The 135,020-nt window shown below is 44.2% G+C and overlaps 5 protein-coding genes across 6 annotated transcripts in view; 3 read left to right on the top strand and 2 right to left on the bottom strand.

The window, feature by feature from the left end:
* Nucleotides 1–23,769: 23,769 nt before the first annotated feature.
* Nucleotides 23,770–48,022, bottom strand: LOC146207995 (uncharacterized). Its single transcript, XM_084587205.1, has 5 exons — nt 47,791–48,022; nt 33,862–34,013; nt 31,618–31,685; nt 28,750–28,830; nt 23,770–24,000 (listed from the first exon to the last, which is right to left on the bottom strand). Exons 1-5 carry the CDS (start codon nt 47,908–47,910, stop codon nt 23,867–23,869), a joined length of 555 nt encoding a protein of 184 aa, XP_084443331.1. The 5' UTR covers nt 47,911–48,022; the 3' UTR covers nt 23,770–23,866.
* Nucleotides 48,023–52,988: 4,966 nt separating this feature from the next.
* LOC146207994 (uncharacterized) lies at nt 52,989–80,773 on the bottom strand. Its single transcript, XM_084587203.1, has 5 exons — nt 80,581–80,773; nt 63,958–64,109; nt 59,713–59,780; nt 54,427–54,507; nt 52,989–53,320 (listed from the first exon to the last, which is right to left on the bottom strand). The coding sequence occupies exons 1-5, from the start codon at nt 80,698–80,700 to the stop codon at nt 53,187–53,189; spliced, it is 555 nt and encodes a 184-aa protein (XP_084443329.1). The 5' UTR covers nt 80,701–80,773; the 3' UTR covers nt 52,989–53,186.
* Nucleotides 80,774–89,690: 8,917 nt separating this feature from the next.
* Nucleotides 89,691–100,132, top strand: LOC146207993 (uncharacterized). 2 transcript variants are annotated; one of them, XM_084587201.1, is made up of 5 exons: nt 89,691–89,807; nt 91,455–91,606; nt 93,743–93,810; nt 97,311–97,394; nt 99,939–100,132. In XM_084587201.1, exons 1-5 carry the CDS (start codon nt 89,715–89,717, stop codon nt 100,070–100,072), a joined length of 531 nt encoding a protein of 176 aa, XP_084443327.1. In that variant the 5' UTR covers nt 89,691–89,714; the 3' UTR covers nt 100,073–100,132. The 2 variants fall into 2 exon arrangements, with proteins under 2 accessions (XP_084443327.1, XP_084443328.1); XM_084587202.1 differs by lacking the exon at nt 97,311–97,394.
* A 5,223-nt stretch (nt 100,133–105,355) lies between these two features.
* On the top strand, nt 105,356–116,660 carry LOC146207992 (uncharacterized). The gene is made up of 5 exons (XM_084587200.1): nt 105,356–105,496; nt 108,473–108,540; nt 111,823–111,906; nt 115,502–115,642; nt 116,277–116,660. Exons 1-5 carry the CDS (start codon nt 105,475–105,477, stop codon nt 116,355–116,357), a joined length of 396 nt encoding a protein of 131 aa, XP_084443326.1. The 5' UTR covers nt 105,356–105,474; the 3' UTR covers nt 116,358–116,660.
* Nucleotides 116,661–132,423: 15,763 nt separating this feature from the next.
* LOC146207991 (uncharacterized) overlaps nt 132,424–135,020 on the top strand; it is a 12,589-nt gene continuing 9,992 nt past the window's right edge. Inside the window, exon 1 of the mRNA XM_084577910.1 lies at nt 132,424–132,519. Coding sequence (XP_084434036.1) covers nt 132,424–132,519 — 96 coding nt within the window. The remainder of the gene's footprint in view (nt 132,520–135,020) is intronic.

The raw sequence follows: 135,020 nt of genomic DNA, 5'->3' as shown, positions 1-135,020 counted from the left end.
AGCATTCGGTGACAGAAAGAAAAGCCTGCATAAAGTTACAAAAGACGGCCCCTTAAAGCATTGGCCAAGGAGGAATTACTGGCGCTGAGAGTGCTTGAAATATTGTTTAAGTTGACGATGGTTAGGTATACAGGCCCCTTGTTAACGCAAGCTATCTCGAGCAGAGGTTTGAATGACATATACATTGAAAACTTCTCTCCATTTGGAAAATGTTGATGAAAGCGTCCTTAAAGAAAAATACTCAAGGCGCTATCGCCGCCAGATGTTGTTTTCGTAAAGTGAAAGTAAAGGAGCACAAGCCAATATACCTTGTAGGGCACGCGAATGTTAAACTTGCGCTAGGCAAAAAACAAGATCGAAATGATGGAGTCATTATGAAACCGACATTTCGGCATTTGCTGCAGTGATGCAATAAGCTGATTGCATGAGGAGCGCTCGTCTATGCATTAATTGTCATGTAAGAAGGGTGATGTTTAGCTCGTTCGTTGCCAATCTTCGGAGGGGCTGAAGCCTCTCCAAACGTGGTCATTCGGCAGTGAAGAAGCAGAAGACGATGATCTGATGATGGTCAGGAGGAGATATATATTTACAGAAGCAAAATAGTATACATAGGCAAAGTTACAGCAACAAGTCACACAGACAACTGTAACTTAAAAGAAAATGAAGACTCTCACACAGAGAAGTCATTTTACAGGCCCTTACTTTCCTACCGAGCGTTTCGGTTAAAGCCTAGGGGGTGTAAATACGTGCTAAGTACGGAGCCTCAATCTTGACTGTCGAACATGGTCCGAGGACCGCTTTTTAATACCAGACATCAACAAAGACCCAAGGGCGGTCACCTTAGGTGATCCGCCCCGAAAATGAAGCAGCCAATCAAATTATTTAAAAACATGCTACAACCCCAGTGGGTTGGGAATAATCTCGGATCCAGGTCCTTAATTACTTCAAATAAAAATACAACATTCAAAACACATGCTCTTTCCACTCGCCGGTCCCCAAACCCGCTCACACGGCGTTGTCTTTCCTTCCCCTCCCCGGCGTGTTTGCGACGCGACCTTGGAGCTGACGCCTTCCTTGAAGAAACGCCGCGGGGGATCTGGGGACTAGGCCACCCAGCCATCCCGTTCGAGAAAAGGGGGAAAGGGGGGGGGGGTGCAGCACCGTCCCAGAGAACTGTAGCGTCGCTGTTGCTCGCACCCGATGAGCCGCTGCGCGGGGGCTAAGTGCCGCGCCTATTGTCGCCTTCTACAGGGCGTTTAGTGAGCGCTTGGGGCAAGGCGAACGGCTTCGCTAGCGGGCTCTCTCTGCATCGATGTCTGGTGACACAGCGGGAAGCCGCCGGGCTGAGTCGCTGCTTGGGAGGCCAAGGTTCGCTCCTATTGTCGCCTTCTGCGGGACGTTTAGTGAGCGCTTGTGGCAGTGCAAAACGACTACATTATCGGGGTCTCTCTGCCCCGATGTTTCGCTACACAGCGGGAGATCGCTGGGCGAGCCGGCCGTACAGTGTTTCGTAGAAGCGTGCTGCTGTTCCCTTCCGATAAGGGCGCGTCTGCCGTCGTTTCCTCGCGACGCCTTTGGGGCGAAAGGACGAAACAAACCAGGCCTCCCGTGCGCCCCGTGAGCCGCGGCTAGCACCCCGAGTAGAGGGGGGAAAAGGAGAAAAAAAAACGCTGGCTCCTTGGCCTCGACGCGCGGGGGTTCGACCGCCAGCTTGACTCCACACGCGAGTCGCTTTTGAATGCGGCCTTACAAGCAGGTAATCAGACTACGGTCGAATATGTCCAACACCTGAGCATAGACTACGGTCGGATATGTCCAACACGTGTGTATGCCGTCATTGCACCACTCGCCTCCATTTCGGTGGCGGAAGACTGGTGTTGCGACGCGCGTCTCTTTCTCGTCATTTATTTTTCTTTCCTCTTTCCATTCACCTCCCTGCGCGCGTGGAAACAGTGGCGGCTTAACTAGAGCCAATTGGCGAGCCTATAAATTTTCTTTTCCTCCTTCTTAAAGTCGCAAGAACAGCAACTGTGCTTCGCTGAGCAATGGAAGAATCGGTTCCTGGTACAATTCGATGGGCCGTGAATCGAAGACGCCAGGTTGACTTAACTACGTGCCCATGTCCTGGGCCATTTAATTAACACGTGGAAATTACAAAAAGTCGCGGAATAAAAAGGCGGTCTGACCTTGAGCTAATTAGGTATAGGTCTCTACCCCAAAGTCAGACAGATGCTGTGCCTTATCTCTGAAAATCAAATTTAAAGAACAAATATAAAAATACCTTGCTTTCAAAAGACACTGTTACAGACGCTATTGCGTCTATTCTTAACTCGGAGCCTGAGCGTCCTCCTAATTCAAACCATCAAACTATGCATAGCCATTCCTAACACATCTTTCGCTCGTATGAGTATGTTCAAGCCATGCTTTAACACCGAAAATTTTAAAGCCGTTTTATTTTTTTTATGATGCATGTAAAGTTCACTTGCAAGTAGAAAACACAATCAGACAGCATTAACAGATGCTGTTTCTTTTTCGCTTCGTGGTTGACGATTAGCTCTGGATTTTCTCAATGATGTCCGGAATTAGGAAATTACAGGAACGCAACATATATTTTAAGCCAATTTTCCTTGATGAAGAATAACTAGTATGATGAAGGATGAAATTTAATTCGCTTCACGAGAACTCTTCATACAGGCACAACACTATTATCCGCCTCAGAACCTCTTTGAGGCTCTGTGAACTGCAAACAACTGAGGAGGCGTTATCGACGCTCCCTAATTGCTTCCCAACCCTACGCGAATGGTTCATTTCTCGAGGCCGTTGCAGAGTTCTTGCCGCGTCTATTCTTGTGCGAGTAATTTTCTCTGTGAGAAGGAAGCTAGCAGATTCCTACTATTTTCAGTCCAAGAGAAAAACAGAAGTATTAACTTGTTTGTGCCAAAATTTCTTTTTCATCTCTTCTGTATAGCGGCGGACAATGCCCTTTGCTGAACACAGCCCACAGAACAATATGTGGGAATATGACACACAACTGGCGTGGTCTATCTATCTAAACTGACATAAGAATTTCGATATTGAGCCGTCAGGTTTCCATTTTGTCGACGATAGTACATGAATTACAGGCGCTGTGAAATAAAATATTTACGTTGTCATGATCGTTTTCTGAATTTTCTTCCATTCAGGTCTCTGCCGTGATGGCGTGGTTTTATGATAAAGCAAAATTTCCGTGCACCGATACATCGCTGGACAAACTTTCCAGGTCATTTTGCACTTGCCTGAGACATCGCCTTCACTTCAGCGCTGCTTTATTTTTCATAGCTGGGATGCTTTCTGCAGCCGAGTGGCTCAGGAAATTCAATGGATCAAGCGCAATGGATGTAGCGAAAGCTAGACTAGGCTAGAAGAAGGGCTTTTTCGGGGTGCCCAGCCGAAGCCACAACTGCGCATGCGTCGTGGCCATGACAACCTGTTAAGTCGAGCCGCGCCTGTCTCCTCGCGGCGACCTCGCTTGACGTCACTCTCCGCTATGCTCATCATAGACTTCATTGGGATCATCCCGCAGGATCATCGTAATCGTTATGATCATCTGCCTACGGCGACACTGAGAATATAAGCCGCGGTGGGTGCGCTAGCTGGACACAAAGGCATTGGATGAAGAGGAGGACGGCGAGCGTACGCACTCTAAATTGCATCAGCGGAGGCGACGCCAAGAAGCTTCGACAGATACAGAAGTCATCATATGACACAAGGCCACCCGACAAATTGCGAATGAAGCAAAAGAGGCTAAACGAGCATCGGAGGCGCCTTAAGACCGGGAAGAACATGTCGCTAAGCGGCGGCGCCAAGTCTCGAATCAGTAAAGAGGCCGAGTCGCTGCCGAACTAGAAGAAGAAAGCAGTCAAGCGGCACAGGAAGAAGTCGAAGCTTAGCGAGGGCATGTAGGTTAAGCTCGACTTTAACTTGAAATCGGATCCTAACGTTTAGGCTACCCAATGGGACAACGGCTTTGATCGTGTGTACGAAACAGACCATCACATCTAGATACCGTGCGTGGGCAGAATTGAGACGACGTCAAACTACTTTACAGAGCACCGATCGATATTCGTGTCTATAAAGTATAACATGCAATAAGCACGTGCTTTACACACATCGAAAGCCGCGACAGCGTCTCAGTTGTAACCGGTGCAGCCTACCATATCGAACAACCAAGCTCAACCAAGCCAAACCCTTAGCTTTCACTAAGTATATCCTGGCCTAGCTTAGCTAGGCCACTGCAAATTTTTAAGCCTTGGAATGATGTGGAAGAAATCGCATTCGTAATTGTTTCAATTCCTAATTGCGTATGGTTTGTTAGGGCAGGTTATGGCTTGCTAGAAGGCACTTGGTTGATATGTCTAAGTAGCAGTTGCTGCAACATAGACAGTATGCGGTATGCGGCAAAGCGATTAGGTTGCTTCCAAGAAGTATTTACATGAAAGGGGTTGGTGATTCGTACGCTTGCCGTCAATTTCAATTTCCATGAGCAAATTGGAACCTATTTTTTATATAGGTCTTTCGCATTATATAGTCGACAGTAATTGCTTGTAAACGAGCTCTAAGTGCTTTCATATTATTTTCGAGAAAACAATAAATCTCATGGATATTTGGCCTCTGCCATAAATGATACGATATGATACTTCTCATCTCTCCAATATCAAGCATACATATACACATCCTCGTTCGCCTAAACGCACCCAGGTGCTGCCTTGATTAATAATGCCTTAATTTGAGCTAAGTTATCTCACATACTAGGTGTCCCCGCTAATTTGGACCAAGGTTTTAAATATACGGTTAGTCCTAGCACAGTGAAACAAACTCAGAGATGTTAAGAGTCGCATATGCTAATCTGCAGTATTTATTTTCGTTCATTAAAGTAATTAGTAAAGACTAATTAGTTGTTTTTAAATTTTTGACTGCTGAGAAAAAATGTGAAATCAGAACTTGTAGGTCTTCTCGGTGAACGGCTAGCTACGTTGTTTCTATAAAACTAGCTTTTGCGCAAAGTAATATCTTTAGCAGCCTGGCGCAAAAACGAAAACTCGCTCGTGTCTGCAGCGTCACTTCAATGACTCTAAACGCGTTGATGGAAGCAACGTAGCTAGCCGTTTTAGAGGAGATCTACAACGTTTGTATTGACACTTTCTCTCTCAAGGCAATATTTAGAAAAGCTAATTAGTCATCCTAACTAATTATTTAGTTTGGTGAAGGAGAAAAACTGCAGATTACCATATGTGACACCTAACAGCTCTGAATTGGTTTCACAGGGCTGGGGCTCAGCGTAACTTTTAAAACCCTGGTCCAAGTTAGCTAGGGCACCCCGTATAAATACTAATTACCATACAGTCGTAGGCTATTTTGTGTATACGCACAACAGCAACTCGGCTTCTCATCCTGTCGAGCCATCGCTAGGTGGCCGCCTCACTCATAACAAGCCTCCACAGCCAGCACCACCTACGTAAAAGCCAACCAAGCTTAATCCTCAATAAACCTCAGTTCATGAAGTGAGACTAACCGGCCAAGAAGACACACACAGGAAAAATCGACACAGAAAGAAAGAGGCTGGACTACCAAAATAGCGCGTGAAGTTCTTGAAGCATTTATGATAACACAGAAAGGAGATGCATGCTGTAGTGATTGTTCTGTTGCCTTACGAAGTAAGGAAATCAGGTTCATTCAATCTGTTTTGTAATCACCAGGCCTTGTTAGATATGTGTGTGCCCGTTATCATGGCGTTGATTCATGGTTTAATACTCGCGCGCAAAAATGTTTGTAATGTTTGTATGTGAATGTTTGTATTGTGTATGACTTTAGTTCCTTCTGACGCAGCTTTGCATAGATAGTGTTGTTTTATAGCTTTATATGTATGTAGTGATTACTGGGTAAGCGTAGGTACGATAAAGGAGTTACGATGAAAGTGAATTGTGGTACCACGACGGAAGGATGTGATGGCGATTGTGGAAAGGTCATGTGACTGAGCGCTTCTATATATTTGAGCCCCGTTCTTGCTAATAAGTTCAGTTGGTAGTCCAGCCTCTTTCTTTCTGTGTCGATTTTTCCTGTGTGCGTCTTCTTGGCCGGTTAGTCTTACTTCATGCAATGCACCAACTAGCCCAACAACGTGTTTTACCGAAACCTCAGTTCCTTTTCTGTTCTCAACTGGGTTTGTGAGTGTCGTCAGTCTCTTCGACAATAAACGAACATAACAGGCTAGATACTGCGCCACAAACCTCCCGCCATAAAAATATAAACCCCCTCCGTAATCAAGTCTTGCTAACCTACCTGGCTGGCCTGAGTTAAGTGTCTCCTTGAAGCATCGTTCACTCCTCGATTTCATTGCATCAGCCTACCTTCTTTCATTTATTTGACTAGACCCTTCATCCATCATAACATTCCTTTTGTGCCCTGAGGCAATAAACTTCGCCAAAAAAAAAGTGTCTCCTTTCGGATCTAAGAATCCGGGAGGTTCTAAACTCATCTGAAGCTGCCATCTCAAAAACGAAGCCCGAGGTTGCAGCGCCGGCTAACTTGACCTTGCCATGCTGTCTCCTGGTGTCACTGAACACGCCTGCTAGTCAGTGCTGGGCTATGTCACACATCAATCAAATATACAATTTTCTGATGCATGCTAGAGATTTTTAGCCCAGAACGCTGACATCGACAACTCAAACGCAGATGGCTTATTTTTTGGAGATCGAGGTGCATATTGCTCCCGCTCTAAAACAAAAAATCAAAATTCTGTTTTTTTTTTTGTTAAATTTACAAGACATGCCAGAATTGATCTTGTGGGATGAGATCGAATTTAGAAGACACCACTCAGTAATCATCTGTCACCAATGCCACAAATCGAGCGGTGGTGTGACTGCTTGTTTATTCCGTCTTTGTAGATTCATTCTAATTGTTAATTTTTGTTTTCTTGCTTCTGAGCTCTTCCTAGCTCTACGAAGCGAACATTTTAGAGTATAACTCTCGTTCTCAGAGGTAGCAGTTGGCTTGTCTTTTCCGTCAGCGGTGTACAAGAGCTATAATGTGTGCTCGTTTTACCAAAGAGCCAATAATATGAGCAGGAAAGTATGCATCGAAAAACAGTCTCCGTTGCCGCCCTCAAGAATTCCTTTCCTTTTTCTTGTTTTTTCCATATGCTGCATACAGGGGCACCAAAAAGGCTACTGACCGCCATTTCATAGCGGGTTCTACTGTGCAGAACATGCGAGCTTATAACTGCGCAGCCCCACTTTTGCCCCGATCGGACTCCGCTGCATTACATTTAGCACTGCCAATCATAATTTTAGTGCAGCTACCATGATGAAAAATTCAGGCGTCAGCTTTTGCAATTTTATGCTGATATTTTATTGGAAGCATTCATTACAAGTTGATACAGAAGATGTTTGAAGCCTGTCGGAAAGTGTTATGTATACCTCCGCGTGAGGTGTTCCGTCTGATTCTGGCGAAGCACGGTACAACGGTGTGCTATCACTTGTCGACTTAAGAGGACGGCCGCTCACGCACGTGGCGCTAACGGTTTCCGAAAAGGGGCAGCCTGTCTTTCAAAATTTGAAATGAAGAACGAAGGAGCATTCGTTCTCGTTTGCTTTTAAATGTTAGGAGCCATGAACTGAGTATTCGAGCAGTGTGCACTGCAATAAAACTGCACTGTAAAATAATTGCTATAGTAACCTGTGTTTGTGCGCGCTTGTGTGTGTGTGTGTGTGTGTGTGTGTTTGTGTGTTCGTGTGTGTGTGTGTGTGCGTGCGTGCGTGCGTGCGCGTGCGCGTGTGTGTGTGTGTGTGTGTGTGTGTGTGTGTGTGTGTGTGTGTGTGTGTGTGTGTGTGTGTGTGTGTGTGTGTGTGTGTGTGTGTGTGTGTGTGTGTGTGTGTGTGTGTGTGTGTGTGTGTGTGTGTGTGTGTGTGTGTGTGTGTGTGTGTGTGTGTGTGCGCGCACGCGTGTGTGGGCCAAACGCAGCCGCTTAAGTCTGAACTGCTCGCACTATAGTCGCACAGCATATATTGTCCACTCGGGCTCAACTCTTCGTGTTTAAAATCAGCCATTGGCGAAACTGCCTGGCTCCAATAGTCGAAATGGGAACAATTCGGTCTAGAGCCGTCTGTTTTTTTCTTCACGGAATGGTAAATGTATTGACTGCACGGAGTATACAGCTTAGAGATAAATATTCAGATCGAATTACGAATGTCACGCCCATTACCTTTTCACTCTGTCACTCAACCTACCGTGCGTACATGAAACATCAGGATCAAAAAGGGTCGCTGTTATGGGAATGAAGTGACCGCGTTAATGACTGCCGTCAGGTGCGCATCTTGCGACCACTCAGTTGCTCTATAGCTTCCATGAACATTTCAACTCACTTAATCATTGACCCTTGATTGATGCTTCTATTATGTTTCCCACACTCATTAGGTTGCACGTTACGTGGAAGGACAGACAGTCAACCCCATTTCTATCAATCCTTACTAACGCGCCTTCACGGCGTAGGAAAACAGCACCCACTCGGAATCTAGAAGATACTGGAAGGTTGATTCCTATTAAATCCCCCGACTTCAAACGAGCTCCCCCAGTTAGCATCGGGTCTAGTTGCGTCGCATAACCCACCAGAGAACAGTGTTCTGCTATGTACCCGGTCAACTACCGTTTGCCAGAGACAGGTCCGTAATTTTTTGCTCGCAGTACCGACATTGCCGTCGCCGATACCGAAGCGGACGCCGGAAGTTCCTAAGAATGCAGTTTTTTACGCTATCCCATTAGTATACATGCTCCATATACAGATGTTGGTGTCATGCTGTAGGACGCTACCCACATGAAACATTGCATACCTGGCGCTACCCTAATATCTTAAGCCGTAGTGTCTTAACACTTTGCTATGAATTCTGGCGGCGGAATATATATAGGGATGTTTGTGCAATGGTCTGATGATTTATGCTTCCGCAAATACAGAACACAGATGCATGATCATGAAACTGACAAGGTCGAAAGAATGCCACATTGGCTTTAAAGCAACCTGTCAAGAGTTATTCAGAAACTTATGCTGAAAGATAAGAAATTTAGCGAATAGTTTATATTCTGTAGTGATCGGAAGCTAATCTTTGCTTTACGTTTGACATTAGGGGACTATAAAGACTGATATAAATTTGTCTGTGTAGATAGACTTCCACATCCTTAACACATACAGGCCGTTGCCTGCTAAAACTAAGTCTTTAAGCTAGATGACACCACCAAAATAAAAATATAGAAATACAAGTGGCCCAGAGTCCACGCTACACTGACACAAAAGGATGGCATCCCACCGCTTTCGCCTTGGACGTCGCTGCTTTGAATTGACTACAGGAAATACTCGTGAATCTGATTACCTCAGCATAAATGTAACTTTTGGATGATAGACAGATATACAAAACATTTGGGGAGAGTTAGGCTGCTCCTATAAGCGTATGACAGGATAGTGTAGGAGACCATCCGACATGTAAGCCCCGTTTTAGCCAAGCTTTACGAACATAACATGCCTCTGTGACCTATGAGTCGCATGCCTGACTAGACATCCAACCGAACTGAAAGCTTGATTCTTACTCAATCCTTCCACATTAAATGATCAACCCGAATTGACAGCTCCTATCAATTTTGCGGCTGCATGTTGATCGTTAAGTAGAACAAGCCATCGAAGGATCAGTGCCCGGCCAGGCCAGCTACCCGCTACCATGTGCAAGCACAGGCCTCGCGATTTCTCCTCACGGCGCGATTTTCTACCTAATCTGCCACTTAGCGCTATCGCGTAATAATAATTGCGAGGGACTTCAGCGACTAAAGTAGTCAAAGGAGAAAGCCTGAGTGCCGCATTCTACTACGCAACTGACACAGATTAACAAGTGTTAAGTAAATAAATATTTAATTAAACTAGACAGTAAATAAGTAGGTGATTAGATATCACTAATTACAAGATTGAGAAATTTATTTGATTGCGTAGTTGCTCACTAATTAGCAATTATTATTCAATTATCAGTCATTCTTAGTAATTGATCAGTGATTGGCATATGGCCATATAAGGCACGCATTCGAGCATACTGTGATGACGTGCTCCGCGATTGGTCGAGACCTCTATGACGTCATCCCGCATCGGCCTATCCGAGCGGCCGCAAAAGCGGGACACATTTTATCCACGACAGCATGAGCCATTAAGGGCTTTCGCCTTAATAGATAATTACAGGCTGACTCAATTTTCACGGAGGAGGAGGAGGAAGATGAGGAGGAAAGGCAGAATTTTCGCGGAGAAGTGTTATTATATGTACTTCGGCTACCTCTATCGTATGGGGACGGGGCGTGAACACCTCTTTGCAAGCAGCCCGACGCCGTGTAGCTTTCCCCCGCGATCAAGCGGCCCGCCTCTGCAAGCAGCAGCCCCTGTCTTGGTCGGCGCGAAACCTGGACAGTCTTGTTATGGAACACGCGGCACCGTCAAATGTTTGTAAAGCCTTTTAGACGCTCTTCGAAACTGCGTGGAGGTCATACGCGAAAGTTAAGAAAAGACGTGACATGCATTGTAGAGTGCCCTGTGTAGTATGGTGCCGCGAATTGAGGAATTAATAAACAAAATCGAAGAGAATGAAAGATGAGGAAAAAGAAACCAGGCAATGGTTGCGCTTGATGCCGCTGTTGGACGCGTCGTACAGAGCGCCTAGGAAGCGTAGTGATATGTTTTTGTTTATTGGTAAGTTGAGTTTGGTCCTCCACTTACTGTCCTTCTCAGAGCCTTACTAGCGTTGGCGTGTTATGTGTATCTTGTCGCAGTGTTTCTCATCGCGGACTAATACAGGTGGACTGAATCATGCTCAGGCTCCCACTTACACATTTTTTGTGTGCTTTTGCGTAGTTGACATCAGTAATATAAGTGATGTTTCAAAAGGAACTAAACATAAATCGCCTATAGGACAGCTAGCGATGGGGAGGCATCTCAAATTGGCTTTGTGCGGAAGTAATCAACTCTCTTCTCTTGTTTACGCAGTGCTCGCTCAAGCTTGAAACAGTGATTGGTATAGACTTTCTCGTGCTTTGCCACACAGGTGCGGCTCGTCTTTTTAAAGCAAATGAAAAACGTGGATTCAGCGAAGTGGGCAATCACCTTTCGTCCAAAGACACCGACAGAAAGTTATAGGGAACCCTGCCTGCCTGCTGCTGCTGCTCTTACAATATTTTACAATGTCATATTTTGCACCAAGTGTTTATGGATTTCATAACTGTCTATATGTTTGGAAAGATTACGTATCTAACTCAGTTTCAGCAGTTGCCGAGCGTACTCGACCACGTCTCTCGACCCACTACCAAGCGAAGACAAACAATTATAGAACCTGCTTGGGAAGGCTTTGCGAATAAAAGTTCTGTAAGGGAGATACTGTTGTACTCGTGGAGGAAGTCGAAAGATGTTGCTTCCCAGCAAAAGGTTATACAAAAAACAAACACAGCAGAATTAAAGCGCAGACGAATTAGAGGAGTCTATAATGCCGAATAGGAGAGTCCATCGCTCATTTACAGCATTTTCCCACAAGAACGAAGTATGCGATGCATGCGGCGAGTTCCTAAGGTGTTTAAATAAGGGCGTTACGAACCTTTTGAATGTTTGAAATATACGGAGACTTATAAAAAAAGTAAGATACTTTGTGTTTCTTGTATTTTAGAGAATATGAATTTTAATATTGATAAGTTCTTTGAGTGGGCATTTCGTGCGCTCTTTCTGCCACACAAGGGATGGACACGCAATGCAAGCACCATTTGTGCCGTGCTCTGTTCGCACGTGCTGTGCTGCTGCAGGCTTGATTGAGGTTTCCGTACTAAGCGAGTTGTGTGTTGTCAACAAACAACTTTAGGTGGATGTAATAATTGAGAACTGGTCATAAAAGTATTTGCGTATAAATTGGCAGTATTGACCTAGTATACATTTCACCTATTTTTCTCAGCGCTATATGCTGCACATTTAAGGCATCAGTGCCGGATTTCTTATCTTTATAATCATTATTAACTGGGGCAGCCTGGCTGCCTCCAATTCTCGTCAAAGGCCTCTCTTATCTCTGTACGCCAACTTTTCCATGTTCCAACTGCGGCCACTTGATTCTTGCAAAATTCCGAATTTCACCATCGCATTTTCTGTTTGTCCAGTTACGCTTACCTTCCCTAGGAACCAGTCCGCTAACTCTCCTTGGCTATTGGTTTACTCGTCTTCGCATTACGTGTCGTATTCGTGCTAATTACTACTGACCGAATACCGCAGGCTACCAGTATCTCACTCATGTATGTACCAGAACTAATCAGCTCGCTCCCTGTCTCAAGGTAATAAGCTTATAACTTTTGTTTTTCATGGTACGCTGAAACAAAGGAAACGTTTATGTAAAATAATAATTTGCAGGAGCTGGACGTCTGCTGCCGCAAGTAAAGGGTTCTACTGGCGGACGATGACTTGTAGACTGCCAGGATGATCTCGGCTTGCTGGTCCAGGTTTTCGCAGGTTAAGATCACCTACCATTGTTGGTGTGTCGGGTATGGCACTATTAACTTTCTACGCGTTTTTGTTTCCGTTATTCCCCTAGAGGTGTTGCCGTGAAGTTAGTTTCAACTCATTTGCTATATTCGCCATCTTTCCGCGCCATAGGTGAATTTGTCGGGTGCACCTGTTCTATGCTTTTCCTTTGAGGGATACCAATATACAGACTTCCCTTATCTGAGATAGCCTGCAAATTGCACTGCAACTATTCTCGGTAATAGGTCTTCTTTCCGTGATGTTGCGCATGTAAAACGTTTCATTTTAGAGTGTTATCTCTAGTGCTGCGATTCCTGAAGGCGAGGTGAACTCGGAATTGGAACTCTGACGAATGAATGGAGTCTTTAGTAACATACGCTGTCGCCATGACAGGGGTGGCTCCCCGGACATGCCTCTATTGGCTTAAAATATAAATTACCGGCCTAACTCGGTTATGGCGCGCACGATGGTGAACTACAAGTGTGGTCTGAGCCATCCAGAAATTATATCCGGGTCACCGCCAAAATGTGACTTTGTCCGTTTTAGAGTACAATCGACGTCTAGCCTATTTCGGCTATAGATAACACAACTGTGATGTCCAAAGTTTTTCTGGGTCATTCTCAAATATTACCCAGGTCCCATACAAAATTTGACCTCGACCGATTCGATCGAAATCGATGTAAATCGATGAGGAAGTAACGATGACCTTCAAATTTGGCCTGAGTGATCCCTGAAATTATCAATGGTCAGTTCGTAGCCTAATCGATGTCCAGCTTAACTCGAATATAATGTATAAAATGGTGACCACCAAATGTGACTTGGGTTACTCTCAAATTGGACCACGGCAGAATTAGGTTAAATTGTAATACATATAAGATGTGAAAATAGTCATTAATAAAGGATTTACGCAGCCCTGCAATCTACGCGTATTCCCGCATGGCTAAGCAACTCAGAGCTAACACTTGATATTCAGGTTCGGCAGCGTGGAACCAAAAAAAACACAAACCGTGGCTCCACTAAGATACTCCTGCGCAAAAGAAAAAAAAAATGGCTAGTTCATCCTTCAGACATGCTTTATTTTCTAATATCCAGAAAAAATAGGTATTTTATGTGTGTATGTAAAGTGGCTGTCTCTTGCTACTTTTACTCTTCAAAAAACATGCCACGTTCAAGGAATTCCATGTTTATTCTTCGGGGAAATACTTGGACCCAGTTGATAACTTTTGGTGCATATTAATAGTTCTTTTGCTGCAAGAGTTCATCTGCAGTGTCAGAAAATTATTTCAGCGTGTCTGAAAAAAAAAAAACAACAACTGCTCCAGATATTGATCATAGGCGCGACACTATCTGCGCAACGGTTTTCCGAATGCCCTTGACTATCTGAAAAGGTGTTGGCGTAAATGGCGGTGTCTCTATTTTGAGCCCATCGTGTACGCCTGTACGTCCACGATAAAAATCGAGACCTCCATTAGTGATAAACGCATCCTGTCTTCCCCGAAGTGTTCCACGTTCACCGGAAGGAACATTCAAGACGCCTAACTCGGCCACACCCCACTCAACAATCAGGCGCACCTCTCCAAACGTTTTATGCTCACCAGAGTGCACGGAATGCTGGAATAATACCACCGGTGTTATTAAGATGAGGGTATTGCCAACGCATGCCATTCGGCAACTGGCCTACCGCTCTAGGTACTACTTCCTGCGAACGAAGGAAGCAGAGCCATACAATGAAATGGCGGCTATCGTCCCTTGCTTGTTGGCTCGTATAGCTTTCTAGATACAGTGCAACGGACGCGACGACAAGGGGACACGAAGAAAATACAGACGGGCGCTGCGTGGTGTTTGGGTCCCCTTGTCCGCGGCCGTTATGCTGTATCAAGAACTATACGGAACACCAACTCGCCCAAGCATCCACATTATCGTCTAGCGTCCCATGAGAAATTTTCCACAACGGTTCAGTTAATACGCTAGAAGAATGTCGAGCATCTCGGATCCGGAGGTTTTTTGACATTCGAATATTCTAGTAAAAATTTTACCATAGGTTCTCCTCTTCGTCCTGACGCATTCTGCAAAATATGGGAGCCGTACGATAATCCGTTCACGCGCAACACGGCTTTAAAATATGCCGTTTTCATTGCTTAAGTTTACATTATTATTGCGAGCAACACTGAGTTTATGACCTCACAATCAGTATACCGGTGTTACTGTCCACTTTCCGCGTGATTATGAAATTGTGAGGCTTATATTGAACTACCTCAGACATTGTATGCAGTGCGTCATGATTTCCATACTTTATTTTCACCATCCAACGCACGTACGAGTGTTTTTCTAACACTGAGTGGGACGTCACCATTTCGTTATTTGGGATGTCGTTTCTGGCCGTGAAAGCAGCTTCTGTTGCAATTTGTTGTTCTTCTCTTTTTTAAATACTTCTAATTAGAATATCGGAAAACGGTTTTTTTGTGTTGCTGTCAGGACATGACGAGGAATGTAATTCAACTAAAAACACAAAATGATAAAAAATACCACCGGAGTTGCCCTTTAAAACAACAGCAGGTATCGCACAACCTTTGCGGGTACCTTGTCTTTATCGGGTATCTGCTTTGAAATTGGCTTCTGATTGCAAGTTTCATAATTGAAATGCACGAATAGAGCACTAAATTGTCTATTACATTGCGAGAATCGATCTATATCTTAAGGGTGTTCATTAAGTCGCTATGAAATTTTTCCCAGCCAACAGGAACGCACAAGATGCTGAATACTTTCAATGAACTTCATGCTGCTACAGGAGGCAGCTCATTTTGCAAGCAATATTATGGTTTTTAGTGCGTGCAAATCTTTCGTTTGAAAATTCTCGAAAACGCGTTTTGAGCCACAGAGGTTGGTAGAAAAACTTCCAGCTTGGTGTAAATTCAAGGATTGCATGTAGGCTATTTCCATTGTTTTCGCACGATCTTCTGTTGCTTTTTCAATTACTCAAAAAAAATTTGTGCCATTGAATATTTGTGATTCTGCGTACTGTAACATAAGAGACCTATTTTTGTTCTGAGGTTTGATGTGTGCAATAACGTATAGGTTTCTGACTCTCAGGAGTACAATCAAAATGTTCGTAAGCACTTATAGAAGCCTTAATTGTCATCAAAATTGATCCAGCACTTCGCTGCTGTCTCGTGTAACGTTCTACATGTAAATATCAGTGCTCAGATGAAAAGCGGGAGACAAGTCAAATCATTTTATGTCAATGTCAGGCTTATTGAAAATTACTTTTATGGTTTTTTGCGAGCCCAACACAAAATTCTGCTTTGATAGGCGCATCGCTTACTGTGTGGCCTTAATTCGTTTCTGGACATTGTAGTGCCAATCATTTCTAGACATATAGTGCCATAACAACGAAGATATATTTATGACTAGCAATTCCACCGAAACTTCGCTGACAAAAAACAGTTCAGCCATTTGACTGCGCACTATACAAGGCTTTATATGACATATTAGGCACCTCAATACTCTAGCTCCTAATTTTTCCCCTCTTCTTCTGAGTTGTAATTGAAAACACGCCGCGACTATATGGATTTACAGCATGTGCCTGTCGTGCAATAAAAAGGCGGCTAGAATTCCCACGCTGCCGTAAATCTTTGCAGCTCAACCAAGTGCGAGTGTTGATACCACTTAAAAAACTCGCATGCGGTGCTGCCTGACTCAGGCGACCAAAGGCAGAAACCAATGAAGCAATGCTAGCCGAATGATCAATCACAAAATAATGTCTCGTTGAAGGGGTAACAACAACACACTGCCTTCCGACATTATGCTTTGGCGACAGTCATGCTCTGCTTTGTCAAGACCTCAGATTGGAATTGACCAAATAATTTTCAATTTTTTTCACTACACAGTGGATGACAGTGCAAGCAACGAAGCGGTCACACAATCTACCCCGGTTAGGCTGCTAAGAGGGTCTGGATTCCCACCGGGTGTAATAATAAGCCGAATGCTGCGTAGGTTCAACTAGGGGACACTTGGACATCGCGTTAATTGGTTGGATTGAGAACAAAAAAAAAACATTGATTCGCTATACTTTTCTGGCTGCATTAGCCTTTAACAGGCATCAAATTGCGCCTTGATCGACTACAAGACAAAATTTCAAATTTTCTCACCAGATTAGGCACACTCTAGAAATTCCCACTAAACAGTATTCATTGTTCGTTCTTTCAAGCGAGTGTCAATGTGGCGTAGCGTCTGCGGTCTTCAAAACAAAATGGCTGACAACGCACGAAGTGCCCTAGAGAAACTTCGTGGGGAGGGCACCAGCTCTACTATGAGTTTGTACATCTGTCAGCAGCGTCGCTTTAATATATCGACCATAGTCCAGAAAGCCGTAGCGGATGAAGGACAGCTTACAAAATCAGTGCATGTGACTGCTTTTCCATAAGAAGCTTAGTTGGCTCGATGACGAATATGCATTCATAGCGTGGATGCACAGTCTTTCTCCCCAGTTACATTTGCGGAACCATACACTCTGCGAAACCGTTCGTCATGTCATCGATACAATAAGTACGCATACTCATTATATGAAATAAAGATACTTTTGTTCATTTATTTCAAAAGCAAGCTGAGCGGAATAGCGTAAATGGTATAACGGCAGCATAAAACTTTCGGCAAGGAAAAATATGGAATACGTGGAATACCCTCCAACATGCCCGACGCAAACAGAAGACACCTTTGGTCTTCGTGCAGCTCTATGAGCCCTCCATATTCCTATGTCTGCCCAATAAAGAGGCGGAAGACTGGATGAACCTTTTCGACCACAAGGCAGCCTTCAATGACTGAAACGACGCTTCGAAACTCCGGCAAGCCTACTTTTATCTTCAAGGACCTGCACGATTTGATTCGAAAATAATGAGACTTCGTTGAAGGACTGGGAGGCATTTAAAGCGAAGTTTTTGGCCGCCTTCGCAAGTTTCGTCAGAGAAGAAAGAGCCCAGACCCTCCTTTAATCAAGAATGCCGCTCCAAAATGAGTCTGTCCTCGTTCACTCTGAGGAAATGAAAGGCCTCTTACAACGCGCTTACCCAAACATGACGCAAGAGGAAAAAGTGGAACTATTAATGAGAAGTGCGAAGAAATTGCTTTTTACAGGCCTTGCTAGGAATCCGCAGACAATAGTGGCCGAATTCAAAAAAGTGCCCTTTGTCGAGAGGCTTATTTAGTCCCACATGCTCCAATACAGTCGACCACTTGAAGCGATCTATGTAAGCTCCTACGACGGATCACCTACAACCTTAGAACAACTGTGAGAGCCCATCAGCGATGTCGTTTGGGAAGAGCTGCGCAAGTGGCTTCCATCATGCCAGCAACTTTAAATAGCGACCCTAGCGGACGTCGTCTCTGAGGAGGTTCAGCAGGAACTGGGCGTTCCTCAAGCGACAGCTTCAGTGCACGAAGCAGCAGCGATGAACTATGCTGCTGCATTACGTCGTCCTGCACCCCGATATGACCTTCCAAGCCCTTGTCCCTACCACCCGGTTGCCGAAAGGCGCTTCTTGGCCCCACACGCCAAGCATATAAACGACCTCCAAGCCTCAGCAAATGCTACGCCTGGAGGACGTCTAACAACCGACTACTCTGCTTCCATTGTGGTGAGACTGAGGACATCCTCCGTCACTGTGCGTACCGGCGTATCGGCCTGCGAGGTTTTGCCATCGAGGCCCCATGACCCTGTCTTGGCGAGTGACCACAGGGAATAGACGCCTCTCTGCACAGGGAGGAGGATGCGTCATCGAATCATCGCTGCTCAAGGCTCCACTTTTCGTCGCCGAGCCGAAGGAGATGACTTGCTCGTTCTCCTTGCCCCCGCAGGGGAAAACGAAGACAGCAACCTTTGGAGGTGAGGTTGCTCAACGGCGAAAGGACGTCCGCCGCCGACGATGACTAACGACGACGCAATGATTTCACCGCGTCTCCACAGCCCTACATGGACGACCAACCGACCGGAGTCGAATCCAACGCCGCCACCCAACGAAGTAACAACGGTGTGCCCCGGCCGCTCACACAGTACACGACGGAGCAAATTTATTTATTTATTTATTTTCGATACCCTCAAGCGCCGAGGCATTACAGAGGGGAGTGGGCAAGCAAACAACGCAAGAAAAAATTTGTCAAGAAAAGTGATCGTAGTGCCCTTGTTGAGATGCCGTTATTCTTCTGTAAAGTTCTTTACCAGCACTCGAGCTCGCCCTCTCCGGATATTGGCGATACCTCTTGTGATGCCGAGACCTTACTGTAAGATAATCCACTGGGTGTTGCCATCGACAACGCCTTCGGCGAAATCGATATCTGTGCTACCCACGCAAACTACAGCCCTTGGTCGGGGCAGGACGGTCAATTCGACATCGAGGACGACTAGAGCGGCATGTTGCGTCGACGTCGTCGTAGTAGACATATTGTTGTCCGTCGAAAGCTCGATGAGGTTTAATGAAAGAGCAATGATCCCTTTATGCTCGTATGAGGAAACCTATGCCTGAAATCACGTCTTGCGAGCAGTTCTTTCAAGACCATGAAACAGGCAGGACAAGTGCGGCCATTTACTGACACTCTTGCGAGGCAAACACTTAATGCACGGACACGAACAAGTACCCTTGAGGTGGCTATCGACGGTCATGTGGTTAATGCCTACTGTCATCAGCGAACCGTTCGCCGCCCAGCTCAAGAAAGTGACACCCATTTGAGATGGCCCGCTCATCCACTCCGCTGGTGCTAACCTGATTACTTGTCTCGGGCGATGCATCGCAAGAGTGTCAGTAAATGGCCGCACTTCTCCTGCCTGTTCCATGGTCTTGAAAGAACTGCTCGCTTAAGAAGAGTGGTTATTCCTGGGACACATCGTAAGCAAGGACGCTGTTCCCCAGACCCAAGCAAAAAAAGTGCTATCGCGCAGTTTCCACAGCCAGGTGACAAGAAACCTGTGCGCAGAATCTTCGGACTGCGCGTATTACCGACAATTCGTCAAGAATCTTTCGCCCCTTGCCGAATCTTTGACGCTGCTTATAAAGGCAGACGTACCATTTGAGTGCAAAACCGCCCCAAATGGAAGCCATTGAGAAACTTAAGCGCCGTTTGCAGTTCCCACCTGCCCACGGGCATTTTGATAAAAACACCGAGACAGATTATACCGATGCAAGCAGCGTAGGTCTAGGCGACATTCTCCTTCAGAGAAATGCCAGAGTAGAAATGTTATCGCTTAAGCTATCAGGTCCCTCTCAAAAGCCATTACCTATTACTCGACGATTGAGATGAAATGACTCGTGATCGTCTGGGCTGCGTCGAAGTTGCTTCCGTACTTATACGGTCGGCCATTCAAAGTTGTAAGTGATCATCATGCACTCTGCTGGTTCGCAATTTGAAAGACCTCTCAGGCCGCCTTGCTTGATGGAACTTACGTCAAGAATTTGACCTCACAGTGGTCTACAAGTCCGGCCGCAAGAATTCCGACGCAAACTGCTTGTTCCGGGCCCCTGTGCAAGCGTCCCGAAAAGACGACGATGACGCCTTCTTGGGACTGGCAATCTACAGCAGGTTCGCTCAACAGCAGCGCTAGGACCCGGGAGCTGAAAGTCCTAGCGGACTACTTAGATGGAAAGGTCGCATCCCTTCCTGCTGTGTTCAGATGCCAGTTGTGGTCCTTCGGGCTGCGCAGTGACGTCCTCATGAAGGGTTTTGCATCCAGAAGGACCAAATACCTCTTTGTCGTGCCTAAGGAACTCCGAAAACAAATTTTGCAGGCTTCCCACGATGAGCCGACAGCAGAGCACCTTGGAATAGCCCGCGCATTGCATCGGATCCAAGGGAGGTGCTACTGCTGACGTTTCCCATTAGGTGAAAACGTGCCGTGAGTGTCAGCAACGCAAGACGCCCCCGATCAGACCAGCTGGGTTACTGAACCACATACCGTCCCCGACCAAGCCCTTTCAACAAATTGGGGAGTATCTGCTCGGCCCCTTTCCGACGTCATCTATGGGTAATAAAGGGATCATCGTGGCCGCTGACTATCTTACCCGCTACGTCGAAGCAAAAACCTTGCCTAATAGCTCTGCGGCAGAAGTCGCCAAGTTTTTGTCGGAAAAACTTTCTTGTGACACGGCGCCCCAGAAGTGCTCATCACGGACAGAGGAATGCTATTCACGGTGGAGGTTATGCAGGTCATCTTGATCTTCAGTCATACGAGCCACCGCCGTACTACAGCGTACCATCCCAACACCAATGGACTTACGAATCATCTTAACAAAACGATTGGGGATATGGTTGCTATCTACGTCGACACCGAACACAAGACCTGTGATGCCATCCTGTCGTATGTGAATTTCGCGTATAACAGCCGTCCAGGAGGCTGCCAGAGCAATCCAGTTCAAGCTCGTCTATAGGGAGCCCGCGACGACGCTCGACGCTATGCTGCCGCAAGTAACTGTCGAGAAGAACATGGTCGTCGCCGCCTACTTTCAGCGTGAATGAGAAGAACGACGGCTTCCCCGGTTGAGCATAAAATACCAGCAATGCACAGACGCCCGACGATACAACTTGCGATGACGCAACGCAGAGTACAGGCCGGGAGACCAAGTGTGGGTTTGGACGTCGATACACAACTGCTGACGGAGTGAGCAGCTCTTGCGTCGGTACTTCGTACCATGCAGAGTCCTTCGACGCATCGGACAGCTTGACTACGAGGTCATTTCCGATGGAACGATCTCATACCAACATGCCGGGCGCGCCCAGAAATCGTCTATGTCGTGCACCTCAAAGCTTATTACGCGCGCTAGTTATTTTAATTTCTAATATTCTGTTTACCTTTCTGTGTTTATTTTGTAGGCATCGAGTCGATGCGTTTTTAAGGGGGAGTAAGGCCGAAAAACGATTCAAATCTTCATTTGTTCGTTTTTCCTGAAGCCACCGGCATGCGGTCTTATCACTCTGATTCTGGCGCCGGATAATTCGGTATTCTTTATTTGTGCATGATCGTTGTCCAGCTTTACCAGTTTGTTTGCCGCGCAAGATGCGCCGAGATGTGTTTCGGAGATTCTGGTCACTCGCGTGTGTTTCTGCAATGTTCCAGGTTGTGCTAGCCACCGTTTGCGGCTTTATCTAGATGGTTCTTCGCCGCCTTTAAATTGAATGCTGACGGGTAGGATTGGCATTTTAAGATTTACAACCGACGAGCATCCTTGCTGTTATCGCCAGCACCAAAAGCTTAGCTTTTTTCCTTTTTTTTTGCACCAAAAGCTTAGTTTTTTTACTTGCTAGCATGTCAACCAAATGAATATTTAATTCAGGTGAATTTCAAGGCTCCTCATTTGTTGCCATCGGCTTTGTCACCACGGCGTGACAATAGTGTAATAAGAAATAAACTGAGAAGCAAATATAACACTAGAAGGAAAGTTTAGATGCTGCTTAATTTAGTCATAAGATAGCAGCTTCAGTATGGAGAAATGTCAATGCTGTCAATGTTTTGGGAAGGGCTAACATGTTGCTTTCCTCTCTTGGAACATGGTAATGGCTAGCATATGGAAAATAAATTTTCTAGATATCGAAAGATCAAATTTGTGAACTAATCAGGTTTTCATGAAAGTTCCACAATGCCATACTGAATGGAGTGCATGAAAGTTCCACAATGCCATACTGAATGGAGTGGAGAAGACTATACACTGAAAATAAGAGATTTGTTTTCGGGAACTGAGGCCAAACAAGATATATTCTTTGGCACTTGCATGTGAGAAATCTAAAAAAAATAAAGTTGTCAGATGCAGTCTCTCCTTATGCATCTGTGCCTTTACAGATCAAGGGGTTATAAGTTTTTGTTCGTATCAATTTGTTGCAGAACTACTAAATAGATACAGAGCATTTCAACCAGCAATTGTAGCTTATGTTTATCCAACTATTCCTAATATAGGACTACTAGACCAAAATAGCCTCATCTAGAGAGCCTTAAAGATAGACTTTCAAAAATGGCAAATAATCATATATCACAGAAAACAGACTCTTTACAGTGCTCTCAGACTCACATTTGAGTATCAAGGAAAAAAGACGACTGCGTCTATTGATCGCATTCAACACAAAATTGTAAAATTGTGGTCAATCCCTGTGTTGAAAGCAAAAGGAAAAGAACAATATTTAGGTATACGCCCAACCATTTTGCTTCTAAGCGTAGTCACTCTGCAAGTACAGACCGATGATGGCCAGTCAGCTGTATGGCGGGAACGGCAAAAAAGATTTGATTATTTCTCCCCTTGGGCCAGTGATGACAAGCATTAAATTTGAGGTAATAATGCTTCCGCTGCCAGCAGTCGTCTGCTATCAAATGTGAGGGCTTACGATACCTGCCGTCAAGTGGAAAGCAACATGTCGGGCTCCAAAAATTGTCGTTCCATTTTTTACCTATTGCTCAACAAGAGACCGATATGTACATTTGTTGCAGCAGGAAGCTTTCGGTCACGGCACTCAAGATGCGGTTGATGAACATCAGCTGGACTTTAAAACAAATTTAATTATTTGTTTGAATATACTGCAGCCCTATTGGGTTGTTGCAAGAGTGGGTTTGAAGGATGTAATGTAGAGAACAAAGAACAGAGCATTGAAAAATAAGAGTGTAGCATGAACAATGCAAACCATAAACAAATTTCTGGTTCCCAACAGGACGTTCTTGCCAACTCCCGCGGCAGACGCTGTAGTATAGCTTTGTCCGAAGAATGCGGCGCGAACGGGAGGTTCTGGCCGCCATTACCGGCGCATTGAAATGTTCTCCGCTGAAGCTGCACACCCTATTACCCAGCCGTTGAGTTAGAAGCCCTTGTTCTTACGTATCCTTGTCCTCCCAAGGAAAACCTTGTTGATGTTGTATAGCTATTTGCAAGTGCAATAAATATTCTAGTGCTAACCCTGTGTCGTCCCAGTCGTTGTCCTTTTGTTCCCTCCGCGGTTCGCTAGTGAAGACGCTGCATCCGAATTCGGCTTTATATAGGGGGGGTAGAAGACTGCCCCTCATAGCCCCACACAGCATAGAGCCATAACACAGACATAGCATTCATTTCATATCATGACTACAGCAATCTTAGCGTCAGGCGCCAGCACCGTGGGCGCCTGCCATGTGGGATGAAGTGTTGTACCACTTGATCCCGGAGAGTCGTTCTAAAACAGGTGTTTCAGTTTTCATGCAACAGTTATTCAAACGTGAAAATATGGGATTTTATTGAAAGCTCACAGAATTTATGCTCTGTGGCCTAGGAACAGTGTTTGTAGATAGTATTGTAGCAAATACAAATAATTCTTTTGAAACGTTTGCTACTTCGAATTGAAGTCGCCGCAGACTTGTCTCGGGTGAGGAGGAACCGGGATGCCACATGCGTCTTCGTAATGGTCAATGCACTCTCGTGGCACCGGGCCCGTTAAGTTTCTTTGGACCCATAGCGTGCACTCTGCATAAAAAAACACAAACAGTTCTATGCACATATGCGGAAAAGTTTTGTACTTGGTAGATTATTTCTAAAACATCGTCACAATTTTGTTAACTAAACGGAGTCTCTTTGTGATGAATTACCTGTACAGAAATTCATGGTTGAAAGAAGACAGGAAGGTGAGATTTGTGCCAATAAAAAACAGAGGGAAGTAGGTCTGAGGGAAATCTTACTCCGCTAGCGAAATTTTCGGCAAGGACCGGGTAAGGGTTAAGTTTTGGCGGGAGTTTTAAATCGGACCTTCGCGCTGAAGATTTAACCCAGATGAAGGAGAGTATGGTGCGACATGGGAAATGTAGTAGGGTGGGAAACCGGAACTTGAAACTTCGCCGGATAGGATTCATGAGAGCAGTTGCATGCTACAGGTCATTATCATGGTCGATCTAGATCATTTCACTGAAGGAGTAGGTAAGCTCGGGGCAACGAAAACTTGAAGTTAGGAGGGCATGCAGAGACAATAACCAATATCAACTATGCAGTCTGATTGTACATTCTGTAAACTGCCAGACGGAGTTAACGTGCTGCCAAGAGGCAGCATGCCAGATACTGGTGCGGAAGAGTATAAGCTGACCACACCATTACCTCGTAACATTTTTTTTTTGCGCTGCCTTATTGAAACTGGGTTCCTTTGGTGCATGAAGCCTGCTAGAAGATGCTAGTTTTAGGCTAAAAATGTTATTTACGTCGACAGAGAAAGCCTAAAATTATTTAGAAATGGCTACTTGTTCAGTTTCCTTTGGTCCGTACATCAACCAGCCGGTCTGACAAAGGAGAAAAAGCTTTAACGCAGCTGAGCAACACGGAGCAACCAAATGTGGGAAAACAAATAAACAGCCAATTGACCGAACAACAGCTAAGGAGAGGGAAAGGGGGAGGGCATTGAACGGCTCTTTAATGCGCTTGCACCATCGCCTGCTCTCTACGATTTCGAGACATCACGCTAAAATCCGGCAAAGGCAACAGCGTCGTTGTCGGCATTGGGATCGAAATATTATGTACGTAGCGCTAGCAGTTCGTAACCGGTAGTCAACAAGGCTGAGCACAGATTCTTCAATGGTAGTGTCAATTAAAGATTGTCAATTAAAAATACTAAAACATCATAAACCGTAAACATGTGAGCGCCTCAACCTTCGTGAGGAATCAACCTTCCACTGTTTTTTGGATGTCTTATCAGGCACACTTCCATATAGGCCACACAAGCACTTTCATACTTCTTGGTGAAAGTGGCGCTTTATATGTAAAATAGTATCCTATGCTATCGCATCATATCCTTAAAAATGAAGGTTAACAGTCCCTCATAATATATGAGAGATTGTAAATATACAAGGGTCCTTGTGGGTTCTTGCCGGCATGTAGAACGCGCAGTTGCCTTTTTATTTTTTTTCATGTTTGTTTTGGAGTGGTAGCTTGAAAATAAAGAAAGCCCGATTTCTCCGATTTCAGTTTTTTCGCCCTTTGGAAGTGGCAGTTGGCAGGTAGACAAAGAGTACATTGGCAGATTTTGGTTTCAGTGATTTCAGTGGCACCTGGGCGGCAGAGAGGACCCGCTTGCTGATTTCCACGATGTTTGTCCTATCATTGACCTCTTGTAGGTGGTAGTTAGCAGGCAGTACCGGATACCGAAATCACCCTAAATAAAGCACTTTATGGCAGTTAAACATTTTTGAACTCGCGCTGGAAAGCACAGGTCACTTTCGCTGGCCGCTGTTTTAAACCTCCACACTGCCGCAGCTGCTGAATATCCGGCGTGTTTAACTGCCAGCCTCCCGCGCTGCCCTTACGATTCATTCGACGTTCGTCGCATTGTCATCTAAGTAGGCCTAAACGGCACAAAACATTTATATTGCGCTGGCACAAAGGTCCGCACTCGCCCATTTCTCTGTCCACTTGATCTTGAAAATGTGCTTCGAAATCGAAGTTAAAACAAAAATGCTTGCACATTGAACTCGCGTTTGGCCAAATCATGCGAAATTTTCCGTCGTTTTATTTGTTGTTGTCATACTCTTCAAGCTAACGTGACATCATTAAAAAAAGTATATGGCTGAACGAATTTAACATCGGTCAGGGTATTTGAAAAATACTGGAATAAATTACCTCTACAGGCGAGCAAGCGCAGTTCCATTAGTTCTTAGAGTCAGTATTCATGTTTCCTGTTCAAAAGTTTCAAATTGCTGCGCACCTCCACTGTTATGGCTTTATATTGACATGTAAATTTGAAAACGCGTACGCGTTTCAAATTTGCGTACAACGCGTATGCTACACCTGGATCATAATTGGCTTCACGGCAGGGAAATGGGGCAGGCCTTTGCATTGCTCTTGAATGCATATTGCTACCACATGAAGAAGACAGTAATTAAATAGGAATTCAAGTGCAAAATATCAACTAGCTCTTCCTTCCCTGTTATCGGTACCCTGCAGTGAGCGCAGCCGAGCTGATGATGATTTCTCGGTACTGGAAACGCATCAAAACTTATTCAACTCCGGCTAGATTTGATGTCATCGGTATTAGGCTCCTCTAGGAAGTTAGTGCGGTACTTAGCAGCTGTCTTGTATTTTGTCAGGGCTTTGTCAGGGCTTTGTGCAGCATGCTGCAAAAAACCCTTGCATCCGTGTTGTTGACGTTTGGCTATGAAATAATTGACAGTATAGTGTTTAATTACTGAAGGTTAGTATGCTACGCTTATCGGCTAATTCTCGCATCCATATTACTTGTGCACCAGCAAACCACACCGAATGAAGTAAAACGAAGTTGCATTTTCCAAAACGTAACTATGCACGCATACACACTGTCATTTAAACTGTAAAAACTGTATCAATCCTTTCTGCATTACCTTAAAAATTGCTCTCTGATTTTTAACTTCCCGAAGCAATGCGTGGGCTCTGGCAGAGGCCATTGCTGAGGGCTGCGGGTAAATGTTGACCAAACGGGTTTCTGTAAAAGGCTGTGGCACCGCACGCGGTTCGCAGGTTGAGCGACGGTATTTGTCTCGTAGGAGCACACGGAGGAAAGACAGCTGTCGTGGAGCATAGAAGAGGGTAGCACTCCCTAATGCCTGGGCCACATTTGCCGTTTCAATTATGGGAATTGTATTCGCCAGGTACTACCTCATCAGCGGCTATCTGAATTTGCAAGACAGAGTACCATGGGCCCTTTTTTACATTTAGCTTCTAGAGAAACGTGACTGTTGTGGCTGGGGTTGTACTCGCTATTCTGTTAATACAATTAATAATAATAAATGGTTCAAGGAAAGGGAAGGTGCAATATCTGTCACACATTTTCTGTGGATGCCCGAGCCGCACCGCAAGGAAAAGGAGGAAGGTGGGTGCGCGTTCGAGCCTGGGTGCTCTGATTCACTAGCATAGCGTAAGCGTAGCGTTAGCATGGCTAATGGCGAATTATAGACAATTTATGTGGCAAATTATAGCGCGATTCTCACAGATTCTGGTTGAACTGCAACAGCTAGGAGTAAACCAAAAAAATTATAAAAGAAATGGGAGCGCAATTCAACACGAGACTTCACTATTGTAATATTGTGGAAAGATTAAGCGCTGCGTTTTTGAACCATGAAAGCGGTAGATCAAATTACTTGCACTTCTCTCTTTTTTTTTCTTTCTTGCATTATTCAACTGAATATATTTCTATACGTGATACAAAGTTTCGGGAACATGTAAGCTTAGCTTTTAAAGGGCCAATGCAATTGTTTTTCGAGCTTCGCGTGTTCTAGTAAAAAAAAAATTTCCTGCAGGTTTTCCTCTCCCCCCTGAAGCATTCCATAAAATTTGAGCGCCATGCGATAATTCATTCAACTCAATATTAAAACGTGCCGTTTTCGTGGCCCCAATTGAGACAGCTTCTGCGGACAACACTGTTTGTGACGTCACAAACACTATACCCCCGCTACTGTCCGCACCCCGCATTATCAAAGAATTTTGAGCTCTGTGTTAGGCTTTCTCATGCATTTTATGTACAGCGTTATGATTTCCGGCCTTTATTTCCAAAATCCAACGTGCATGTGACTGTTTTTCCAATACTGTATGTGACGCCACAGATTTGTACACTCGAACATCGTTTCTGACCGTGAAGCCAGTTTCTGCTTGAATTTAATTTCTTTTTTTTCCAATAACAGCTCTACTTTGAATTTAGAAAAACGGTTTGTCGGGTCGGCGTCAGGACATAGCGAAGTATGTAGTACAGTCAGTGACTCAAAACGATGAAAAAAAGCACAGGAGTTGCCCTTTCACTCGTCATGGCGGGAATGGGTCCCTCAGGATGTCAACGCTCCGTTTCCCAGAATGTCAAGAGACGCCTGTGTTCCGCTTTCTATGGCGAATTGGGGAAGGCCGAGAAGAATGTTCAACCCTAGGTAGCCGAATGCTAGCTGCGTTATGGTAGCTCCTGAAGTCAGCCTATATCTACCCATCGGTTATGCCGGCGCGGCAGTGGCGCTAACGGCGCAATCCAAAAGCGGGCGCCTAGGAACTTTCTAAGATAAATTTAAAACCCTTCAGCTGAGGTTCTATTTCATCTTCTCACTGGGTTTATGTGCACTGTGATGCTGAATTCGCGTTACTTTCCGGGGTTTGGCAATGTTTCGTTTCTACTTCTTGAACAAGCAAAGAGCCCAAACAAGTGTATGTGGTTCGGAAAGACTGGTTCACAAATATCTTGGACTCTTCAATGCTAAAATGAAGCTCTAGGCGGAAACTTACGATGCCCGTTGTACTCCATATCCAGAACAGCACAGCTGTAATAATCCGTGTAGTAGAACTTTCCTTCTTTAGGTGTAGAATCTGAAATAGTTTGCACAGTTTTTAAACGATTTATGACTTTGTGGTGCTTGCAACGGCTCTCATATTTCCTGTTCTGTGTCGTTTCATGACAGTTTGAAATACGGTTTTACTCTGGTATAAACAGAATGAAATAGGAGTACGTGACGGCCGTTGCTATTTTGGCGCAAACAACAAATACAGGCTTTGTTTTTTTGTTATGGTGGGAAGAGGCTGCGAGAAATACTTCTGCATTTCCCGCTCAAACCTTTACCTTGTGCATTCTTGTTTTGATGGGCTATTTCCTTACCTGGACGAAGCAAAATGAACGCAGACAAGATTAACTTGGAGCTGTTTAATGAAGAAAGTTTTAATTTTTGTACAAACAAGAAAACATATTACATAAGGATACCGGACTTCAAGGTTTTTCGCAATTGACTTTTTAATGTTGCTGCATGTTCCTTGCTTTGTATAAAAATAAAAGCATTTAGATAGTAAACAGTGGTCAATTCACGCTTCGTCTTCTCTGCTGTCAGGTTTGTTCCGTCCCTTAAGGAATCAGCGCGTCGAAAGCGGCGTGCGAAAGACGTCCCCCGCTCCACTCTCCTAATCGAATCCACCAATCGCAGTGCAACAATCAGCAGCTCTCCTCCCAATCTCTCACTTCCCACTATCTTTTTTTCTTTCCTCTGTCAGCTTCTCTCTCCTTCCTGGAAAGGAAGAGAGATATTTCCCTCTCCCTGCTATTCACCTGCTAGCAAGCGACGGTTTAAACTGGAAGGGCAGACTGATTGTTCGAACATGAGTTTTTTTTTTCATGATAAACGTATCGGTAAAAGGTTGAGCGCAGAGTGGTTAAAAAAAAAATCTAAAGACACTGCAACAATGTATGGTCAGTGAGAACCTCCGCGTCGTTGGGGCAACCAACTTTGAACCCTGCCCTCTGAAACAGCTCCAAGGTATTTATTGACGCCGATGCTGGTATTCCGCTTTAATTCAGTTGTCTCTTAAAAGCCCACAAAATGCTCCGTTCTCAAAATAATCTGGTCTTTTTTTTTTTTTTTTTGCCTGGAAAGGCTTTAGGGGCATGTTGTTTTGCCAGCGCCTTAGGTTATGACTTAATTGGTTCAGATCGTAGACGGCGGTTATTCAATGTGGCGGCTCTAACTTCGTAATGTCGAATACCGAAAGAGCAACACTGCTATATGCTTCTTTAAAATCAGTTAGAGAGCTGAAGCCCTTTATACTAATATTTGATCACTGGGAGCTTTCATCAATTCATGCAAATGCATCTGGATATCAAGCCTAAAGCAAAGTCAAAGTTACGCAAGCCTACGAAGTGCCTTACTCTTTCGAAGTGCCTTATATTTTTGATAATCGTACATGTTATAAAGGTAGGGGGGATAAAATGTGGTAGTTTATCTTGCATCGGCAGTAGATCCACCTGTAATGCACGCAGTACTTCGCTTCATGGCTAACCATCCGTGGCATCCGCGGCATCCGCCTTGCGCATTGACCCTATTCACCCCCTTTAGGCTGATCAAGGTGTGCTAGACTTTACCGATACATTCTTAAATCTAAATTGCGTATAGTCTCATGTGCTCCTACTGCAGATTGAGGATCCTTTGCCAGAAGTAGCTTTTTGAATCTGGCTACTGGACCTGGCTTCCTTCCGTTTTTTTTGAGGCTTTCGTGCTTTTATATTCTTCGGCTGATAATACCCTCTGTCATGCGAAACGATTTGTTCTGTTTCCCTGTTGTCGATAACACATATGAAAAACAAGCACACCGATAGAGCACTGCGCCTCTCTTTTCTAACCAGCTGCCGAAACGGAATAAATATCCTCCTGACAAGCTTTAGTGTCGCCACTTGCTCGTCGTTCATTGAATCACCCAAAAACATAACAGTGCCACCGCGTTGAATAAAACTTTATTTATAATATCGCCGTGACGTGCGTAGAGTATGCCACCAATAATTTGGCACTCCTGAGGAAAGGTTTCTGTGCCAATTAAGTAGTCATACGCTGAAGCTCATAACGAAAATCGAACTGTATCCCCTTGAAATAATTCATGAAATTTCCGCTAGCTCAGTTAGGTACAGGGCAACGATTCAGTCTTTTAAGATTTATGCATGCTTAATACTAGATTACGCAAGACCAAACGTATGCTGAACGCCGACAAAACTTTATCTCTTTGAGTCACTTTCCATATGAAGTAGCTTCTCCACGGAGCATGTTACACAGGCGTATCAAACAGGCGTTTGTAAGCATGACGAAAGTACAGGCGAAAATCGACGATGTTTGGATTACTGAAACGGTAAACGCGTTACGTGGTCGATTAATGTGCCACATGACATACGAAGTGCAGCCTTATCATTTAATGTGACTTAGTAGTTTTGATGACGGGAGCGGAACTGATCAATAATGGTTCAATGGGCATTCATGCCTCACTAAATACATATTATCGATCTGAACGCTCAGGAAAAAATCGTCATAACGCGTTAAATGCCAAGTAATTTTTCGCGCCACTCTTTGAATAAAGGATGCAGGACCCTTAGAAATTAAATTTTGGCTGCGATTGTATCTGCGTTATGGTTGCTTCGCATACGGGGCGCATGGTGCTCTGGATTCCTTCTCCAGGAAAGCTGCAATGACGTCTATAATTTCAAGCTCTTGGAAATGTAAGCGAGCAAGGGGTAACCTCCTCTTGCATTGAAAAGAGAAACCAGAAATTTGTGTTTGGGGCTACTGGGAAAGGCAATCGACACACATTCACTTTTATTGATGAATGAAGTAAAAGGAGTGTTCATACCATCATCAGTCCAAAAAATGAGCGTTTCTGGCTCGTCCCCTACACGCTGATGCAGCTCGGACGGTTCTCTGTTAAAGTGCAGACACGAAATATTGGTGTTTACTTTGCATTTGTGGCAATTTAGACGTCAATTCATGCCAAAAAGAAACATTGGTCAGACAGGTTCTCTCTTTGTTGTACTGCTGCAGCGCCGTAATAACATATGTGAAACATTCAGCCAATTCGATAATATATGAAGAGAAACATTTCTGCTCCTCGCCGCTCTTCGGCGTCGAGACATTTAATTAGGCTTAACGAGCACAGCCGGTGTTTGTTGCCAAGTACTTTGTGAGAAAACACCGCCGATCCGAAACTGGACGAACTGCATTTATTTCCCTCTGAGATTGAACTGGGAGAGGCATTTGTGTTTCTGTCACCAAAAAAAGCCTTCAAACGTAATCAAATCGCTATTTTGGTATGGAATTCTATTGACTAAGAGAATACCAGCTATGATATATTGCTCTTATTTCTAATCATCAGTACTCTGCCGTAAATGTTTCAGTGGTGTTGATTTAACTGTGATCAATTTCTATTATCGTTGCCACCAAGTAGTCATTTGACCTTACTTTTTTTTCTACTGGTATGATGTTTTTTTAATTGTTAACATCAAGCAGAAAATTACGCATAGTTTTTAAATTTCTTGACATCGCTACCGTTGCATTCTAACGGTATCGTATAGCAATTTCTTGCGTGCATGTTTTGTTTTTTCGGCTACGTTTAAAACACACCGAAATGCTGCATTGCTATTCCGCAAGTGATGAAAGCAAAATGGTATGCTACTTTTGAAAATTCATATATTCTATTAGTGCCTGGGCTTTTGCAACTAGAATTTAATCTGTTTCGGATCTGCATTTTTTTGTCATCGCATTTTCTATAACGCATTCTCGGCACGAGGTTACAAGCAATGAATAAACACAATACGACGCCAATGATGATTTTGATAATTTCTAGTCCTATAGAAAAGTTGGTGGGTTTAGAGTAACCCCCCTGCCCCCTTTTAACAGTTATTGGTTTTATACATTTGTGCTTTCAAATCACGCCCCGGTGCCTGAACCCTGAGCATCAGAATGAAAGGGCGGGTGAATGAATGCGTAAATAAACATTACTGAAATTGCCTATTCAATGGCCCCTTGTGAGGCTCATCCAAGGTATTTTCTACTATTTGCGGGAACTCTGGTTTCTGCAAGCAATTCTTCTTTTGAAAAAGTGCGTTTGCAGTTCTTTCTTTTACAGAAACAGTCTTAGTAATATAATAAGTCATGACGGAGTAATTATTCACTGCCATCTAAAAGAGGGAACCCATTTGGTAACAAATAAAATATCTACAGACTTCTCTCAAACGTCATATTTAAAGGAAACCTTCCAGTATGAGGTTCGAATACAACGGTTCGGGGAAGTGTTCTAAGAACTCAGAACATCAGGATGATCGACAAATCAGATGGATCCACAAACTGAAGTGGGAATGGTACACATTTTAGGGGGGTCCTCGGTGATGGGGTTCCTGTAAGCTGACATAGACAAGTACGCAATTCCTCACATTGTGTATTTTACATTTCTGAGGTTTGTGGAGGTTTGTTGAGGCGTTTCATTTCTGCGGCAGGCTATTCGATCCCTTTATTGCGAAAGCAATACTGCTCGCAGTTTGAGCCTTACCGTGGAATGGCGGTGACCACCATTGACCTTTGACCTTTAGACGACTCCCGTAGATGACCCCAAGCTGGCAGGAGCTTCCAACTTGGGTCTCTCATTTCACATGGGACGGTTATGTCAGAATCAGCCTGCCAGGACCCTGCCCTTCACGTTACTCCTATAGGCAAGTAAGGCCCGTTGTTACGGCTTGGTTAAAAACAGGCTTTATATGTGGGCTGGCAGGAGCTGTTAACTTAGGTCTCTCGTTTCACATTGAACGCTTATGTTAAAATCAGCCTGCCAGAACCTTGGCATTTAGTTGCCCCTCTAGGCCACTAAGGTACATTCATACGGTTTGGTTAAAGCGGGGCTTTATGTGTGGGCTGGAGAAGAAGTAGAAGAAGAAAAATTAGAAGAATGCTCGGTCACCCGCAGCTATTGCTTTCACTCAATATTTGGTTCAGCAGCGTTGAACTCTTCTATTTTTTTTTTAATCAGGTGCTCTATCATCAGGTTTTTTTTTCTTTTTTTTTTTTTTTACGCAGCACCAGATAATTTAATGTGTCGCTTTTGTACCTCGCCGGAGATCCACCCTCTTGGAGAATCCATGCGAACGTTGCTGTCTTCTTTTTTGGGTCGAATGCAGTTCGGTTGGCTGACATGCACTCGTATATGGTGTCGTTGTCGGAATCCGAGACGGCCAGAACGTATTGAAAATTTTGAAACACCTGCACAAAGAGCATTCCGCATGAAAATATACAAAGGATACAAACTGGTACATTTATTGGGGCAAAGAAATTCGCTTTGCCAAAATGGTTGAGGTCCTAGAAATATTATTCACACAAAATATTACAGAAACGTTACGTAATCAACGCAAGCACAGAAAAATGCAAAATCTGCTCCTAAAAGGCACATTAACTGGCTCAAGAACATTTTTCTATGATTTCAGCTTCACGTCCGAGACTAAAACCTCACCCTGTTCGTTTAAAGGTCAGTTGCTCTACAAGCAACGTAAAGAGTAACGGTGCTTAAATAGCGTGCACTTCTAGGTTTGCAGAAACAGAAGTCTATTTTCATTTAAAACTCAGTGGGCTGTCGAGTCAATACATCATCTAAATTGAAAAGTCACATTATCATCGACCATGCAAATACTAGTCAATGAACCTATGAGATATATTATCTAAAAATATCTTAATTATCTTGGATAAATTGTTGGTGACATGATCTTGTGGGGTTAGTGTCATCATTACGGCATTACCATACTTGGCATAAAATTCCTTGAGCTCTGCTCTGACACCTTCGAAACCATAAATCTTGTGATCTAAGATGCTACGCTAGAGTTAGAACACTGCCGTTTCGGGACGATCCTCCTGAACAATTCCACTCTACATTAACACGCGTTTCCACTGAAGGTGACGGGAGAGGTCGCAGTGAAAGACGTCCAGCCATTATTTGCTTGTCTCAGGCGTTCGCTTACCAGAAGAAAGGGGCAAAGGTAGGTTTCAAAACTGAAAGTGGATATGAGTTGTGTGACAGTGGGAGAACCATTAACCTGACAGCGCCACGGTGTGGTTCAAGGCACGTTTCTAAAGCATTTCATTGCAAAAGTATCGAGCACATGACAAGGGAAATCCGGAAAATCCTGTAACCATTAAAAAAAGTGACCAGGATCGACGACAACGGTGGTGGAACATATCGAGAACGTCTGAAACGATAGGCAGATGGTCTGCTTGAAGGCAACCGCTACGATATCTATGGTTGTGCATGACATGCATTTTTATATAGACATATTTTAGAAGGCAACTAACGGTGAACTCGAATAGTACCCTTTTCCTTCGTTGTAGGCGATCTAATCGAATAGCAGCGCTCCGAATTCGTCATTTTATTCCTGCATAAACAGGACAGAGTACTGTCACGGTTTGAATTATAATTCTGTAATCAAGGTTATGTGCAGGTGCACACAAACTGAGCTCTTTTAATTCAACGACAAAAAAGAATGCGGCCGTCACGCACGCCAGTTAAAGATTTGGGTGACTGTACTCTTTGCAAAATTAGTGAAGTTGACTTTCATACGCACTCTCATCGTCACCTGCACCATTTCTAACATTAAGGTTTGAATAGCACGAGTGACGTCGCTGCCACAGTAGCTACCTTAGAAACTCCGTATTCATTCCTCATTTACTTTCAATAGGAAAAAAAAAGTCTAAACGCAACTGCAATCGAATCTAATGCCGATCAACACGACGAGTTAAGGGGACTGCTGGGAAGGAATTGAATCGAGATGGCGCTCTGTTGCTGCCGCTAATGTGCGCATGCGCAGATTTCTTTGTGAAATCGAAGTTTCTAAAGATACGTCCGACGTACCCATTCGATTCTATTGAGGATACGGCGGACGTCGATATACAGACTCATGCGTATATGCACGTCGAACGTGTATGTCCGCATTCCACTTTTTACGTGTCAGTGAATCTTATCCTCTTCTATGATATCAGCTAGCCGCGACTCTCGATGAGGTGCTACGAAGGGTGCGTCCATTCTGACATATATCATGGCCTTCACTCAGGATGGTGTACGGCAAGCATCGCTTGTCACGCACAATAGCTGCAGGCGATGCGACGTACTGCACCAGCTCCCCCAGCTGGCATCGAGATACGCACATTCACGAGCAGCTTTCGCTTCCCATTAAACTATCATCTCGATCTGCCCGTAAGGTAAGCGAGCCAAGCCTAGCATTTACGCTATGTGTAACTCATGCATCGACCTCCGAAGATCTGGCGCCTGCACAACACGCACACCTCGCTGCGCAGAACATTCTGCCGTCCATGGCATATATGCTCGTTCCTGACATGTAGACAGATGAAATAGGATGTTTCTAGGTAATAATTCTTTTAGATTCTACCTCAGAGCTATGGCAAAAGACATGCCGAATCTACTATAGAAGCCTACGCTGCTACAGCGGCGAGCTGCACGTCGACTCGTCTAGGCGAAGACCTGCTGCACCGCAATACATGAGTGCACAACCAGAAAGCCGGAAGCAATGTTCTTTGGTATTTAGGGGAAGACGAGACAAGGGGTCAGCCTGCATCTTTTTCTCGTCGTTGAATTTTGCGTACATGTAGTTTAAACCCTCGCATGCTCGAGGTTAGCGTTACCCGCCCAACGGCCACAGCTTTGAAACGAGCGGGAAATATGCATGCCTACGCGGTAGAAAATGAGCGCGGCACATTTCGTTCCAAAAGCCGACTCGAAATTTTTCAGAGGTGGCCATGCAAGCGATCGTTGCTACAACCACGCACCCGTGTTCCCACGGCTGGCTTACCCTGGTGCGCATAAATACTCCACTATGGACGTATCAGTGATCGAAGAGAGAACAGATTTTCATAATATTGGGTGCGAAATCGATAGCTACCAGTGCTCAGTGTTAGAGAAATTCTTCTTTGACCATGCAGTGTTTCAGGTGCGGTCACTACCCATAAGTTCGAACAGTTCGCCTTTCAAGTCCGCGGCGCCAGCGATGGACCGGCGGAGCAATTTCTCACGCTACACCGCTGTTTTGCTAGAAAGCCTACCTAGGCGACGTTTGACATTTAGCTTCTTTTTGTGGGCCCCTTAGCAACGCCTTCAGAAACGCGCTAAATGTTCAAAAACGTCCTCTGTTTACCAGTTTTACACAACGCTGCCTTCAACAAAGCAAGCGAATGCTGATAAAACAGTCGAGCACTCCAGTCTAAACCACACACCCGCGCGTGTTTTGAGATCTGTAGAATCGCCTTCACGGTTTCTAAATTTATGCTAGAATTTGGAAAAGGTCCCATTCCGATCGCTGGGACATTAGACCCGTGTGACAGCGCTCTCACGTGAATGAGGACTACACCAGACCGAAAGATTATCTCATATAGCATAGCTAACCAAGGTGTATGCATACCTTCCAGCATTGTGTATATTTTTATGGTGCATAAGCGACCGATGCTGCCATGCACCAAGAGAAAGATTTAATGTATTTATTTAGTGTATAATGATTAAAATGTTCTTTAGGATGTAGCTTATTTATGAAGATTGCTTCATTTTTGGAAAGCAAAAATGCGGGGATTGCACGTCTCTCCTAGGATCATGCTGGGACGGAAAGGGATCTGTTGCAAAATTGTACAAAAAGTTTTCCTCCTATTTTCTCGAGTCTGGGGTACATGTAATATATGGTTTACTGTTAGTTCATCTCTACACTCCTTGCATATTGGTTAGACGTTTTTCATATGTATGAATCTCTGTGTCAGGTGTGGGTGTGTCTTTTTTGAAGATGACCTAAAATGTCCTCCATAATGTTTTTTGATTACTGCGGGATTTCCATTCTTCGATGAAGGGTTTGACATAGTGTAGTTTGTTGTTTATTTCCATATTTCAAACATTCTGCCATTTCACTCAATTTTCTTTGTACAAGCTTCTTGGTATCTTCATACAGCATATGCACACTCTGTAATTTAGCATTGCGGCAAGGTAACCTGGTTATTTCTTTTCATCACCTTTCAAGACAGAGAGGGTTCCCGAGAGGGTTCTTTTTAGGTTGAGGACAACACAGAGGGCTATGGAACGAGAAATGGTACGGTTACATTAAGAGATAGGAAGCGTGCAGAGTGGGTCAGAGAAATAACTCGAGTTACCGACATTCTAGTGGAAATCAAGAAGAAGAAATGGGCATGGGCAGGACATGTAGTGCGAAGAGAGGATAACCGACGGTCGTTTAGGACAACAAACTGGATTCCAAGGGAAGGAAAGCGTAGCAGGGGGCGGCAGAAAGTTAGGTGGGTGGATGAGGCTAAAAAGTTCGCAGGGGTCAAGTGGATGTAGCTAGCACAAAAGCGGGTTAACTGGAGAAATATGGGAGAGGCCTTCGCCCTGCAGTGGGTATAATCAGGCTAATGATGATGATGTTGATGTCCCTATCTGCGTAGGGTTTCTGATGACAGGAGCTCCTTGGAAGTCGCAGAAATAAATGAGACCCACAATCATGAGCTATCTGAGGTATGCATGTATAGATGTCCATGGCTAAGTGGAATGGTGTCAGCACACTGTTAGAACAGGTCATGTGGTAACAACAACGATTGTCTAGATGGTCTTTTAATGGGCAATAAATTGCCATGCAACTGGTACTGACAGAACTCCTAATCATTTTATGCGATAATGCCGCCTTTGCATGCATATAGGTATTCATCTCAGAACCTGCAGCACCACTTGACCATTCGCCAGCAATGTTTGTGCAAAAATGTCTTTTTTATGTATGTTAACCAGAATGACTAACAGATGGACCCTGTGCGTAAGCCAAAAGTGCCACGAGCCAAATCTCACAAGGCCACACGACATGGAATTAGCTGTTAAATCGAAATTACAAAGTTATATTTGAAATTTGTTCTGGAACGTTTCAGGTCCGAGTAAGAAAGGTTACTCGTAGGCCATGGAGGCATGTTTACACAGTTTGGTTAACTCGAGGCTTACAGAGGTCTATGTCATGTTGTCTATTACATAACAAGGCAGCCTACGACCATATCCTAGTGAGTATATCTGAAATAACAGATAAAAGAATTAAGGATTTAGTGATTAAGTTTGTAGCAAAAGGCATGTAAATTTACGGGGATCCACATTGGGATCCGCAGACAAGAGCCAATAACGCTGGCACATCATACCCTTACAGGTAGAGATTAGAGGTCTCCTAATTTTTTTGTCTGCTCAAAGCTTGTCATTTTCTTTGTTCTATGCGAGGAAGATGTGAAAATGATAGCATTGAGAATGACAGACACCATCGTTAACTAGGATGCTGATCCCAACAGCGTAAAACGATATTTCAGAAAAGATGGGTGACTAGTAATGCTGGCGAGAGCTGGAGCTAAGTAGAAAGACATAAAATTTAAAGCAGCGTATGCAGATATATGTTGCGGGATGAACAGTATGTGGTATGCGACATCTGTCTTCGCTAGTTCCATCAAGTGATTGGCCAAAGCAGACGGGGCTTGTGGTTTTGTGAGAAGTGCAGTGTAGTAGCAATAGACGCAAACTTGCCCGTTAACAATTGGAGTGCAGCATGTGCATTGTTTTGTTTTTGTAAGATGTTCATGTTTTCCATGCAAACATTGAGAAATTTCTTCCTAAAAGATGTTTGCTGAAATGTGAATATAATACTGTGTGCAATAAATTGTGTTTTCTTGTATACATTAGCTCTGTTAAGGAAACCACAGGCTGGACGGAAATCCATTTTTTTACTTGGCCCCGTTGTGCTGGCTCAGTAGTTAGAGGGCTTGGTTGCTTAACCCATGGATGCAGATTTGATTTCAGCCCCAGCAGGAGCATTTCAATAGAGGCAAAACAATAGGCTGTCATGCACCGTGCGGTGTCAGTGCATGTAAAAGAACCCCAGGTGGTCGAAATTATACCGGAGCCCTGAACTGTTGCGTTCCTCAAAGCCGTACTTGTTTTGGGATGCTAAACCAGATATTGTATATCACATCGTATTCCGAGTAAGATGCTATTCATGGTCAGTTATTCATACACAAAATGACCACTTTTTTTCTGCATGGGACAGCAGCTGTTGTACAATTTTAGTTTAGTCTTCGTGAATAATATCACACCGGCTCCACATGGCCTTCTATCGACCCTTGATATGTGTCAATCACACATCCCGTTATGTATTTGTCTAAAGGCACTTGTGTATGCATGGAGGAGACCATTATTTTCCGTTTGTCAGAACTGAAATGATAATCCACATCATTCCTGTAATTTGACCGCCTGCTATTTCAACTGTCCAGCATTGATGCAAGGTTCAAAAACTGCTATTAGCAAATTAATCCAAGCAGGAAACCATGCCAAGGACCGCCAACAACTGTTTGCGAACTACAGGTCGCCAAATGTTGCACAACATAGATGAGAGGTTACAAAATTAAAAAACAACACATCCTACCTGTGGCGTGTAGGGTTTCACATCCTGATGTGATATATGTAGCTATGACGAATACTGTAGTGGAGAGCTTCAGACTTATTTGACTGCCTGGGCTTTGTACTTTGCATTGATATCTCGCAGGGAACAGATGAATTTCCATTTCGCCTCCACCAAAGGGCGGCTGCCATCACTGGCATTAAACATCACGACCTTGGGGCAAGTAGCTGAACGTGCTGCTGAGATGTCGCAGCGTGTACATACATGCTATACACGTCAGCCTTTCCAGCAATAAACCTGTCACATGCACGGCAGATATTCATGCTCAACTTTGGACTGACAAGTGTAAAAGTGCACCATTTGTGTTTGTCCAGCATAAGAAAGCAAAAGAAACTAAGGGAAAAAAATGAACATAATACACTAAAAAAGCATTAACACATAAAGCACATTCGTTTCTTTATTAATGATAAAGTGTCCTTCAACAATAGTACGAAGCCTGAACATTTAGGAAGGTGCTGTGCCAGGTAGCTAATATTTTACAGAAGCCTGAACTATTTCACCACTAGTAATGCACATCTCAGCGGTGTGGGCTGGGCACTAATTTTTCTATCCACTCCAACATGCGAAAACTGTATCATGTGTATTTCCAACAACTTTGTGCAAGGCCAGGTTAAAGTATTAGCGTTAATTCTTTTTACGAAGCTTCAAAACGCACAAATGGAAACAATAAGCTTGTACTTTGTAGAAATAATGCCTTTTCCAAGTTTTGAGCTCTGTGACAACGAACTGTCGATAACTTATTGTCGTCTGACTGTTTCACAGTGCGTGCGAATAAATTCCCACGACGCTCTCTTTACGTGACATTTTGGGACTTACCACTGCACCTAATAAATGCTGACATGCACGTGGAACATCGCCGATCATAAATGGACACACTGATGTCCGTCTGGAGCACTCGTCACAACATCTCACTGAGAGCACAAACCGGCGCCTACATCTTCAGTCGTACAGCAAACTAGAATGATGCAGCGCTTGGACTAGAGACACGCTGGCGGTACTCAGCTTTTTGAGCGCCACTTGCATGTATTCATGTAAATTTGCAGCACCGCAAAGCACATTTAAACCTCAATTCGAGCAGAAAGCGACGCGTTACGTGACGCATCTCATGACAGATGCTAGTGAGAAAACTTTGAAGAATCGAAACTACATAACTACGAGGACCAAATGCGCAGGCGTGCGGGCCGCGGGCTGGCTCCACATGACCTTCTGTCGACCCTTGATATGTGTCAATCACACAACCGATTATGTATTTGTCTAAAGGCACTTGTGCATGCATGGAGGAGACCATTACTTTCCGTTCGTCAAAACTGAAATGCATGATACGCATCATTTCTGTAATTCAACTGCCTGCTATTTGAACTGTCCAGCATTGATGCAAGTTTCAAAAAACTGCAATTAGCAAATTAATTCAAGCAGAAAACCATGCCAAGGACTGCCATCAACTGTTTGCGAACTACATCATGTCATCACGTAGTGTATCAGCCATTCTAGGCACCATTCTTGCCACTGTACAATTCTTCGTAATTTCATACTTCACGTATGCACTACGTACTACACACTTTTTGCACCTCGAACACCTCGTACCAACTTCGATTTGGCTACGTATGGCACACATCCGGGGATCTCGGATCCGTCCGGCTTTCTCGACGTATCCCAAAGTCCATCTACTTTATCGCGGAGAAAATTTCGTCGGGTCCGTCAGACGTAAACCCCCGATCGGGTCCGTCCGCCGTACCTCTGAAAAATATTTCCCGGATCCGTCCGACGTACTCGAAGAAAAATGCACCGCGTCCGTCGGACATAACTTTAAGACCATTGATCGGGTCCGTCCGACGTGCCTTTAACCACAGCCTTGTGAAACTGGTCATCTGCACGGGCACCTAGTGTGGTTTATTTTACAGCAACTTTTCCATACCCTTAGCACTTCAGCATTCGCAAAAACGTCTCTTCCACTGGGCGTGTGGCGCCGTCTATCTTCTGGCACCATGACTGCTGTGGCAACTAGAAAATGAGCTTGGTAGATGGCGCCACAATTTTGAGCTAGTACTGTGTACAGCCGCTATTAGAAATGTTTTGGTTTGGTTGGTTTGGGTTTTAGGGTTTAACGTTCCAAAGCAACTAAGGCTATGAGAGACGCCGTAGTGGAGGACTCCGGAAATTTAGACCGCTAGGGGATCTTTAACGTGCACTTACATCGCACAGCACACAGGGGCCTTGCTTCTCGTCTCCATCGAAAAGCGGCCAAACCAGCTTTAGGAAGATTACCACCACGTTCCCACAGAAAAAAAGCACAAATGAAGCAGTACAAGGGAACGTGGACTGGATAGGGCTGCAATCACAGGAATTTTACAGTAAACGATTATATAAAGAAAGCCTGAATGCATTGCACGATAACAGCTGGGCAGCCAAGGTATCTAAATACTTATACAGAAAGAGCGCTGACACAACGGGATATGACTAGAAAGCTAAGCAGCAGGCGCGCAGGACATAATGACAGTGAATAAACAGTTTTAAATTGGGCTCCAAAAACAACAAAGAAGGTGCAAACTGAAGTAATTCGCAGAGAAGAAGCCGTCGCAGAACACGCTAAGAAGTGTTACAAGTGAGAGAAAGATCCGCTCTTACTACAAATTAGCGCGAGAGGAACCTGCATTCTTTCCGCTTCCGCATCATAAGAGTGCAGCACCACTGAGAAGGCTGAAACAATAGCTAAGCCCTTAAGCGGTGTTAACAATGCAGTCCCGCGATATTTTCCTGGGGACTTCAGTGAGGCTAGTGTCATCAAGAAATAAATTTATGCCGTAATGCCAATGAGACTGGGCTTGCCTATGGGGTTTAACGTGCCAAAGCGACTCTATAGGCCATGAATGCCGTAGTGGAGGGCCAGTATATTTAAAACAATTTCGGGATCTTTGCGTCTGTAAACGCATAGCATTGAGGCGTCTTACATTTCGCTGCAATGAAATCGCAGCTGGTGAGGACGTCAAAATATGTACCACCCGGCTCTTTAGTCGAGTCTAACCATCGAGCGAATTCTATGAATAGGTTATTAAAATTTGATGAAATGACGCAGATATTAACTGAAGGATTTTTACGATTTGCTGCTGCTGTGAATATTCATACTAAATGGATACCTGTACTATAAAATTAAATTCTGAGGGGTGTCGCCTGCACCACGCCACAAGGTGCGGCGCTATATAAGGTTCTAAAAAATTACGTTTTTGTTATGCGAAGCATGCGCACTCGCGTGTCGCGTCATCTGCAGGACAGTCGCCTTCAGCAGATCAAGTCTGCAGCACACCGTGCACTATCATACCAGACCACGCCATAATACATTTCTGCATATACTAGTATGCAGAGCACCTTAAAACGTCTATTATATAAGACACATATTGCATGGCAACGAAAAGATTGCTGATACCATGGATTGAAATCATTACTTCAATTCGTTTATTCCGCGAAGAAATAAACTTTGATTCATGAAATGCCTTCCGATACGATTCGTCCCTGATAACGTCAACTGGCAAGGTAACACAGACGTTTCACTAGTGCGTTAGCAAAAGCAGAACATTTACTGATAATTACTGTGGTAGTGCCTTCAGGATCCCCACTTTTATCGGCATTACTACTGTCGTATTTGTGCTAAGCTCTTAAGTGTGGGAGTAAGAAGCAGCAGCATTAGTAGAGAGGCCATTACTGAAAAAGCAGAAGTACGGCAGGTAAGTGAATTGGTTACTTATTGGCAAGCATATATTTCACGCTTATACGTTTATTATTAAATAAAGACTTTTTTCAAGATTTTCGCTAGCTTTTAAATAGGCTTGAACACGTAGATGTCCCCCTGAAGCTCGTTTTTGTCATGTGGACTTTTCATACCATCCAGGCGTCCAGGCTCGGCGGTTGTCAGTGTGAGCCATTCAGAGAGGCTAGGGAGTATTTATGGAGGTATACTTCCGCTTACGTTTTCGGGATTTACTTATATTAATCAGCCTGTTGCACGGTTGGCATCAGTTATTGCGGCTATCAGGGACGGACGGACGGACGGACGGATGGATGGACGGATGGATGGATGGATGGATGGATGGATGGATGGATGGATGGATGGATGGATGGATGGATGGATGGATGGATGGATGGATGGATGGATGGATGGATGGATGGATGGATGGATGGACGGACGGACGGACGGACGGACGGACGGATGGATGGATGGATGGATGGATGGATGGATGGATGGACGGACGGACGGACGGACGGACGGACGGACGGACGGACGGACGGACGGACGGACGGACGGACGGACGGACGGACGGACGGACGGACGGACGGACGGACGGACGGACGGACGGACGGACGGACGGACGGACGGACGGACGGACGGATGGATGGATGGATGGATGGATGGATGGATGGATGGATGGATGGATGGATGGATGGATGGATGGATGGCCCACTCCTCTACCTTGAAATAACGGCTTGAGAGGCTAGTTGGTGCATCATCATATTCAGATATGTGGCGCAAACAAAGACAAACACCTGGACGACCGACTGGCCATGGCATTGACGATGGTAATTTTTGTGAACAACCGCTTCAAATAAGAATGAGAATGCCAAGTTAAACCTTGAATTGATTTTAATTTAACTTTCTTACCTCTCTATTAGTCCTGTTGATACCGATAAGGAGCGCCGGGAAGCTTGTGTGACACTTACACCGGAGCAAGTGCACCACAGCACGTATGCGTGCCATTGGTACTGGGAATATTGCAGCCTGTTTTGCTGCGTTTTCTTTACAATGCGGATGCATTGTGCCTGCAAATGCATTCTTTCTTTTTCTTGGCCACCAGACAGCCGTATTTCACTTGGCTATAAATGAAACATAATTCTTCGTCGTCTGTGTAGAAGTGAGATTTCGGTCGAAATAGCGTACTACAGAATAAAAAAGAATCTATATTGCTTTACGAGTACTCTAAATTAGAAAATTAAACATATTTTCATTTCACTTTTTTGTTGTGACATGCTGTATATAGGGCTGCCCTTTTCGTATTCTACACCCACTGAGCCCTGATGTCCGATTTTGACGCCTATTCGTTTAACCCATAATTCGCTTTCCATTGTATCAATGCCCCCGCCGTGGTGGCGCAGTGGTTACGGCTCTCGACTACTGTTCCCAAAGACGCGGGATCGAATCCCGGCCTCGGCGGCCGCTTTTCGAAGCAGGCGAAAAGCAAGGCGCCCATGTGCTGTGCGATTCTAGTGCACGCTTAAGAACCCCAGGGGGTCGAAATTTCTGGAGTCCTCCACTACGGCGTCTCTCATAACCTAAGTGGCTTTGGGACGTTAAACCCTACAAACCAAACCAACCAACCATACCTCTGTACCAATAGCCGTTTGCTCCCATAATATGTACCTAATAACAAACCTGCTATTTTTTCCTGCTTTTGTTTTGCTTTATGGGCGCGCGAGGTATGGTTTTAAGTGACCGGTGAGCGTATTATTACTAATTATGTTTACCGACGTCCTGACTGCGGGGACACTTTTAGCGATTGACTTCGCTTATCATTTTACCACTGTACTCCCGATCTCCTTACCTCATGTGATCTATTTACGACTACAATTCAGCGAATAGTGGGGAAAAATTAGCTTTGGTTTAGTTTGCGGTTAAACCTGAAATTAAGCGAGAGCTATCTGCATGGCTACGCTAAGGTTCGGCTTGAAAGTAAAGACATGAATTTTGCACATATTAGTTTATTCTATGGTTTCAGCTTTATTTATGCCACAGGGGCACTTTTGTCGACTAAAGAGCAATGAGGCGAAAGTCTATATCGCGCGGTGGTTTGAATGCATCTACTACGGCACCACTTTCTCTCTGTTTTCACTGCCATCTTCATGACGACGCGAAAGCGTGAGCTACCAGCCAACATATTAAATCCTGCTTTAACCGGGCCATATGAACGTGCCTGCGTGGACTATTAGGCGTTTTTTGTCAGGCTTATTGTGATACCACCCTCCCATATGAAAGGAGAGACCCGAGATGGCAGCTCCTGCCAAAATCAGTTCTGCCTGCGTCCATTTCGTGCTCGGCCATGTCAGCTGCCAGCTACTGCCTCTCACGACCTCTACTTCTTCTTCATCTTCGTCTAGCGGTTCCTAGGCAACGGCTGAAGGTCAGTGCACCCACGACCAAGGTGCGATCCCGATGAAAGTCTGATCACGGCGTTGAGGCGAAGTGGCTGGCGTAGTGTAGGTCTCGCTATATAATTAAACCACCAAATCCATCCCGCTGTGTCCACCAGTCTTTGATGCATGCGAAAAGCAAGGCGCGCGTGTGCTGTCCGGTGACTGCACGTTAAAGAAGCCCAGGTCGTCGAAATTTCCAGAGCCCTCCACTACGGTGCCTCTATAGCTTGAGTCGCTTTGGGGCGTTAAACTCCACAAACCAAGACAACCATCTATTAAAAAGTACTTAATCGAGACTTGTGATTAAACCACTGTTAAAACTTATGGTTCTACTATTCTTGATTGAATCGTTGTCTCTAGTCCTCAAAACACCTATATCCTGACACACCACAAGCGACGTACGGGATCATTACAGCGTATTATTCGATCGTGCTATTGCGTCAAAAAAAAAAAAAAGTCTACACCGAGCCAAAAGCACCAAGATCTACATTACAGGAAATTACTTTATTTTAATGGATACAAAACTAGGCGACGTTCTGGAGAATGTTATTCTGCAAGCAAGCTTTAGAGCAGTAGAACAAATTTGATCATAACTAAACTAAATCACTCTGTTAGTGGAAACAATGTCTTCCCGGTGCTCATTCCAAAGAATGCCAGAACCCCTTGGGCATTTTTAAAAAGCCATGAAAGCAAATTCATTTTAGCGTGATCTCGCCCCTCTTCTGCTACCGTAATGTGAACGACTGCGGCATCCAAAAACGCCTTTAATCGGATTTCATATTGCAAAGTACCGCACAGACTATCTTTCTTCAATTTTACGATAACAAAAACTGAGCCCTTCAAAATTTACAGGTATGTTTCAGAAGGTAGTGTTTATGACACATCTTACACGCGTCAGCATACATTTTATATCATCGGAATGAAAGAAATACGCATAAAAACGTATTTAACTTGTACTGCGGCTGGTAATCAGGGAAAACACATACGTCTCTACTAACACACTCCTGTCTTTTCGAGTCATTTTTAAACTTCTTGTTTAATGGAGACCAGTTTTAACATATGTGCTGAATAATGTTTCTGAGCCAGTTCTGAAATAGTAGTAGGAAAAAAAATGTTCGACCGTTTTTATGAACGTATACCAAAATACGCCATTCTGTATCTGGTTGAGCTGTAAAATGGTTTTCATACTCCCTTATATCTAAACCCTGTGAGGTAAAGAGAACCCCTGCCTTCCTCTTTGCACAATTTTATTTCGCAACGGCAGCAACGGGTATCTATATATGATTGAGAGGTGAACTCTGTTGCTTGGTTGATATATTCAAAGACTGTATGCATGTCGTTCCACTTACCTTCAGTGGTTCTACCACGTCATGCTTCAACTTTAGAGGACCGCCAGGAGGACCCAGCTTGCAAAACGTCAGCGTAACGAACAACAGCACCTGCAAAACGAGTGTAACGTACCCATGCATCTTGTCGCTTCACAGATCAGAACACAAAACGTGGTCTTCCGCCTCGACGTTCAGTATTTCAGTTCATCGTTTTGTACGGACTGCTCCTTGATACGTCTGAGGCAATGCTAATGCCTTAAAAAACGCTGATGTGTGTGTTATTACAACACACATCACTGGAAAGAATGACTGTCCTTCTCGCAGTAGCAGCTGCTGGCTCAATTATTTCGCCACGCTCTAGCTGTGTCAATGTACAAAATACAAGGAAAACTCATTGTGTAGGGCTGTCTACGTTGTTCGTCTCAGTCTAGCACGTGGATGCACCTGTCACGCGAGGTCAGTGAACGTGTATGTCACAACTGTGACAGCCAGTATCACGTTTTTCTACATTCCTTCTTAGATGGAAAAACAATTGCTAAGCATGTGTGCCCATAAAGGAAGTGGGTACTCTGACACTAGTGTTTAGTATTCCGCAGCTATCTCCTGATGTGCACGCACTTTGTTATAGAAGTTATAAATGGGTGTTGTATCCAGCCGTTCTCCGAAGATAAAGAGAACAGCAATTCAGCAACGAGACCATAATAACTGGACACTACAAGCCCGAAAGACGAACCGACCGATCCCTTGTGAAATTACCTGATTCTCACATGTTAGCGGCCAAGTTGCCACACTTTTATGTCAGAAAGCTCACAGAAGTGAGCTGGTTTGTCTGGTTTGCGACTTTTAATGTCCCAAAGCCACTAAGAAGACTATGAGAGATTAAGTTGTCAAGCACATCGGCAATGTCGACTACACGGGGTTCTTTAAGCTAGCACTGAAGAAGGCAGAGTGGGCCGCCATGATCGATCATGGCTCGAGATATAGCGAGATTTTATCTTTTTCTTGGGGCATTATTTAGTCACTGAACAGAGAATACCATGTAGAGAAAATGCCTTTGTCGTTCAAAAGCACGACACTTCAGCGAATACCCCATGACGTGCGCCCTAATGGCAAATGAAGGAAAAATGACGGAAAAGGCTAAAAACATACAGAGGAAAGAAAAGTGAAAATAACAGAATACAAAACTCTGGATGAAATATAACCGCACATATTGAAAATAAGTTTGGGAAACACCTAAACTTCGCATTTAAGGTGTTTGTGCACCAGTCAGCAGGCTAAGAATCATCACCCGCGTAAACGTAGTTTGTATCTCATTTAACAATTCCCGGTTTTCACTTGTTTTCTCAGACATACTTATTAGCATAAACGTGCGAGCTTTACCATAATAAGAAAGAGCACACGGCATAGATTCAAAGCTCCGCATAAACCAAGAGGTACCAAGCTGCCTGCATGTCCCCGGAGTTTGTGCATGGCTAGGAATGGAATGGACCGAGAGGGTTCGATTCCCGTCTCATTCTGCCTTCTTTATGCAGTTACCAGAGGTAGCGGGTTCCGGCTAACTCTGCCATGTAAAGCGCTCTATTGACAACTCGCAGACTAATCAGTGCCAAACATGTCAGCTGGCAACTACCCCATATGAGAGTCATACGCTTTAGGTTTTTCGCTCGCAACACCCAAAACACTGACGCCCGAATCTTTGCAGCATGCGGCTTTGGCACTTTCGCTAATGATACTGACACAATCACTGCCACCCGCCACCACGCAGTTTGCAAGTTCCTGAATACCACAACCTCCAACTGCGGTTGATGCGCGAAAGAGTCAACTGCCACTTTTCACAGGTCGCAGAATGAAGAGAAAAGTCTCCGGTTCTTTTGGGGGAAAGGGAGGAGGCGGATAGAATAAAGACTAGGAAACAGCAAAGCCTTGCTGCTAACTAAAACCGCCGCATATTTTGTGCTCGTTCACGTCTATATGCAGTCTCTACCAATGGTGGGCTGCACGGGAAAGCCTGATCGGCATTCCGGATTTAAGTGGCGATTGCACTATGACTTCAAACACTGGCGTATGTTCATTTCATTCGCTTGTTTCTTAAACCTGACGCTTTCATCATCATCATCATCATTAGCAGCGGCAGCGGCAGCGGCAGCGGCAGCGGCAGCGGCAGCGGCAGCGGCAGCGGCAGCGGCAGCGGCAGCGGCAGCGGCAGCGGCAGCAGCAGCAGCAGCAGCAGCAGCAGCAGCAGCAGCAGCAGCAGCAGCAGCAGCAGCAGCAGCAGCAGCAGCAGCAGCAGCAGCAGCAGCAGCAGCAGCAGCAGCAGCAGCAGCAGCAGCAGCAGCAGCAGCAGCAGCAGCAGCAGCAGCAGCAGCAGCAGCAGCAGCAGCAGCAGCAGCAGCAGCAGCAGCAGCAGCAGCAGCAGCAGCAGCAGCAGCAGCAGCAGCAGCAGCAGCAGCAGCAGCAGCAGCAGCAGCAGCAGCAGCAGCAGCAGCAGCAGCAGCAGCAGCAGCAGCAGCAGCAGCAGCAGCAGCAGCAGCAGCAGCAGCAGCAGCAGCAGCAGCAGCAGCAGCAGCAGCAGCAGCAGCAGCAGCAGCAGCAGCAGCAGCAGCAGCAGCAGCAGCAGCAGCAGCAGCAGCAGCAGCAGCAGCAGCAGCAGCAGCAGCAGCAGCAGCAGCAGCAGCAGCAGCAGCAGCAGCAGCAGCAGCAGCAGCAGCAGCAGCAGCAGCAGCAGCAGCAGCAGCAGCAGCAGCAGCAGCAGCAGCAGCAGCAGCAGCAGCAGCAGCAGCAGCAGCAGCAGCAGCAGCAGCAGCAGCAGCAGCAGCAGCAGCAGCAGCAGCAGCAGCAGCAGCAGCAGCAGCAGCAGCAGCAGCAGCAGCAGCAGCAGCAGCAGCAGCAGCAGCAGCAGCAGCAGCAGCAGCAGCAGCAGCAGCAGCAGCAGCAGCAGCAGCAGCAGCAGCAGCAGCAGCAGCAGCAGCAGCAGCAGCAGCAGCAGCAGCAGCAGCAGCAGCAGCAGCAGCAGCAGCAGCAGCAGCAGCAGCAGCAGCAGCAGCAGCAGCAGCAGCAGCAGCAGCAGCAGCAGCAGCAGCAGCAGCAGCAGCAGCAGCAGCAGCAGCAGCAGCAGCAGCAGCAGCAGCAGCAGCAGCAGCAGCAGCAGCAGCAGCAGCAGCAGCAGCAGCAGCAGCAGCAGCAGCAGCAGCAGCAGCAGCAGCAGCAGCAGCAGCAGCAGCAGCAGCAGCAGCAGCAGCAGCAGCAGCAGCAGCAGCAGCAGCAGCAGCAGCAGCAGCAGCAGCAGCAGCAGCAGCAGCAGCAGCAGCAGCAGCAGCAGCAGCAGCAGCAGCAGCAGCAGCAGCAGCAGCAGCAGCAGCAGCAGCAGCAGCAGCAGCAGCAGCAGCAGCAGCAGCAGCAGCAGCAGCAGCAGCAGCAGCAGCAGCAGCAGCAGCAGCAGCAGCAGCAGCAGCAGCAGCAGCAGCAGCAGCAGCAGCAGCAGCAGCAGCAGCAGCAGCAGCAGCAGCAGCAGCAGCAGCAGCAGCAGCAGCAGCAGCAGCAGCAGCAGCAGCAGCAGCAGCAGCAGCAGCAGCAGCAGCAGCAGCAGCAGCAGCAGCAGCAGCAGCAGCAGCAGCAGCAGCAGCAGCAGCAGCAGCAGCAGCAGCAGCAGCAGCAGCAGCAGCAGCAGCAGCAGCAGCAGCAGCAGCAGCAGCAGCAGCAGCAGCAGCAGCAGCAGCAGCAGCAGCAGCAGCAGCAGCAGCAGCAGCAGCAGCAGCAGCAGCAGCAGCAGCAGCAGCAGCAGCAGCAGCAGCAGCAGCAGCAGCAGCAGCAGCAGCAGCAGCAGCAGCAGCAGCAGCAGCAGCAGCAGCAGCAGCAGCAGCAGCAGCAGCAGCAGCAGCAGCAGCAGCAGCAGCAGCAGCAGCAGCAGCAGCAGCAGCAGCAGCAGCAGCAGCAGCAGCAGCAGCAGCAGCAGCAGCAGCAGCAGCAGCAGCAGCAGCAGCAGCAGCAGCAGCAGCAGCAGCAGCAGCAGCAGCAGCAGCAGCAGCAGCAGCAGCAGCAGCAGCAGCAGCAGCAGCAGCAGCAGCAGCAGCAGCAGCAGCAGCAGCAGCAGCAGCAGCAGCAGCAGCAGCAGCAGCAGCAGCAGCAGCAGCAGCAGCAGCAGCAGCAGCAGCAGCAGCAGCAGCAGCAGCAGCAGCAGCAGCAGCAGCAGCAGCAGCAGCAGCAGCAGCAGCAGCAGCAGCAGCAGCAGCAGCAGCAGCAGCAGCAGCAGCAGCAGCAGCAGCAGCAGCAGCAGCAGCAGCAGCAGCAGCAGCAGCAGCAGCAGCAGCAGCAGCAGCAGCAGCAGCAGCAGCAGCAGCAGCAGCAGCAGCAGCAGCAGCAGCAGCAGCAGCAGCAGCAGCAGCAGCAGCAGCAGCAGCAGCAGCAGCAGCAGCAGCAGCAGCAGCAGCAGCAGCAGCAGCAGCAGCAGCAGCAGCAGCAGCAGCAGCAGCAGCAGCAGCAGCAGCAGCAGCAGCAGCAGCAGCAGCAGCAGCAGCAGCAGCAGCAGCAGCAGCAGCAGCAGCAGCAGCAGCAGCAGCAGCAGCAGCAGCAGCAGCAGCAGCAGCAGCAGCAGCAGCAGCAGCAGCAGCAGCAGCAGCAGCAGCAGCAGCAGCAGCAGCAGCAGCAGCAGCAGCAGCAGCAGCAGCAGCAGCAGCAGCAGCAGCAGCAGCAGCAGCAGCAGCAGCAGCAGCAGCAGCAGCAGCAGCAGCAGCAGCCGCCGCCGCCGCCGCCGCCGCCGCGTCCGCCGCCGCCGCCGCCGCCGCCTGATTATACCCACTGCAGGGTGAATGCCTCTCCCATATTTCTCCACTTAACCCGGTTCTGTGCTAGCTGCATCCACTTGACCTCTGCGAACTTCTTAACCTCATCCGCCCACCTAACTTTCTGCCGCCGCCTGCTACGCTTTCCTTCCCTTGACGCTTTCCTTCCGACGCTTTGAGCTTGTACAAAGTGCTAAACGTGCCCATTTGGTATAATCTCCACTGAGTGCGCCACATAAGGTGTACAAACGTTATGCGATCCCCTGTACTAATAATTGTCTGAAAGAGTACATTTGAAAACAACGAGCTCTCCAGTGATATAAAATACCCAGACGCAAACAAAGAAATTAAGCGGATGAGTGTAATAGGAAAATAGGCTAGGTTTATACAGCGTTGTGAGCGATATAATTTTTATTCGTCTTTAGAAGAACATTAGCATTTCGAGCAACGATTCTATCGCCTATTGCCGCGGGAATTCCAGAAACGTCAGTGCCAAGCAAGTACTTCAGTTTCTTTGGAAAAACCCGGTGCAAGATTAGAAGTAATTGTTTATTGACAGCGTAAATATATTTACCACTGTATTCTAAACAGATCTTCACGGTTGTGGAGCCGCGACTAGAAATTACTCGGATGCAGAGACTACTTCAAACTGAAGTCGCTACAGGCTTGTCTCGGGTGAGGAGGTACTGGGATGCCACAGGCGTCTTCGAAATGGTCGATGCATTCTTGTGAGAGCGGACCCGCTAAGTTTCTTTGGACCCACAACGTGCACTCTGCATGAATAAAAAACCAACAATGAAATTCTATGCGGATTGGAGCAACGTTCTAAACTAATAAGGTGTCCACGAAAGCATCAATACAAACATGTAAACACATATGATTGTTTCTAAAATTAATGCTCTGAAAAGGCAATATTTGGGTATCATAACATTGCACCGCAATAGGGAATGTATTCAGAGACACGCTCCAAGGCGCGTTTAGTTTATTGCTGTCTACTATAAATTATGCATTCCGATGGTTTTCTAAGCAAGTTTCTATTCTTGCTTGGAATCCTATGGCGACAAAAAAAAAAAAAACTAGGATTGTGCCGCGCCGCGGAAGGCTAGAAAATGGGCACTATTACAGTAGTTACAGAATAATATAATACTCTACTTCTGGCTGACAATTCTTTAAAACATGGAGGTTACTTAAGATGAGTGCTCATACGACCATGAACAACTGTTCGGGCTCCATGCGTAGAGACAAGAACGCCAGTCAATTCTTGAGACACAGAGCTATGCTCCCTTACCTTTCCGGCAGACTTTTTTCTCCTCTATATACACATATCCCCCACAATGGAGTGTTTGTGGCTGAAGCGCTCTAAGGCTAACTAAATGATGCAAGTTAGAGCTCAGTCATATCGGAAGCTCTTCGATGCAGGCGATAACCAAGGCACCCGCACATTGTAGGATATTATTGCAAGCGAAAAACCGATCTATTTTCTATTTTTCAAACGCAAAAACCAGCAATGAATTATAGCTTGGTGAACTATTTCCCGTCTCCATTCCTCGTGTCACCTGATAGAATATGCTACTTGATAAAGTTTAAAAAAGCTGTGATTTTGTCGCAGATTTGAACTCTTATAGCGTTGGCAATTTTTGAGATTTCATTTTTAGACAGTTTTAAGCTTTTGCTTCTTGCAATAGTATTACGCTGTTGATACTCTATCGGATACCGATGCACGATATGAACGAACCCGGATATTGAACGAGTGATTTTTCTGCGTTGATTTGGATTTCTGATCAAGCATAGCACTACAAAATGCATTATCGGCAATGAATGAAGGCAGACTGACTTGAATTGTTTGTTGCCGAAATTAAGCAACTAGGTGCCGACTTACGATGTCCGGCGTACTCCAAATCCAGAACAACGCAGTCATGGTAATCCGTGTAGTAGAACCTGCCTTCTTTAGGTGAAGGATCTGAAATAGAGCGGTATATATTTAGAATTCCTGTACCCTCCAGCCCACTGAAAAAGTTGGCATATTTCCTGTGTAGAATCCCTTTATCATGGAACTTTTAAGTGCTAGGTAAATCAGTTATAAGAGAAATAAAGCACATAGGGTTAGATGAAATAAATATTTGCAAACTATGAAGAGAAACTCTTTGTCTCGCTGCATAAAGATATTTCCTCATTTGCACTGACTTGTATACCTTGCAATTAACATGCCTGTATTTGCAGAAAAAGTCGTTAGTCACTTCTAGAGATGGCGATGGTTTAAGTTGACCTCTCAATAGCAGTGACGTAACATCGCCATAAGAAAAGAGAAATCGAATCAGGATATTGGAGCAGAGTTGTTGAGATGTACATTTTTCTTCCGGCTGCGAAAGGAGTCATCTCACAAGGCTCTTTGTCCGGCTAGGCCTTCTGGAGATTGTCGAAGTAGTCCTCTGAAATGAGTTGCTATAAATGACGAAGCAGTTATTCAAGATGTGAAAGGCGTTGCTGCAAGATATGCCTGAGAATTATTTCCTGTGATGTCTTATAGGGCGAAATATATGAGCCGTCTTGAAAAAAAAAAACCAATCTACTGCCGGTTATTATGTTGCGGCCAGATTACCGGTAGATGTTCTAAAAGTCTGATCAGTGGTGGACTTTCCCATCAAAGCCAAACAGGTTCCACTTAGGGTGACTCGAGTCAAAACGCTTTACTGGCCAGTTTTCCAGCTATCAGAGAGCAATGTAGCTGGTACAGGGGTCTACAGCTGCTTCAGAAGCCCAGATATCTGCCGCAGAAATGGGCGCTTGATGAGTCTACATAGGATCTCGGAAGACTGCCAGGTAGGTGCGGCGTCGCCTTCGGACAGCAAGACTTGCGTAAAGTCTCCGACCGGGACCTCATTGAGAGGTAAGACATCAAGCTCTGAATTGAGGGAGTGTAAATGTTTGCTAAAGGTCATGAGGCGATCGTGAATGGCTTTGAGGCTGGCTTTGTTCCGGATCACGCTCAAAACTCGTCAAGCGGTACGGTTTTCTTTTACGTGGTATCACAATCGTCTTCTGTGGTTGGTTCCTTTCATAATTTCTGGCAACTGAAAAAAATTGTATTTCATGATGAGACTAAGGCATGCACTGAATAGGAAAGCCATGTCTACAGGATGACAGACGACATCTGAGCTACAAGGAAAACAGCCCAGTATTTACAGGATACAATACAAATTTACTTTTTGCATGATTTTAATTGGGCAGATATTAGCAATAAACATACATTATCGTTAACATACAGTGGGTAGGCAATGGGTAGCCGGGATCAAGGTGACCACTAGTCTCCTATATTTACCGATTGGCGCACAACATGAAGAAGGTTGCTGGCTGGTACGAAGTACCTGTAATTTTCTCCGCGCCCAAAAAGCTAAGCGGTTTATGCTCGCGGATCGGCCAAAAGACGAAAGCTCTATGCGAAAAGAAGCACGGAAATCATTTTGTTTCCTGTGCCATCTGAGGGGTGTACGAAATCCCACTGACTTATAGAGGGGTGTATATAGAGCAGACGGGTTGCTGCATTAACGGCAGGGCTCGGGAGCATGACAAATTGTTATAAAACGGAGGCAGGTGGAATTTGCCTACCCATTGTAAAGATTGCAAGTGTGAGCCAATGCCTGATGGAATAAGGATTCTAGGTAGGAGTTGCGATCAGGTGGCACGTGAAATTCTTGAAGCTTTCATGACCAAAAAGAAGGGAAGCACTTCTGCTGGCGGCGGTTGTGTATCCCTCCGTAGAAATGAAGTTTCCTTTCTTGATAGTTTTTTGTGACATTATCTACTGTACTGTGCGACCTTTCAGCCCTGCTGTTCTAGGTGTCTGTTGTTTTGTTTAGGCGGGTTGTTAATTTTGTTATTGCTTTTATCTTTTTCTTTATTTGTTCATTTATTTTGTTTCTGACTGCTTTTTCTTTATTTTTTCCTTTGCTTTTGTCACGATTGTCTTTTGTTGTTTCTTTTTTTATGGTTGATTTTATATAGGTTTTGAACTGTTTTTGCTTCTCTTGTTTGACTCTGCTGTTGTTACGATTGTTTGACGCTGCCCTTGCTAAAATATATATTTTTTTAATTTCTATAGCCAGAATCTGTTAGGTTATCTGCAGGGGTTAAAGGTTTCAGATATGGTATTCTAATGTTACCGCTTGTTTTACACGTGTTAGGTTCGGAGCGATAATTGTGACGAGTTGCATGCTTGAGCGGAAGGTATAAACATGCCAGTTTTCCTGTTAATAAATAGTTGGTAGGGTACGCATGTGCTGTTCCTTTCTTATTAGTGCACTGAAAAAAAGCGAAACTCCTCAGCCTTGAATCTCGTTCCACAATAGCAAACCACGCTTTTTGGGAAAATTTTATCATTTGTATTTCAGTAGTTCTATTGTCACCCCTGCTGACCGCGTATCACTTCGTATCAGGGCAATACACCTCGAGCGTCCATTTTTGCTCATCTGAAATTATTACGCACAGATACTGCAAAAGCTTTTATTCATCCTTGCCATGAACGTGTCAAGTTTTTTATCTCCGAATAACAAGATTGCGTGCTACCCCAACCATCATGTCGCGCCATAGAGTACCTTTCGGGTAATAATAAATATATTGTTACGGAGGAGCAACGAAGAAGAAGCGGGCAGTGGCGCTGTAGGAGCGCTCGCGCCAAGCCCGCTAACATATTCATTAAACGTCATCTCACGGTCATCAAACATCTCCTCTCTGTTCCCTGTTTTCATCGGGTTACCGCCACTTAACAATATAAATAAAATTTCTGAGAGCACTGCCGAAAATGCAGTGCAGAAATAAGTGCTAGTCTGAGCGTTGCTGCTGCTCACAGTACATCGTGCTCCTCTTGTCGAGCACAAGCAGCGTTCTGTTGAAGGCATCAATAATCACCAGCGTTCTCTAATTGGCTTACAGGAAAGGAAAAATGCTGTATCTGTCATTCGGAGAACCTCGCAGGCACATCTCGCGGATAAAGCTCGCCAATGCGAGATTTTGACACTCATCACATACTTCGATCAATATCAGGCACTTATTTGGTTCTTTAAATCAGAAACACATCCAATTCCAGCTTACATTATCCTAGAGCTATTTCGGCGTCTGAAAGAGTTTACGTATGCATTTTTGGCTCTAATTAATTAACTATCCACTCTACTTGCATAATTGTTTCTGCAGCATCCCTACATCATCCTCTATCAATCAAACATTCCTTTGATCATACCTCGTCTAAGAACGGACACGTTCTGTACGTATGTTTTGTACACGCAACCGTGAGAGAAATAGCCTAGTATTGCTTTCGCATAAACAAATCAATAGCAGCAATAATGATAGGTATAATTGGGCAATTACCAGGACACAGCAGCAAATTAAATTTAAGAAAGCTTAAAGTTCTTTCACTTGATGCTGCAGACGGACAGCCAGTATAAGAGATATGGGTCTAAATACTCGCGAATACTTTAAAAACATGCTCCACAGAGGGCCTACGGATCGCATCGCATGTGATGTGTGCGCTAGGAGCCTTTACAGGCTCCTCGCGCACACTAAAGATGGAGCAGACACTCTTTTTAGCAGCCAGAGAAGTCAAACTGTAATACAGAGAATGTGAGAGCCCAGCAGGCGTCACCAAGCTAGCACGAAGACAGGAAATAGAGCGAGAAGCAGTAAACGTGGAATACTTATGAAAGGGCAGTCATAAGAGTTATAGAAGTCAGAGCACTGGGCTTGAATTTGCCCTATGATAGAAATCTGACTGGTAAACACCAAAGCCCAAGGATTTCGCAATGGTGAAAATATTGCAAACCACCTGTGCAGCAGTACATTTTTGGTGCCATCGACTGCAGAGACTTTGTCCTGGAATGACCGCAAGCTATTAATGTATAATGACCGAATTTCCTCTCAGCGTCATCTTTAGAGAAACCTACGAAGCGCCCAGTTTATAATGGTCAGAGGTTCACAAGGCAGATTACAAAACGACAGATTGGTCACATTTTTCGTATACAGAAAACCACGTAGTTTCATTGACATATTACACCAATTTTACAATTTATCTTATATGGTCATTTTCTAGTTACCACATAACACACCAATTCTGCAGGTCATCTTTTTCACGTGCGCTTGATTCGTCATCAGTTTATAGCTATAATATACTACACAACTTTCGAAGCATCTTCATTTAGGTCTTCGACCGGATGCTTAGAGATTGAGGCTGTAACCAGCTTTGAAGCGCCGAAATCAGTTAAGGAGCTTCGGAGTTTTTTAGGACTGTGTTCTTATTTTCGGCGTTTCGTTTGTTTCGTGTCCAGATTCTCTGACATCGCCTTTCCGTTCACCTGCCTTTTGCGCAAAGATGCACCGTACAATTGAACTGCTGACTGCGATTCTGCATTCAGCCATCTCAAATTCCTTCTGACATCGGGACCTAGTCTACGCCACTTCTGCCCTTCTTCCCCAATCGAAGGTCACACCAACGCTATCGACTTGGGAGTTGGCGCTTCGCTCATGCAGCACCAAGGCAGCGACCAGCACGTGATAGCTTATGCTAGTCGGTCGTTGAGAAAGGCAGAACGTATAACTACACCGTTACTAAACACGAGAATCTCGCAGCCGTTTTCAGGGTGCAAAGGGTTTGTTACTGCCTATATGGCAATGTTTTTACCACTGTCGCCGAACCCCTTTCGCTCTGTTGGCTTGTAAATCTCCGTGCTTAGCGGTTGCGAGAGATTGACTTCATTATGGCATACAAAAGTCACCGTCAACATGCTGACTCTGCACGCTTGCCGTTTTCGGCAACTGGTAGTGATGGTGACAACTTTGTCATGACGGAGAATTTCCGCCTGTTTTTGAATTGATGCACAATGATGCCACGTCGGGCTACTTGGGTGTCACCCGGAACCTCCATCGCATATAGGAACGATTTTACTGCTCGGAAATGCGTCAAATCATTCAGCGCTATGTAGCCAGTTGTTTAAAGTGCCAGCAGTACAAGCTCCCTACTTTCCGTAAAACCAGGACCGCTGCGTCTTGTTGCACCTCCAACTGCAGCCTTTGAGTAGGTGGGCATCGACCTCTTGTGTCCTTGGCTTTGTTATCTTTTTAATCTCTGATTATCGGCATACGTTTTCCGTCCTTTCTTCAGTAAAATCAAAGTTCTTACCTTCATCAGTCCAAAAAATGAACGTTTCTGGCTCATCGCCTACTCGCTGATGCAGCTTGATCGGTTCTCTGCAAAAATGCATGCCAAACACATTCCGGATGATTTATCATTGTAATAATGGGCAATGTTATTTCCATCGAAAAAAAAATATATATTGCGTTATTGCGTTATTTTCCGTGAAATTAAAAACCCAGATGATATTAACTGTCTTCAAACTGATCTCACTGCGATTGCTACCTGGTGTGAAAAATGGTTAATGCAACTTAATATTAGTAAATGTAAATGCATGCGTGTAACAAGGATTTCTAATGACTCGCATGTTTACTATTTGAATAACGTTCCTCTGGAATCAACAAACTCATATAAGTACCTGGGCATAATTATTTCATCTAACCTCACGCGGACAACCCATATTGAATATGTAATTAACAACGCTAACCGCATGCTTGGTTACTTACGCCGTGCCTTTTCGAGAGCTCCATCGTCATTAAAGTTATTGCTATATAAAACACTAATACGCCCTAAATTAGAGTATGCATCATCTGTATGGGATCCAGGTTATGAAAAATTAATCACCGCTATAGAACTTGTTCAAAATAACACCGTCCGTTTCATTTATTCTAATTACAGCCGAACCGAAAGTATTACAGCCATGAAGTCCGACCTTCAACTTCCATCATTAAGATCACGTCGCAAAATATCTCGCTTAGTCCTGTTCCACAAGCTCTATCATCATCCTAGCCTGAGTGACGAATTCTTTCTTCAACCTCACTATGTATCCCATCGCATTGACCATAATCATAAAATCGGCCTCGGTAGATGTAATACACACGCTTTCTTACAGTCATTCATACCCCGAACATCGACTGAATGGAACCACCTTCCCGCAGATATTGTTTCCATCAATGATAACTCAAATTTTCGTACTGCTTTAGCTAATATTGTATACTGACAGGTCTTTTGCACTGCTTCTTATTGTATCTAATGTTTTGTATTTATTGTTGTATTTTAGATATTTTTGAAATTCATACCCTTGTAAACGATACGGTTATGCTTATTTTGTTTTGTTGTTAACCCACTCCCCTCTTCAATGCCTTTACGGGCCCTGAGGGTATTGTAAATAAATAAATAAATATTGGTGAGAAAGGACGCATAAATGGTGTAATGCTGCAGCTTTGCACTGTTAGAATCGAAGCGCGCATTCTTCTGCACTTCTGTGATCATGAACGGTGTCAAATCACTATGAACATCAAAATAAAGTGTTCTGTTTTCGACAGCGCAGAGTCGTCAAGAATTCTAAGAAGGCTAAGAAAGTACAATCAATTTATGTAGCTCAATTTAGTGTGGGCTATGTTTTATGAAGTGGCAATGGCTTAGCCCGACTGAGGCCTGTTAATCAAGCGAAAACGTTTTAATGCTTGATTATGCTGCATTGCTAAGTCAGGTTAGACTCATACAGGTAACCCTAGTTTAAAAGAGCGGACCCTCGATTAAGCATGGTCAGACACGGTTTGCCATGATTTGAAACCACCACGGCTTCCCGCAAATGTCCAAGAAACGCAGCCGTGTCTATACGGCGCAACGATGTCAAGAGCATTTCGATGCTCATAAACGAGCCAGGTGAGTAGAGATGACAGTGTAGAGAAAGGGTAGGCACGGGAGTGCAAGGTTGGAGGCTGTATTGTCACGTAGTGGTGACAATACCGTTGACGACAAATGAGGAGGCTCTAAATTCACTGGAATAAACTTCGGATTGCGTTGCACCCGTAAAAGAACTACGCAATAGGTGGCGGCGATAGCAACAATGCTCCAACGCTCAATTTAAAGGCGGCGAAAAAACGTCTGGATAAAGCCGCAGGGAAACGATAAAGCCACTGAGCGTGACTAGCACAACCTGGAAGCCCCGCCGCGGCAGTGTAGGGGTTAGAATGCCAGACTACTGTGCCAGAGTACTCGGGTTCGATCCCGACCGCAGGCGGCTGCGTTTAGATGGAGACGGAACCGGGAGGCGTCCTTGTGCTGTGCGATGTCAGCGCACAATAATGATCCCTATAGGCACCGTGCCCTAGGGGTTTGAAATTAATCCCTAGCCCTCCACTATGGCTCCTCTTTCCAGTTTCACTCCCACCTTCTTTTCTTCCCTATCGGGGCGGCTCAGGTCTCCACAGATGGCGAAACGAAGAGGCGTCCGTGTGCTGTGTGATGTCAGCGCACGTTAAAGATCTCCAGGTTGTCGAAATTACTCCGTAGCCCTCCACTACGGCTCCTCTTTCTCTCTTTCCACTTTCACTCCCACCTTCCTCCCTTCCATTACGGAGCGGTTGAGGTGTCCACAGAAAACAAGTGAGACAGTTACCGCGCCTTTCTCTTCCTATAAATCAATCAATCCAGGTCTCCACACAAACAAGTGTCACGTATACTGCTCCCTTTCGTTCCTGGGAACCGACCCGCCGTGGTGGCGCAGTGGTTACGGCGCGTGACTACTGTTCCCAAGGATGCGGGATCGAATCCCGGCTCGGCGGCCGCTTTTCGCTGGAGGCGAAGGGCAAGGCGCCCGTGTGCTGTGCGATGCTAGTGCACGTTAAAGAATCCTAGGTGGTCGATATTTCCGGAGTCCTCCACTACGGCCTCTCTCATAGCCTGAGTCGCTTTGGAACGTTAAACTCCACAATCTAAACCAAACCTTTCCTGTCAACCAATATTATTATTATTCTTATTATTAACCTGGAACATTGCAGACAGGCATGGTAATGGCCAAAGTCCTCTATATACATCTCGACGCATCTTGTGCGACAAAGAAAATGATAAAACATTATCTCGCGACAATGACCATGAACAAATATAGAATACAGAATCGGTCCGTGGTTCAGAATCACAGTATCGCATGTCGGCGGCTCTCGAAAAACAACAAATAAAGGTTTGAAACATTCGCGGCAATATGGCATTGTGTCAGGCAGTTTTGGTATATCTGTTATGACATGTAACGGTACGAATAAAGTTTGCCAGTTGTGAGAAGCAGAAGCAATAGCAGCGGGTGCTCGAAGTAGAAGAAGAAGCGATTGCCATCGTTTACGAGCGCCGCACTTGCGAAGAAGAAGCGGGCGGCACTGTGTTCTCGCTCAGCACATCAGCAAATTTCTCGCAGCGAAGACCCTGGCTCGACAAGGCTAATAAATATGTCGCTTTAAAACATGACAGATCCCAGATTTTACACATTCCACTCCACTGATTCGCTCCTAGGTCGTATTGGCCATTTAATGCTGAAATATTAATTATAAACTGAACTAAATTAAATAAAGTGCCTTTTCTGCCTTTTGTTTTCATTAAGCCACATAATGTACATGCTGCAAACTTTAGCTTAATTTTGTATTATTCCGATCTCTTCATAAGCTTACCTGTGTTTATAATTTTACCGGAACCATGCACTGTGCTAATATTTCTATTACCTCCCTGGTACTGTTTACGATTAAGATTTTATGTTGTCAATAACCGGCCCATTTATGATATCAGTCATGTGTTCCACTTCTGTTTACATTCTGCTGTACACCAATTCTCTGCAGCTTTACATTGACGATGTTAAATAGTCGTTTTCTGCCAGCAATGGGGCTGTGAGGTTCAGCTATAAGCCCATCGAAAGTTTCATCGCCATTCATCGTGTTCCTATTATTGAAGGTCCGGTACTTTTCTTCCTGTTGTTTTCGCATTTTGCTCTTCTGTTGGTATAATGCGGACGACACCTTGTCTTCAAGTGCACTGAGTGAAGCAGCCAGGAATGAAAGACAAGATAACGGAGCTGGGGGCAGTGAGACCATGAATAGAAGACGTAGGGACAGCTTACAGAAAGCTTCTGTCGAGGCAAGATGCACAAAGGGGAAAAGGCGCGATAGAAATAATAAATGGAAGGAGCAGCTTAAACTTAAACTATCTATTAAACTATCTATTAAGGCAACATTTTCTGCCATCCAGTTAGAATTATGGTAGTAAAACGAGCTCTTAGGTGACTTAGTTTGTAGGCATTACTGCTGGGACGTAAGCATGGTGATATTTTTAGAGGATGAGAAGAACAAATACCGCGTTCCGTTTGGTTTGTGTCTTAATATTTGGAGCATAGCTCTGCCCTGAAGACATTTTTATGCTATTCAGCTACTTTTGTTAGGAACCATCACTTCTGTTTTCTTCGGCGCTTCACTAATAGCTGGTACGTACTCAAATATCCCCAAAATAATTTGATATAATGCTTTATACCTCGGTTCAGATCCAGGTTCTTGGAGAATCAATGAGAACGTGGCTGTCTTCTTTGTCGGGTTGAATGCCGTTCTCTTGGCTGTCATGCACTCGTAAATGGTATTGTTGTCGGAGTCCGCGGCGGAGACAACGTAGGGGAAATTTTGGTACACCTGCGGCATTGATGTAGCTTCATTATTTTAATGGAACCAAAGAATACTGGAATTATTTTGTACTTTCATCAGCTTTCCGCAAATTATTGACGGGCAACAAACATCACCAGGACAAAACGTTCGTCAAAACCTGAAAATAGCCACTCAGTTACCGGACCCCAAGCAAAGACTTGCGGTCCCGTAACGCCTTGAAAGAACATTTCTTGAATCAACAAAATTGCTCTATTTACTGCTTAAATTGCTTACGGTAATAACTGTTACATTTACTCACGAGGATAAATCCAATACCTTAAAATAGCCGCTCAGCAAAGCGTCCACCATGAAAGGCTGTTATGTTCCTCGAAAGAAAATGTATTCGATGAACTCAATTACACTCTGGGAGCCGAGCTTATTGTCAGACAGAAGCATCTGAGACTTGTGCCTTTAGTGAATACTTGTTTTAGTAATATATTAGACTATTCGCGTTAATAATAATTGTGTTTGATTTTAGTAATATCTCATCATAGAGATAGTTTGTTCTCTAAATACGTCTTATGATGTTAAGTCAATTTGTCATGTAAACTGTACAGAAACGTTTCGTTCACCAGGCAGGTTCTTGAGTATAAGGATCTGCTTTATGTTTAGCCATGTATCAGTTATATGAACTGAAATGTTTTTATGATCCTTTTGTACTTAGCTTGAAAAAAATATGCACCGAAAGAGAACAGAAATTCGACATCGTCAAGAATTCTACTCGAAAATATTCCAACTAAAACCCTACTCCAAAGCTGTAAATCTGATTTTCACAGGCAATGTTATATCTTCTACTTTATAGGGAATATTTATTAAAGTAGGGCGATGGGACTCTTTAAAGGAGGTCGCACTCATTCATACTATATGAGCTATGGATTTAGGCGGTGGAAGGAAGCTAGCGCGCACACACACACGCACGCACTCACACACAGGCACGTTTATAGTGTAATGAAACAATAAATGGTTGAAAAAACTTTTAGTGGCATTCAAGTAATTCCAGAAATAAACTAGCATTCGAGAATTGGGCCTCTGAAGTTCTCCTGGGAAGCGGGAGAGCTTCGACTGTATATGTGGTTCATAAAAATTGCAGGAGAAAATCGTTTTCAGAAGAAAGTTCCACATTTTAGATCTGCCGAGCAATCGCGAGTTTCTCTGAACGTCAGCGATATATGCACTGGTGACATTGACGTAGCGGCTTTGAAGATAGTGGGGATTCAACATTTCCTGTCGCCGCAAGAGGCGGCGATCACTCTCTCTCTCTCGCGAGCAAATGTCATCTTTCCCCTCCTGGCCTCCTGAGAAGTGGCGTAGTGCGCAGGGTGGCCCCTCCTTCCCCTTCCCCTCTAATCTCCGTGGATAGCATCTACAATTCTGCATCCTGGGAGCGACAACTCTGGGATGTCGGAGTGTACGGATGCTGCTATCAGAACCCAAGAATAATATTGCGAGCCCCCATGAGCAGCTCGGCCCGCTGGTAGTGCCCCAATGTGTCATTAGTCACGGCCATGCCTGTGGCCCGAGCTAGCAGTGTGGTGTTTGGTTCTGAGAGAACCCCCGCAAGATACGGTTCGTTTTTAGAAATCTTCTCCTTGCATCAGTGTACGTGTCTTATGGGACCATTGCACAGCCCATAAAATGATCTGAGGAGATTTCAGCGCTACTCACTCTGCCTGAGGTGCCAGGAACGCGGAGGCCCCTGGCCCCGAACTCGCAGGGGTCACTGACAGTTTGTACCTGTGTGTTGCTAAGATGGAGACGCCCCCTTTCTTCCAAACTCCAGCCTCAGCGGCAGTGACAGTTGCAGATATGACTTTTCACTCTCCTAACGTCCGGGTGAAGTAAAGAGCATCTGACCGCATGAGAAGAGACTACCTCCCGATTTTTGTGTTTGCTGCCTCCTTCCGTGACTCTAAAGTCAGCATGTTGTCAGGACAACTACTGGATAACCTAGCTGCTGTTCGGGGTACTAATATCGTCAAAATTATTTCTGATCAGATGGCGGTAAGTACGGCGGTCAAGCATCCTGACCATTGTCCGGCCACCAATGTAAAACTCAAGAAGCTTTCCGCAGCGTGCAGTACGGTGGAGCGACAAGCCACCCGAAAGGACTGCAGTAGTCTGAATTCTGTCATTCGATTAAACACCAACAAGATCTAGAGGTCGCAGTGGGCCTCCTTCTGAGCACGCCTGTACACATTTTCACTAATTACAAGAACATCGAGTGTGGCCTAGCTGGAAAATCTTGTACTTGGATGCTTTTTGAAGCTCTCGCAATGGGCAAACAAAATAGCTTACGTGTCTTGGAAAGTAATTTTTAGATGCATTTTTGCGTGTGTACGTAGAAATTATGGAATTACCTTTTATTTTCTACCTGCTGTTTTCACGTCCGTAATGACACCCCTTTCACGCTGAAGTTTCAGACAGCCCTACAGCACTACAGAACACAAGTGATTGACTTTAATAACTGCGCAGGCCTTACTTAAGTACAAGAGTGTCTTCAAGGCAATCTCTCTCAAGGATTGTATGTCTCAATGCAAACATTCTACTTATGTTGTTTCTGGTTATGGGAAAACGTTCTGTGCGATTGAAGATATACGTTGGGAACTCTGGCATTCGGCGATTCAGGAATCAGTAGCATGCTTTTTTTTTTATGTCATTGCTTACTCCCGTCTACAGTGGCGACGAGATGCCGACTCCGTTGCCCCAGTGCTATCTTTGCGTCTCAGTGTGATCTACCGAATCGCAAGTGAGTAACGGGGAAGCCATACTTCACCATTGGACACATTTCACGACAGACTGATGATTAGTCAGATTACATATCAACTAAACTTCTTTTGCTCCTCGGTATCACAGCTAGAATTTGTCGAAATACTCTACAGAAAGGGCCTAAAAAGCCATTGATGTTCTTCAAGCTGCAGCGACCAAAGCTGTATTCCAAGAAGCACTATTCAAACATCTTAGTCTTGTCACTTCCCAGATATTACTCCAAATTGGTTCCATAGGAGAGAAGGTAGCTTGATGAGCCCCTCTCCAGCGGCTAAGCAAGATATATGTGTCTCGACACTAATGGCACTTGATACTTTTTCCTAGGCCTTAATGTTAAATGGAAAAGCAAGTGGTTGAAACCACCTTGGTCTTTTCCGAGTCTTGAATGTACTGCTATATACTTAATGTGCGTTCTCTTTTGGCACAACGCGTCCGCTCGTAGCATTTGGAAGAGACTACGCCGCATCCTTATAAGTTTCCTCTTGGTTATGTGGATGAGGTCAATTGAGGAGGTGGAGCGGCTTTCACACCTCGTTCTATGAATAATTAATGACCTGTACGCTTTACAAAAGTCGTGTCCTCCACAACAGCCAAAAGCATGCCATATAGGCGGCTTTATGGAAGCTACGGTAATGTGCGGCCCAACCTGCTGTGGTCCAGACGGATTCTAAATCCGACCTTTAAGCTTTAGAGCGCTGGTGCGCTGGTTCCCTACTAAAGTAGTACCCTATAGCCCTTTGCGCTTTACGATTACTCTGCACATTCGATGATTCTTAATACGTTTCTAATGGTTGTCCTTACATATATATATATATATATATATATATATATATATATATATATATATATATATATATATATATATATATATATATATATATATATATATATATATATATTAAATAAACAATATATTACTATAATCCAACTCTTACCGCTATGTGGGTCCGCCTGGCTGTGTTTATTTCCTTTCGTCGTAATCTTATTCATAAAGCCAGCTTATCCCAGTCAAAGATTAGGTTTACATGCTTTCTTCATTCAGACAAGCCACGAATGGAATAACCTGCCTTCAGCGTGTACATCCATAGGAGATACAACAATATTTAAAAACGCGATAACTAGCCTGGTACTCCAGACGCTACCTTCCGTTCAATTGCTTTTATGAGTTCCATGGTGTTTTTGTTTGTTTGTTTCGCTCTTTGCTCTTCGAATAACATGTTCTTTTTGGTTGTTTTTATCATTGTTGTTTACCAATATAGTAATGTTTGCCTCTCCCCTCAGAAATGTATATGTATATATACCCTAAGGGTAACATAAATAGATAAATATAGGTGCCATAAGCCGCGAGGTGGCGGAGAGCCTCGCCCGTAAACGTTGCCAGGAAATCCACCAAGAAGAGTTCCTCAAGACACCAAAGCGCTCTTCATAGACGCAGTCCTCTGGAATTACAATTCCCTTTGGCGTTCAACCTGCAGGTCATGCGGGACCAAAGGACTAAAAAGACGCCAAGACACTTTAGTCCATCACACTCGCACGGGCTGTGGTCGTACCCTTACTGAAATGTATAATGTGGATCTCGCATGATATCCGCTATGTTCCACATGCATTCTGTGCGGGAGCGGGCATATAAAGAATACTTTGTTTGCTGTCCAAGGTACATGGTGGAAAGAAGCATGTTGCTAGCTATCTTCAAGAAAAACAGGAGTCTCCCACATTTCACTTTGGGACATTGCCTGCTCGTGCGAGAACCGATCTCTAGGAGGGAAGTTTCATGCTTTGTTTTAATTGACGTGTAGGACGCGGATCTGAACTGTGGATGGTGGCACCAAGTGTGTTAACTATTTGCTCGTTTGTGTATATGCATGACTTGTGGACACTATTTATTATTAATCTTGCTCCCTTGATTAATTCCCTGCAGACGCCGCAAGGCTAACCCCACATTTAGCTAGCAACAACCTCACACGCACGCACGCACGCACGCACGCACGCACGCACGCACGCACGCACACACACACACACACACACACACACACACACACACACACACACACACACACACACACACACACACACACACACACACACACACACACACACACACACACACACACACACACACACACACACACACACACACACACACACACACACACACACACACACACACACACACACACACACACACACACACACACACACATGCACAAACGTAGGCACGCACACATAAACTTGCAAAAAGAAGCAGTCACGCACACACATATATATATTATATATATATATATATATATATATATATATATAGGGGCAATGAGGGGTTGATAACACTGACAACTGAAAGAGGCACACAGTCAGTCAGACAGACATTACTGCGTGCGGTTATATGAGTCTACATCTCTCTATCAACATCTAGGCATTCGAAGTAAAGCCGGGTTGTGACTTCAGATTTACGGTAGGCCGAGCATGGATAAAAGCACTGAGAGCTCTTCATAAAAACTGCTGTGAAATAAATTTTTTTTAACCAGTTTGAAAAGGAGGGTCCGGCAGTCTGGTATTTGGGCGACATAATGGTTTCAGTGCACATGCGGCTATTGCAGCGGAACGTTTTTCGGTTGATTGAAAACTTTTTCGTGAGTAAAATGTTTTCATTTATACTATAGCCTGGCTGTCCCTTGTCTTGTCTCTTTCATATCAACAGTGCGTGACACTTTAATTAAAAAGTGTCAGGCTTGCGGCGATGAAGAGAGCAGATTGCTGAAAACAACCATGACAACCCCGCTGTCGTATAGGAGGTTTTGTAAATCTTTTATCACCGCGAAATTTGTATTTTGCATCGAGTATACAGGTCTTGCTTTTCATCTGCAGATTTATAGTAAAAGATGTTTTTAACGTTCGTAGATTTTGTTTCACTATAACAGAAAGATGTACGGTATGGCCTGTACAGCTTAAGTTTTAGCAACGCGGACTATGGATATGATATATGCCCATCGTTAGGCGTTTGATAAATGAAACCTAACCACTCGATATTGTTTTAAAGTTTAGACATAATAATACATTGAAACATGTCTGAATTGGCGTCTTTACGCATGGTATCATCCCCAAAATAAATGCACAAGCTCCATCATTCACACGTAGCCTAATGTTTTTGTATGCAAATTGTGGCCGACGGCACTTCCTAAATATACACTGCGGGAACTTCAACTTGGTACCACAGGTAGTGTCTTCAGCATTTGATATTTAGAAATTCGTATGCGATAACAGAAATTTCAGTACCATGATAAAATTCAGTTTTTAGGCTGTAAGTATCAAAGTATAGCCTGGCAGTCCGCAATCAAAAATAAAATCTTATTGTTTAATAAACCATTGAAATATTTACGCATCTAAGAAGCATAATATTTACGTTACTCTAAAAACTCGCTGCAAAATCGCATGAATGTATCTGCTGTTTTTGAAAAAAAAAAAAAGGGCAGATAAATTTCTTTGTTAAGGCTGTTGTGGTTCAGCATTAATGCATCCTGTCAACGGCTGTTTTGTCCACGCAAACATACATACACTTTTATGCATGCGTAATCAGTACTCCTTTCATTAATGACTTGGTAATCGCACTCATACCAATTACCCAGCAAATGTAAGTAGACACATATTGTGGACAACCGCATGACATGCGTACAAAGCTGCGTTTCCCCAAACCAGCACGGACGTGCCACGGAACTGCACGTCTAGCTCGAAAGCCGCAGGTCTGGAGTTTGAATCATGCCATTACGGCGCCTGCGTCGTGTTGCAGCCTTTTAGGCAACAGTATTTAAATGTTTTAAACAATTTTAACTAGAAGCTAACGCATTACGTACCGATAAAATATCCACAATTGTGATTTTTTCGATACGGCTCCGCGTAGCGAACAGTTAGCGCAGTCGCATTAAAAACTTCCTTATAAAAAAAAAAGCGCTCTGTAGAACTAGATATGATACTCTAGCACCAAGAATCACTCTCAAACCTTGGTGTCGTGGCGATCTGTCAAACTCGGGCATCAGTAGCTTTCTCTACTCATATTGGCCAAAGACAACCGAGTGTCCTAGCGACTTGCACAGTAATTGCGTTGTGACCTTTGTTAGCGCTTAACAGCTCTCTGTAATCTTCCGGAAGGATTACGTTATCTGGGCACTACTGCGAATTCCACAGTTGCAGTAATAGCCACGGTTAATTAAGCAGTTTGGCGTTACGGGAATGTGTTCTAGGCTCACGATGTGTTTCTAGAGCTCTTACGATGCGAAGTGCTTGATTTGTTTCAGACTAAAACCTCAGACCTGCATCGTAGGCTGTCCTGTTCAGAGGAGAGGTAAACAACTACGAGACAAATGCCACCGACCTGAAGGATTGATGACTTCGAAGCAGTCGACCACTCGCTTGGCCATCGCATGCGTCTCTGTATGAAACCTAAAAGGTGTCGCTGTTAAGTTGGAAGCTGTGGGACGTTGATAGCACGGCATTATGCTATGACACATGTTTGCCCTCCTTTGCTGTGGCGGTAGCGCACGTCTATTAGGCGGATTCGCGAAGCGAGATTTCTAAAATAGTGACGACAACAGGAAAACTCTCCCGTATACCCCTAAAGCTCCATTACCAGTATGCGAAAAAAAAAGAAACTACGACGAGGAGCATGCAACCAGGGTGCGGCTTTCGTGCTATAAATTCAAGAGTCGAAGTTTCCGACACATTCCAGGCAAGCATGAGTTCGATCTCCGCCTGCAGGAAGAACATTGCTATATAAGCAACTGCCTGGCGTACAGAGATCAGCACCTAATGAAGAGATATATTAACATTCGACTCAAGTGAAATGAAATCCTAAATGTTGGACAAATGGTTCATTTCGTCCTAAATAAGCATGTTGATAGCTTTAAAAGAATTAGACTACTTAAAATATGCTGACGTGAGGGGCAAAATGGTTCTGTGCAAAGGGGTGTACTGATCAAGTAATGCAATACCCATCTTCATTCAAGAAACGCGAAATAATGGTTTCCAACGTATTGCGATAATCTTCTGGATCTGTTTTTTTTTCGTAACTTTGCATGTACGCCTGCCTTTGACTGTGAGTCTTGGACTGCCGCTTATTTAGGCCACTGCGGGCAGCAATACGCTTTGTGTAGAAACAGGATCTGCGTCAGAGAGGATTCCCCGCGCGCCGTTTTTTTCTGAAGTCGGTATATATTTGTTATAGAAGGAGAACTAAGAGCGGCAGCTGCAACAGAGCCCCCAAAATCGGCGTAAGGGCCATGAAGACTGTTTTTATTAAAAGAGTGCAGAATTGTGGAGATCTCTGAGCGAGAAATCACATTGTCACTTTTATGACACGGACATGTGTCTTCATTGCATCTTCTAGAGGGGACAAAATGCTTGATCACTATTTTCGATTGAGCTTTAAGGAGACAATAAAAATTTATCTTGGCTGCAAGCTGAATTATACCATTCATTTCATAGCGATTTATAAATGCATTTGTTCATGAATAATATATATGCCGATGGACAAGCGAAATCAAGGGACTAGAGCTGTCCAAAATGTATCTGGCAAAATACTACACTCCCATAGTCGCATAATCGACAGTGCGATGCTTTCTGTTTCGAGCTAACAGTCATCGCAATCTCCGAAAGCAGCAACTTTCGCAGAGCAATGGGGCTCCAGCTGTTGCAGCACGCGCGATGGCGAGTTGATTGGCCAGCAGGTGAGCTCCTCGCCGCGGGCGGCACTCCTCCTGCTTTGTTTTTTGTTGCCATGCGAAAACGGTTCATTAGCTTCAACAGAAAAGTTCATGGTCAGCTATGTCAATCTATGGACAGCCAACAAGCACAACTGCAGTATCTCTATAGGCATATATAGTAAAGTTTATACAACTTTGGCTGTAGGTAATAAACCGTACAAAGTTCTTTAGCTAGCTATAATAAACCATATGTTAGTGAAGCTATAGACAAATAGTCATACAGTTGTTTTTAACGGTCTAGAAAGATAAGGATGGCTCTAAAACTACAGATTGCAATCCATAAAATCCAGTTATCTTTCGCTGTGCATAGAAATGTGACCGCCAATAAAGCTAGACACTGCATGTATATAAGATGGAGGCTAACCAAGAGAGTCCTACTTAAGTTAAGGACAACCCAGAGGGATATGGAACGAAAAATGGTAGGCGTAACATTAAGAGTTAGGAAGCGTGCAGAGTGGGTCAGAGAAATAACTCAGGTTACCGACATTCTAGTGGAAATTAAGAAGAAGAAATGGGCATGGGTAGGACATGTAGTGCGAAGAGAGGATAACCGATGGTCGCTTAGGGTAACAAACTGGATTCCAAAGGAAGGAAAGCGCAGCAGGGGGCGGCAGAAAGGTGGGCGGATGAGGTAAAAAAGTTCGAAGGGGTGAAGTGGATGCAGCTAGCACAGAACCGGGTTAAGTGGAGAAATATGGGAGGGGCCTTCGCGCTGCAGTGGGTATAGTCAGGCTGATGATGATGATGATGATGTATATAGGATAATTTAGCTGGCTACAGAAACGAGTATGCTCCTGTAGCTAAAGACTAGTATTAATACAGTTATCTGCAGCTGTGTAGAGAAATATGTATGGCTATATAGCTACAGACTGCAATCCATATAAGCTGCTTAGATGGCTGTAGAAAAGTATGCTCCTGAAACTCGATACTAGTAGTCGTGTAGTTATCTTTAGCAGTCTATAGAAAAGCAAATCACTCTAAGCTTAGAGGCTGTAAGCTGTATCAGCTCTTTTACTGGCTATAGACAAGTGTATGCTCCTGTAGCTATAGACTAAGAGACTTAAAGTTATCCTTAGCTGCCTATAGGGGTGAAAATGTTCTAAAACTAAACACTAGAATATGAAGTTTTACCCAGCTATAAAAACGTATGTTTCTCAAGCACAGACCAGTAGAAACAGACTTATCTTTAGCTGTCCATAGAAATGTAAATACATCTAAAGCTACAGAGTGCAAGCCATAAAGCTTTCCTTACAGAAAAGTGCATCCTTCTGAAGCAATACACTAGTAATCCTATAATTACCTTTAGGTGTCTATAGAAATGTGAATGCCTGCAAAACTGCAGATTGCAAGCCATATAAGCTGTTTCTTTGGCTACAGAAAAGTGTACGCTTCTGAAGCTATGAACTAGTCGAGGAGTCACAGTTATCTGTAGGCATCTACAGAGATGTGAATCCTTCTAAAGCTATGGATTGAAAGTTATAGAAGCACTTTTAGCTAGCTGGAAAAAACCTACGTTCCATATGCTATATACACCTGTAGTCACACATCTCTCGTTAGCCGCCTGTAGAGATGTATATGTATTTAAAGCTACAGACTGCTAGCCATATAAACTGTTTCCGCTCGCTATAGAATACTGTATATGCTAGAAGCTATAGACCAGCAGTCGTACACCCATTTTTAGCAGCCTATAAGCCTATATACAGTCGTGAATGCACACATATGAACGTACCTATACGTTGTGGAATCTCGTGCGGTATATCCTCCAACTTGACTAAGCTTGACTAAGTAGGCTACATGCAACGAGAAATCATATGACACCAACCAATTCAAATACCAATGCTAGAAAGCAGAACCAGGTATGAAAGACTAAAAACTCTTTACCTCATTATCAATAATTATCCAAAAATTAATAAATCAGACTACTTTGAGATCAAAACTAATGAGACATCAAAGCATCGTCATAGTAGGTTCATTCCATTGCCGGCTATAAAAAATAATTGCTTCAAGTTTAGTTATTTCCCGCGAACTTGTAAGGACTGGAACTCTCTTCCAGATTCTGCTGTTCGATCATCATCATTATCTGAATTTGTACGCCATTTAGAAAATTTCATCTATGGCCCTACCAAAGGGTGATGAGGTTCTATTGCTGTTGTGTAGGATGGCTGTTGTTCCGATTTCTGTGTAATTCATTTTTGTTTTGTTTGTGTGTGCATTCAGAGACAATTTTTGATTGACTATTGATTTTCCTCGTGTTCTATATTGCTAATTTTTCGTTTTGTATTTTCCACTCCTGTTACAGCCCCTTATGGTGGCTGACAGTATTAATAAATGAAATGAAGACGATGTGTGACGAACGATTGCTTCGCAAGTTTCGATATTAATTTCGAGAAGACAAACGAATACATACACATAGACAGATTTGAAGACACGTATATCGTCTGTTCGAATCTCTCTCGCAAGCTGCCTCGAAGTAGATATATGCTATAGAGTACGATAAATCGTAAGGCATGAAATGCAATGCTTATGACAGAATCAAAACTGTCATTGGTATGGTTATAGCTTTTAGGATAAATATCTATAGCCGAACATGCAAAGTAGTTTCTACTGCGGACCATAAACGTTTGTACCTAACAATGCTAAACACTGCAGTACATGGGCAACCCCAAGGTGTTAGGAGGTGCTAAACACTACTATAGCAAAACCTAAATACTTCGATAGGAAAGGCTATTGTCATTAGGGCCATAATAACTTTCTATAGTTCATAATAAGAACACCTTTATAGCTTACCATAAAAAAATGCTAAAGGCTGAATACACAGGACATCCAAAGTCTATAGAATAGATTAGACGTCGACAGCATGAACTACAGCAAAATTTAAAATCTGCCACATGAATAGCTATAACGTTTGGGCCAAATACCTTTAGCCAAACACAGAAATGATTTGTTAAAGCTGGTCAGAAAAGTTTATACCTGATCATAGAATATATGCTAACGACTGCTGCAAATAAGCAAACGTAAATTTAAAAGAAAATTTAGGCACATATGTAACGCATACTTGTTGACTAACGTAAGAACGCATATAGCCCAAATATCTATAGCCGACCATATAAGGGATTTTCTATATAGTTGACTATAGCCGACAAGCCGACAGTCGGGTTCCACCGCAGTCGGCGCCAAGGTATCTGCGAGTGCTGGGATGCCCTGTGCAGAGCGCACTGTCTTGTGCTAGTGCTCGTCGAAGTGGCGCGTTTTTGGCCCGATGTCTGCGATGGACTCCGTCATCGATACATGTGCGTTCGCTGTCGGAGCCGCAAAGTGATGACCAGCAGCTAATGAGCTAATGTCTCCTATGGAACGAAAAAAGGAATGCGTCGTGCTCCTGTGGCTATGTCAACTGTGCTACATCTTGCGCTCTCCTCACACATCTCCTTGTCTGGGGGAACACCTCCGGCAACGTGCTCATCACCAGAGCAGGAGTTGCCCACCCTGGTGCAGTAATTGGCCACAACCTCCTATGATAAGCTCCATAAAACCCCGGCCCTCAGTCACCAGCGGCTGCGGAACAACTGACCACGGCGGCGGTCAGACCTGTGACGCAGCAGGGGTGCTAAGAAAGCCTGGCTCCGCTGGACAGGCCGCCATTGGAAACTGACCCTGGCAACGTTTAATGCTAGAACCCTAGCTAGTGAAGCTAGTTTAGCAGTGCTGTTAGAGGAACTAGAGGGCATGAAATGGGATGTCATAGGGCTTAGGGAGGTTAGGAGGCCGAATGAGGCATATACGGTACTGCAGGATGGGCATGTACTGTGTTACCGAGGTTTACCGGAGAGGCGACAACTAGGAGTAGGTTTCCTTGTCAATAAGTATATAGCGGGTAATATAGATGAATTCTATAGTATTAATGAGAGGGTTGCAGGCATCGTAATTAGGCTTAATAAGCGGTATAAACTGAAGGTTGTACAGGCCTATGCACCTACATGTAGTTATGATGACCAGGCAGTTGAAAGCTTCTGTGAAGATGTAGAATCGGCAATGCGAAAAGTAAAAATGCAGTATACTGTACTAATGGGCGACTTAAATGCCAAGGTAGGGAAAAAGCAGGCAGGAGACTAGGCAGTAGGTGACTATGGCATTGGTTCTAGGAATAGCAGGGGGGAGTTACTAGTTCAGTTTGCAGAGCGCAATAACTTACGAATCATGAATACCTTCTTCAGCAAACTGAAGAACCGGAAATGGACATGGAAAAGTCCTAACGGAGAGACTAAAAATGAAATCGACTTCATATTGTGTTCAACCCCCGCCATTGTGCAGGATGTAGAGATAATCGGGAAAGTGCGATGCAGTGACCACAGGATGGTGAGGTTCCGAATTAGCCTAAATCTGAAGAAGAAACGCAATAGATTAGTAAGAAAGAAACCCATCAACGAGTTAGCGGTGAGGGGGAGGGCAGAAGAGTTCAGGATCTCGCTGCAGAATAGGTATTCAGCTCTAACTGAGGATGGCGACATTACCCTAGAGGCAAGGAACAATAATTTCACAAATATCGTTACTGAGTGCGCGGTAGAGGTAGGCGGTAGGATAGTAAGAGAGGATACCGGTAAGCTGTCTACGGAGACGAAAGATTTGATTAAGAAACGCCAGAGTATGAAAGCTTCCAATCCAACAGACCAGATCGAATTGGCCGAGATATCAAAGCTAATCAATAAGCGCAAGGTGGCCGATATAAGGAAGTATAACATGGACAAAATTGAGCATGCTGTAAAAAACGGGGGAAGCCTTAAAGCGGTAAAGAAGAAATTGGGCATAGGCAAAAACCAGATGTATGCGATAAGGGACAAGGCGGGCAACGTCATCACTAATATGGAAAAGATAGTCAAAGTAGCCGAGGAGTTCTATACAGATCTCTACAGTAGCCAAAGTAGTCAGGACCGTAATGAGATTGGCGGTAGGGAAAAACAGTCAGACGTTCCACCAGTGACGAAGGACGAGGTCAAGAAAGCACTAGAAACTATGAAAAAGAGGAAATCAGCTGGAGAGGATCAGATAACTACAGATTTGCTGAAGGACGGGGGGAATATCGTGCTAGAAAAACTGGCCACCCTGTATACGCAGTGCCTGGTGTCATCGACGGTACCGGAACCATGGAAGAACGCAAACATTATCCTCATTCACAAGAAAGGGGACTCTAAGGACCTTAAAAATTACAGACCAATCAGCTTACTGTCTGTTACGTATAAGGTATTTACTAAGGTAATCACTAATAGAATCAGGACAACCTTAGACTGCAATCAAGCAAAGGATCAAGCAGGGTTTCGGAAACGGTACTCTACTATCGATCATATCCATACCATCAATCAGGTGATAGAAAAATGTTCGGAATATAACCAGCCCTCATACATAGCATTCATTGATTACGAAAAGCATTTGACTCAGTTGAAACATCGGCGGTGATGCAGGCATTGCGAAATCAGGGGGTAGACGAGCCGTACGTGAAAGTGCTGGAAGATATGTATAGTGGCTGCACAGCAACCATAGTTCTGCATAAAGAAAGTAACAAAATTCCCATAAAGAAAGGTGTTAGGCAAGGAGACACAATCTCCCCAGCACTATTCGCAGCTTGTTTAGAGGAAGTATTGAGAGACTTGGAATGGGAGCAGTTAGGGATAAGGGCAGATGGAGAATACCTCAGTAATCTGCGATTTGCTGATGACATTGCCTTGTTAAGCAACTCGGGGGATGAACTGCAAATAATGATTGATGACCTAGACAGAAAAAGTAGAAAGGTAGGCTTGAAAATCAATATGCAGAAGACTAAGGTAATGTTCAACAGCCTCGGGAAGGAACAGCAGTTTACATTAGGTAGCGAAATACTGGAAGTAGTAGGCGAATATGTCTACTTAGGACAGGTAGTAACCGCAGATCCGGACCATGAAAAGGAAATAACAAGAAGAATAAGATTGGGATGGAGCGCATTTGGCAAGCACTCGCAGATTTTGACTAGCAGCTTACCGGTATCGCTCAAGAGGAAAGTATACAACAGTTGCATCTTGCCTGTACTCACCTATGGGGCTGAAACGTGGAGGCTAACCAAGAGAGATCTACTTAAGTTGAGGACAACCCAGAGGGCTATGGAACGAAAATTGTAGGGGTAGCATTAAGAGATAGAAAGCGTGCAGAGTGGGTCAGAGAAATAACTCAAGTTACCGACATTCTAGTGGAAATTAAGAAGAAATGGACATGGGCAGGACATGTAGTGCGAAGAGAGGATAACCGATGGTCGCTGAGGGTAACAAACTGGGTTCCAAGGGAAGGAAAGCGTAGCAGGGGGCGGCAGAAAGTTAGGTGGGCGGATGAGATTAAGAAGTTCACAGGGGTCAAGTGGATGCAGCTAGCACAGAACCGGGTTAAGTGGAGAAATATTGGAGAGGCCTTCGCCCTGCAGTGGGTATAATCAGGCTGATGATGATGATGATGATGATGATGATGATGATGATGATGATGATGATGATGATGATGATGATGATGAGAGAACTCTTTCATGGGTTGTCCTTAGCTTTAGTCTATGAGCTTCCAAATAACGCCATAGACAGACCAAGCCATGCTGAAATAACACGGTGGCTATAGCAATATGAGGAATGGAATGCAAAAAAATTGACTGAGGCAGAAGTGAGGCATGGGTGCATTTTGGACGTGGAATCGTCTGGCTTAGATATCGTCTAGCACGAGTGATCAAGCGGTATACAACTGTATAATGTTTTTCAATGGTTCTGCGGGTAAGCTTATATCACGAAAGTTTTAATATTGTGGCGAAGCACATTCATATTTCATTTATAACAACTAATACGAGCCTCCTAGTGTTTGAGAAAGTTAAGTACATTAGAATTCGCGAAACATCTTGTAAAGGGCAAGCTTGGAGGGGAACTGTTTCAAGCAGTGCTCGCTCTGGATGTGCATTACATCACACAAGCTCACAAGACAAGTGACCTCAGTAGCTGCTAAGCTTGCGCTCATTTAGAGCTGCAGGTAACATTTACTTATTGCCATCTCGCCGCTGTTTGTGAGGTTCAGCCTGTGTGACCGCACTGATTTTATGTTCCTCTGTGCCTTTAACGAATGCCTCTAAGAAGCCCTAAACATGCCTCTTTCCGTTACTTTATTGCTGCTCTGGCGTATATGTGTTCAGGTGCCGAGTACAATTTTGATTACACTAGAAATCGCCGGCTTGAGAAACACTTCTTTCGACGCTTCAAACACGAGTTTGAAAGTGTTTCAAGTAGCAGAAGTTACAGGGAACTGGAATATGGGGGTTAAAAAGCGTTGCAAAAATGTAAATAGAAACCAAGAGTTAGATCGGGTTGCCATCTTGTACCTAGTCAAAAATACATGCCGCCTCCTAAAATACAGCCGCTTTTTCCGTGTTATCCTCTAAATGTATGTTTTTGCTTTCAAGGATACGGATCGTATAGTGCTTAGGACGGCTTTGGGGCTATATTTCAAAAGTACTACAGTAACAGTTGGGTAGGGGTGGTAGCAGCACGGGTAGCAAACAAAAGCAATGGTCATTAGTAGAAGTAGTTGTACTGCAATAACATTGGCAATAGTAGTACTTGTTGTAGTATTAATACAAGTAGCGGTAGTAGTTGTAGTTGTAGCAATGGCAGCAGTTAGATGTCGCAGTAGTAGCAGCAGTAGTAGCAGCAGCAGTATTAGCGGTAGTTTTACTAGTACAAGGTCTTCTTGCCGCTCTCTATATAGCGACAAATGGGCGAGATTTCTTCCCTAGCTTTGTATCAGAGCGCTTTTGACTCCCATCAATTCCAAATCTCTTTAGACAGAACGAAGCAGTCGCCCCTCGAGACCATCCCGCCATTGAACTTTTCGTAAGAGGTGCATACATGACTGAGAAGTGAACTCTGTTATGGCACATACTTTGTCCGACGTACCTTATATGTGTCTACAACGTCATGGTTCAGCTTAAGGGGACCGCCTGGAGGTCCTAGCTTGCCAACCGACTCTGCGATGCACAGCAGCACCTGCAGAATGAGAAAAAGATAACTCTGCATCCTGCTATCCTAGAGGTACTAACACAAAAGTGCCCCTTTGAACCCTTTTAAATTTTCGCGTGCACCGTTTCCTACAGACTCCGCCACGACATAACTGAGTGAAACCGTACGCGGCGCTGTGCACACGTGCCTTTTTTTTTTCAACGTACATCATCCGCACATATCACCGGCGTGGTCTATGCAGCAGTCGCCTGTTAATTATCTTGTCATGTTCTTTGGCAACGTAGAACATAAGTCATAGAGGGCTAAGATGATTATAGGGATCACACACATCACTGTTCACTGCGTTGTAGCAGCTGTAATTTGTGCGCAATGTAGACGAACTTACGTACCGCAATTGTGGCTGCGCGCATCGCGCTATACAGAAATGCTTTCTTTGGGACAAAAAAGCTCAAATTTCATATTCAGCAGTTGACGTGGGTGTTATCACAATAATTACCCCTAAACACATGCATGCGAATATCCGCCCATGTTGCTATAAAAAGTGGAAATGAGCGGTGCACCAGAACTGTATTTGTATGAATAAGAATACGCAGTCTGGGCATAGAAACGTAGTAATTGGATAACGCAGTGCGACAAGGTGCCGAGAAAATTAGTATAGTGAATACAATTTCTGTATTTCAAGAGCTTGCTGGTAACGAGATGGTCACTTTGAACCCGAAAATTTAAAGCAAAAACAAAACATCCTCGAGAAAGCCCGAGCATTTTCATTTTTAGAAAATTATTGGGTCCGGAACTTACTAACAAGAAGAATGCTGCTTCAGATGCAAGATCTCAATTCACTCATTTAAAGTTTAGACTCAATTTTAAACATGATGCAGGAATCTAGCGATGCACTTTTAATACTTAATACTGCTTGACACTTTTCTGACTCGCTGTGCATATGATCTTTTGAATTCTCATGAAAGAAGAATAGGCTGTGCTCTAAATTTTTTTCATTGTCCATAGTATTACGTTTATTGCGCAAGAGTTCCTTAGAAGCTCTCATACATGCTACACCGCGACTTTCGGCTGGTGAGCACAACATCCTCTCATCATGTCCCGGCACTGGTGGCCGCAAGTTACTAGCGGTTGAAAGTGGGCTAAATCATATGTATGTAGTCTGCGATGTCAGCACTCCGAGGTGTCCAATGATCCGAATTCCTATCTTGCGACAGCTCCCGTAGCGCACCTGCATTTTGAGACATTGGACTCTGCATACTATCAAGAGGTAGTTATTCATCTAAGGTTACAGGTTTTTACCACCAAGTCTCTTACAGAAGCAGCGCGAAAAGCGCGGCATTGGCAGGTAAAATGTGTTTTGTAGTGGCTTCAGTTGAAGATGAGAGCTCTAGTTCGTTATAATTCCTGGATTTCCTGCTTTGAGAAATTCTCGTGAGGCTGAATGCAGTATAATTAATGATAGATTGGCCTAGAGCAGCAGATGACAGGTTACGCGAATTAGAAATGTATACTGAGTTTTTTCTAATGAACGTATATCGCGCATGGGTACGTGTTTTGGGTAATTTTGGCTTCACTCACAAAACACGTTGCAAGGTGGAACTTGAGCTCTGTTACGGGATAAGTCGATCAGAGGATTACATACCAATATTTCGCGCAAGTGTACACGTACAGCCCGCAGACTTAACATAGGTGAATAGGAGGTTGCTTAGCTTGGCTAAGCACGTTTATTCAAGCGAAAGCTTTGTCATGCTTGGTTATGCTGTGTTGCTATAGCAGGTTGCTCTCATATACGCATGAACGTAGTTTATAGTGCGGAAGTTAGATTAAGCATAGTCAGACATTGTTTGCTGTGGTTTAAATCTTCCATGGCTCCCTGCGAGCGTTGAGAAAACTCAGCCGAAGCTCTGGTTCCTGCGCGCGACTTGTTCATGACATTTTAGTGTCTGCGAGCCTCAATGATACCACAGCTGGCTCTAGGCAACAAGAGGCTAGCCAGATAAACTGTGGTAGAGGGAAAGGGTAAGCAGGGGACTACAAGGCTATGTGGCATTCTGTCAGGCAATGTTGTATACATCTGGAGGTATGTACCGTTGCGAATAAAGCTTGTCAGATGCCTGAAGGATAAGAGGCAGCAGGTGTGCGAAGTAGGAGAAACGAAGCAGCAGAAGAAGAAGCAATCACCGCCGGCTCCGTAAGGCCGCAAATGCGTATAATAAACGGTGGCTCCTCGCACGGCATCTGTGGTTAAAGTTACCGCGCCGGTGACCGTGGCTCCACGAGCCTAGCACACCTATCGCTCAAAAAAAAAAAAAAAAAAAAAAAAAAACATTATATTGGTGAACCGTATTCTTTAGGTGCTACCATGACTGAAGAGCTGTTTCGGTTCGTACGCAGTGTTTGTGTTGATCTGTTATCATCAGTAGTGTCATTTGAGTACATCTGCTGATGTCTAAATCCAGAATAGGCGGCTTATGCTGCGTACATGCGGATGTTGATCCTAGTATTGGATCACGCTAAGATACCGGCCTCAGCAGCACAGTACTGATCACGTGAAGAAAAAATAGCAGTGGGTTGATGAACCCCGTGATGGTCGTGCTAACTTTTAATCACAAATAAATAATACCTACATTTAGGTAAAACCAGCAATGCTTGAAGTAATATCGCATTCGAACAAGCCATCTAGTAATATATGATGCTGGCGTAGAGTTCAATGTAGAATCAAAATAAATTATGAAGTGTTGTAATAACGACGAGTATTTAGTAGATATAATTGTAGCCTAAATAAGCGACTCAGAAGTAGAGAAAGTTAATTGGCCGAGTGGATAACAACCAAGCGCACAAAACACGTAGAAAGAACAACGAGCGACAAACGGCGAGCCCTGGCTCTCTCACCTAACTTGATTCGTTCATTGTACACAGAGCTTATACGCATGAGGGAAGGAAATTACAAGAATGGAAAGATACGAAACGCTTGTAAACAAGGAAAACGTTTACAAAGAAAGCTCTTGATAAATACGAGCGGTTTAGATGACAATATACTTATTTTCTGATTTTTTTTCTGTTTTCCTTCGCTGATCAGTGTCAATATTCTTTACCGCGGTGTATAAAGTTAGTTAAATGCCAGCGCTCGCCCGCTGTCGTTCTTTCTTCTGACTGTGTATTTTTCGCGCTGTTTGATGTGATGGATAAGCGATGCAACAATTTTACATCCTGCTGCTGTTATACTCAGTTTAATATACAGACCGATATAACGCCTGTGTTGTTATGGGTTGACTGGAGGGTTTGACATTGAGGCGGAGCTGAAAGTCATGCGTGCGCAGTCACCCGGTGCTTGATTTACGAATTGACTAGGGCCCTCGATCTAATATTAAGAGTCCTGGAACAGGCTTGATGCAGTAAATTAACTCAACTGCCCAAATATATCGACTACGTATATCGCCGGCAGGGTGCTATGCAGAACGCTCGATAGCATGGACAAGATGAGCTAGTACCGCTAAGCGCTTTTTGCTTCGTCTGCGACATTTCTGCTCGATAGGTTTAGTGCCCGTAGTGATAGCAATTGCCATGAGGGCTTTACCATGATTTTTGATGCATAGGTCAGCGCTCAGCAGCAAGTTATTGGTCGAGGCCGCGTGCTGAATCTTTCATTGTAAACGCGGATGCAGTGGCATCTCTACCTGAGGTGCTGTCAGTTCAGTTACAGTTGGCTTCGGTCTAGCAATGAATTAATAGGTGAAATTCTTTATCAGTATTTCAGGAAAATGCAATTACTTTTTATCGCTTTGAAAACTTGTTTCTAAAATTTTCTGGCTGCATTTGGGTATAAGTGCTATCTACCTAAGGTACAGCTTGGTTGTTGCTAGCTACTTCTAAATAATATATTCTATGCAGATGTTTCCTGCCTCTCACAATTTCTCTTCCTACTGGCAGCAGAACACTGCTGTCTCCATCATTCACTATCTGTATAGTGGCGCAGCTGCCATCCCCTCCAGCCGAATTCGCACCTTACTGCCGGCTCCCCCCCTCCCCCCCCCACCTCCGCGTAATGAATGATTTTTTTGTATCGGCATATCTTTTATTAGAGGCACTGAAAAACTGAGAAGTATTCAAATCTCTCAATATGAAAAATACGAAAAATTATTTACTCCAGGCTCATTCTGCTGGATAGACACCAAATCTCTGCATTTAATTGCATGATACAGTAGCATACAGTGGGAAGCTACTTCATTACGTTAAGGAGCACACGATAGGGATAGAATTGCCCGTTTAACCACTTCGAAGTAAAGTGCCTGTATTGCCTAAAGGTAGCATGTCTGCCTGCAAATCCAGCGGTTGTTAGCACCATTCCCATCTCAACCTTCCTATTTTTTTGTGACTGAAATGCATTTATATTTTAATTCAAAAGCCCCGTATGGTGCTTCAAACCTTTTCGAGCAATTCAAATTGTTCTCCTCCCGTACCCTTGCACTGGCAATGGGAGCCTTAAAACTGATGCTAAAAAATAGCGTGTACCTTTCTTACCAGCCTTTGTGATGGTGGTAATGCTAATGACACGGGAAGGCGATCGCAACCTGTTGAGACCACAGCGAATAAGGGGGCACTACAAATAATGGTTTGAGTATATGAGGGCGCCGTTGAGATGACTGAACTGTAGCTGTTTTACCCAAGTTACTGTTGTGGCTCACTGCGGGACGGGAAGACGTTGTGATAAGTGACACGCTGGCAATTCAGCGTAAATGGAGAGCGTAGAAAATTTATATTTCGATGCTAAAGATGAAACGCTGTTGTCATGTGTGTATAGATAGTTGTCGAGTGTACTTGCGAGATTTCGAATTGATTCTAACATCGCATGATCGACGTGAATTCCAAATAAGCCGCACCTATTCAAGCAAGGGTTCATCAAATATCTTGTTTTTGACTAATTTTGTATGTGGCGAGACATTGCGCAGATGACATTTGTGAGCATTTATAGGTTTATCGATAAAAATAACATCGGTAACTTCTGAACAGTGAGAGGTACTCAGAAAGGCTAATATCGTATTCTCTACAGGATTGGTCTAGGTCTAGTGGCTTGTTTCCACAGTACAAGGAAATAAGAAAATGTTTGCAAATTACTAGGGCTGTGAGGAAGAACAACAACAAGAGAAGGACAAGGACAAGAGCTACTATCAACTGAAACTTTATTTGAAGAAACGCAGGTTAAATACTCGCAGAAGACAACCGAAGGCACATGCACTCCATAGATATTTCCTAGGTATCCAGATACGAAATCTCACAATTTTGGATGATTTCAGATGGTGCGCTCACGCAGGGGTTACTGTTCTTGCGGATATGATATGACTCTGAAAATTCCCTAATCAATTGATCTTTGTGTCCAAACTTAATCTTGGTTTTATTAAAAAGCGGGAGGCATCTTTTTCTACTAGGGACATTACACCCCCTTGGTTTGTTTAGAGGACAGTCTTTATAACGAAGGGCCAAATTGAATGAAGGGGAACTATTCAAAGAGGTGTTATACTAACGCAGGCGCGTATTAATACATTTGACGATCTGCCCTATGTAGGTTTTCCCCCACTTAAAAGGTACTTCATATATAACCCCTTCTTCACATGAGACAACGCAAATCATGGTCCACTTGGCACGCAATCTTCCTTGTACTTTGTCTTTTGTTTCTGATCCCTAACCCTTCTATCAACCGCACAAATTTTACTTATAGCTTATTATGATCCGAAAAAAAAAAAACACTGTAACTCAATATCTATGTCCGAAATGCTTAAGATTATGGGACAACCGATGGATGTACGGGATCACCGCATACTCTTTTCAATCGCTACTGACATGGACCTGTGTATGAACTCTACCAAAAGACTTAATCTTTCCTAGGATTTTATTGCTAGCTAAAATGATCGCACCCATCGGCAAGCCCGCTAACATTAACCTTTGGACCTATTGTTTGAAGCTGTTTTCTACAGCATGAATACAGGATTTTGTAACAGCAGAACCTAAATAAGATACTGCAATGTCACATTTTACTATCTTTGATTGACCTGAACGATAACTAAGCACGTGCTTCTCTGACCGCTGTCGAAAAAAACAACAGACGTGATCCAACATTTTCCAATCTTATATTCAAAAATTAAAGCTAGTTTCCCTCCGGTAATTCAAACGTGAATTTCAACCCATACCCACAATCTAGAAATGTTTTTAAAACGTTATCCACTTGACTATTGAAGTCCTGGGCTTCAACAAAAACCAGATAATCGTCTACATATCGAAAAACGTTTTCTTTTACATATTTGCCTAATTTGTCAATAATGGTTCTGTCCACGTAAGAGAGAAATAGGTTGCTAGGAACAGGAGCCACTTTTGATCCAATGAACAACCCAGATATTTGTATCAATAGTCTACCCTCCCAACAAAAAATGTGAATTTAGGATAAAAATATAATTGCTCTAAAAAGGAGCTAACAGATAAACTGCACTTTGAAATGAATGCTCCTTAATCATTTTCCTCTTCTATACATTTTTTTAATACGCTGGAGGAGCCTACTATGTGATAATGAACAGAATAAATTCTGCACATCGATAGTGAACATGCCACACACACCAGTATTACTGCATTTCAAAAATTCCACAGCTGCCACTGAATTAGGCATGAAAAATGGGTCTTCTGCAGAAAGTGAACACAAATTACTTTGTAATTACTTTGCAATTAGTTTGCAATTTACTTTGAATATAAGATTTGTAAAAAAGTTGAATCATCTCTGTTAGTGTTTTTTACAGCGGTCAGAGAAGCCCTTGCTTAGTTATCGTCCAGATCATTCAAAGATAGTAAAATGTGGCATTTCAGTGTCTTGTTTAGGTTCCGCTGTTACAAAATCATGTGTTCACGCTACAGACAGCAGTTTCAAACAACAGGTCCAAAGGTTAAGGTTAGCGGGCTTCCTAATGAATGTGATCATTCTAGATAGCAATAAAATCCCGAGAAAGGTTAGGTCTTTTGGTAGAGTTGATACACAGGCCCATATCAGTAGCGATATAAAGAAGTATGCGGTTATCCCGCACATCCATTGGTTGTCCCATAATCTTAAGCAAATCGGCAATAGATATTGAGTTAAAATGTTTTTTTTAGATTCCTAATAAGCTAGGTAAAATTTGTTCGGTTGTGTTAGGAATCATAAACAAAAACGAAGTACAAGGAAAACTGCGTGCCAAGTGGGCCATGATTTGCGTTTTTTGTCTCGTGAAGAGGGGTTTTTAGGAAGTACCTTTTAAGTGCGAGAAAAATTACATAAACCGAACCGGCAAATGCGCCAATACGCGCCTGCACCAACATAACACCTCTTTGAATACATAGTGCCCCTTCATCCAATTTGGCTCTTCGATATAAACACTGTCATTTAAAAAATCCAGGGGGTCCAATGTGCCTAGTAGAAAAAAATGCCTACCGCTTTTTAATAAAGACCAAGATTAAGTTTAGACACAAAGTTCAATTGACTAGGAAATTGGCAGTCATATCATATCTACAAGAACAGTGACATGTGCGTGAGCTCACCATCTGTAACCATCCAAGGTTGTAAGATTCGATATCTGGATACCGAGGAAAATCTGTGAAGCGCATGTGCCTTCGGTTGTCTTCTGCGAGTATTTAGCCTGTGTTTCTTCGAATAAACTTTCAGCTGATAGTAGCGCTTGCTCTTCCTCTGTCGTTGTTCTTCGTCGCAGAGCTGGTTATTCGCAAACATGTACCAACTAGCTCAAATTTCCGTATTACTACAGCAAAATGTTATTGCGACTTGAGGAGGATATGCTTTTATACCTGGTCGTGTTTAAGATTGTTAGCACGTTCCTGTAGTTCTTCAGTTGATGGAAAGAATCTCTCTGCAGAGTAGGTTGGCCTGAGATCAGACTATTACTGTGAGAGATTACAGCTGTCTTCAAACATGCGCACATGGGAAGACGCACATGAGTAAACTGTCAAATTGCAGTATATATTTAAAACAGCAGGGAATAAATGGCCGAAACTTTTTTTGTTTTTTTTTTTCTAAATTGAATCTGATTTGTTAGTGAGCATTATAATGAGCTCGGCCTTCCTTCGCTTACGGCGAGGTTCAAGTGTCGGCGCAGCGCGGCTCAAGGTCAAACACGGCGTCCGCCGGGGATATGCAATGGCACGAAACCTGATGCAGTATTGCTTACGCATTAAAATATCGGCGATTGACGGGCTGACAACTCGATTAACGCATAGGCAAATGCCCTTCACTGGAAGCTTTGTGTTCGATCTCGTCAAGAAAGTAGATGGAAGTTTAAAACTTGCTGTCGGTCATTTGCATAAAATAGATGATATCATGTGAAAGACAATGGCCGGTTCATTAATTGAGTTCCTTCCGCTCTGAGCCGAGAGAGCTGTCGCTTATTATGATACCTGTCTTCCATTCCATATTGTCGTACAATCGTTACGTATGTACGATGCATCTGTTTGGTTATTGTCCCATACTGATAACGAAAAAGGTACATAGTCGATGTATTTGCATTTAGAGCGAGCAGTGTCAAGACTAGAAAGGCACTGATAACATCAGTTGGGGTATGCAGAAATGCGGTTACGAAGCACGAATGGCTTACCAAACAAAACCATATTAAGCGAGGTTTAGTTATGCAACTGTTACCGTTAGTTGCTCTAGGTCTTGTAAACCCGTCGCGCATACGACAGGTAGTGTATTAGCCTGTCATTGAGGAACAATGACCAGCACTATCATGACCGGCGTCGCTTCTAGAACGTTCTGACTTTAAATTCAATGTAATAGACATTTCCCCTTATAGCAGATAAATCATCCGACGCAGTGTGCTAATTCAATGGAGGCAGCATAGGGAAAGAGAGCAGCACGATTCAAATGACGTGTCTCTTATACATGTCCTAGTAAATTTGTTTTAATAAAATGTGGGAGACATGCATCGACCTCCCCTCGTTCGAAGAGGCAGAAGCAGCCTCATGACACCCAGAAAAGTATATAAGGTTTATTCAGAGAGACATTGCTAACAGAGCTTTGGTCCAGAATAGGCCGACAAAGCATCATGCTACGTTGCCTTGCTGCAGCAGCGTTAGGAATGTTGGCGCTTCCAAATGCGCTGGCTCATGAAGCGTCTCCCGTCCCGGACAGCTTTCTGGTAAGATTCAAAATCAACGTACCCTGGACAGCCGTGCCTTTAAGCCTTGGTTCTGATGTGGTCTGCTTTTCAAACTGTTGGTTGCTGTTGCATTGTGGAGTTTACTTTCTTAAGCCACTCAGGCTATGAGAAACTCCATAGCATAGGGTTCCGATAATTTCGATCACCCGAGGTTCTTTAATATGCGCTGACATCTCACAGCACATGGGCGCCTAGCTTTTCGCCTTCATCGAAAAGCAGCCGCCACGGCCGCTATTCGATCCCGCATCCATGGTCGCCGTAGTCGAGCGTCCTGTCCCCTGCACCACCACACTAGCACTTGTATCCTTGATTACCTACTCGCATCAGCTGCACTCATGAAGTTTGAAGTATGAAATGGCGTTGGCTGGTTGGATGGATCTTTAAAAGTTAACCCAGTTCTTATTTGAATTTATGCCCGCAGTATAAGAGGTTTACGAAACGCTTAACCAAATATCTGAAAAATTATCACGTCCTTTTTACTTTTTTTTGTGTCCTGTGAATATATATATTTAGTGCCAACGCTGTTTTATGGACGTTGCGGTTTCAGGGCTGTTGAGAAATAGAATTTACAACTGTCACTTGTAGTTTCACTTCGTGACCGCTGCACAAATTATTGTTTTCACTCCATTAGGCCTATAGGTAATAAAAAAGAAGCAGAGGAGCATACAATTTATTTGTCGAAAATATTTGACGTTGACAAAAGAAACTCCGCTCGAAAAAGGAAGAAAACTGGACAATTTGGCATGCTTAGGCAAAATGTGAAGCTGGTACGTCGTACGTAGGAGATCACTTCATTTTCGGTTCGTGCACAATTTCAAGCTTATGTAAGCGACATACGAAGTTCCGCGAAATCGGCTATTGGAACCTATAAAATTTTATCGCCGATTAACGCCCTGCAGTTGGTATAATCCGGCTGATGATGGCGATGATGAACGCATCTTGATAGAGCAATGAAACGCGCATGCGCTCTACATCTGCTCTATAGGAATCGAAGTTGACAAGACAGCGGAATGCGATTCGCAGCACGCCACAATGACCGTTGCATGCGAGGTGTTAGGATGCGGCGATATCACGTCTCTTTGTCTTTAGCTGCTTTCATTTTAAATAGCGCTCATTGCTTTCATAGCTAAGAGCAAGCGCGTTTCCAGATTCTTTGTAAATAATGGGCTTATCCAGCTGACTGTCATACATAAACGCGCGTAATAAATAATTTGTAAAACTTATTAAAGGCACAGTGGTCGACTGCGCAGGTACTAAAGGGTAATTATTCGCGGAACGAAGATCAGCTTGTGATCACAGGATATAATTTTAAACTTAATTTTGAGGTCAAGAAGGGCGCGAGATAAAATTAGAATCATGAAATGCGTAATGAGCAATTTAGTGGTCAGAGATTAAGAATGAAGAATTGTCGAAAGGAGTTAAGTTATCTATGCAGGCTAACTACAGGAGGTGGTTTTTCTATACCCAAACAACATTCGCTCATTAGATACGAATCTGGAAAACATGTAAGAAAAGAAAACATTAAAAACACTGCTGTTGTATCACTTGGTAAAAACTGGCTGCGAAATGCCTCCTGTAGCGTTCGCTCATGATGACGTTTCTTGCGTGGGTCTTGCTTCTGCGCAGGTCTTTGAATCTTTTCCAGATGTGGTCGGCATTTTCGACAGTGACAACGATACCATATTTGAATGCCTAACAGCCAAGAGAACATCGTTTGACAAGGAAGACAAGAAAGTCCAATATGTTTGGCACTTGAATGACCATAACGACAGTCCGCAGTAAGTAAACTGATCCTCTCAAACTCGATTCACAGATAGTAGCAATTTATAAAACACAGGGGGCCAACTTCACCTGCTTTCTGGCTTAACTACAGCAATTCTGCCAAAGATTTGGCGATGTGGAAAGTACAATATGCCCCTGCATCGACATATTACATGGATATAATACTAGAGAGGGAAATAAAAAAGGAAGGTGTCACATAAGCACTCCCTTGAAAATTATGACCGGACAGATATAATGGCTCCCATCTGAGCTCCCCATGCTCATGTGTTTTAGCGTACGTGAAAGCTGCTGCTTAATCATTTATAAATCCCTCAATTTGTGCCTTTATTATCTGGCACATACTCTTTAAGATCAGCGCAACTACTCATGTGAATGACTACAAAGCATATATATAACATGCCGCTAAGCCAACCGATAACGAACGTCTCTGCCCGGCCTAAGGGGATGATGTCTAACTCGGAACGTAGCGCTCCTGTTTGATTCGATTCCTCGCAGCTCCAAATTTAAGAAAATACCAAATTGGCAGCTTTTTCCCATGTGGTCACAGTCCCTTCTAACGTCACAAAGTTCGACAAAAATTAAGGTCAGTACCTCGCAATGGCAGCTGCCAGTTAACACCTGCCGTAGTAATCCTATGAATTTTAGCTCAGAGGGCGTACGTGGACAATGCCGACAAAAGGTTTGAGGGAGAACAGAGAGTGTAAAACTACCAGCTTAAAATTAACGTATGGGTTTGTATTACTGCTTTCTTCTGAATTTATTTTCCTGCATTCTGACGTTGCCAGTTTTGCAGAGTTTGGTCAACTTTTTCTGAGATGAGTGGATGCTTATTCCTGGCTAAATATTTTATTGTGGTTTACAACCTTCACCAGAACATTATGGCGTACGCTTTGGCTCCGTTTTCAGCTGTATTGCGCGATATATATTTCCTACAAATGTGGCTCCTCTTGGGGTCTTTCGCATACGTATCTGTATAGAGTTCCTTGTTTATTTACCAATTCCTTTATTCATGCTTCCAATATGTCACACATTCTTGTTAACATAGCCGCAGGCTACCATGTTATCCACCTACCAGTCGTAAGCTATTGCCAAACATAGATAGAAAGCCTCGATCGCTTTGAAGAAACCCTATGAACGTGTGTTTGTGACCTAAAGATCAGGTGAAGATTAATTCTTTCTCCCGTTTCTCACCCCAAATAAACAACATGGTTTGCCAGCAACTTCCAACTTCTTGGGACCATGTGATGTCCTTGAGGTACATAAACTTTTGAAGAATCAATGTTCTGTCCCGACAAAAGCAGAGCACTGATGTGGGTTGTGCTTGTTTCTTAGCTCAGTATTTAGTGGGAGACACAGAAGCACACCGCAAAAAATGTTCGTAGAACAAAATGAGCAATTCCTGAATGTCTTTAACATGAAGGGGAGTTTGCCTATCAGTCAATGAATTTTCAGTGAGTGTGCGGGGGGGAGGGGGGGGGGGGGGGCTTAAAAATTTGTATAGCTGAATACTTTATTTAGATGAATTTCATTCCGGTGGTATTCTACTGAACACGCCATATGAGTGTTAAGCCTTGCCCTCCTTGTGCTGCTTGTCCTTTATATTTTGATTTCTTTGAAGATGTTTCCTGCTGCTTTGTAAATAACTTTTGTAGGAAGAGCCCTATTTGTAATAAATGTGATGTTCAAACAAACAAAAAAAGCCTTGATTGCCAAGTGTATCGTGCCAACCTCGTGATTCCGAGAACCTTTATTTGATTCCGACACTACCCAATTACGCGAACTTGTTTTCTCGCTGTGTTACCTTCATTTATTTGCAGAATTATTGAAAAGCTTGGCTTCAATCCCAACAGCTTTTACCTTTTCTTGAATTGGTGCTGTCCTTTTCAAAAATTTATTTATGCTCCCTGGATTGATGGGGAAAGGAAGCTGAAAAGAGCATTCATGCTGTAACACGGTGTAGATTAAATCGCTCCATGAGATGTTGCATTGAGTACTATCGCATTGTTTTTCAATCAGATAGCAGTTTGTAGCCCCTTACAGAATACACAGATAATATTTTAAGAGTCACATGAGAGGCAAATTGCTAAATTTCTAGGGCAACTGGTACTTACGGGATTTCTCACTCTTTACAGGAACATGCTCACATTCGACGCCGAAGCGGGACCTTCCCCCGACACATACCTGTACATCGAAGAGTCAGGTAACGGCTTATTTCTTGTCAGTAATTTTATTCGGCACAGGGAATGTCGTGGGTTTTCTAAAATGCTGCAGCACAAGAGGCACACGTAGCCCGCTCCTGGATAGACTTTTTTTAAGATCCTCACAGAGTATGTTCCTTGTAAAGATTACGCCTATTTTTTCTCCTGAAATAACATTCCGTTTGGAAAGAGTCTGTACTATAAAATTGCGTCTCATTTCATTAATGACCCGTTAGTGTCTATTGAACTGGACATTAAGCGCTATCACCTAGTAATATGGCGCCATTGCAGAATGCGCTTAGTTTATTGAAAGGAATGTGGATGCGACGCGAATTTTGGTTCTATCATTTGCAGCACATAACCGCCGGCTCACTGAATCACAGGAGAGATACCCTCTGCATAAAGTCAACTTTGTCTGACATTTTTGCCATACAACTGGAAAATTGCAGACAGAGGGAAGGCAAAATCTGAACAGTAACGAAGGAAGATGCTGTTAATTAGGGAGGTTTGCAGAGCACGAATTCCTGCTTTTATTCGTTTGTTAGTCTGTGAAATGTTGACGCATGCTTTCTTTAGACAACTGTCTCTGCTTTAATTTGCCACCTTGAGACGGAAATAGTTCAATGTTTTGTTCGAGATTTTTATTTACCTGAACATAGGGGGGGAGGGGAGGGGGGGGGGGCAAGTTAAATGGCAAATAGTATGAGAAAATGCAAACAAGAGGTATAACCTTCAACTGCTGCAAAAGGAACATCACTTTGGGAAAGGTAATGAGGCTCTGGAAGTGGTAAGTCTGGGAATGGTTTACGTAGGTAGGTGGTGACTGGGACCAGGACTAGGACCATAATCACGAGTAAAAAGAAAAGTATTCTTTTTTGGGGGCACGCATTTCAGGAATACATTCAGCTCATAAATAACAGTTTTCCTGTATCCCTCAATAATATATTACGTAAATAGTGCACCTTATATGTATTTATGTACTTGTCAGGTACTGTTACGACCGTGCATCCGCATTTGCGCGCTCTATTGTTCGCCTGTGGGCATGGAAAAGTATTGTGAATATGTGGTGATGGTCCAATGGCTCTAAGTGAGCCTGTTTCCAGGAATCCTGTTTTGTAAGCCTGTTTTGCTTTGTGGACAACCTGCAAATGCCAAATTGACCCTGTCAAGAGAACGTCTGGAAAAACACAAAGAAACGTCCCCCTGCGGGAAATAGCAGGAAGTGCTTTCTTTTGTTCACCCTTCCAGTCGAGAAGGGCTATCGTCCAGTGAGGAATGTCTACTTTTCAAAGGAGACGACAGAGTGACATGTCCGCTGACGTGCAGGACAAGAAAGGAGCATGACGCATACAGCCATTAAGTGATTTCCCAGGAATGCAGGAAAGATTTGCAATTGTCGAAAACGGACAATGCTGGGAGCGGATGCGGCGCCACGTGCACTCGGGTTTCTGAGAAGTAAAACCACTTGTCAGAACCAGCCTGTGGTTTCTTTGCTGAAGAATAGAAATGTACCTCCTCTCCTCGCCGTTCCCAAGCTTTTCCCGCCAACAAGTGATCACGCCCAACGAATGAATGCCGGACCAGTCAGTGCTTCAGACCATCAGTGCAGTGATGTGTTCGATTGGATGCCGATACCTGAGGGGCGTGCCCTGGATTTGGTTGGTCAGCATCTTCAGAGAGGGGCTGGACATAGGGGGTTTTAAGGACGCTGCAGAGCACTAAATGTCGCTCTGAGCCCTGGGTAAACGGCTCATCCAGTCGCTTCTCGCTATGAACTCTTAACGCTCGCCATTTTGCTGATGTACCCTTCTTTTTCGTGTAAATATTGTAAATAAGTTTTCTCAAAGTGCCATTAAACCTGCTTGTACATATTTCACCAACTTCGAAGATTCAATCCTACTTCAACCCCGAGTCTCTGCACGCTACCAAGTGAAGGCCGGGTCGACATAGCCCCAGCGTCACGACAGTACATAGGTACTGCACTTTCTGTTGGTGCAGGCATGTTGTTGATCATGAAGGCTTCATCCGAACGGACTTAAAAAGCATTTAAAAGGTAGGACTAAGAGGAAAGAACCATATGTTGAACGTTGAAATGTACTAAATGATTAATAGTACAAGATATGCTTAACATTTCATGTCATTTTCCTGAGAAACAAGGCTTTACATTTGTTCATCGAATATTGATGCCACATTTAAATTGCCCTTAAGGACAATGACAAATTATATTAGTAAACTATATTGGAATTTCAGCATGATTGCAGGCACTAATGATTTGGCCTAAACAGGACTGGTCGCAACGGGGAGGTGGAGAGGATAAGTGTCAGTAATTGTAAAACAAGCTTTTGGGCAAGTTTGTCACTTAGCTTCCAAAGAACTACAGCGCAAAAAGCGAACGTAATTGCAGCGATTGCCCGTGTCGTGTGGGCTTTTCCTTACTTTGTGGCTGTCTTTTTTCACGCTGCAGTTATGTGGAAGTGTCAGTAGAGTAGCTTTATTCGTGATGATAAATGGGAACAACGTATTTTCACTCAGTGAGCGAGGTCAGATTAACCTTAGCAAAAAAACAACCGGCAGTCGTAGAAAGATTTATATTTTTGGGCAATCCTCCTACTTTGTTATTTTAGTAAGCATCGGGGCTGTAATCAACACTTCAACTAAGTTGTTTGAGCCTGCTTGCGGTTACTCAAGGCAAATTATGTCTAGTTGGCTTATTTGGGCAGTAGCCTCGCAAAGTGGCGCACCACTGCTACTGCCGGACTGTACTTCTAACTAGCAGCTTTCTATCATACATCGCATTTCGAAAACAAAACCGCTTCACTACTGCTGAATATCTCACTATTATATTATGCATAACATGCCGATGACGCCAACAGTACCAATGAAACCGACAGCTAAGCTCCGCTGTACTGTTCAGACAGTAAACTACTCTGAACTCGAGGTGCACTTCTCATCACACCAAAGCAGTGGTTGTGAGACCTCTTACGAAATATGTTAGGAACTATTCTTATTTCGGACACGTCATCTTGTCTTTTTTTTGCCGTCATGAACACTGGTATCTGGAGATGTGCACTCCTGGGATGGAGAAATAGCGATCATTCCTTACAGTAGTAGATTTTCTGACTGCCTAGTTGATAAGTTCTGTAAGCTCTTTTTCCCGCAAGATGTCGTCTTCTTGTAAAAGGCATCATAAAGTTTGTGAGTGATTGCCGTTTAGGTTTCATCAACGAAAACAATGTTATTTAGTTCTTTACATGCGTATTGTCGCCTATAATATACAGTGTGGTGCAATAGGTACTGAAGAAACCGAGAGCCAAAAGTGCGTTTCTTGAGTGCCTTATCCGTTTACTCGAAGGATGAGAGATATTACGAAATATTACGCGGAAAGGAAATGCCGATGTTTTCGTCGCTACATTTGCAATCTACAGAAAATAACATGACTTATGGTTATCCAATTTGAGATCTCGTTTCACAGGCACACTATGTGCGTTCGATTTTTATGCAGGTGCGGCACGGCCTCAAGTAGGGAAGGTTTACTACACAGACTACGAGAACTGTGCCATAACTGATATGTTCTATCAAGGACGCCGTGAGTAAACATGCTAAATATCTCACGAATTAGCAGTATGCGCGTGAAATGTGATATATTTTGCTTATGCAATGGCGCTTTGAAGAAGTTGCGGGCTTTAATATTTTCTCTAATAACAGTAAGCTTATGTATATGGAGATTGAAATGGTCGGTGAAATCTACAATCGCTCAGCGGATATAGTAATTTGGTCTTGCTGAATGTCATGAGTAGTAAGTTAGTTTTGCGCATAACTCAATTAGCAAAAGCCGCCAGTCAGCTGTAGCCTCTCCGGAGTGTCACGAATGCTTAGTATTGATATAACCGTAACGGCATACGAAAGGAAGGTCAACACAAACTAGCGCCGAACTAAGGACTAATTTTCAATCGCAACGGTCACTTAAGTACAAGTTGATTGCCTGGCTCTCTTATCCAATCTTTCAATCTGTAAAACGTTGTTTTAAGCTGAATATTAACTGTTAGAAAGTTATCGATTATTTGCAACACTTTACATTGAACACAGCGACAAGAATTTTGCTCTCCGCTGCACGTTGCCGTTGTGAGTAATAAAAACTACCGGAATAACAGAAGCGGTCCGTTAATGCCAATGTCTGTCATGTAAGCTTTAGTTGAAACGGTTCAGCCATGAATAATGTGGCAAATTATTGCTTTTAAATAATTTTGCGCGCGTGCAGTGAGCACTAAAGACCCGTAAAAAAACTGATGGAGTATATTAGACGCAAACAGAAAAAAAATGGTTAAATGAATGTATTGATTGTTACGATGAAACCAAGTGATAATGGAAATAACTGAGTTAGAAAGAGATTGTCTTTAACCAAAAAACACGACACATGTAGGAAAATAGAGGAGGAATGCTGGCCAATGTAGTGTTTCCCCTATAAACTGCGCAAGACTCCAGCTGCTTTGAAACTGAATACAAGAAGTGACATATCCACGGAAAGTCGCAGGTCGCGTAGGAATTGCGCAATGAATGGGTGGCAGAGTAAAATGCACGCCGCAATCTTGCAGCCATTGTTACGTGGGCCGAACAGACAGATTGCAAAACAAATTCCCCTTGGAATACAATAACTGATTCGAAGACTCCACACTGATGCCCCTGATATGATATTGGAAACCTGCTAAAGCATGCCTAATTTGCGCGTTATACTTGTATTGTTCACGAAGGAAAGTCAGCCTGAGCAACTAATCATTGAGGTTTAAGGTATGTTCGATATGGTGAACCAGGGAGATTCGTGAACCAAGGTTCAATAGCTTTGTATAAGCGAAAGGCTCCCGATACAAGGTGCTCCTTTGTATCTGAATTGTAAATCTAGGTGTTACCCCCAGTTTTTGTAGGGTACAATTAGCCATGTGCATGTCCCGTGATGGAATGCGTGTTTTAACGCTACAGGCCCATGGCGCGAAATGTCTGGCGTTGTTATCGAGTTGTGTCGTGAACACTCACCGCTAAAGGTAAGCAGTGCTCCGCAGATACTGAAGCGGTGCTTTGGGCGACCACATGCCCATCAGATGCGAAGATCTATTGGAACAATGTCACCAATGTTCTTGCGGCAGGACCTCTCTCAGCTCTGTTATATCAGGCGCGCCATTTGTTCGTGCGGCATATCAACATTCCGACGGTACCATTCTTCAGATCTCCGATCTCAGATCTTTGAATGAAAACGTTTCGCTTTCCACTTAGGATACATCAGCTAGTCAATATGGATGGCAGTGTGCGATAATGATTAGAACTGATGCCCTGTGTACCTTCAACTGCATGTCTTAGACAACTCACCAAACCATGTGAGGTAGCGCAGCAGAAGTTGACAGAAGCTTGGAGAGGGCTCCATTAGCGGAGGAGGATTGCAGAGGGCGCCAGCAGAGAAGCTGAAAAAGCACAAATGGCATCGGCGTGGTGGAGAGCACCTTAGGAGTAAGCATGAGCAAGGAAATAAAGCATAGGAGGAAGCATAAGAGGAAGCACGATGCGTGGCTGCATAATGGGTGCGCAAGCTTTCGCAAACACGAACAGCTACTCATCTCGAACCTTGCAAGGGAGAAGCGCAGTCCTGCAGTGTGTGATCAGTGGGGATCTGTCCAATAAACCCTACAGTGGAGCCAGCTCTAAAGGAGTCCGCCTTATTGCTCTTAAGGGGTCCTAAGTGCCTAAAGATTTTTTTAGCAAGCAGAGCTTTAGAAGGAGCAAGTAGATTATAAGGAGTCGCCCTGGTTATAGGACTTTGTTTTCTACTTTCCTTGAATTGGTGAAAAAATTGCGCCTACCATGCAAACCACAAGAAAGAAGACGATACACAGGCGCTTGTAAAAAAATGGCGCGAGTTTTTCACTAATTCAAGTATGCACTCCATTAGAGGTGAAAATTTTACTTCCCTGCCTATAAATACGTGCGATGCCTAGAATGGCACAGACTGCATGTTGAGAAAATATATCTGTTAGCTGGTAAAGTCAAGATGCGAGCCCAATACTTATTCAAAACTTCTTGAGGGCGACTTAATACGAGGGTTCAAGGCATCTTCGTTGCTCTCATTTTTTTCTTTATTTTTCAGAATGCATTCTTTGGGCCCAAGTTGGGAAAGAAGATTCTCTGCCGGAAAAATGCCTTAAAAAATTCACGCAGCATTGTGGCCACGGGACAGTGACATATAACAAAGATGTCTGCAAGAACAAGAAAGTTAAATAGGAATTTGATATATTTCTGGAATTGTATGCACCATTTATTAAACTTCCACTTTTCTCTCTATTTCAGTGCATATGTCGTAATAACATTCACATTGTTTCACATTCCTATTCAGTTTAGAAGCTACGAAAATTCTATCTGCGCGTGCTTGGAAGGCGTACTGCAGCTATCATCTTCTGGAGCCAGACCATGATGGCATGCTACAGACACCTTCTAGAAATGAAGCCATTAGAGAAGAGTATATGGCGAAAAGCGGATACTGTTGGTGCGAATCGTATACGCGTAGAGGACTGGCGCGGTCGGGAGGGGATGCAGTGGCACAGTTCGCGATGACGTCTCAGTCAAGGTGGCCAGGTTTAAGATGATCGGCGGATATAGTGTCCTCCTGGTTGTTGATGCGCTGTAGAAAGTACTTAGGAGTGCGGCTCAACACCTAGAGGGGACCATCGTATGACCGCCGTAAGGGTGGGCGGGATAACACGGGCCGGTAACGGGCGAATATGCCATGGGCGTTGTCACGAATACCGAGAAAGTCCAACTCTGCAACATTGAACTCGCTTTTCTGTCCATTGATCACAAGACCAAATCAGCTGGACTTTCTGGAGCTTGCGGGCTTCTGTCGTATGGCTGAAGACGAGAATATCTCAAGATAGGCAAAGCAGTACGTCAAACCTCGTAGGACTTTATCAACAAAGCGCTGTAACATCTGGGCGGCATTGCGAAGACCGAAAGCCATCTTCAGATATTCAAACATTTCAAAGGGGGTAATAATGGCGGTCTTTGGGATATCCGACGGCTCCATAGGAATCCGGGGTTATGCCTTCACGAGATCGAAGTTGCTGAAGATCGTGCAACCATGCAGCGCCGATTTAAAATCTTGAATGTGGGAATTTGGGGAGCGGTCAGGGACTGTGGCCTTGTTGTTTGTTTCCCGCCCTCTCATTTGGAGAACAATCTATTCACGCGCTAAAACTAACTATTTCTGCGACCTCTATTGAAAACTCCCATTCTGTTTCCTGTTATACCTGAAACATATGATGCACCTCATGACAGCCAGATTACCTTTATCGTTCTTTCATATCTTGTCATAGGTGACCTCATCGCAACAGTTCCCTGCGATTTGATTGCACTCAGATGACTCCACCTTTTAGCTACATCTTCCTCGTAAGAGCCGTGTACCCCACGCATCATTTTCTTCCTCCTGTTAAGGAATATAACCTTCCGTCTTCCTCCCCCTACTGGTGCCGTGCAATCCCGAATTGTCGGTAATTATATCTAGCTGACGCAAGATAGAAGGTGGTACGTATCAACCATTTGAAACATGTGGATACTTCACTTGTCATCCTATTTACATAAGCCTTGTAACAACCGCATATGCCTGCGATTTCCTCTAACTCCACTGATAATTTCACTTCACTTTTATGTTTCTGTCGGTTAATTTTGTCAGTCTCAGATTGCATGGAGGCTCCACGAAGGAAGGCGGCGATTTCATACTCACCCAATGCGTCACATGCCAACCCGACACAGTGGGCTTTTCTCCGCAGCCGATAATTAGCCGGTCGCAGAAAATTTGGTTGAATCATATAGGACTACGGTGCCAATTACTCCACCAGTATGGCCAAATTATGTTAATTACAGATGGTGCGTCGTCGAATCAGACCACTGGGCTCAGGTCGTACTGTTGGCAAGGATTTGAACTGCTTCGGTATTCAAAGCTTTTTTTCTTGCGGAGGACTCTAGACGCATACCCTATGTACACCTCTCTGTCATCGCTGCATCCATCTATGCGAATTTAATAATGCACAGGGAGGCTTAGAAGGCACGTTTTGAATTATGTGAATCGTTTTGGAATGCCCAGACAATGGGATATATACGCAATGCCGATCAGACAAAGCTCCGAACTTGTAGCTGCATTTTACCGCGCTGATATATGTATTTGATTGGAATTTCGCTCCTGTTTCTTTTCTATTCCGTTCGATACAAAATTTCTATGTTTATTTAAAATAATGGATGAATCCTCTACAGCTCAATGCATGGACTGAATATATAAGCCCATAAGAATGTTGAGATAATAGCGAATAGGCACCGGCGTCAGCGTCTTCGTTTACAACATGTGCAGAGTATCCCGAGGTCCAGGCCATTGTCCACTCAGTGTCTTTCGCTTCACTACCTTGAAGTGTTCGTCTTCCGTGTCTACAAACACTCTCTCCGGCAATGTTTGACATGCAATCTGGGAGTCGGTAATTCCACATCACAGCTTTCGGGCAACCGTTGGGAAAGCAAATGATGCCTCCTTGACCTAAGCGATTCCTTGGCCGTAAATTGTGGTACCATTAAAAAACTTCAATTCTGGTTTAGGGCATGCTAAAGCCATTATTGTGTTGACCCGACCCACTGCTTCTACGCAGATTGGCTGTTCAATCAAGCGTCATGGCCTCTTGACCATCAACGTCTGAGCTTTACTTCCTTCTTTATGAAAATCCGTGTCCATATTTCTTGAAATGGATGCACCTCAACCATTTCTGTGCGCAGCTCGTCCACGCCCTCCATTTTCTTTGATGCCGAATGCAGACAAACCGAAGCCTGTTTGGGACGTCCATTGCAGTCGTGCTTTATCGCAGCAGTAAGCTGGCTAACTGGGAATCCATGTTTCGTAGGTTTTAGGGCACAAAATACCAGTTTGTTTTCGAACGTGCATCTGAAAAATGCTCGACGGAATTCAATTTTGTTTTCATTCTTTTGCAACCATCACGTGGTCACTGTAGACGGAACGTGAGGTCAGCTACATATGCGAGGGCAGGAGTGTCATGCACGTGGCTGGAATGGAAAAAAAAAACATCGCCGTTAGATTACGTCCATGTTCATATTACGAGTGTCACAGCCAGCTCGCCAGAAAAATTTCGCTGGATCAACGAAGAGCCCTATACAGTTCGTGTCAATCACGCACGCAGCTTCAGGGCGGTGAGTGGGACATTCGTATTTTCACGTGAAAGCAACGCAAGTGCCGTAGCAAGAGAGAGAACTAAACTGCGTAAGGTTAGAAACATGCAACCATCTGAGGCAACCATGCAGCGCAGTTACTTCCTGCTCCTTTTTGTATTTGGCCTCCAGATGTCGCTTCGAATGGCTCAAGACACCGACGAAGTACCTGACAGCTTTGAGGTAATTTGTTTGGCATAGGAGTGCTAAAATTGAACACCCTTTCATAATGAGGATGCGCAGCCATACAACCTATTGACAATCTCAAATGATGTGAGTTGACGAAGGATCCCTACTTCTCAAATACTAGTTCCATGAAACGTTGCGTGCGTCATTCTCAACGCCTCTTATTTCGAAAAAATCTTTTGAGCACTGATATGATCACAGCCGCTGTCGTAAGTGCGCTTATAAATGCAGTTAGGTTTTTTTATTGAAGCATTTTCTGCACCGAAAAAAAAAAAAAGCAAGGATTCTATTAAACTACACACTAAATGATGGCAGTTTGGCACCTTCAGGTTAGCACCTTCAGCCTGTGACGGCACTGCTACTCTTCCAAAATGTTATGCGAACCAGAAGTGTTCCCTTTCCTTCTTCAATGAACTGTAAACCATTTTCTCTTAAGCAGAGAAAATGAGTCACACAATCTTCGACCTGAGCTTTTATTTCCACTAAATTGCTTGTAGTCGCCGCAACATATTTTCGAAGACTCTAAGATAAAATTGTGTTTACAACTTGCAATGAGCGTTGAACTGTGTAAACACGCTTTGCATGAGTAAAACATTGGAAATATAAATGCGACTAAACATAGTTAAATTTCAGAATGCACTAGTTTGGAGCAGGTTATTTTGAGAGACGGCAGATGTAGTTGATATTGGCGCTCCCTTTTCCTGCACTTTGTTTCATGTCGCTTAAAATAGGAATAGATTCAAGCTACGCTTTTAAAGGTAATACTGGACAGCGGTAATGGCTTCCTTTTCGCGGCTCCCCTTGTGGCTCCTCTTTCAAGTACCCGTACTTTGCTACTAATATTTTGATTCGAACCTGTGTTACCGAATACATACTAAATAAATAAAGTAGTAAACAACCCGATTTGTGAAATATCCCTAACGTAGGTATAACTTACCTTCATGGCCTAGAGGCAGCGCGTCTAACTCGGGATCCCATGGCTCAGGACCACGAGTTGGCGCGATGGCAGTCAAAGAAAAGCTGACATTCGCAAGCATCAGCGTTGGATGCAAACTGTTGTGCTTATTGAGCGTTCGAAAAGAGGCCCGCTACTCGTCCGCATTAACGTCATCTGTCTCACAGAAGGTGCCTGGGTCACGGGGGTGGACCATGAAAACAGGGGGTACGAAGAAGTGATGGTGCCCCTAAAGATTCCAATGGTAGCGACGGGGCGGCATCTGCAGAGATCCAGCTTGTGGCACGGGATCGAATGATGCCACCTCCATCAAAATATGTTACGGGAAAGATTCACTAAATATAGCATTCGGCTAAGCTATAGAGTACGTGTTTACTCATATCCCCATACCGTGTACGTCGTCGTCGTCAGTCAGTCAGCGACATTTTCTCGCCCTCTGCCGCACGACCAGCGCGCACACCCGGGTGGCAGTGTAACTCCAGCATAAGCCTCACAAGCAATTTGAAGGTGCCAGGTCGCCACCTTTTGTGAGGTTCGAAAGTTGCAGAAATGATTTAAGGCGAAAGCCTTCAATGGCTCATATTTGCAGCCCTGTCCGTCCGACCGCGAGAAGTGTCACACTTCTTGGCCTGATTCCGAGGGATTGTGACGTCATCATCTGGTGACGTCATTGGCCATAATGCCTGGAATCGAAAACACTCATCATAATTCTCATGTCTACCGTGAGGGAGATATTTAAAAAATAAATGAATAAATCCTGTCTCAACCGTGAATCGAACCTCTATCCCTTGGATCCCTAGCCGAAGCTTTTACTAACAGCGGCACGCCCGGGATCATGAAACGGCTCATATCATCGGCTTTTACAGGGGGAAATTGCCGATGCCACCGGATGGCATAGCCGACGCCAAATATTTTTTCCTGGGAGGTTTGTAAGGCTATCGCATTAAAGCTATTTCCTTGCCAGATATGTCCACCTATTATGAAGGTGGATAGAGAGGCGTGCTAGCCGCCATACACTATGGCAGTCATGAAAATTTACAAAGCTGCGTCTCTTACTCAAGTCCTGTATTCCCTTGTTATGTGCGTTCTGCTTTTGACGTAAAACTTTATATTTACTTTACAGTCTCTTCATGTTTCCACTTTTTTGAACTGCAGATCTTCAACAACTTTCCTATCGCCGTTGCCATTTCCGACGTTAACAACGATACAATTTTCGAATGCCTGACAGCTATCAGAATTTCTCTAAACATGGACCAAAAGACGGGCGAGTATATTTAGATTTTCAATGCTCCCGACATCAATCGCAGGTAAGTCTTTTATATTGGAGTAATTGTTCGTACGGTCGTTGTTCTTAGCTATATTCGAGGTGTTCATCATCATCATCATCATCAGCAGCAGCAGCATCATCAGCCTGACTATACCTACAAAAGGGTGAAGGCCTCTCCCATATTTCTCCAAGTAACCCGGTTCTGTGCTTGCTGAATCCACTTTACCCATGCAAACTTCTTAACCTGATCAGCCCACCTAGTTTTCTGCCGCCCCTGCTACGCCTTCCTTCCCTTGGAATCCAGTTTGTTACCCTAAGCGACCATCGGTTATCCTCTCTTCGTACTACATGGCCTGTCCATGCCATAGAGAATGGTTATATAACCATTAATTCATTGGGAATATAACGTGGTAGAAACTAGAGATTACCGCATGTCTATGGTGGGACACGAATCTATCGCATCCGGTTATTCGAACAAATAACGGTTGGCGGTTGATTTGTCTGCCATTACTTTTGGATGTTTTTATATGCCGCGAGTGGCGTGTGCTTGCTAGCGTTCACAAGCGTATGTCCGATCAAAACGCTCTGGGTTTAACACCCTTTAATTCCAGAATTGCTAACTCGAATGTGATAAGTGTTTTATTGCGTAATCAATACTACGCCAGGTTTCAGCCCGTCGCGTAAACCCGGCTGGTAGCCACGTTTGACCTTTAGAGCGACCGCAGACCCTCTTCAAGCTGTCGGGTAAACTCGGTCTGTAGCCGCGCCGCGCCGCAGAAGAAGAAAAGCTACATCTGCTTTGCTTACGCAACCTACCGGGTTTAACTAAAGCTAAACCCCAGCTAATTTTTTTAAAGTGTCGGCTTTCTTGATGTATAAGTCGTGGGAACACTATTCTTTCACCGCCATTCACTGATGAATTGTGCTTCGTTCAAGATCAAGAATCAGGCCTTAGATATAAACGTAAATACGAAGCCCCTTTTATTGTGCTACCTTGAGCATGGCGCTGGAAGTAAATGAACAGTGGTACTAACCATAACCGATGAAACAAAAAACGTTATCTTGACATAACCGTTGTACGAGGACTACTTGCTGTAGCATTACGTTGATAAAACTCTTTCGCAGACTGATAACATAAGGACTATAAGGTCCGTGCTCTCATCGGTCTCAGCGGTGGTTGGATTTTCTTTGCGAGTTTTTGTGCCGGACCTTCATGCATGTGTTCAAGTATATGTGTACATGTGTTTTTGAGAGTATTTCTCAGCACGGTGTCATAGCGTTGATTTGCTTGTCGCGTTCTGCTTTTTTTAAGGGAGCGTGTGGCTCTTAGAAGGAGAGCATTAGTTCTAAAATGCGAGCTCTTCCTTCCGACTCCCTCTGAGTTTACTTTCCCTTTGCTACTGGAGACGGGAGAAGCTCTTTTTCTGCCCTGACTCGGACCCTCATTAGCACGGTCTCCTGATGTCCCGTCGCCCGAGTGGGAGTGGCGGCCAGATGCCATAAAACTTGCGAGAGGTGCCAGGCTTTCGTCGCACTGCATACGTGTAGCGGGATTCTGGTGCGCTTTGCGAAGGTTTTTTAGTGAAGTTGCAGTGATTCTGATTTTATTTTGACTTGTAGAAAGGGGCATGCTCTCGGCTCATCTCAGGAGCGCGGAACTGCTCCCGAGGCTCTTTTGCTGGCCGAGCGTTGGGAGCAGCGGTTGCTTTAGAGCTGGTGCAAGAGGTTCCAGCTCAACTGCGGGGACGCGGAGTCCCTTCTCTGCTTTAGCGGTCGCCGCGGCCGATCCTGGCCAGTTGCCATTAGTCTCTGGTTGGTGCTCTCTTGGGGAAGCAAATCTGGCTTAACCCTTCTATCACCTTCCTGTATATAGTTTGTATAAAGTTCTCCGGTTGATTAAGCTGCTCCACCAAGTGTCATTTGTCTCTAACAGACCCACCACCGGGACGCTCACCTCATTTTAACTAGGACCATGACGCACAGGAAATTATTCGTTCTGTGTTTTGTCTCATGTATGTTTTTGTATGATGTACGACCAGAAAAAACGCTTGTGTTGCCCAAATAGCGATATTTATAGACCGGAGATCACTCTGACAGCAGCGGAAACAACAGGTAAAAAAAAAATCGATCTGTCTTACCGCGAGAATAGCGTAATAATATATTAAGGTACGAAAAACCCGTAGCGCATTTTGACATTGGGCGCTTTCAAAGCATGACCCATCTTGCTCCATCCATCCCCATGACCACTCTCGGCGTCCTAGAACATGATTTACTTGGTGCCGCAGAAGATTTTGTTTTTCATGCTGGTAAGAGCGCACAGCACTCCTAGGTTGGGTTGTCCATGGACGAGCGCATCATTCTACCGACCTGCTCATTCTGCTGTCTTAGCGACCAATGGGGCTAAGTTTTGAGCCTTCTGGTTAACGTGTCTGCTGGCTGCTCAAGTCTGGTGTTCGCATCATACAGCCCTTGCTTGTACTAGACACGTTCTGATTTATTACTCAGGCATGGCTGCTGAGGTAGAGTAGTAAAGAGTTTGCAAGGTGACAGTGACAGTTTTTCGGCTACTATCCAGAATTAGACCCAGAATTAGTCCCTGTGTAGCGTTCAGGACCTAGAAAAAAATAGAATTTAAAGATGACTGCAACAAAAATTACTCTGAAGTAAGCGCTGAACACCATTAAAACTCCACGCCCGAAATGTCTATCAAAAACACATTGCGTTCAGTAACCCTCTGGCGTTTAATAGTCGTTATAGACGGTTATTTGCAATTCTTTGCACCATTGTTTTGGGCCACGCCCAGGAAAAAGATTTTAAGGACAAATATTTGCATAAGTTGGCTATGGATAATTTACGACAAGAATTCACCGAAAAGGAGTGACTGACAAGTGTGACGAAAACAGGATGTGTCTCCACCGTAATTGACTTTGTACTTCTTTTTGTCCAATATTTTATTTCGGCTTATCGTTCATTATACTAAAGAATTATTTGCACTTCAACTCTTTACTTTCTACAGGAAGACAGTCGACTTTTATATCAAAGGTGGAAGCAGCCCAGACACATTTTTGTACATGGAAGGCTCGAGTAAGAACATCAATATTTCTCATCTTACTAGAGATCCTTGGTTTTTAAAAGGATTCAAGCGTATTACTGGAAAACGCTTCAAGCGGTAGTATTTTACGTGTTTTACAATACTGCCGCCGTTCATTATTAATCTTTGCTTGAAGCCACTTTGTTGAGTGTTCTATAAAACAGTAATAATTATGGGATTGCTCTTGTGAGAAGGAGCACACCTACCTTTCCTTTATTGCCCATGTAAATAAAATATCGAAACAAAACTCTTCCACTCAGAAGATTTGCTCTTAAATTATGGGCCTGTGCTTCAGTTTATGGCGCTTAGTGCCATCTCGCAAGGCAGGGACGGAACGTTCTTCGGTTCCTTATAAGTATCTTGACGTTTCGTGTCGCATGTTCAGGCCAAGCGCCGATTACTACTCATGCAAGCGGGATCACGCATTTCATTCACATTTATTTTAGGTTAAACTCAGACGTTTATAATATTTCTGGCGATACAAATTTATAATTTGCTTGAAGTACTTCAGTTCACTACGCTCTATATACAAAACCTAGGCTAGTGCTGGCGGAATTAGATGCAGCGTTATGGAAGCCAGTTATTTGCCCATTTCATTCTATTAGAGCGCAGCCCTTGGGCGCCCGTTACTGCGTCTCGCGTCATCGTCGCAGTCGCCGTTCTCCCTCGTGAACAGCTCCGCAGTCGTAGCAGCGCGCTCCCCCCCCCCCCCCCCCCCCCACTGCCCTCTCCTCCTTCCTCCGCGGCGATCGCGCGTGTTCTTCGAATGCTGCGCCGCTGCGTGTGCAGTTCCACTCCCCCCCTTCCCCCTCCCCTCTTCGTTCGTGGCGGCGACGGCGTCTTGCGTTATGATTGCACAACGAACTATAGTTACGCTGCATTTGCTATTGTGGCTATAGCTTCTCTTTTCATGAGGGCAAAATGTAAGACCAGTCCGAAAATTGACTATTTCGTTTTGCACTGGATAGTTCCTTTCATTGAAGGAAAGAGGAAAAACATGCATGATAAAATTTTTTTCTTGTAAGCAGCTTTGACCTTCGGTACTAAACTTCCCTGCTACCTTATAAACCTTATGCAAAGATTGGCGCCCCCTTGCGCTGACCGCGCGCTTTTGCGCCATATTCGGGGATTCTGGATACTGCTTTATATGGGCAGAACGGGATTAACGGCGCACAAGTTGGTGTTTATCGCCATCTAAAGTACGCACACATGGTGCTCTGTATACCTTAATTTACGCAATGAGGAACTAGGGATATCCAGGGAATAAAGTCAGGGTACCGGCTTCCTACGGTTACTTTATTAATGCGCAGTATTAGTTGGCTCATGCGCGATATGTATCAATTGTGTGCACCGAATGCGTGTACAGAATGTGTCCGCAGTGGCTGTGCAGCTTATGACGAATATAATACGCACAAGTCTTTCAACTTTGGATAGCTTATGTTGAATGTAATTGGTGTTTGCTAATTTAATGCCTCAATTACCTACTGTAATTCATTTGACTGTGATTAAGTTAGACTTCAAGCCACATATAGTTATATACATAATCGCTGGATAAGGTACGCAAGTACATTTGCGCTAAACTAACTGTAGGTCATATATAAGTTCGGTCAATTTGTTATTTGACTAAATTGACATTAATGCTACTGGATCAGATCATATATTGTTATAATAGGTTATGTAGAGTAGAACTGACCTAAACAAATTGTATTGTTTATTTCAAAGCCGTAAATAATCATTAAATCCTAAACTTAAGCTTTATGCTATGTCATCACTTTATATACCGTTGGATATCTTATATAGAGTGTGACTCCACAAGAGCGATAGTATGTCTTAGATTATAATCGTTAATTAGTCAAACGCGAATAACAATTCATGCGAATAAATTTAGGCGACAATGTGAAGCTATATATTGTTGACAAGGTCTCGAACAGTGGAATACAATTTTAGCCGCTAAACGACGCCAAAACTATGCAAAACTGATAAAACGAAGCGTTAACTGAGCTAATGCTTATCTAATTCCGTTAAAGAACACCCAACCATATGTGCAAAGAAACTGAAAAGTATAACGTAATCGTACGTATTAGCAGCTCGTAAGGAGACCTAAGTTTCACGGTAGATATTTCTCGCTGGAAACACACTGCGAGGCAAGCGAGAAGGCACTTTGACATATTCGCTTCTTTTCTAAGGGTAATTATTGAATCGGACAAGTTATATCGTAGATAATAGGAGCAAACATGAGCGGTTTCCTTATCTTGTAATTTGCCAAGACGCACTCTTGTCTGCTAGCAGTTAGGGCACACTGCATGAGCCAACAAGTAGTTTCTCACGCAGGACTAGCTTTGAGCCCTAGCTACGCTCGGCATTACTTGGCATTACTTGCTCGTTTTTTATACATAACTTTGTTTGCTTTTATACAAATCTTATACATTCTGCCGTTCACAAAGTATCGCTGGTGAACGGATTCGCAAGCAAAACTTCAGCTAGGCCCAGTGTCAGTATGTAGCGCTCGTTAGGGTTCGTAAATCGGCCAGTTACCGCTATTAATTGGATGTTCGGTTTTTGTGTGTTTTGCGATGATGGAATCCTCCAAGTAGCATTGTCCAAGCGATGGCATACACCCGCTATGTAGATCACAGCTGTGCAGTCGAGGTGAGACTTTCACTATGCCTAGCATCATGATCGCGCGGCACCAAAGTGAGAGCAGCAGTAGATATTATCGTGCAATTTTTCCGATGATTCTAAGGTAGACCAGGCTAAGAAACGCACAGTAGAGGAGGGCTACGAATTAATTTTGATAACCTGGTGTCTTTGACTCACACTGAAATGTAAATACACGGGTTCGGGCGCTTTTACTTCCATCTCAAAAATGGCCGCTGTGACCGGGATTTCTCGTGTATACTTTGGCTCACAGCGCAGCGTCTTTGGAGAGCGTTCAACACTTTAGCAATAGGTAATTTCGCCAAGGTACATCCATAATCGAGTATGCGATCACGATATGAAGTCGTCCGTATAGTGTGGGTGCGGAGAGTTTATTTTTACATCAACGATATCATCGTCGAAGCAAAACGAAAACCAACGAACAGAGTCCTACGATAGAAGCATAGAGCGAGTCTTCCAGGATCCCCGAGCCTAGAAATCCGCTGATACCTTGCGCAGCAGCCAATCTCGTGACCGCGTTCCTCTAACATGGCGCCGCTGGCTAGTTTCGGTTTCCTTCTGGGAGATAGCAGCACGTTTGCATAAGGTCTGCATTCACAATATTTATTTGCTTACAGACGAGGCCCCAGCAGACGTTGGAACATTTCTCTACACGGACTATGAAAACTGTGCGGTTCTCGAGTCGCCTTTCCTTGGAGGCCGTGAGTATATATAGCGCACAAGAAGGGAACCATATAGCGCATCTACAAGTGCTCTACTAATGTGATCTGTGAGAAGTTTGACATTTATCACGGAATACAAAGTTTTATGTAGAACCAAAGTTCGTTTCGCGAAATAACGACTATGCATTTCTAAACTTTTACAGACAGATAACGACCGAAAAATGCATTTATATAAGCTGCTGTTAAGCGCACTATACTTGAGGCATTCAAGAGGGCGAAATAGATTTCACAAGGCATGAGGAATCCCTGAAATGCTTACTAGTTCTCCTTTTTCTGTTTTTGAGCGAGTAATGGGCTGTGGCGTAATGCAGAAACGTGAAGGGCGAGATTGAAGTAGTCGTCATCAAGATAAGTACAATTCGTATTGAGGAAATAGCGTGCTGGTAGAACGGCGAAATATGCAACTGCTCAACTATCCTGTACATTCCAGCGGAGAGGATGACACCTTTAAAGTAAGATATGTATTTAACACAGAAACATGAATTACATTCATGGCAGTACATATAAACACACACACACACACACACACACACACACACACACACACACACACACACACACACACACACACACACACACACACACACACACACACACACACACACACACACACACACACACACACACACACACACACACACACACACACGCACGCACGCACGCACGCACGCACGCACGCACACACACACACACACACACACACACACACACACACACACACACACACACACACACACACACACACACACACACACACACACACACACACACACATATATATATATATATAATATATTGTTACGGGGATGTCCTTAATGTAACGGCACTGCGATGGGCTGAACTCGACGCTAAGACTTCAGTAGCCGTGCAGTATTCACTCTGTCAGCGTCGTCCGCTTTCTCAACGCTTCGTCGTGCCCGCGTTGCTCGGTCCTCGTCTCTGTCAGTGAGCACATCACTTTGGTCCCGCGTTTCCCGGTAACACTACCCCCTCGGCAAAAGGCAACGTCCCGGTGCGTCTTAGGCGTGCGGTGTGGAGGGGGAGTAATATGGCTTGAGGCGGGCGACATGTACGATTTTGGAAGTGGGTGTAGCAGTCGGTGACTTTGGGTGGAGCGGTGGAATCTCATAGGCCACGTCGGTCACTGGGCGTAGTAAACGGTAAGGACCTGTGTAGTGGGGCAGAAGTTTTTGACACAACCCGACACGATGGCACGGAAGCCAGAGCAACACCAGGGATCCGGGAGGATAGTGCACATTGCGGTGGTGAGCGTCGTAGCGGCGTTTTCGAGCTTCTTGAGAGATGGTGAGATTGTGACGAGCAATCTGGCGAACAGCGTCGGCTCGGGCGATGGTGTCGCGGGCATAGGTTATGACGGGGCCAGCGGCGGGAAGCAAAGTGTCGAAGGGCAGTAAGGGGTCTCTTCCAAAGAGAAGATAGAATGGAAAGTACCCAGCAGTGTCATGACGCGAAGAGTTATATGCAAAAGTGACAAATGGCAGACTAATATCCCAGTCGCGATGACTGTCGGATACGTACATTGCGAGCATGTCGGTGAGTGTGAGGTTAAGACGCGCCGTAAGGCCGTTCGTCTGAGGGTGATACGCAGTGGTGAACTTGTGCCGAACGGAGCAAGAACGAAGTATTTTCTCAACACCTCGGAGAAGGAAACAGCGGCCACGGTCGGTAAGTAGTTGACGGGAGCACCATGGTGAAGTATGACGTCGTACAAAAGCAAGTCAGCAACGTCTGTGGCGCAGCTGGTTGGAATGGCGCGAGTGATCACGTACCGCGTGGCATAATCGGTGGCCACAGCGATTCATTTATTTCCTGACAAGGACTCGGGGAAGGGCCCTAGGAGGTCAAGGCCAACACGAGAAAACGGCTCAGTGGGGATAGCAATCGGCTGCAGGTGTCCAGATGGTAGCACAGGGGGTTTCTTCCGGCGTTGATAGAGGTCGAAAGCGGCTACATAACGTTGGACAGAGCGGTAGAGTCCAGGCCAGAAGAAACGCTGGCGCACACAGTCGTATGTGCGTGAGAGTCCAAGATGACCAGCTGTAGTGATGTCGTGCATTTGTTCGAAAACGGCAGAGCGTAGGTGTTGGCGAACGACCAGCAACTGCTCAGCGCCATCAGGTCGCATGTTGCGGCGGTATAGCGTATTCTCATGAAGGAAGAACAGGGCGAGGGAAGAGTCACGGCTGTGTGTGCGGAGGCGGTCGATAAGAGAACTGAGGGTTAGATCCGAGCGCTGTTCGTCGGCTATGTGGGAAACGTCCGATATGGAGAAGACACAGGGGTCCGACTCATAGTCAGTAGAGGAAGGGGGATCGACGGGATAACGGGGCAGACAGTCTGCATCCTAGTGGAGCCGACGGTATTTGTATACCACGGAAAAGGTATACTCCTGCAAGCGCAGTGCCCAGCGGCCGAGGCGGCCAGCAGGATCCTTGAGGGAAGAGAGGCAACATAAGGCGTGGTGATCGGTAATTACAGTGAAGGGTCGGCCAAACAAGTAGGGTCTGAATTTTCCAACGGCCCAGGAAGATATATCTGCCTTATGTCAGTATTGTTTTTCATGTGGTCAACAGTTAGCCGCTTCTGCATAGTGAAACACAGTTTCAAAAATGCAAAGATCTGACACTGTCAAAAAGACACTGATACTGGAACGAAAATAAAAACACCAAAAGCCCACAAAAAGGCCCCTGCGACTGAGCGTGATCGAATTTTTCACAATCTCAAAAAAGTGGCAATCAGACAATCCGTGACTTGTCCTTTTCTCGGCTCTCAAAAAATTGGGAAAGCTATGCCCATGCATCTCTAATGTCAAGAAACAAGGATGTAAAAAAAATCATGAAACGCAGTTTGTGAAGAGTTCCCTTGGAGCGGTATACTCTATTCCCACGTCATGTGGAAATTTTTATGTCGGCCAAACTAGCCATTGCGTCGATGACCGATTGGCAGCACATGGCCGAAATCTAGAGAACCTTGATGACAAATGCGCGCATTTAGTTGTGCACGCAAGTCACTGCAAAGGAGGCTTGGCAGTGTTTGACTGGACAATTATTGTCGGCAAAAGTTTAGACAGAATGGCGGTGGTTAGTTTAGCAGCCTTCCACATAAGGAAGCTTGTCAGTGAGCGCGTCAGCACCCAGTCCGTTCCTTTATGACAGTTTGACTGTTTGGAAAAGGCTATCCATCGATCACATGTAAAAAAATTACAATTTAAATTTAAATTCTTGCCTGCGCGTGCGTCACACTACGTCGGTTCTGTCACAAATCTGTATTATTTTTTCCCATATTTTATCATGATCTTTTTGCCTGATGAAAGGTGTCACCTTCCGGCAGTACAGCAATTGGTAGTGAGCGCTTGTGTTGTGTGCCGTCATCCCGTAGGCCTTTGTTTCCTATTTAGCGCTATAACTTTTTTAGTCAGGTTAAGAAAAATGAACACTAAACAGCTCTTAACTGGTTTGAAGGGGCTATTGGGCTGACCGTATGTTTAAAGCGCTAGATAGCATTACTGGGACAACCTGTGTTTATATATAACACCGCATTTTTTTTCTCACAGTGTGCATTCTCTGGTCACAAGAAGACAAAACGAATTCACTACCGCAGAAGTGTCTTACCGAGTTCTCTGATCACTGTGGGTTTGGAGTCCCAGTCTACGGCGAGGAACTTTGCACAGGCGAAGAATTTATTTATTTTTGATGTAGGTGGCTATACCTTCTCATGCTCAACAGCATATATGTAAACTTTGATTAAAAAAGCTAAATCTTCGACCTAGTGCAGGTGCCCGGTTTCAGATATATGTATTCATATTATTCAGAAATTATATGCAATGTAACAGTACACAGATATTGTGTAAAAAAAGGCGAACAAGCTTGCGAGTTTCTATGATAATAATCTTTGAGTGTCACCCTCATTAGCCTTCGATTCAAAATGTTCTAGTTTCAAACATGTATTTAATCCACTTTCAGCGAACACAACTAGAAATTTCTACGCGGCGTAACAATATTACTTAGTATGCAAGGCAAATTTCCGCAAATGCAAGGCCCAGAAACCATATTAGTTGCTTTCGCCAAACGTGGAATACGTCTTGGTGCCCTGTCATTAGCCGCAGTGAAGTTGTATTTTCCTAAGACGCGTTTCCTCTATAGACGTTGATCGCATTATTGCCGTCACCTTGTCTCGACTATTGTCACCGCATCCCCGGCCTACATCAGCACAAACAACGTCGAACAAAAAAAAAATATTTCACAAGGGAAACCAGATCGTGTGCTACAATGTCTGAACTCATGTACCTTCATTTGTAACCCGCCTATGGGTCATTTGCTCTGTTTCAGATTGACAGGGAGAAAGGCTCGCCTTTATTCAACAGCAGCATATATAACAAAGTGCCAATAGTCCCTGCCCTTTATATATGAAGGCAGCCATCGCCACAGAAGGCAGAGAGCTCTGAAAATTTTGGATTTCGATGTTGTTTTAGTTTTTCATTTTTTTCGTATTACAGATGGTACAATATATCCTACCGTGCCAAGAATTCTTTGTGTACTGTAGTAATGTAGTCCACACTGCAAACCACTAAATGTTGGGAAAAGGGAAACAAAACGCCAAGCCAGACAGTACTGTGCATTGTGTTGCAACGGCGCTTGTAACGCCTGCTGCTACGCATGTTGCTCCTTGTTAATGCTACAACGCCTTTAATTGTTAGGTAGCAATTACAGTTGGCATCCATAAAGTACCTGCCTTAGGCTAGAAATTTCTATGACTATGACAGCAATGAAATCTGAGGAAAATGAGCAGTGTCTTTATAGTAGTCATAAGAAGGAAATCAACAGCCACAGATATACGGAAAAGCAATGATATGTTTTATTAGTGTGTAGAATTAAATAAAACTAAAAGGAAACAAACAGCCGCAGATACATGGGAAAGCGTATGTGTTTTTATTATTGTGAAGAATTGAATAAATATTGAGATAATTGATTAGAATATTTAATAACAACTGCATGACGTCGCTTGAATCCCAATCCACGACCTCCGAATTTCACGTCTTGTTCTCTACTCTCAGCTACTTTGACGGCTGTTTAATCTTCCACGTTCTTGGGTAATTATATCGTGTGTAGCCTATTCATGAATGGGTTTACCAGTGCCACCCTCCTTCGCACCGGCGGACGGGGAACGTGCTGTGTGACAGCGAGTGTCACTTAGAAGGGGAATAGCAGGAGCTGTGGAGAACCCTCTCACACCACCTCTTACGTTTAGAACGCAAGATTTAAAGCACTCGTAAAGACAACCACCAAAAATGTGCAGAGAAGAGGGATCTCATGACATACGTACTAAGGGAGCTAAAAGGCACTCGAACAAAGGAAATCACAGAATTATTTTTGAAAATCGGAACTATTTATTTAGGGTGAAGATGATTCATTAGAAAGTACAAAAAAGAACTACATGTAGGCGATGGTATCCGAATCCACAACATCATAATTTGGCATTCGGTGTCAGTCGCGTTTGGCTCCCTGTTTATGTAAGAGTATGACAGGTATTTTGTGATAGCAAAAATTAGTTCAGAATAAGAAAACGCTTAAGAACAAATCATCTGCGTTATTAAAGGATAGGGCTGCAAAATATGTATTCATATGCACAAATAATTATACAAAATATTATCGACAAAAATCTAGTTACTAATTAGACTAACATTTCTAATACACATCGGCATTTCATTGCTTAAAATAACTAGGTATCAATTTGTGCTTCTTAAACATGAAATGATAGCTCTAGGTGTGGTTTTCAGCCTTCGATAAACGCTACAAATTTCAGAAGAACCACAAATTCATATGTTTTCCATTGTTTTACTTTGAGTTTATTCTCAGAAACTAACCTTTCTTAAAAACTAGCCTATTGCTGACAGACTGTTAGAGATAACGACACTAATAAAATGGTCATTAAACATATCAGAGAGCTCTTTGTCAGCCATAACGGTGCAGCCCACATCCAAGCTCGTGAGTACGGTTCGGTGATTTCTTAAGACTGTTTAGACGTTATAATAACAATTCAGTGTTTTGAACTGCTTCATTAAACTGCATCTTTAGGCACTGTTGTTTAGCATTCCTGATCTTAGTATGAAGACGGTTTCTTAACGATTTCAACGTTTTAAAATCAAACACGTCCCTTGATTTCACGAACTTCCAGTACAGCCTATTTTTACTGTTAATTTGAGCTAGAAGACAGCTTCTAATCCGTGGCTTTCGTGAGGTTTTGTTGCTTGTATGCAACGTGTAAGGAAAATTCTTTTTGTATAGCACTGCAAGGTATGACAGGAAAGCGTCATACATGGAATCAGCATCAGTTTTTTGAAGTACCACATCCCAGTTGTGGGCTTCAATATCCGTGCAGAAGTTGAGTAAAGAACGATTAGTGATATTCTGAAAAGGCCTTGTGGTTGAGTTCTCAATCTTTAGTGCTGTGTTGTCTTGAATGAATGCAAAAATAGGCAAGTGATCGCTGACGTCGCATACAATGATGCCAGAAATTACAGGTTTGTCGACATTAGTGACAAAGACATGAATTAATGTTTCTAAAGATGATGTTATACGTGTAGGCTAAATTATGAGGTTTACAAAGCCATATGCGTCAAAAACTGAAAGCAGATCAGCTCGATAATGTGAGAAAGCAATTAGGCCAATTTTGACTTCCCCAGCAAGTTATAAGGAATACTTTTTGAAGATGGAAAGTCCAAAAGCTGTTGAAAAAATCCCAGAAACAAGGCAATATTTGCTTGCGGCGGGCGATAAACTACGGTAAAAAATCTACGTGTATCTCGAACCGTCAATATCTCATAGTTATCATTGGACACTGAAACTTCTTCATCCACATGCACGTTAAAACAATGTTTTAAAAGGAGCAGCAGACCACCACCCCTTTTTCACGGGCGACAAAGAGCAAAACTTTTGTAATTTGGGTAATCAAAGGTGCAGGAAGCGTCAGTGTACCAGGTTTCAGATACCATAATCACATGAAACCTGTTATCTAACGAATCGAGAACAAGTTTGAAGTCATCATGCTTATATTCAAATGAACGAAAATTTAAGTCCAGAAAAGACAGTGTACCTTCAGGTTTCATGCTTTTGAGGCAGTCAAGCTTCACCGGCATGAAACTTTCCGTTTTTGCGTACCGTAACTCACAGGCTAAACAGAGACGACTAAATTGCCCCGGTGCAGCTCGTCATGTCGTCTAGGTCACTCAGTGACGCGATACGTAGCCATTATTAATATAAACAGCGCGAACACGAAGACAAAGGACAAGATAAAAGAAAGCCACAGTACAAGCGCTGACTCACAACTATGCCTAAGCCCTTTACTCCAAGGCCCAGAAAAAACAAACATGACGAAAACGAAACAGTCACGTGAAACAACCCCTGGGTTCACCTGCTGCGCAGAAAATCACTTAAAAAAGACACCTCTTTGCTTGAAAGAGCAAGGGAAGTCTTGCTGACACACTTATTGTCCGTTGAAATAAAATATGATTCCACTATCTCTCTCGTCATCTTCTCTTTGTGGCGATACAAAATCCTAACACTGTCAAACTTAGGAGTGCACTTCTTCTTGTCCTTCGTTTTCTTCATGTTTGTTTTTTCTGGGCCTTGGAGTAAAGGGCTTAGGCATAGTTGTGAGTCAGCGCTTGTACTGTGGCTTTCTTTTATCTTGTCCTTTGTCTTCGTGTTCGCGCTGTTTATATTAATACTGAATAAGTACCAACTCGCCCAACAAAGTACCTTGGTAGGCGATACGTAGCACTGCCGAGCCATCTTCTTTGCTGGCGAAAATATTTTCATCTTTGCACCCAAGCATACTTCCATCCAATCTGCTTTTTCTTTTTGATTGTGGCACCGAGCAGCTGCTTGTGGTGGGCGAGATGCCTATTTATGAAAATTGCACTGGGTGTTTCGCGCCGCAGTTGAAACCCGGTTTTTCTTTGCCTTTGCTCGTACCCTGTTCCTTTTGTCGCGACGGGTAAAACGAACAATAATGTTTGTTTCGCTTGAGTTGTACCTGGGCACTGTGTGACATGTGCCGATGTCCTCTATTGACATGAGCTAGTTCTCCCACCGCCTCGGCTAGCTTAACAACAACGTCGATACGTTCAAGCTCAGAAGGCGCACCTCTGATCACCAAATTGTTCGACCGGGAATACCTCTCCAGCTGGTTACACGCTCAGCTAGCTTGCGGTTTTCCTCTTTCAGCGCTTGGTTACTTTCTTTCAAGGTTTTGATTCCTTTTAGTAGTCCCTTCATTTCTATGTTTGTTACATTCATTTCGTCGCAGAAGTCACTGCAGAACGTAATGCTAGCATGCAATGATTGAAATTGATCCAGAACTTCTTTTCGGAAATCATCAAGTTCAGTTTTCAAGTTGCTGTTTTCACCAGTTTCTTTATCATCGTCCTCTCTTGCCTTAGCGCTTTGTGTGCTGCGACCAGTAATTTTCCACACCACGCTTCCAGACTAGCATACAAAAAAAAAAAACAACGAACAGAAAAATAGAAAAGAAAAACGCATCCAGAGACAGACCTTTAACCACTCGACAGCAGTGCGAAAAACTACAAAAACGCCTCAGGTAGAGCGTAAATAAATGTTTCTGCTTACTTGCAAAATAGCAGGAAGGTTACTTAACTGTCGAACTAGGCGCACTGCTGCCGAATGGAGCCTTGTCCGTCGTGTTCCGGCTATTTAACTTAATCCAGATGGGAGGTGTCCCGAAGCATTGAATCAACCTAAGGTTCTATTCTGGCACGACCTCCACATGCCAGTCACTTTATGAAGAAACATTTATAGAAGCCGGGTGCAGGAGTTTTCTTCTGCTCCTTACTGCGAGTCTACTTCGTAGTGAGGTCAAGGTGACTCGTTGTCAGAAGCCTTGTCGTCTGGTTGGTTTTAGAAGCGATCGATGACGCTTGAGACTCAGGCGCTAAACTACACACAAAAAAAAGATTATATCAGATATAATTTGAGAGAATACGGACACTATTCGAGGAAGAATTATATAAGGCAGCCCTAACTCTCCTGGTGAGAGGCTCTTAATGAAAACCCCTAGATTTTCGAATTCACCTCTTAATCGCCTACAGGGGAAGCCCTCTCATGACTTAAGCGCAGCCTGTAGCTTCAGACGGGCGGCCTTCCGCTCACTGCAGTTGGGTTCCAGATGACCCGATAAAACATGGAACACGAAATACACACCAAACCGCTCTCCGACGCTCATATCACGGGAACAAATAGAATAAAAGGTAGGAACAGTTAAAATAAATCGCATGTCCTCTCTGCTGTAGATGACCCAGTAAAACGCGATACGAGGAAGCGTGACTAAAGCTGCTCCCCGCGCAGACCTCACGTCATCCAATAAGATATACTAATGAAAAGCACGAAAAAACTCGTGCATAAGCGTCTAGCCTCTGCACCTCATATCCGCGCCAGCGACCCGAGGCTGAAGATGCGATCGTAATTAAAGCCTCAGAAACAACACAAAAGGAAATGGTCACCGGGAAAACGCGGTATTTATAATAACAAAACGCGGTCCAGTTTCTGGTTTTGCTAGCGCGAGCCAGTGGTGCCGTTTCCCTCATGATACCTCAGTACAATTCGTTGAATTCACACGTATGCCCTCGATAGGTAAGTAATGCCTGATTTCGTCCTGTGGCCGAGAGGGCGGGGCGACAGATGGTGCTTAGGCCTCTGGAAACACGCGCGTCGCAAGCCAGGTGATGCTGTTGAGCTCAGGGACTCTAAACCAGCTATATTTGTTATTTAAAAAGTTATATGTAGCTCACGTCAAGTCAAAATAGAATCCCTTCACCCCTCCCCTCCCCTGCTTGTGGGAGTCAAACAACGTCACCTTGCGTTCAGTGGAGGATAAAAAAAAAAAACTTCACTTCTAGGCCTTAAGCTTTAATATTTAAATGTTAGTAACGAACTTTCTTATGTAAAAGGCTTAGAGCCTGCCGCTGGAGAAGGTAAAAAACATACCAAGCATATTTAACGTATTAGCGACAAGTAACGCGCCGTTCCTGCAACCTGCAAACCATCCTATTAACTAAATATAGTAGCGTGTATTAAAATGAACCATGCTCAACAGTTATTTTTCTGTTAGAGCCCTTCTAGAGAGTCAGAAACAACGCCTAACAACAACGCAGGCGGGTAGAGAAATCCTGTCAAAACTAGGGCTACGGCAGGCACTAAGCACTTCCGAGATCAAATCACAAATTCCGACATCCCCAAGAAACAACATCTATGTGAATCCAATACCCAAGCACATGCACCATGAGTTAGAGAAGGGTCGAAGGAAAGCCAGAGTCAAATCATTGGAAAAACAATTGTCTAAAGACGCGGAAGTTGTCTATATGGACATAGGGGCTTACGGCGAGCCTGGCAAGTTCACAATAGCTGCAGTTGACCACCAGAAGAGGCCAATTATTCAGGCTTCGATCTATGCCAAGGATGCTGCGGAAGCGGAATCACTGGCAATAGCCGTCACCATAAAAACACAAGACAACCAAAAGAAGTCATCACACGTAGTGACGGACTCCCAACCAGCCTGCAGGGACTACCTGGCCGGAAAACCTCACAGAAGAGCGTGTGCAATATTACGTTCCATCTCCCAGACGCACACAATTACATGGACACCTGGACACGAAGGCCTAGAAGGAAATGAGGTAGCGAATGATGTAGCCCGAGCTCTCACAAACCGGGCGGATCCCCATCCCTACCCCACCCCTCTCCTAGGACCCTACGGCGACAGGCTGGAACACCTACGGTTAGAAAGAAGAATTTTCTCACCACCACACAAACAACTTCCTTCCTCGGACGCTATAGACTGGAGAAAAATACAAACAAACACATTCCCTAATCTTCACATTTTAAATAAGATAAGCCCAACAAAATACACGAGTTACTGTCCTTGGTGCGGTGCAAGCCCTACACTCTATCACATCTCTTGGGAATGCCAGGACAAACCTGACCCAAAGTTACTAATGCCATGCCCGACACACGAGCAGTGGGAGGCGGCCCTGACCAGCGACAACCTGGACCAGCAAGCCAGGATTATCCAGCTAGTTCGCAAGTCAGCTGCTGCCAGCGGAGCCCTGGACTAGGAGCACTGACCACCCAGCTCCTGCGAATTCTTACTGATTATTAATTAAAAGTTTTCTCTCTCTCTCTCTCTGTTAGAGCCCTGGTGGTCTCTTTTGCAGGTTATTTTAGTGCCAGTTAATGAAGCCAGGAATGCTGCGGACATGTTCGAGGCAATGTTTGCGATTGAGTTTATAAACATTAATGTTCAGTTTATTGTGTTTACAAACGGTTGGCACCTGTGAGGATTTTAATGCTAGTTGAAATGTAATCAAACAAGGACATTGTTTACAAAATTGGTGTACACACTTCAATAGATTATTTTGGGCTGCTTAAGATAGAGTGTTTTTGCTTGCCAAATAAACCACATTTCACGCTCAAATATCTGCCATTCTTTCAAACAAAAAATGATAGTGAGCGCTGTTTTGTAACAAAAAAAGTTTCATATTGCTACGAAGAAGACAAAGCGGGCAGTGGCGCGGGACGGAGCGCTCGCGCCACTGCTCGCTTTGTCTTCTTCATAGCACTACTCGGGGCCACCGAGCGATCGTGCCGATCGACTGCTAGAAATCCATTGCATGAAGTGAAGATACGACACAGGATTAGGAAATAAAACGCTGGACACCACAATGAATGCAAAGATGGGATGAATGCTTGCCCCGGAGCATCAGGTCCAATTGTCACCGTTTGCTGAAGGCCAACCAGAATCCCTACCCTACCGGAATCGCAGATATTGTCACGTAGTGGTGACAAGGTCGACAACATAATTGAAGGGTCGATGATTGCACTAAAGAAACTGTTTATTTGGGCTGACTTGCGCCCGCAAAAGAACTAAGCAACTCGGCGGCGGCGATAGAAACAAACGTGATCGTCGATCGTCGAACAAAGAATGCCCGTCAGAGTCGGCAACGCTCAATTTAAAGGCTGCAAAGAACAATCTAGATAACGTCGCAAACAGCTACCAGCACGGGCTGGAACATTGTGGAAAGACACCCGAGTGGCCGGAACCTTCCAGACAGATCTCAGTGCATCTTGCGATACAACAAAACTGATAAAGGTGTGACTCGCGACATCGAGCATTAACAAACAAAGATTACGGAACTGACACGCGGTCCAGAATCAGAGTGATAAGCCTGTATGCCGGCGGCTGTTAGAAAACAACAAATACTGTTTTGAAGGTTTCGCGGCAATATCATAAAATAGCGCCTCTCGCATCTCCCAAAACATTAAATAGATGCCGTTTGTATGCTTGACAATGCTGAACAGAGATAGTATTTTTGAAAGTTTTCGCGATATCATTATGCTTCCTAACATCGTTAGAGCACTAAGGAACGTAAGAAAGCCAACTGAGCCAGATTAAAATGAACATACTTTATATTTGATACTGCCAATCGCACTGCCGACAGAGAAAATTTAAAACGAATCACCAATGAATTTGACAGGTATTTCATTTCGCAATATCTCTTGGACCTTAAAGAGAAAACTGAAAAGTTGATTAGATAATCAGAGTTAAGTAATAGAGCAATCATCAATGCGTATCAAATTCAATACCTCCTTCGCCAAAAACCCTCCTGCTTTGACCTTGGAGAAATCTCTCTCGTAACGCTTAAAACAAATATGTAAACGAAAAAACGTCAAAGCGTGTGCATTTCATTTATTCGATTTGAACGAGCAGTGGAAGTCGAACTATGTTTAAGTGAAATCAAATGCTGCAATAATTATTTAAAACCTGCAAAACGCTTGTTATTATGCACTCGGCATGTTCCATGCGTGGGGACAATGACCCGTGCAAAATCTAGGAGAACATGTAGTTTTGGTGCACTGCATGGCCTAGCAATAACATGAATTTAATGTGCTGATTTGTACATGCAAAACGGTTTTGATGTCAACCATCTTTTGCTGCTATGAACACAGGACATCTTTCTTTTTTTTTTTCTCGAAATTATAACCGAGATGCAGTACCTGTCACGTTGCATCTACCAATAAATTTCAAATTGAAAGCGATTGCTTTCTTGCGCAAAATGTGGTGTAGCACAACGTGGTATCTATAGGCTACTTCGGCGGGCATGGTCGCATGATCATCGCCTTTTTATCCCGCTGAATGTTTGTGTAGTTTTTGTAACACGCCACACCGCTTCGGCGACACTCATAGTCTTCCATTAATGCGACTGACGAGCCACATGCAGTCAGTAGGTTTTACCAACGTTGAGGCGAGGCACTGCTTCTCAGGCACGCGCACGGGACTGCTAATCAAATGGCGTGCCATGTGGACACTTAAAGAGACGTGATCTAGCGTCACCTGTCGGAAAGGCCTATGCGCGTAGTAAGCGGGAGCAGAACTGATTCCTGGCGCGGCTCCGTGACACCTGCTGAGCGCATTGCTCTTTTTATCGACTCTTTCTGCCCTCTTCTCGCTGAATATCTTTGCTTCGGCTCCCAAATCTGCTCTTGCATTACTCGTCCGGGAGGTGAAATTTGATTACTAGCCGACATGGCAAAACCAACGAAAAGTACGTGCAACCAGACGGAACTGTCATGACCTTATACATAAAGCAATCTAGAAAACTGCATACACCGGATGTCATAACATCTTTTAGCTTCTTGATATTTAAACTTAAGCAGGAGAAAATAACTGACCGCGTTGTCAAGACAGTCAGATGTTGCCATTGGGCTTGACTCAAAGAACTCAATAGCTGTAACTTTTCGGATTTAAATTTAAACAATGGCGCCAGTGAAAGAGTGCAGCGGAATCTTCTGGGGTGTGCAATGTAGCTGAGTTCGCTTTTTGTGTGACATTCGTGTTTACGTGCGAGCGAATAGAAATGATAAGAGACGTCACACGACACACGACCTTTTATTTCAAGCAAGCTGTGGGTTGTCTATAATGCCATTTGGAATTGCCGTAAAAACCAGAATATAATTCGGAAAGGACAGTAAACTGAGCACCTCAACTTACCAGTTATAAAAGGGGAAAAAAAAGTGCTGATAATTGAGCATTATTAGCAAAAGAACATTGAAAGCTTGAGAAATCTGCAACTCCATCATCTCCGCGTACTGACAGTTCCTGATTATCTTAATTTCAATATAACATCTATGAGCTACACATGACGCGTGAAAAACCACGGAGTGAGCAAGCGTTACATGGAGTCATCTGAAATCGAATCAGATGAGGAGTGCTCCATACTCCCGAAAGTTTCACACCGCATCATGTATTGCATCGTCTATTGTGTTTCTGATTTCGGATTGCCGAAAATATTGGCACACTATCCCTTTAGGGAGAGGCCACGATGGCGAAAACATACATCCCCAAAGAATTTGCAGCAGTGTATTTTGAAGGGTACCACCAAAGGGGTCATACATTCTACACAACATCCACTTACTAAATCTTCATGGACTCAACCTTTAAATAATTAAGTCACTATTTTTGATCAAATCGCATCAATCTGGGCCCTTAGCGTGGCTAATGTAGGCGATTATGACGAAGACAATCAATTAATGCACCTCACGCGGCAAAACCCATTGTGTTTTACACCATTCGATGTTATAACACAATGATTGGCTTTCTGCGTCCTGGAGTGGAAGAAGTTCGAACTACAATCTGCATTTTAAGACACTGCATGTGCAACAGAGTAATGAGATTACGAACTGAAGCTGTTGCAACGAGACTCAATTTAGCCAGAGAAATCTGTTGCTCATTTATGATACAACCTTATCGCTTGGAAAGCGACGTGCGTCTGTCGCGCTTATTGTTCGCAGTAGACGGCCCACTCTATATCCACGTGTGCTGGAACTAAACCTTCTGATGAAACCACTGCCTCATATGACTTAGCAGACACTGCGCAATATTTGTAACCGCAGCAGGAGTGGCAAGCAAAAACAGTACGGTTGGTATGACGTGGATCTCAAATACGTAGCCATTCGGTTGCAATGAAAGGCTGAGAACAGTAGCCTGAATTCGCTGGTCTCTTTACATCCAGCTCTATATAAAGATGATATCAAGGTTATTTCGCGACACTCCACTAGTTGCGCTCACGTCAGTAATTCATGCCAGCAACACGAGGAACGTCTATCGTGCAAAGCGGTACTCCTCTGGCCAAAATCCGTGGAAAATATAGCCTAAGACGCCAACTAGTTTCACTCAGTTTCGCTACTATAACTAGAAGGAAGAAGACGCAGTGTTACAGTACATCGGAGCATATTCCTAAATACATCGTCAAGGCTTTAAATAATATGACGTGAGCCGATTCTGTAGGCGCCGAGGCGAAGCGTAGCAGATACCCGGAGTGAGAAGGACTTGCGCGCTTATCCAACTACTCGAGCTGGAGTTAATTTTTTGGCTATCGTGCTTGGTGCTAGGAAACTGTTCCCGCAATGAAAGCATTTTTTACCGAGCTTCGTGACCTCTTGCAGTACGTTTTATAGTCTTCAATTACGAAAATATTTTTTTAATTTTGTCATTGCATTAGAGCTATTCGAAGCTGAAACCTCCTTGTCGCCTTTAGACGATACCGTATTTATGCTTTATAAACTATTTTTGCTCCTCCAATTTTTCTAATATTTTCTGCCGGCGACATTAGAACCTGCACCGTCGTGCTCGATAACGTGGTCGCGTGCTTGCTCGTTTCCTATCTTTTCTAGACGTCCTCGGTGACACTGTATACCGATTTGCTTTGCCGATTCGACGTTTTTACAAAATCTTCCATCTCTCTCACTACCAACATTGTGTGCACGTTCTTAAGGAATTCCAAACTTCAATCTCAGTGCTGTCGCTGTCTATACAGTACTTGGGACATTCAACTGATCTGCCTTTTGAATATAGTGGGATGCTGTCAGTGCTGGGCCAGTTTTATGCTCAAAAAATGGAAAGCGCATTTGTACCGTGCTATCTCAGCGCACGGTGAAGAAATTCACATGGTCGAAATTCGTGCTTAGCTCTCCACTGATATGTCCCACATAGCATACATATCACTTTCGGACGTTAACCGCTAAAAACTATTCCCCACACTAAACTTTACTTTTTCTTACTTGCTTGCCTTTGTACAACCCTTTATACTCATTCATCAGTGCTGTGAATTTTTCTGCATCTATAGCTCTATGGTTTGCGAAAATATTTGAATCTGGCACTGATTCATTCCTACCATGAAATTTCTTGATGTCTAAATTTATATTTATATAAAAGGAAACTAAAGTCTTGCTTTTTTCCCCTCTAATTGCGTGTTAGGTTGTCGTGGCCGGTCCATAAACACTGTATATGCTTCCTGATTTCAAGGAACTTTAAATCCCATTTATTACCCGCTAGTTTCGTGTGTAATAATGCCGATATAACTTCACTACGGAAAAGTTTCGGTGTAATGTTTACCAGACTTCTTACGTTGGGGGTCTATGTGGAGGCAGATTTCCTAAACTACTGATTAACTTCACAGGTCCGACAAATTGGGTATTCATATGCCTTTCAGTTCAGTTCAGTTCAGTTCAGTTCAGTCGTTCAGTCGTGTCCGACTCTTCGTGACCCTATGGACCATACCACGCCACGCTTTCCGGTCTCTCACTATCTTCCTAACATCACATAACTTCATCAGCAGCGCCTTGAGGATGCCATCTAACCATCGCATTCTCTGCCTACCCCTTCTCCGGTGACCCTCAACTTTTCCCAACATCAAATCTTTCTCCAGCGACTCCTCTCTTCTCATCAGATGACCAAAATAGCTGAGCTTTAACTTTAGATTTGACCCTCCAAAGATCAGTCTGGGTTTATGGTCGACAATATCGACTGATTTGATCTTCTGGCCGTCCAAGGAACTCACAAGACTCTCTGCCAGCACCACATTTCAAACGCGTCAATTCTTCGGCGGTTAGCCTTCTTCACAGTACAACTCTCGCATCCATACATCACAACTGGAAATACCACAGCACGAGTTATACAGATCTTGGTTGGCAGACTAATGTCTCTGCTCTTTACTAGGCGGTCAAGACTAACCGTTGCTCTCTTTCCCAGAATCAGGTGTCTCCTAATTTCATGGCTGCAATCTCCTTCAGGGGTTATCTTGGAGCCCAAGAAGAGAAAATCTGTCACAGCTTCCACTTCTTGTCCCTTGATGCTCCAGGACTTGATGGGACAAGACGCCATGATCTTTGGCTTTTTAATGTTCCGTTTAAGCCCAAATTTCTCACTCTCTTCTTGTACGCGCATCGGAAGTCTCTTGAGTTCCACTTCACTTTCTGCCATTAAAGTGGTATCATCCGCATATATAAGGTTGTTGATACGTTTCCCAGCAATCTTCACTCCAGCTGAAGACTTGTCCAGACCGGCCTTCCTCATGACGCACTCATCATATAGGTTAAATAGGCAGGGCGAGAGTATGCAGCCTTATCTCACTCCTTTCTCAATCGGAAACCAATCAGTAAGACCATGCCCAGTTCTGACTGTGGCCTCGTGCCCCTCATACAGGTTCCAGAGGAGATATATGAGGTGATTTGGAACTCCCATCTCTTGGAGAGCTTGCCACAATCTGCTGTGATCTACGCAGTCAAACGCTTTCGCATAATCAATAAATCAGAAGTAGGTGTGTTTTTGGAACTCTCTTGCTTTTTCCATGATCCAGCGAAGGTTGCCAATCTGGTCTCTAGTTTCTCTGCCCTTGCGAAACCCAGCTTGCACGTCTGGAAGCTCCCGATCTACATACTGCCACAGCCTACCCAGGAGGATTTTCAACATCCCCTTGCTAGCATGCGAAATAAGCGCGATCGTGCGGTAGTTGGAACAATCTTTGGCACTGCCTTTCTTTGGAATAGGGATGTAAACTGACCTCCTCCAGTCCTGTGGCCACTGCGGGGTTGTCCAAATTTGCTGACATAATGTATACAGAGCGTTAACAGCGACGTCATGGTTGAGGTTTTGAACCAACTCAGCTGGAATGTCATCAATTCCGCTAGCTTTGTTCTTAGCAAGGCTGGCTAAGGCCCATTCAACTTCTCTCTTCAGGATGCCTGGCTCGATATCAGTAATCACAGCCGTCTTATGTTCGGTTTGAACATCCGTGTCCTTCTTGTATAGTTCTTTTGTGTATTCCTGCTACCTCTTCTTTATCTCTGAGGCTTCCTGAGGTCCCTGCCTCGTTTGTCCTTAATCATGCCCAGCTTAGGACAGAATATTCCTTTGATATCTTTGATTGTCTTATACAGAGCTCTTGTGTTCCTCAATTGGCTGTTGTCCTCAACTGCTTGGCACTGTATGTTCAAGAAGCATTCTCATCTCTTCTTGCGATTTTCTGAAAATCCGCATTGAGAGCCTTGTATCTTCCTTTTTTCCCCATAACTTTTGCCATCCTCCTTTCCTCAGCTATTTGCAAAACATCTTCAGATAACCAGTTTGCTTTCTTTCATTTCGTTTACTTTGGAACTACCTTAGTAGCAACTTCTTGTATTATATTACGCACATTAGTTCACATCTCTTCAGGCTCTCTGCCTTCAAGATCTATTTCTTGAAATCGATTCCTCACTTCAACAGCATATTCTGATGGAATTTGGTCCAGATCATACCTGAAAGGCCTTCTAGTTTTCTGCGTTTTCCTCAATCGAAGCTTAAACTTGGCAACAAGAAGCTGATGATCGGTGCCACAATCGTCCCCAGGCCTTGTTTTTACTGCTTGTGTAGCGCTTCTCCATCTCTGCTGGCAAAGAGTATAATCATTCTGATTCCTGTACAGACCGTCCGGTGAAGTCCATGTGTACAGGCGCCTCTTGTGCTGTTGAAAATGAGTATTCGCTATGGTCAGGTTATTTTCTTGACAAAACTCTACTAGCCTCAGCCCAGCTTCATTTGCCTCATTGAGACCGAACTTTCCTGTAATTCCGGATATTTCTTCACTCCCCACCTTAGCATTCCAGTCTCCAATGAGAAAAAGGACGTCTGATGAGGGAGTGCGGTCTAAAAGGCATTGCAGGTAAGCATGAAATCTCTCAACGTCAGCTTCTTCAGCAGTAGAGGTTGGTGCATAGACTTGGATAACTGTTATGTTGAAAAGCTGACCTAGGATCCGAAGTGAAATCATTCGGTCGTTTTTGGGGTTGTACCCTAGCACTGCTTCGCCCATTCTTCTGTTTACTACGAGAGCGACCCCATTCCTTCTCTTGGATTCGTGCTCACAATAAAAGACATAATGGTCGCCGGAATTAAATTCTCCCATTCCGGTCCACTTGAGCTCGCTGATATCCAAGATATCAATGTTCAATCTGTTCATTTCTCGCTTGACGACAACACGTTTACCTTGCGCCATAGATCTTACATTCCGTGTTGCTATGTGGTATATCTCCTTGCAACATCGGACTTTCCGGTCGCTTCACGACACATCCACAACTGGACGTCCTTTTGGCTTTAGCCCAGCCGCTTCATTCGTCCTGGAGCTACTAGGAATCGCCCTTTGTTCATCCCCAGTAACATGTGGGACGCCTTCCAACCTGGGGAGCTCATCTTCCGGCGCCATATCATTAATACTATTGTGACTGGTCATAGGGTTTTCTCGGCAGGAAATACTGCAGTGGGTTGCCATTACCTTCTCCAGTGAATCACATTTTGTCAGAACTCTGCCGTGACCTGTCTATCTTGGGTGGCCCTACACAGCAGAGCTCACTACTTCAACGAGTTTCGCAAGCCCCTCCGCCACGACAAGGCAGTGATACATGAAGGGGTTGGATCACTTTTTTTAATCTTTTAATTAGCGGCAAAACATCATACTAAGGGGCTGGAAGTTTGTTGTGACCTTGAAGGTCTGTTTTTCTCAGTCTGAAGGGTTCGTGCCTGCCAAGCCTAATAAGGCGTAGATGGCGAAAACTTTGCTGGTCGTAAAAATAACGTTGTCAGTCAAGACACCGTTATGGTTTGTAAGCTGCGACGCGTCAAGCAATCAGACCGCTTTTCGCATTAAAAAAGAACAACCTATTATTTCGTTTGCGAAAGACATTCGCCGAAAATTAGTGTGTCATTTCTGAAATAATTGGATTTTTCGTTCTGTTTCACTTTAAATAACACATCATCACTGCGGACTCTAGGAGTGTAATTAAGCTGCTTGTTCTATGCCTTTGTCTATGGAAGGACACGTGCCTGTAATCTGTGCAGAGAACAAGCTTGAGATAAACCCTAGCAGACTGCGCCAATGAGGTAACCGGGAAATGGAACGAAGCTATTCTGTGTTGTCCGAAAGGCCTATTTAATTTACTTCGTTCACTCGTGCCAGCTAGCTAGTACTAATTACAACATTTACTGTGTCATGACGAAAGAGCGACGTCAGCAGGCCACGGAGAAGAGAGCGAATATAAGGAGTTGTCTCCCATTATTAAATCACACCCTTGTGGCCTGAAAACGTTTCAGAAAACCATGCACTGCAGTTACCTTCTGGTCCTTGTTGCCCTTGGCCAACAGTTATTCCTTGCGGCAACTCAGGATGACAGCAACATTCCTGACAGCTTCGAGGTAAGGTTTTGGCATTTTATTACTAAAATAAAATGGAATGCATAAGAACGCTGACCAGTCTAAGCGGTCGTTGCCACATTGTATAGCTTTAGTGGGACGCGTTAATTATCGAATGATTCTTGTTTATAAAAAAGGCATCTGCGACATTGCATGGTCATTGGGTCTTCGAAATCTCATTGTGTTATGGAAAAAAAACTTTTTCATGAACGCCTGCTAAAGCCATCGGACGTTATTGTCTTCCTACTGGAGCACAATTCGTGTTCAAGTGAACGAAAAATGCAGAAGCAGAAAAAATGAAATGCGGCAAAACGTAGCAAACAGCCAAATGACCAGAGTATACACAGGTGAGTACATGCCACCAGTTTCATGTCTCAATACGTTCCCACCCCCATTTTGCGACACAGAATTACTGGTTTTTACTTCACCATACTGAGCCACGCAAACTATAATGTGTGTCGCTGCAGTTTCGCTACAACGACGTGCAGTCAGCTTCCCTCCTATTCACCTGCACATTGTCAAGCACGTGCATATTAATCGCAACGATAACCCGCCATAGCTGAGGAGCCTAAATATTTGATTTGATTCGTGGGTTTTGTTGTCTCAATGTAACGAGCGCTTCACAGACGCCGTAGTTGAGAGCCTCAAGATAACTTCCAGTAGATGATAGGAGATGGCTGATTATCGAGCACAGAAGGGGGCAAAAGGTGAAGAAAATATTGTGATCGAATTGCCTTTAAAGCATCCTGACTATACAAATAACGTGTTGTTGTTAAGAAAACGGAAACTCATACTTTTTTAATATGACGGTGGCGGAAATCGTTTTCCTTTTCTTCCTTGCCGACAAATCTCTATATCATTCTCCACAACCACATTAGGTCCACAGCTAGCTCTCAAAATGCTTCTGTGTGCGGCTAACGTTGTTTTCTAAAGAATGAATAAATAAAGCTGCCTAATATGCTGTCTGATGCGGGTGTGCAAACTGAACAGTGAAATTTCTAAATATTTATTTTTGAAGAAGAGCTACGTAGAGGCAGAGGAGGTCTATTGTGCAATACTTGTATTTGTGGGAGCACAGATGGCTTAGAATTTCAGTAAACTGTCATATAACTTTCTCCTAGTATTGTACTGCTTTGCTTGCGTAATTAAATAAATGTATAGACTTCATAGAAATAAACTCTTAAACTACAAGCAATATGATGTGGAGACCAGTGTGGAGGCTTGTACGACGCGAGGAAATTAAACACAATACTCTCACGTACCCTACACACAACAGCCTGCCTCTTCAAACAACAGGAAACGGCCACTCTGCATTTGCAGCATTTGGCCACCACATCCTTTTTAGCGGATATTCTAGAAGAATTTTGCCAAGCATTAAAAACGTCTAGACATATTCATTGAGTGGAATAGGCTTCTGGAGAGCCGTGTGGCGTATTTGGCTATTCTCGCACATTACAAAGGGCCTGTAGTGTAGCTGTTCTTGCCTTCTGCAAAGTTAGCTCATCACTCAAGGGTGCTAGAACCATATTTAAAAGAAAGAGCTTTTAATGGTTCATGCTGCCGGCTTTCATTCCTTCTGTCACACTACAGCTATCAATCATATCACGTAATCATCTGAAAAAGCCTGTCTCCTCCAGGAACCGTAAATCAAATCCTTGGGTCCCCAGCCAAGCGCTTTAACCAACTGTGCCACGCCCGGGATCATGAAACACACATAATTTTCCTTGTCTATTATGACAATTATAGTAGCGATGACAATGACGCTGCAGTTAGTGATAATGACAATGATGCATCAGCAATGATAATGAGTTTGCATTTAGCTGATAATATAAAAAAAAAATGTGATGCCCCGTTTGCGCCAGCAACACTTAGGCTTCCGCCTTCTTGTGATGTAGATTCCACAGTGGTAATACATTTTGATAATTTTGATTTTGATAAGTTGTAAACAGCAATAAGTAATAATAATTGCAATTTAATAGCATGCATTGAATATAATCATAATTTTATTAGCAATGATTTGTTTGCATGAAGGGATGGAATGTTGCTGTATCTGCCAGACTGTTTCTGTAGACACCTGACCCGTGCTGTAAGGAGAAGAAGGTAGAAACAACAGCGGAAAGAGAGAAATTGCCTTAGTGGAAAGGTACGAAGTGATTTCGACCACTTGGTGACTTTTAACGTGCACTGACATCGCACAGCACACGAATACGTCTTCGTTTCGTCTCCATCAAAACGCAGCGTGATAGTAGAAGTTCCTCGTGCTTTCTTATGGATGTAAGAAGCCCGCGAAATACAGGACGTAGCATGGCAGAGTGATTCTAACTCAGTGGCCAAAATATGGGCACATATTGCTGCAGCGCACATCGCAGACGGGAAAACATCGAGAGAGTTCGAACCATTTGTCCGTGTCTCTGTTTAGACGAATCTTCGATGCAGAGTAGAGAAATATGATCCCGAATGCGTACCACCTCGTCGAAATTTCTGATCAAAGAATAAATGCATAT

The sequence above is a fragment of the Amblyomma maculatum genome, chromosome 1, assembly GCF_055883805.1.
Source record: "Amblyomma maculatum isolate TAMU_Amacu chromosome 1, ASM5588380v1, whole genome shotgun sequence".
Taxonomy (NCBI): domain Eukaryota; kingdom Metazoa; phylum Arthropoda; class Arachnida; order Ixodida; family Ixodidae; genus Amblyomma; species Amblyomma maculatum.
The sequence above is the reverse complement of the archived record's forward strand: the minus strand, read 5'-3'. Positions and strand labels throughout refer to the sequence as shown.

Bases quoted from the DNA above. Each gene is read 5' to 3' on its own strand.
- LOC146207992 (XM_084587200.1), top strand. From the start codon at position 105,475: ATGCTCCCGACATCAATCGCAG. The intron at 105,497-108,472 runs GTAAGTCTTTTA...TACTTTCTACAG, and splicing joins GCTCCCGACATCAATCGCAG to GAAGACAGTCGACTTTTATA. The intron at 115,643-116,276 runs GTAGGTGGCTAT...GCTCTGTTTCAG, and splicing joins AGAATTTATTTATTTTTGAT to ATTGACAGGGAGAAAGGCTC.
- LOC146207993 (XM_084587201.1), top strand. From the start codon at position 89,715: ATGCTACGTTGCCTTGCTGCAGCAGCGTTAGGAATGTTGGCGCTTCCA. The intron at 89,808-91,454 runs GTAAGATTCAAA...GCTTCTGCGCAG, and splicing joins CCGTCCCGGACAGCTTTCTG to GTCTTTGAATCTTTTCCAGA. The intron at 91,607-93,742 runs GTAAGTAAACTG...CACTCTTTACAG, and splicing joins GACCATAACGACAGTCCGCA to GAACATGCTCACATTCGACG.
- LOC146207994 (XM_084587203.1), bottom strand. From the start codon at position 80,700: ATGCAGAGTTATCTTTTTCTCATTCTGCAGGTGCTGCTGTGCATCGCA. The intron at 54,508-59,712 runs GTAAGAACTTTG...GCTCTATTTCAG, and splicing joins CATTTTTTGGACTGATGAAG to ATCCTTCACCTAAAGAAGGC. The intron at 53,321-54,426 runs GTAAGTCGGCAC...TTATTCATGCAG, and splicing joins TTTGGAGTACGCCGGACATC to AGTGCACGTTGTGGGTCCAA.
- LOC146207995 (XM_084587205.1), bottom strand. From the start codon at position 47,910: ATGCATGGGTACGTTACACTCGTTTTGCAGGTGCTGTTGTTCGTTACG. The intron at 34,014-47,790 runs GTAAGTGGAACG...CTCTTTGTGCAG, and splicing joins ACGTGGTAGAACCACTGAAG to GTGTTTCAAAATTTTCAATA. The intron at 28,831-31,617 runs GTATGAACACTC...AAACTATTTCAG, and splicing joins CATTTTTTGGACTGATGATG to ATTCTACACCTAAAGAAGGA.